General features: G+C 38.6%; 1 protein-coding gene across 7 annotated transcripts; it reads right to left on the bottom strand.

Moving 5' to 3' along the window:
* Nucleotides 1–8,798: 8,798 nt before the first annotated feature.
* LOC149205066 (formin-like protein 14) lies at nt 8,799–116,856 on the bottom strand. Of its 7 annotated transcripts, none has more exons than XR_016252415.1 (21): nt 116,401–116,856; nt 115,743–115,945; nt 114,623–114,778; nt 113,836–114,539; nt 113,495–113,716; nt 111,768–113,392; nt 111,468–111,600; nt 108,815–108,886; nt 86,068–86,166; nt 80,783–80,824; nt 80,582–80,662; nt 80,437–80,487; nt 80,230–80,311; nt 80,031–80,125; nt 39,614–39,685; nt 38,319–38,435; nt 37,508–37,576; nt 37,351–37,417; nt 10,222–10,443; nt 9,836–9,986; nt 8,799–9,576 (listed from the first exon to the last, which is right to left on the bottom strand). XR_016252415.1 is itself a non-coding variant. In XM_089394888.1 (19 exons), exons 3-19 carry the CDS (start codon nt 114,693–114,695, stop codon nt 10,229–10,231), a joined length of 3,819 nt encoding a protein of 1,272 aa, XP_089251014.1. In that variant the 5' UTR covers nt 114,696–114,778; nt 115,743–115,945; nt 116,401–116,854; the 3' UTR covers nt 9,833–10,228. The 7 variants fall into 7 exon arrangements, 1 of the variants encoding a protein (XP_089251014.1); XR_016252414.1 differs by having other exon boundaries at nt 9,836–9,983; nt 116,401–116,855; XR_016252413.1 differs by having other exon boundaries at nt 9,836–10,443; nt 114,623–114,791; nt 116,401–116,855.
* Between the last annotated feature and the right edge of the window lie 27,323 nt (nt 116,857–144,179).

Raw genomic sequence — 144,179 nt, forward strand, 5'->3', positions numbered from 1 at the left:
AGTGTTCACTGAGTATGACCTTCTAGGACTATTCTTATCTTGGGTTCACAACACTCAAAGGATATCAGTCCTCTTGATTACCCAATCCTTGATTCTTTCTTCCCAGGTGAAGACAAGAATGTTGTGTTTATCTCTCCTCTCAACTAGGGAAGATATGCCCATTCTTGTAAAGGAATGAACCCAAACTCCTTCAAAGAATGTTGTGTTTATCTCTCCCTCTCAACTAGGGAAGATATGCCCATTCTTGTAAATGAATGTACCCAAACTCCTCCTAACCAGGAACTTTCCCAAGCTCTCTCTTAGTTAGGGAGCTATCAAAGCTACCTCTTAGTTAGGGACTTGTCAGAGCTCCCTCTTAGTTAGGGACTCTCCTTTTTATCAACAACTTCTTCTTTGTGGGTCCTTCACATGCATGATCAATTTATTTTCTTGATGTCATGAAATTCAATTGAGCTTCTTCCTTGTAGGGCAATAGCCACTAATCACTTTCCTCCTTGGTTCGTCATGTCATTCCTTTCTTCATGGAAAGTGGCCTTCTTGGTACATATTTGGAACCTTCTTCATATAGCTACTTCTTTCACATCACGTTTCTTTCAAGAATTTTCATCCACCACATGAATGTTGGTTGTACTTGCACTTACAACTCTTGTTCCAATATCCCTACATGAACTCATCCAAATATTATTCAAGAAATCAAAACATAACATTAAATCAAATAGTACCTTACAAGATGACTCTTCATCATGACATCTTCTTGTAGGTATCAACATCCTGCATACATGTTGACACATCACCCAAAGATATCCTTTGTCAAGGGTCTCCATCTTTTTTAGACCCCCATCAGTGTCTTCATATCTTTCCGGGAGATTTTCTAGTCAAATCTTCTTGGTATTTTGGATGTTGATCACCTTCATCATGGTTGCATATCTCACGATCTCTTCCTCTCTCACACATTCCATTCCCAAGAGCTTCCAATCAAGTTTCCTTAATTGTAATCAACCACCTCATACTTCATATGAGGACATATTATGTTGATTTCATCTAGTGTGACTTATGCCTTCCTGCATCCTTTCAAAGGAGGAGATCAATTTCCCTTGATCATGCTTCTCAAAATAGTAGTGATACATGTTACCTGCAACCATACGACATGACTTTATAATATTAAATACAAGCATACATACCTCATTTTACCTTTAGGTCATCTAGGCTTCTTCCAACAACTTCCTTGATTGAAGTGTCTTCAACCCCTTGATCTGCTTCATCCCTTATGTCATCATAACATCATCCATGAATTCCACAAGTTGGAGTTTTTGATGAAACACTTGCTTCCTTTCTAAATTAGTGAACCCTCCGATGAGGATTCCATCAGAGAATCTTGAGGATCCTGCATATCCCCATCTGGTAGATGTTTCCTTTTGGCTTGATGTATGATGAGCCTTGTCCTGGATGACTTCTTCTTTTCCTTCAATGTCCAATGAGGTTCCCAAGAACTATATCCTTCATGTTTGACTGCCATGGATTTTGTTCCATCTGTCATTCATGATTCCTCATGGTGATGTCACAAGCTCTTGTTTCTAATGCTTCCATGATGCCACGATGCATCTTATTATTTATCATGGTCATATCTATAACAAAAGATTTAGGAGCTTATGATAAGACCCTTTTGTGAGGCAGGTCGTCTTAATCATAGTAGAGATTTGTTACTCCCTCTTTCCTTGTTCTTTTTCCTCAGCTTCCTCCATCTTTCCGGTGATATGAGTTTTCTTTCCATATAGCATTGAATCTTAGTTATACTTTTATTTCTTTTCTGAAGACCAAATTTTAAACGTCCCTTTCCTTTTTGAAAATGTTTGAGTGTTTTCACCTTCAATACTTTTGTCCCCCACTTGTCTTTTTCCATCTAGCATAGAAACGACAAGTTGTCGAATGAGGCAACTCTCTTGTCCCATGGACATTTGTTACCTTCCTTATTAGTTAATGATGATTATCTTCTTATCATCTATCCAAATCTCACAGTTGAGATTTTATGAAGATATCCCTTCAGCCTTCGATACCTTCAATATGACCTACTTCATTGCATCATATGTTTCTTTGATGTCTCCAATATTATTTTTGTGAGAGAACCTTAAGAGTCCCTTCCTATGAAATCAGAGGAGACCCTTTTACTGATATGCTCAATGACTTCTCCTCTTTGAGAACTATGACTATCCTCCTTATTTCATGCAAGGACCTTTGATTACCCAAACGGCATATCAATTTCCTTGCAAAACGAAGTCATTTAAACCAAGGATTGATTATGAAATATAGTTGGCACGTGAAGAGGAGATCTTCACCTTGACGCTTCCTTGAATGAGATCCTTGTTTGGGCTACCTAGCATGACACAACTGAAATCATTTTACAAGACTTCCTTGAGACCTTCTTGCACTGTCCACCACCAAGCACCATAGCATAGTTATGACATTGCCAAAACTGCTTCAGGCTATATGTTATTGAGATCACTTGAGCCTTGAGATATTTTGACTCCTCATACATCTGAATCTTATGATCATTGATATGACATATGACACCAATCAGCTTATGATAATGTCATATAGGTCGAACCAATCACTGTTTGAGATCAATTGTAATAAAGTAGCAATGACAAGGTGAATGATGAGATTACTCTTGACACCGAGCAACATCGTGTGGCATATTATTGTGAAATATTGTTGTTGTTCCAAACTTCTTATTACAGAGGTTATAACACTGTCAAATGGCACCTATACAGTGAAGAACTGTCACTGTAGTACCACTGAAAGTTTACCCATCTTCTTGATCGTGGTTCTGAGATCTTTCTTGAAAGGATCTAAGATTGATGTCATTGTTATACTGAGCATTTATCCAAACTGTGGTTAGCATCCAAACTGAAGCCAGCATGTAGACCATTCAAACTACAACACTTATACTTGTAAAGGTATGCCGAGAACTATGTATCACTGAACCGAGACTGAGGGAGGTATCCGAGTATAGAGAGGACCCGAACCTGTGATTAATGTATACTTTGACTGTAATTCAATCTAGCCCGAGACTGTGGATTATATAGAGATATGCTAGATTTGCTTAGATGTCATTCTTGGAGTGTCATTGTAACTGAATGCCCTTGACTGAACCATAGCTCTGATACCATGTTGAGAATTGGGTAGGGAAAACATTAATTTAAATTCTCTTACATGATAACTGCTTGTGTAACATCTTTACTTATTATCTTTGTTCATCATTATTACAGTGTTCAGTACATCAAACAACTATCAAAACAATAACATCAGTGACACAATAGTTAGGCTCCAAGCCAGGGCTAAAACCCCTCCTCTTGAGGGGAAAACCCACAAAAACTCTTCTTATAGATACTTCAATTGACGAATACCAAGACCCTTGACAAAGATACTTGACACAAGTTCACCTTCAAGACATTTGTCACTATCTCTTGCATTCCTTGGCATTCATACTTCAGTCCTTCTTCATCACACTGTATGGCACTGTCACCTAGAGAGTCTTGGTCTCTATCTCATAGTCCTTGACACAGTCTTTCTCCTTCGCACTGTATGGCAAAGTCTCGGTCTTTATCTCGCAGTTCTTGACATGGTCTTTGACACAGTATTTCTCCTTCACACTGTATGGCAGAGTCTCGGTCTTCACTGATCTCTTTCTTCGGTCCAAAAGAGTCTCTGAGTCTCGGTTTCTTCCAGAACTATTCCACACTTGTTATAGCCCTCAACTAAATGACTATTGTCCTAGAACAGTCTTCAGTCCTTTGCAGAGATGAGACAGTGTTCAGTCCTTCATTGGTCCTTCGTTAATATTGCAGAGATGAGACACTTATGCACTATTGAAGCTTTTCTTCCTCATTGTATTACCCTTGTCACTTTGCACTAAGATCCGCATTGTTGTCAATCAGATGTCTGAATTGCTTGGTGCTACAATGAGGTCAAGTCACTCTTTATATAGTGACTTATTCTTGTTATCTAGGCTGACATATGATCTTGGAGGTAAGTTGACTTCTTCACCAGGAGAATATAGTTTTTCTTTTAGCCGACCACAAGAGAGATAGTGACAATGTCTTGAAGTGCAACTTTTACATAAATGACATGTCTTTCACATGTGTAACATGACTTTATATACATGACTTCTTAATTATATTTATGACAAGACGACAAACTCCTAAAGACATCAAGAAGAAGTCTTTGACCTATAATAAAACTCCTTGCTCATGAAACCCATGATGCAAGTATTACAAAATACATTATCGTTTTCTTCTTCATAAAATCATAATTACAAGTCATTATGAAGACCAAACCTAGTTACATTCTACAATAGATATCTCATTTTCCCTAGAGATGGAGAGAATTATAACATATTAAGCTATTATAATGTTATTTGATATCCAATTTTCCCTAGAGATGAAGAGAATTACAACATATTAAGCTAGCATTGATGCATAGTTTGGACTTAAATATAATGTTTTCATAAGGTTTCACAAAATAATAACCCCATTACTCATGCATTGCTCATCTCCGTCGCACTTATTTAAAATAGTTTATTTTTTTCAGAGAGAAAAAACCAAATTTAAAATAGTTTATTTATGAGAGTGAATAATGTAAAGATCCTAAAATACAATTTTATGAAGTTTTTTTGAGAACTTGTTCAGTTTCAGAATCCAGCTCATCATAATTTTACAAAAAAATTGTACAATGATGAAAAATTCCATGCAATCTTCATTATACCTTACTACATTTAAAAAAAAAAAAAAAAAAATTAAAAAAATCTTAAATATTTAGAACCAAGCAGTTTGTGTTCATAAAATTGGCTAATACTCAATCTTGCAATGTCCTTCATAAGAGAGTGTAGGATAGTCATGCTAATTTGTTTAATCAATATTTGAGAAATATGTACACATTGCATAAGAAATGTAGAGTCAAAATGCATATAATGATGTGGTTGAAGGTTCTTGACTTAATATAAAAGCAATTATTTAGAGGTGGTAAATACAATGCTTTCTCATGGGAGAAACAAGAGAAAAAGAAATTTAATTTTCTTGATAATGGATATATATTGTCTATGCCAATCCTATTCCTTACAAAGAACCTAAGTTGCAGCTAAATTATAGATGACGTAGTTGGTAAAGAAGACGGGGCTTGGTATCAAGAATTTATCAACTAATGGAGAAATACTACATTGCTTAGACAAGGGCATATAAGTGTGTCACTTCATATACAAAGATAGATACATAGTTGATCATAAGTGTCGCTATCATAAGTACAAGGAAATGATTTTATTAACATCATTCCCATCCAGATGAAGCCACCCCTTGGAGTGCCAAGAAGAGCAATGAAATAATGGGGCAAGAAGTCATAAAAGAGAAAAGATGAGGAATCATGGAGTGATATAATTGCACATTGACAAATAAGCCAAGTTATATAATCCTAGCAACCATTAAGATTCATGTACAAGTCAACTTATATATCAAGCATGAGCATAACCAATCCCATAACATACACAAGCACAAAGATAACCCTTAAGCTTGGAATCTTTGAGATGTCCATCAATCCTAGTCACAAGGATTTGTGAACATGTCCATTCATATATCAAACATATGGATAGCCTAATCTGATTGCATACACAAGCTTACTACATGCCTAAATATCGTTCAATCAATCCTAACTATTGCGAGAATTCATGGGCATCTCAAGGATTACTAATACACAAGCTTATGAATGTCAAGAATGGCTCATACATAATAACAAATTGTTAATTAAACTCATTATGATGGCAAGGATACATTGACAAATCAATTTGTATATCAAACATTAGGATACATCCAACACATTGCATACACTAGATTACAACAAGCACAAGCGATCTAAAACTTAAGTATTTATCATTAAATGGTAGTAGTGATTATGATCCATGAACATCTCAATTCCTCTATCAAACGTAAGGATAGTTTCAACTCATTTCCTAAATAGCTTAAAGATTTTTCATTGAATCATAATAGCTACAAAGATGTTTGGATAGCTCAAAATATGGCATATACACAAATGCAAAGATGACTCATTAAATCTAAGTAGCACTTAGATTATTAAACATGCTAATTTATATATCAAGCATAATTATCGTTCTATTTCGTTTTATACCCAAACTACTACAAGCACAAGAATAGCTCAGGCTCATTTCATACACTAGCTTACTATAAACACATGGATAGGTGAAGCTTTATAGATCTATCATTGAATCCTGTCATATTCCACGATATCTCAAGCTCATACACTATCTTATAGATGGCTCACTACATCCTAGCTATTGTTGTTTTGATTTATTTACATACCACTTCTTATATGGAACAAAGAATGGCACAAGCTCATTTCACATTCAGCTTATTGGAAGGACAAGGGATCTTAAAGAATCACAAGGAATAGCTATGACTCAAGGACATCTAAAAACATCGCTCATTCACAAGCTCAACAATAATCCAAGTTAAAGGATTGTTCATATATCAAACAATACACAAAAAAACGAACATCAATGATACATCATTGAATTTTAATCACTATTAGGATTCATGGACATCAAATATCAATACTGCAAAGACATAAGTTACAAATGTCAAATTTAATTCTAGCAACCTCTGTAATCCATGAGAATTTCAACGATTACAAATACACAATATCAATAATGGATCATTGAATCACAACAATCACCAAGATTCATAGACATCTCAATATATATTGAAAACAAAAGGATAGCTCCATCTTGGATGTTAAATTGAATTCTCGTGGCCTCTAAGATCCATTGAAATCTCGGATTAACAAAACACAACATCAACGATGGATGAATGAACCCAACAACCGTTAGGATTCATGGATATCTCAATTCATATAAAGAACAAAGGGATTGCTCCAATTCATTTCACGCGTGCTTACTACAATCACAAGGAATCTCAAGATTAATTGCTCATGAAATGAAGCCCTATCTAATGTTGTTGTTGGAACAAGTCCAAATCATGAAGATAAGGCAAACTAAAATTATATTATGCATTATTTATTGTATTTTATAAAAAGACCCTTAGGAATGGTAAAAATGAAACAATATGGTAATTCCTCAAAACGACCAAAAAAAAAGCACACCATTTCAGTTTGCTAGACAATCAAGATGTTGGGATGAATTATGTGAACAAACCATGTTTTCTATTAATAATGAAGCAGCTGATTATTCAGCATTGGCCCTCATTCCACTTGAGTCAATTGGTCAAACAAATGGATGATGATGGAAATTGCACTTCATCGACTTTGTCATATACAATACACTATCAATTACTGTTTGAAAAATATTATCTTGATGTAAATTGCACTTCATCAACTTTGTCATATACAATACACTATCAATTACTATTTGAAAAATATTATCTTGTACACTGCAAACATTTTGCTTGTCCAAAGCTTCTATTTTTTGTACTTTGAACAAACATTGTAAAATAACTATTATGAAAGGCGGTTGTTAAAAGGAATGGTCATATTTAAAACTTCAGCGGATAATAAAGTCTCGCTAATAAAATGATGTAACAATGGTACACTTAATGTGGTAATCTATATAATACTTAATTTATATCTGAATAATTTATATTGGAATGTTCAATAATGTACTCTACCATGTAATGAAACAAGATGCCATTTAATAATATGAATTAGTATACTCATTCTAATGAGTATTCCTAGTCAATGCTTGTATGTGTAAATCAAACAATATACTAATATCATTTTAGAGATTACAGAAAGAAACTGAAGTCAAAAGGTCACATCACAGAGTCATAACATTCCGATGACGGAAATCAACTGGAAGTTTAAATAATGTTGACTTTTAAATATTATTTAAATTTAAATTTACTCCACATTATCATACAATATATGAGATACCATGGAAATTATTTAACTTGTATGCATACTATTATGTATTGCACAATGTGCAACTATCAGATACCATGGCAATTACTTAACTTGTAAGCATACTATTATTTTTGCCCAATGTGCACTATCAGATACCATCGCAATTATTTAACTTGTACAATGTGCACATTCGGAATTCTTACAAGAGACAGTGAAGTTGATGTTTTCAAGTGATTCCAATAACAATTTCACACCATTGATATTTAACCGATATCAAAACTTTTGTGTAACTTATTGGTCGTGATCTCACTTTATTGCGATATCCTTGGGAACAATCAAATTAGATAGAATTTTATATTTTTAGTGATTTCCTTAACACTTTATCATCATAGATGTTCCCTAACATCAAAACTTGTATCTAGCTTGTTAGAAATAATCGCACTTCACTGCTCTATCGTTGGAATCGTTAAAATTAGAAAGACTTGTTTCTATAAGTCTGGTGTAAATGGCCTCCCAATACGCTGGTGGCAAGTTGAGAAGTGAGCATTATTATGGTTGGTTCTCAACTTCTCCCACACTGATATTCTAATCAATCACTAACAAAGTATGATATCCCATTATAATCTTAGTCTATACATACATTATGTTACTCACAGGCTTGTGACGTTTTATGATCTATTTCACGGATATTTCGCACGATTGGCAATTTATAGACATCTCAGAAAGATTAAAAAAAAATACGACTGTGGCAGTGAATATATGTGGTAAGGTAACTATAGAAATGTCCTAGAACTGAATAAGATATCCATACCAGATTTTGTCTCGAATCGAAGTCATCTCTTACATATCTATGGTGGATTTTGCTTTTTCGTAACGCGTCCTGAATCAAAGAAGTCGATGATCACTTCTTTCATTTGTTTCTTCTGCAATTACTCAGGGTTGTTCAAAATCTTTTTATAAGCTATCAAAATTTGGCATATCCCAAGTTTTGACTCCTCACTCTCTCCACAAAAACAATAGCTTTTTACTAGCTGGCATTCAAATAATAAATATGCCAAGTGACCGTCTGATTTTGTAAACAAGCCACTAAAACATCGTTATAGATGAAATAATTGCTCGAGTTCTAGACGAAAAATTGATGGCGGTAACCCTCAAGTGAGTGAACTGCTCAAAGTTCTTACTAAAAATGTATAGTGGTAACTCTGAAGTCTCAGACTCTCCACTAATATACATCTCTTACTGATACAAATCCCTTCAGAGCAATAGCATGTCTTGTCAACAAAAGAACCAAAGAACTAGCTTTGATGGTTGTCATCTTACTAATAATCTCCTCCTTTGGTCCCTATTATTTAATACCAACAATTCCAAATGGAACCAGGATGCCCCTTTGAATCAAGAATAAGAACTTTTCTTCTGAAGAACAACATTGTACAAAAGACCTGAAATTTCAAAGCATGTGGTATAATAGTCAACAGACATTGCAACAGAAATGGCATTAAATACAGCATTTTCATTTGTATGAGGAATCCGGCATGCTTCATCCGGAACAACTATACAACATGACGCAGTTTCACTTTAAAATTACAAGAAAAATAGCCTTGCATAATATTTGCATATTTTTCCAAGAATGCAGATTTATGGGTTCCATAGCTTGTCAACCTGCATAGATAATAAAAAAGGTGGAATGAGCACTTTACAGTCGGAAATAGCTGTATTTGATGTGGCAGTTATTTTGAACTTAGACAACAAGGACAGTTTTCTCAAAAAATATCATTGTTCAAAGGCTATTAAGCCCAGTGACACCCACAGACCAACGAAATCACAATGCATGTAGAACTAAGTGATCTAGAATATTTTACTTCCAACCATGCAAGGAAAAAAAAGGCTTCAAAAAAGCAACAGGCTTTTAGCAACGAACCTGAACGAAACAAGATATGCATTTGTACAAACAGGACTTTGTAGAGCCTTCCCAGGGGCAAGACAGCCTTTGTATACTTTACACTTTGATATTCAGTCAGGTCTTTAAGCCACCAAATGATGAATGCAACCATTTGGCTGATATTCTCCTGCTACAAAACAAACCTCCAAAATTATAATTAGACAAAATTATGTGAAATTATAGAACCGCCAATTCTTGTGGGGAACTAGTTGGCTTCAAAAAGACAACTATTAGCTCCACTGCTTATGAAATTTCTCAACTGAGAACCAATTGAAACAACAATGCTCATATGAATTCCCACAGGGCACATTGGTACTAGCTTCAAAGCAAAGCTCCAAAATAGTAACCAAACAGCTAACAAGTACTTGTGCATCATCCAGCTTTACTGCGCCGGGGCGAAAACACGCGATCCGATTCCTTTCTCAAAGGACTCAATCTGGAGTTCTCAACATCCATTGAATCCTTTTTTGCAGGAGAGGACTTTATTTTATCTTTCTCAATTTTCTTTCTCTCAGCTTCAGCATGCTTGATGTTATCCTCACGAGCTTTCTTGAACAAATTCACAAAGTTCAGCAGAGTAGAGATTACTGCAGCAAATTAAACATGAATTAATGCATGCAAAATTTCAAGAAAAGGATATATTAGTGGACCAATGAATTCTCCTACATCAAAAAGAGAGGATATACTAGTGGACCAATGAATTCTCCTACACACTCATGACAGGAACGGAAAACCAATACTACAAGCTTCACATGCCCTGAAATTGGCCGTTCCTGCTCTTACAGCTAGAAGCTCACTGCCACAATGCATCAGATCAATATCTTTGTACCTATCTCCATTGTACACTGAGAAATGTCACAAACTTCTACCCGAGTGGCACCAGTCAACAACAACAGTACAATGAGAAACTATTTTAAAAACTACTATTCACAGAAATACAGAAGTGATCTACTATTATTATTCATGATAATGTATTCAGTCAAAAGACTCTGCTACTGAAAAAGTTGAGAGGAAGAAGGAACAGGAAACAGCAATAGAACAAGAAAACAGGACCAGGAGGGTTCAAACTTCAGACTAAAAAACAGTTCCTCTGCACTATGCATATTATACACAATAAATAATTTAGTAAATCTGAATCCATTTAACACACAAAATTAATCCACCATTCGTAATTACTAATTAGTCAAGTATCAAATGTAGTAAATCAAATTGCATTCACATAATAATGTTCAGGTTTTTCTCTATTTGTTTGCTTTGTTTTTCTTTAATTTATAGCTGTTTTGCTTTAAATTTCACCATGTTCAGAGAAACACCCAAGGAAAAGTTTCAAATTTCACTTTCTCGGTGTTTTCTTGGAGAAACAGAATTGTAATGTACTGTTTATGGTAAAATAGATCAAACCAGATCTGGCAATGCTGAAACTTAAAAATGATCAAAGAATTCCCACAGTTCAAAGACTTAAAAATAATCAAAGAAACCTACTTAAAAAGCATTAAATATTGCACTGAACAGTAAAGTTTCACTAGTTTTGACAATTCTGAAGCAAGAATTGAGGTTTCTGCAGGACATCAACGAAGAAAATGCCTAATTGAAAGAGTAATGCTTTAATTTTGAATAATTTCTAAATTCATTGAGAATATGACAGGTTAGATGTATCAGAAGTTATTTGGACAGTACTGTGTCAACATGTGAAACGTGAGACAAGTTCAACAATATCAATCGATGTGTGCTTATTATTAGCGCTCTCCAAAGTTATCAAACTAAGAGAAAGAATAAGCTCAACAAAAGAAGAGCAATATATGGTTGATTGTGCTTCTTTTCATATGAAGTGGTTTTGTGAATAAAAAATATATGATGGACATGATGTTTTCCTAGGAGATGAATTAACATCCAGAATCATAGGATAAGGAAAAAATCAAGTTGATGCTCAAGGATGGAAGGGTTAGAACACTCCTCGAGGTTCATAAGCAATATGAGTGATGCAGGTTTATATATTGAGTTTGAAGCGAAACCTACAGAAGGGTTTGAGAAGCAATGGTCCTACTGAGTGGGCATTTGAGCTGGAACTCTATAAAAGTTGTCGGGAAGCAACATCACTGATGGGTGTAACAATTATATTGTTCGTGAAGGAAGAAATGAATATGAAAAATCCCCTATTGTCTGTAGAGAAAAGATAGTGCTATGACATCAAAGATTCGGGCATATTGGAGAGGAGGGCCTTCAAAACATTACACAGTAAAGCCATGGTTGAAGGTATGTCTAGTTAAACTCTAAATCTTGTTTTTCGTGAACATTACATATAATGATATATGCTAAACAAAATTAGTTAAGATTCTCAACATGTGCTACACAAGCAAAAAGAATTTTAGAGTTAGCACACACTGCACAGTGATGTGTTTGGACCTATGCCTGTTGCATCATTAGTACCATGTTTCATAATAGATGATTTCACAAGAAATGCATGGATTTATTTCCTCTCAAAGAAATCTGATGTCTTTGGTAAATTTAAAGAGTTTAAGGCTCTTACGGAGAATCAAACAAAGGAAAAAAGTTAAGGTGTTGAGGATTGAGAATGGTGGAGAGTTCTGCAGCAATGAATTTGAAAAATTATGCCAGGAGTGTGATATAGCAAGGTAGAAGACTACTCCAGACTCCATACACATTGCGACAAAATGGGGTTGCTGAAAGGATGAATAAGGCATTGGTGGAAAAAGCAAAGAGCATGTTAAATAGCACTAGGTAAGGACAGGAATTTTGGGCAGAGGCAGTAGATGGTGCATCTTTCCTAGAAAAGTAACTATTATGTCTTTGACATATTTGGAGGAGCTGTCAAATGGATGAGCAGGAGCCCCCCCCCCCCTCCTCCCCCCAAAATTGGAGGGTGCCATAGGGGTGCGTAGGGCCCCTTTGCCTAAGTCTTCAAGGGCAAAGCTCTCCAAAAAACAGAAAGAATTAAAAAAAATGGATTTTTGTGTCCATTATTGGCACGTGATTCTTTAGCACACCATTTTCTAATTTCTATTAAGGAATTAAGGTTGTAATCTGATACGAGTCAACAAATTAGGGTTTTGGATGTCGCGGGATCCTATATATTGTATTATAAATGATGAAGTGATGATAAAAGTAGGTATGGTTCTCAACATTTTGTTAGTTCCCCTGGTGAAGGGTTTTCAAGGTAAATCTATGATTATCATGTGATTGTCATTGTTTACTTTTCTGTTTATAAAGAATCTGTGTGTGCATTGCTTATTGTAAAGGTTTAATACTTACAATGAGCACTCCATAATAGAGCCTCAAATATCCTCCAAGTGTGAATAGCTACCAAGTGAAGCAGGGTGCTCAAGCCATTAACCTCCAAGCTAATAAAATAGATTAATGCTCAAATAAAACTATATTCCAATTTCACAACAGTCACCAATTAATTAAATCAACATGAACACGTGTGCCAATAAGGGGGAGTGCACTCCAACAAGTGTTGTACCATGAAAACAAAATGTATCTCCTAGCAAAGACCACCATGATAACACAGAGAAAATAGAAGCTTCACCTAGGTTTAAACCTAGGGTGTAACCCCAAAGGAATATGACACAATAAACCACCCCCCCCCCTCGCCCAAACCTTAGGAAAAGCTTGATCATCAAAGATGTATGTAGTAACCCCCACCCCTCTCCAGTCTAACTCAAACATAGGACAATGTACATCCCCAAGTGTACTAACATCATCAAACACATTCAATTTCCACCTATGTGATGTTTGGCAAATGTTACAAATGTTAAATCATATGAACTAAGGAAATCCGACCAAGGCAATGTGCACTGTCACAACACATATCCATCATCTAACCACATAAACATCATAGGAAAAGGGGACACTAGAAATGCTAGCCAACCCAATAATCAAGCATGTCCCACCATACATCAGCATAAAAGGACAATGTATAAACATCATAGGAAAAGGGGACACTAGAAATGCTAGCCAACCCAATCATCAAGCATGTCCCACCATACATCAGCATAAAAGGACAATGTAGAAGTCACTAGAAAATCCCAACAATCATGAAACATTTATCATCTAACCCCTTGGGGGGCCAGAACCATCATCCATATCCAAAATAAGCATATCAACCATACCATAATGTGATAGCATGCTCCACAACCATCAAATATGCAACGAAGGGGTCATAAACAAGGTGAACACATGTAAGAAGACCACCAAACGAACAAGCATAACCACCCAACCAAGTAGAAGTGAGACTCCCCCAAACCAAAAGCCTCCAATGCCAAGAAAAAAAGTTTAGTGAAGGTGTATCTCACCCAAGTCAATCCAAAAGCTCCAATGAACCGGTTGAACCTCGAAATTGTCCTTCTTTTGACAATCCATCTTTCCTTTTTTACACCCATTTTGTTACACATTTTCACTTCATTCCATCTTGTTCATGAATTAAATGTCATTCAGGTCATGCAAGTTACATTGAAAACTAAAAGGTAATCATCCATCAATAGCTCAAAATTTATATTTTCTTTATGGAATTGGTTTAAACTATATTATAGCTACCGAAATGTGCACTTTCTGCAACTAACTTGAATTTCCGTAACCAAATCCAAAGTTCTACAGGTTCGCACGTGTTAGAAAACAACCAAAGCACATGAGCAGTTGCCAAATGTCATCAATATGGAAGTCCACCTATTGGTCACAGATGGAAGCTCACAGGGTAAACGTATCTCATTGGTCAAACGTGTGGTCAACTTGGCTATGGAATACCTGTTTCGCACAAAGTATCAAGAGATTGATTCTACAATCAAGCAAGCGTGAAGAAATAGTAAGCAAGCAATCTCTGATGACCATGATTTAAGATGATGATGCATCAATAAATGTCTTCTCATGATTCACTCCTTCAATAGCGAATCATTAGAAGCGAAATTCCTATTTCGATTTAGAAACCTAGATGTCAATTTCAATTCTTGTTTCTAGACAATAATTCCTTAAATTGTTAATCTTGAAACCATTATAAAAACACTTCGTTTTGAAAGCGAAAGACAGTGAATGAAGTCCAAAATTGTTACTATTATCATTTTCCTATTGTGGAGACTCTTTTTTTACATTTCAAGTAATACAAGCTTTGTTCATGGCATATCCATGATTGTGTTCAGCGATTCAAGTTTCGTGATCTGAGTTTTAACACCTCACACTCATCAAGAGGAGACCCCCTAAGGACGTGCGAGAGATAGTATAAATGTCTTTTGCAACTTTGATTTAATTTCTTTGTGCTCTAGATTAAAGTTTGTTTCATTTAATTGATCAGTTCATTTAGATGCTTCGTTTCATTTCAATGCTCTATTTTTAAATTAGAATTCTACTAATTCGCCTTTTGTTCTTTACAGGTCAAGCGCTTGATAAAAATACTAAAAACACCAAAAATATTTCCTTCGATTATCTTTTTTAAGCTAAGTCTCAGATTTATTCTTGATAGGTTATGATTGGCTTCGTTTCAATGCACACACTAGTAATCTCTTAAGGCTTCCTGCACTTAAATTACTCTTTCATTCTTGTTTTCTAGAATAATTTCAATTCCAAGTCTCTATTTTAGATTAACTCTACTTTCACAGTTTGATAGTTTAAAATTCATTTCAAGTCTCATAGATTAAATTTACTTCAAGCTTCATAGATTAAAAACTAGAATAGATTTCTTTCAAAGTTTCATAGAGTAGAAAATTTTTTCAAGACAAATAGAATAATTTTATCTTTTGAAGTTCAATAAAGTAAGATTTCATTTCCTTGTTCAATAGAATAGGATTTTAAAGCTTTCACATTAGTATAGTTTGCTTTGATTTCATTTAATTTCCAAGTCTTGAATTTCTCAATTTACTTGGGTCTCTGAGAAAGAACATGTGCATGTGCTTACTAAAAATCTTGTCATAAGTAGGTTTGATTTTCATCTTGTAATTAGAATAGTTTTCTTGTAATTAGAAGTTGATAGCCTAGCATATACAATGCAAGTATACTTCGCAAGCTCACAAACCCTGGATTGATAATTTAATGTGAAGTAATTTAACCAACAATCAAATTACGCAACAGAACTGTTGACCACTGGAGTGGAACCTGAGGATTATTTGAAGACTCCATGCCCAACGACGTACTATAGTTTTTAAACTCTCCTTCTTCTTATCATTTTCTGTTGTACTCAAATTCCACAATCCCTGTGGGGACAATGTAAAAGTGATACTAGTATGAGGAGTCGAGTCATGTAACAACCCTGGGTAGCCTAGGACCTTATCATCAAGTGAGTATTACTCTGAGAGGTTTTTATTCACTTGGTTAATTATTATCTCATGCAAGGACTTAATAATTAATGGAGTTTTTCCTCCAAATACAGCGCAAAGCCGGAGTACAGCTTGATAATGAGGCCTTGGGTGAATCCTAATGTCTAGGGTCAATGTATATTACCATACTAGATCACATAAAAAAAAATTGTGGAATTTGGCTAGGATTAGGGGGCCATCTTTTAATTTTCAAAATTTCCTGCAGGGCGTAAATTGGAATAAAAATTGCATATGAAATGTAATAAGTAAAGTCTAGAGAAGGTGTATGGTGTATGAGTAATAAAAATTGCACGTCTCACCGTCAACTTTCTACTAAGACACACTTGTGTTGTTCTAGACTCTCAAACCCACTTTTCCTAAATTTAGTAGAAAATGTGGCAATAAATTAAGCCAACAATTAAATAAATAGAGAAAAATAAATATCCACACATGCTAAATGATGTGGAAATGAGGTGTAAAATCATGGAAGAGTTAAAGTGAAGTCCCAAGATGATGTGGTCTCCTAAAATATTTGTTCATGTGAAGTTGTGTAGAAAATATTTATTTCATCAAGCTTCAAGCGTGAGGGAAAGTTCTCGGGCGAACCAACCCACTCTTGAAAGTGCTCAAGGAGAACCTACATTTGACAATTGTCAAAGTCTTATCATTCGAATTTGTCTTGCAAGGTTTTCTTTTGAGATTTAGTTTCATATATCTTGCTTCATAATTCAATATTTATTTCTCAAATATTGTGGTTCATTTGCTAATATCTTGCTATTTCATAGCTAAATCATGGCTAGGCAAAGAGGAGGGTTTACTTAGCCTTTGTAGATTATATTGTACACATACATTTGTAATTTTATTGATTATTTTCATAGCTAACACTTGGTTTGTCTTGCATCCTTCTCTAACTTGTTCCTTGTGACAACTTGCGGGATTTATCAATTGAAACAATTAACAAGTTGTGTGCAGGACGTTGGGCTCTCAATTCTAGACTAGTTTTCTCTCTTGGTCCTGGGCTTAAAGAGGCTTAGCCTCTCTTGCTTTAGTGTGAATTCCTATCTTTCTTACATCTAATTTTTGTATCTAAAGTGGCCCCTTTGAAATTTCAGATTCCAAGGTCCTCCTTGGTCACATTTGCAGCAGTGACTCATTAAGGAAAAGTCTATAGTCTAAGGCTCCAGGCTTCAATTGTAAAAGATTTTCCTTGAGTTTGGAGGAGGCTTTCATGAGCCCTTTCCTCTTGTAATTTAATTAATAAAATTTCTAATTTTTGGGAGCGTGGGTTTTACCCATTGGCATCCCTATCTCTCCACTTTGGGAGAGAACATGTGGTTGGTTTGATTTTTTTTATTCTAGTTTCTCTTCTCACTTGCATGCTTTAATTCGCTAATTAACACAGCCATGCATCTCACTTAATTTGCTAAAAGTTCACTACAATTTGCTTGCCATTTACATTAGTTGCTACAAATCACAAAGTTACACTTAATTCCATAGCAATTCATTTTTATGGAAGCGTCTCTTTAACTTGATACATTTTAGCTTGGGTATTGTCTAAAGTTCACTTATGTTTCACTATTGTGCAACAATTTTACATTTTAAGTTTTGATGCATTGTGTATTTGGGCAATTACACTTTCCAAATCAACCAGTTGTTTTATGTCAAGCTAATCTCTCAAGACAAAATTTCTTTCTTTTGCAAAGTTATTTTGAGTACAATCTTGAGTTTATTTTTCACAAGCATTGCCATTTATTTTACATGCAAATCAATTGCTCATAAGTTTTCAAGGTTGCTTTTGGTGGATCATTAATTTATCATAAGTCAAAGCAAATACTTTCACTTCACAATTTTACATGTTATAAAGCTTATGCAATCTTGTGTTTAAAGCATCTCTATCTTTTTAATAGCACTTGCAAATTTACTTGCATATCATAGTAGGCATCTTAAGTTAGTTGCACATTTAAAATCAACCTCCAAGCATAAGTTTGGTTGATAAAAATCATAGGGAAAAAAGACTTTCTTGGAAAATTCTTCCTTTTGGTACGACGTAAGGTAAAAGCATTGTGACCCTGCAGTTATGAAAGTGGTTTGTCCCCTTGTAGGAACGAAAGCACACACTGGCTCATAAGACTCAAGGGACTGGTATCGTTAATGACACCTTTGTGCCCTCACCCCCTCTTTCTTATAGTCACCCTAACTTTTACCCTTTAGTAGGAGCTCAAGAGGACAACTTCTCACCTATATTAGGAATTTTAAATTAAAACTTAACCAAGATAATTGCACTCAAATCTAGTATAGGTGCATTTCATTCTAATACATCTCATGGTTTTACTTGCAATTGGTCATTTTATTTGTCATTGTTAAATTGAATACTTTGTTTTGGCAAGCATTATTTCATCTATATTTTGCAAGTAGAATACTAATTGTTTTCCTTTTGCAAGATATCCTTGTATGCTTTGATTTAACAGTTGATCATATATATTTGAAAGCATCCTTATATTTTGTATCATTGTGCTAACATTTTCTTGTTTCACTTTCAGGGTTACTTGTGATTTTATTTCAAAGCATTTCATTTATATTAAACAAATATCTTTCATTTTTTGAGCAATACTTTAAAAGGCACTGGTCTTTCATATGCTTATGCTTATGCTTATCTCATGTGTTGATGATTATTGATGGTTATTTCATTTCATATTGCTCACATCACATTTGCTTATAATCTTAAGAAAATAATCCACTTCACTTTAACATTCTCCTAGAAACCTCACATCTTTAACTTAGTTTTCCTTTAAGGACCACCCCCCATAGCTAGCCTAGGAGATCGCTTAAACAGAGAGAGTTGGGAATAGGTGCTGAAAATACAACAAGAAAATCCTAATTTAATTTTGTCCTTGAATTAAATTAAGAATAAAATTGTAATTCCACATCACAAGACAATTTGTAAGAGTTAACTAAGTTAATTTGACTTAGTTGTGTTAAACACACATGGACAACAAAAGAAATATGAAAGATAAAACATGAGAGTACAATTTATATTAACAACTGATATACATTTATAGTACATTGTTGTGAACGTTGGGTTTCACATCCCAAGGTCTCTTGGACGACTTTGTCTATTCAGCTTCCACACTAACCCATTGAGGATTAGGTGTCCAACATTCCCCCCCTTAATCCGAAGGGTTATGTATGAGTCCAAGAAGAGAGCTGTAATACAAAATGTGCAAAAAATGCATGGCAGCACTAGGCTGAATGTGCTCTATGAAATGTTGGTATAAAGGGCGGTGGTTTAAGGATGACCACCAACACTGGAACGCTTAGTGCAGTTCCCGGAACTCTTCCAAAACTGGCAAGAAACTGAAGTTTTCTGCTAGAGGAAGTGCTCCTATTGTTTTGAAGAGGGAAACCTTCAACCATGAAAGGGAGGTCTCACCCCGCATAAAAGGGAGAACTTCAACCTGAAAAGGGAAGTCTCAACCTGTGATGGTTTAAGGATGACCAACAACTCTGGAATGCTTAATGCAATTCCTGGAACTCTTCCAAAACTGGCAAGAAGCTAGAGTCTTCTGCTAGAGGAAGTGTTCTCAATTTTGTCCCTGGAATTCTTCCAAAATTGGCAAGACGCTGAAGTCTTCTGCCAGAGGAAGTGTCCCAGATTGCCAACTGAAGGCATGTTTACGCGCATCTTTGTTTCTGGCTACAACTTTGAAACTGGTGTGGCAGGTTGTGGCTCAGGCTCGCTTGATGTGGCTTTGAAGCTTGTAGATGACCATCATTTACCCCCCTGACAGATACAAGGTGAGATGATGGAGAAAACTCAACTGCGCGATTGTTCAATACTCTGGAACAAAATCTGACATGTTTTTGGAATATCTTCTTGGCTGTTGATGCCCACTGCCAAGAATCGATCCATCCAAGATGAATCTTTGTTCTTGCAGGACGTTTGTTTCTGAAGCATCTGTGTGAAGAATGATTGGTTTTATGACAGTGCTTACATGGATGAAGATCAAAACAGTGATCTTTCAAATGGCCAACTCGGTCACAGTGTTGGCATTTCACAATCTGTTGTTGTTGTTGTTGTTGTTGTGGAAGAAGGATAGAATCTGGAACAGCTGAAGCTGAACTGTCATGAGGAGCAGGTGAACTGTCATGAATGAATCCAGCACTCTGAAACTGAATGGGCTTTGAGTAGTCTGGAATATGAAAGGACAAGTCCTTGTCATATCCAAGACCAGTTCTGTGCTTGTTGTGGACAAGCTGTTCCCAAGGTCTGATGATGGGCTTGGGAAGTGCAGACTGAGTTTCTGCATCTGCATGTACAAATACTACTTTATTGGGCACTGGATTTGAATGAACTTCAACAATATTGTCTCGTTGTTTATGGGAGTCTGTTTCAATCTTCTGAACAGAAACAGATTCAGAATGATGACTCCACTGTTGTAATTCTTCTTGTTGTAGCTGAGATTCAAGCTGCAAAAAATCAATCTTTTCCTGTGCATTATATAGGCATGTCTGAATTTCTGAGAGAGATCCTTTGCTGATTTGTAATGTGTCATCAATAGTAAATTGTATAAGAGTTTTCATGAACTCTAATACTTCACTGATTCTGGCCATTTTTCTTCAATGTCAGATTTACACCTTAAAAATTGATCACAATTATTACTTAATGCAGAAAAGTAATATCCACTTACAGTACACAGCAATATCTTGTATAAATGTGCAGCAAATGAATCAGGGAATCAATGCATATATATGTAGACAGAAACTATAATGGGTTTTAAATACAATGCCACAATTGGGGCAGCAGCAACTGCAAACTTGCTTGGATCCTTCAAGTACTCCTTCAGAAATGATGGCTATCAAAACTTCAATAATTATAACACCATGTCATGGGCATTGGAATGAATCTCTAGCATGCTGAAACAGCAGTGATAGACCTCCTTACATGTCCAAATACTTAGCAAACTGTATAGTGCTGGTCATATATACCATAGCATTTTACCATGACCTTTCAAGAGCCTTCCAACTATGCACAGTTTCAGGAAAACCTCCAGGAGATTAGAGAATACTCGCCCCATTCAGGCATATGCGCACAATTCATACTTTTCACAGGATCAACCAATAACAGCATTATTACCACCGCATCGACCAAATGAAGTTCATCTGCTTGTAATGTGACTTGATCAACTATGAACTGCACCTTTAATTATACCAAAACAGCATATGTAAAATAATATGGGCAAATAAATGGTTTCATATCAGAATCGAACCATAATCCAGTAAGGCTCGACTTCTTCATTCAACTTTTCCTCACCAGACTTCTCCATTCTCGTTTCCACATAGAACCAACGACTTATTGTATTAAACATAAATCGATATCACTATTTAATTTATTTATAAACAACACTCTGTGTCTCTTCATACATACCAGTCATGAATTCAACCGCGCTTTCTCTTATACCCAATTTCCACATCGTTTTCTCATTCCGCCTTTACACTGCATGTAGACTTGGCAAACTGTTCCAATCTCCTTACGCAGAACAGTTACACAAAGAACCTTCAATCGATTTCCTTGTCCAACGCTGTCCAATCGAATTCCATTCGATTATATACCATCAGGTCTTCAAACGCTCTTCCGGTATTTCTTTAACGCTGTAATTCGACTTTGCCAGAGTGTATTTCTTCAGAGCCTTCAATTCAATGACTTTGCCAGCTTGTTAACTTATGTTCCTCCTCTGCAATTCCAAATGTCAATTCACTGTATACAGAAATCGAATTATTAAACTGATCACCTCCGTATAGATTATTGTGAATGTCAGACAAAAATGGATTCAATCGATTTGACTTCAAGAACAGGTCTGAGGCGCGCTTATATATTGTTGTTCTTAATCACACAGCTATGACCCCACATTCTATTCGATATCGACTCTTTTTTTTCTTTTAAACAAGAGCTCAACGCACATATAAAGTCAACAAAGGACCAACACAACACTCAATTTAACGCTCAAATCAACAACGTCATACGCTGGAACTGTTACCCACCATGCAACGCATGGAATATGATACACCAATGCAGAGAGCAGTTAAATTTACCAATACAAAACACAGCCCTTCAAAAATTCAACACTTTGCTGGACTCCACATAACTTGTGACTATGCGCTGGACCATTCTACAAACTCAGTTCAATACCATATACCAAGTCAGTTCAACGCATATACAAAGTGAATGCAAGCGTTGTATACCAAAGCTCTTCTCAGCCAAATCAAAAGAATACCAAAGTCAGTTCAACGCATATACAAACTCTGATATCCGCATATACCAGCTCAGTTCAACATACAGATTTTGGACGGGCATATGTATAAACCCACGACGTTAATATATATAAAGCAATACAGGTATATCGGAGTGGCGCAGCAGATTCATTCAACAGCGTTAATACCATTCAATAAAATGTTGATACCATTCAATAAAACAGCGTTAATACGCATTCATGACCCCTTTTTCGCATCTGTCTCCCACGCAGAGATACCATTCAATAAACTGTTGATACTACACAATAATTCAAACGCTGTGTTAAAATGTGACAGCGTTACCATTCGCATTCATATGGTACCATTCGCATTCAAATGTCGATACTACTTCCATACCACATTCAACAGTTACCATGGTAGGAAACGCAGCGTTAATACCATTCTATACATACCGCATTCAACTTCGAACATAACGCATTCAAATAGAAACCATATAAATGTCGATACCATTCAACAGCGTTAATATTCAAAACCGCATACCAGGAGCTGGAAAACTTCGGACCTTCATCGATGGTGGCGTATCTACCACTCAGCATTCAACGCAGATTCAATGATCTCTGCTTTACTTGATTCCATGTCAGCCTCAGCGCTAAAACAGGAAATGACAGTGCTATAAAAAATTGACAGTATGGACAGATGTGCAGCGCTGGCAGAGGTAGGTTATTTCAGGTCTGAGGGGAATAAGGCAGATTATTACGACTGAGAAGATTCAGAATGGCAGAGAGAGGCCAAAAATGGCGCTGGAGAAATGACAGGTTAGCTGAGAAAATATTCATGAAATGATCTGCACATACACATAAGGGCCATAAAACAAATGGCTCAAAAATAATTATGCAGGGCAGGAATACGCCTGCTCTGATACCATGTTAAACACACATGGACAGCAAAAGAAATATGAAAGATAAAACATGAGAGTACAATTTTTATTAACAACTGATATACATTTATAGTACATTGTTGTGACCTTTGGGTTTCACATCCCAAGGTCTCTTGGACTACTTTGTCTATTCAGCTTCCACACTAAGCCATTGAGGATTAAGTGTCCAACAAGTTGGCTCAATTAATTCGAGTTGAAAGTCTAACTTGAGTCATGTAGAGTGTTTCCTACATTATAGGAGCCCTGGTTGAGTTTATTTTGAGTTGTAATTTATTAATTCAGTTTAATTGAGTTAAAATCAGTTAAACTAGTTCCAACTATTGGAGGAACTAGTGGGGGGTATAGTAGTGTGGTGCTGCCTACAGTGATCAATCAGTTAACTGATGATTCACTCATAAATAACTCATGCATGTCAGATCTGAGAGTTACCCAGTTGAGATTGGAGTTCAAGGACAGTGTACTATTAGTTGTATAATCATCTAAATTGTACATGTGGTGCATGCAGTCAGAGGAAGGCCTATGAGGATTGCACAATTCCAATTGAGGAATTTCCCTAATTAATAGGGGCTAATTCCCAAGGAAACAACGCAAGGAAATAGGGACTTGGGCAAGCGAGAAATTGGTTAAGTATTGGAATGGGATTGTCCAGGAAGTTGTGAGACAGATGGAGACAGTGCAGTGGTCACTCGGGCTTGAGCAAAGCATTGTAATCTTCTCATATTTTCTGACTAATGCAATATACAGATAGCAGGGGTTTTTAGTTGTGGCTTTCCCCAAGAAATCATTGTATAATGTGTTGATTGAATTATTTCTCTTGTATGCTTTGTGATTTCGCGATCGTTTAATTGTTTCCACTATTGAGTAGAGTAGATTCAAGTCTATTGTTTTAGTAAATTACAATGAACAGTTTGAATCTACAAGGAATTTCTACATGGTATCGAAGCAGAAATCACTCTAGAAGAGGAGAATACGAGTTTGTCCTTTACAGGTGAAATCAAATTTGCAATATCATACTTCAGAGCCAGCAAGATGTCGTTCTATAGATTGAGAGTCGAATATGCCCTTAAGGGTAGTTCAAATTATATTGCCTGCAAGGATAGGATGGAGGTAGTGCTGGAAGACAAGGAGCTTAAGGAATTCATAAACAAAGATATTCCTAAGCCTCCAGCAATTGATGCTCAAGATTTGGCAGGCCTTGATAGACCTGTTTCCAAACAACAAAGACCACAGGAAGCTGGCACTGAAGGACAAGCTCAGGAAAATCAAGATGGAAAAGGACGACACAATACTAAAGTACTTGACCAAGTTCACCCAATGTCGGGATGAGCTTGGAAATGCTGGTGTTACAATTGTTGAAGATGATTTGGTCAGCCTAGCACTTCTAGGCCTTCCCAAGCACTGGCATAGCTACCAAGATTCAGTAAATGGGAGGGAGAAGCTACCAAAGTGGGAGCATTTGTGGTCTAACTTGGTGTAAGAAGAGATTTGGCGAAACACCAGAGATGGATCCTCATCCAAGCATGATGATGAGAAGAAATGTGCCTTAGTTGGAAAGGAAAATAAAGGGAAAGGGAAGTCATCCCATTCCAAATCAGATTCCAGTCAGGGCGGCAAGAAGAACTTGTCGAAGATTAAATGTTTTCACTATCACGAGCTGGGACACTATGCCATGAAATGTCTGCACAAGAAGGCCGCTAAGAAGCCCTCAGGAGGAGCAGCAGGTGAAGCTCTTGCTTCACAGTTTGAGTTGGATTTCACCCTCATCGCTTGCATGGTGACATTAGTGATGGGTAGTGTGTGGTATATGGATCATAGTTATAAAATTCCAACTCTGACTCTGATTCTGAACCAGCCGAGGGTCGACTCCGACTCTGACTCAGTATCGACTCGGCCTAGTTGATTTCAATGACTCGGTCTTTGTAAAAAATACATTAAATATTTTTTTTTATGAAAAACATAATTTTAAAGATTTTCATTTATGTTTCCAAACTCAAAGCATTAGAATATAGAGAGAAGACAACATATGATCAAAGTATGCTCACGAATATATCTATTATATCAAAATAGCACCCATTGCACTGTCCAATACATGTAATATATAGAGATTAGAAGAAAAACACATAACCAAGGAGGCTCTAAATGGCCTCTACAACAAAACATCACTAGCCACTAATCACTACTGCAAGAGAAGCCAACATCATCTGGCTCAGACTTTGAATTAGAGTGAGACGAGGAAACCCATGGCTCCTCCTCATCAAGATTTTTCTAGCAACTCTTTCCTAATATCCCCAATTTGTTTTTTTGGTGCTACACATGGACCAATTTGGCCTCTAATATGAGCCAAGTGTTGTTTCAGCCTATGAATGCCCTCTCCACCTCAATTCTTTTATGACAAAATTTGCAATGCATTTGATTACTAATTATCTCAGCATATGCCCAAGCAACATATTTCATTCTAGGAGCAATTTTCTGATATTTGGATTTGGAAATGAATAATCAAAAATCTGAAAATGAAAAGAAAAGAAAAAACAACTCTTCAATGTTCATTTCTTTTACAAAAATTACTCTTTCCAATTTCCAGATTTGCAAAATAAAAATAAAAATAAAAATAAAAACAAGTAAATGCAGATTTGAGAAGTGGAAAAAAAATACCTCTAAGCTCTAGCCTCCTCAATGTTGCTCTGTTAAGTTATGGTATGTTCTATGCTTATAACAGTTTACTTATCTTTCTTATTATTATCCACAGATTAGCAATCACATGTACAAAAAGTAAAGTGCAGATAGAACATTAAACGATCGACAAAAAACAAGCCAAAACAAGAGACACAAGATGCGGTGGCTAGCCAGGGGCAAACCGCACTGTGGGGAACCCTTTGATCAAATCTTCCTTTATATTCAAAATTCAGCAGAGAGAAATAGTACATAAATCTGATTTACATCAGTGGCAGCAAACCCTAGATCAGTCAAACTAGGGCAGACAATATCTTGCAAACCGACCATCGAATCAGCTTGATTCCTTCACCAAAAAATGCGGCCTTCAAAGGAGATCCAAATTCACCTACAACGCAGTTCTGAGAGAGAGACTGATGGTCAACGTTGGTCAAACTTTTGATCTGCAGTTGCTGTTGAAATTTGGTACCGGAGGACAGGTGGTTCCCTTAGGCTTTGATCTTTGGCCTAGGGAAAAGTGTCCAAAAGAATTTAATTTTTCTCCTAAAGTGACTTTATAATTTTATAAAGTTAAATCTAATTTAAAAGTGACTTTAAGTGATAAAGTTATTAAGTCTAATTTTAAAGTGACTTTTATAAAGTCAATGAAAAATTAGAAAGGAAAAGTGACTTTGGAAATAAATGACTAAGTGGGTCTTTATTAAAGTGGGGTGAATTAAAAAATAGAAAGTGAGATTTAAATGAGCATTTAATCTCAGCCATTGATCTAAATCTATTTCAACCATTGGATTTAGAGATCACCCAAAAGTCACTTGGATCACCCAAAAGTCACTTGGAGTTATATTAAAGGAGGAAAAGGAGGAAAAGGTCATTCATTCTTTCATGAGCAGATTGGGAGAAGGAGAGCAAGAGAGATTTCTGAGCAGGGAGGAGAAGGAGACAGCAGCTTGGCACACATTCCAAGGCAGCAGTTGAGCAGATTTGTACAGCTGATTCAGAACATAGTGAAAGGCAGATTTTTGCACAAAAATCGAGGAGCAGTTTGCTGATTTTTCTGCACACAAAACGGAGGTCGTACAGCATTTATTGCTGTCCTGTTTGCTGTAATTTCCAGATTGCTGTGAGGCACGGGAAAGGAGATAAGTTGTAAATTTGTTTGCTGATTTTTTGCTGAATAATTCTCACTGTAAAAAGGCAATTTTCAGAAATAAAGAAGAGCTCTCAAACTGGTTTTCCCCAAGAGTTGTAGGGGGTTTTTCCAGGGTCAAGTTGACCAAAAATATCAGTGTTTTAATGTGTTTTAATGGCTGTTTTTGATTGCTGATTTTTAATTCTGCAATTTCCAGCATTCTGAAAAATTTCCAGAATTTGTGTTTTCAGCAATATTTATTTTTTTCAGACTGTTAAATATATGGTTATGGGAATGGGCATTTAACTACATGGGAGAAATAAGGAGAAACTGAAAACCGGGGTGGGAAAACATAAATTTTTACAGTTGCAGCCCTAAATTCTGTGTCTTCCTTCCACACGTGAGAGAAGAGTCTCTTTCTGCGCAGTAGGAGAAGAGCCTTTTTTCTGCGCAAGAGAGATAGAGAGATGTGATGAGATGAGTGAGTGCAAATGAGGAAAATTCCTCCTGTATTTATACACAAATGTTTGATGATTGAATAGATGCGACTGCTGGGCTTCTGAGCCTACATGAATTGCTGGTCGGCTTGATAATTATTCCATAATCAAAATAAATTCATATCTCCATAAATACTTATCGGAATCGAATGATCTTTAGATCAATCCTACACCTCTCGACGAGAGGAATCTAATAAAAATATTATCAGTCATGAATAAGATGATCCACATGGAGTTTGGCCCTAGTTGCCAATTTTAACATGCTCCAACAAACCAACTCCTCAATGTTGCTCCAATGACTACCCAAGAAGCTCCTCACTGCTACAATGATTGGCCAAGAGACCCCTCACTGCTACTCCAAAAACCAACTCCAACTCTTCACAAACTCCTCACAAATGCAATGAGATAGTTGTGAGGAAATGTGAGGGGGTTGTGTAACTTTTATAGGCTTGAAAGAGGGTAGATGGAGTGCCAAAAACCTAAAACCAAAAAAAAAAAAACGATTTTGGAGTCTGTCTTTCCCTCTCTTTTCTGCCACGGACTGGCTCGGCCAGTTCAGTAATGGATCGGCCTTTGGTCCGGTTTTTGTAGCTACCCGGCCTGGGCAAAGGTCCGACTCGGTCAACTCGACCATTTCCGATTCAATTTGTCTGTTTTTTAAAACACTAATTATAACTCAAAATAAACTCAACTAGGGCTCCTATAATGTAGGAGACACTCCACATGACTCAAGTTAGACCCTCAACTCGAATTAACTGAGCCAACTAAGTCAAATTAACTTAGTTAACTTGTACAAGTTGTTTTGTGATGTGGAATTACAATTTTATTCCTAATTTAATTCAAGGACAAAATTTAATTAAGATTTTCTTGTTACATTTTCAACACTCCCTCACAACAAGAAAGGAATAATCAGATACCCCAATCCTACCTCTATGGAACTCGAAATTGCCTCTTAACAGTGCCTTAGTCAAGATGTTTGCATCTTGTTCCTCTGTAGGAATGTACCCCAGCAACATGATTCTCCTCTGCACACAATCTTTGAGATGATGATACCGGATGTCAATATGCTTGGACCGATCATGAAAAACTGGATATTCAGAGAGTTTGATACAACTCTAGTTGTCACAGTAAATCATTGTAGGATCCATATGCTGACCAAATAAACCAACAAGGATCTTCCTCATCTAAATAACCTCACAATTTGCTTGACTAGTAGCCATGTCCTTTGCTTCTGTTGAACTGAGTGCAACTGATCTCTACTTCTTGTTGTACCAAGAAACTGTTGCTGACCCAATACTAAAGATTCCCCCTAATGTGGTCTTCCTGTCGAATGGACTCCCTGCCCAATTTGCATCTGTGAATCCTTGAAGCTTCACTCCCTCTGTCCGTTTGTACCAAAGACCAAATTGAGTGGTGCCTCTGAGGTATCTCAACACATGTTTAGCTTCCTTCCAATAAAGTATGGTTGTCTTAACCATTGCTTGGCTAAGTTGGTTAACTGCGAAACATATGTTCAGTCGTCACCAAATACATAAGTGAACCCACAAGCAACCTGTAAATAGTAGCCTCCACTACTTCAGCGGAAGTAGCATCTTCCTTCCTCCAATTTCCTGCTAGAGGAGTCTCCATGGGTTTGCAACTCTCCATGTGGAACTTCTTCAGTATCTCGTCGGCATACTTGCCCTGAAAGACAAACAGTTCCTCATCTCCTTGCCATACTTCCATACTAAGAAAATAATGCATGAGCCCCAGCTCCATCTCAAATTCTCTTGCAAGATCCTCTTTGCAAGATTTTACTAGATTCTCATCACCTGTTAGAATTAAATCATTGACATATAATACTATAATTAACAATTTACCTTCAACCACAATATGGTAAAGGTTTGCATTTGCTTCACTTTTGGTGAAGCCCACCTTGGTGAAATAACTGTCAATCCTAGTGTACCAAGCACAGTGTGCTTGTTTCAATCCATACAACGCTCGCTAGAGTCTGCACACATGGCGACTCTCTATTGAAGGTCTCAAATCCTTCCAGCTGCTCAATGTACACCTCTTCCTCAATCACACCGTAAAGGAATGTTGTCTTCACATTTATCTGGTATATCTTCCATCCCATCTGCGTTGAAAGTGCTAGAATAGATCTGATTGAAGAGTACCTTGCTACTGGAGCAAAGGTCTGGTTGTAATCAATTCCCTCCACCTAAGAGAACCCTCTGGCCACAAATCTGGCCTTGTGTTTCTCCACATTCCCATCTGCTACTTGCTTTACCTTGTAAAGCCATCTAGAACTCACCACTGACTTGTCTGTTGGTCTTCAGACTACTTCCCAAATAATGTTTCTAATAATGGAGTCATACTCCTCAACCATGGCATCAAACCATATTGGTTGTCGCACTACTTCCTCGAATGAGGATGACTCAATCTCTACACTCTTGTTCATCAAAGCCATGTAGTCAGTGTACCGATTCGATGACCTCCTCTGCCAGTGCTGTGATGTGGGTGCTCCCACATTCTCTTTAGCATCATGCATCAATCTATCAGCCTCTCTGGTGTGCTTCCTTCCATCTCTGGAAGTCTCTGCATGAGTGGGTGCTTCCACTCTCTGCTCCTCTGCATGTGGTTGCTCCACATCATCCTGAGGTTCTTCCTTTGGAGCTAAAAGCTCCTCTTCTCCATGCAACTGAAGCTCCCTCTCAAGGGAACATCTCATGGCCTTCTCTTCATCGAACTTCACATCTCTACGAACCATTGTCATCTTGTGAGATGGCAGGTACACCTGATAGTTGTGAGGTGTATCAGTGTACCCCACAAATATGCCCAACTCAACTGTTGGTTCTAGATTTTTCCTTACATCCTTGGTAACATGACAATAAACTGATGAACCAAAGATCTTGAAGTGTGCCACATCTGGTTTCTTACCTTAAAAAGTTTCTTCTGGTGAACTCATCCCAGAAATCCAATGAGGAGTCATGTTCTACACATACAACTGTGTTGCATGCTTCAACTCACAAGTGCAACAGTAGGCCCTCATCATGTAACAGTGCCTGTGCAACTCCCACAATACTTATGGTCTTCCTTTAAGCCACCCCATTCTATTGTGTGTTATGGGGTGTTATTAACTCTCGTTGAATGCCTTTGATGCATAAAAGTTCTTGAATTCATTCGACACAAATTCTCCATCATTATTGCTCCTGAGAGCCTTCACTTTCCTGCCAATGCCTTTCTCAGCAAGTGCTTTAATTTCACAAAATTTAGCAAATGTCTGATCTTTCTTCTGCATGAAGAAAATCCAACACTTACAAGAGAAATCATCTACAAATATTACATAATACATGTGCTTGGATGTGGAGGCTGTCGAGAATGGTCCACACACATCTGAGTGAACTCTTTCAAGGATCGCTTGTACTCGACTGTCCTTATCATGAAATGTGGCTTTGGTGTACTTCCCCAATGTACACCCTTTGCATGTATCTCTCTGCTCTAGTGCACCCTTGGGAAGTCCTGTATAAATCTGCTGCATGATCTTCAAATTTCCATGGTGCAAGTGACCCAATCTTCTATGCCACAACTCACCGATGTCTCGGCTCTGCACCTTCTCTGCTTTTGTGCTCAAAGAAGCACAGTCTTCTACATCCAATTTCTAGAGGTTCTTCACTCGAACCCCGATCTGCTTCACTTGTCCTAAAGGCTATATGACGAAGGAAATCCTTTCCTTTGCTAATTATCACATCGTAGCCACAGTCCTCCAACATAGCAATTGAAAACAAATTCTTCTTCAGACTCGGAACATACATGATATCTTTTAATGTGAGAGGATAACTAGACTCACTCTGAAAAGTAACAGTACAGATGTTAGTCTACTATATCTTCCATCATCTCCCATTTCGATGTGCATCTGGAGGTCCTTCTCCTCCAAGTCACTGAAGAATTCTTCGTTGTCGGTCATATGGAATGAGGTTCCACTATCCAGATCAGTGTTTTAAAAATCTGTCGCCCTGACTCGGATTCGGCCGAGCTGACCAAGCCATACCCCTGGCCAGTCCGACTCAGTAGAAAAACCAGTTCAGTGGCCAGTTTGTCACCGACTCGGCCTAGTCCATATTAAATCGGTCGAACCAGTCAAAGACGCCCGACGATGCTTTTTGGAGGGAAATTTAAATCCCGAACACAATTAGATTTTGGTTTTAAGTTTTCTTGAAGTTGAACTACCTCTCCCAAGCCTATAAAAGCTACCCAACCCGCTCACATTTCCTCACAGCGATCTCATTGCATTTGTGTGAGAATTTGTGAGGAGATTGTGAAAAGTTGTGGAGTTGGTTTTTGGAGCAACTATGAGGAGTCTTGGGCAATCATTGGCGCAGCATTAAGGAGGATAAAGCCTAGAGGTATTTTTTTTCACTTCTAAAATTTGTCTTCGCTTATTTTTCTTTTTCTTTTGCAAATTTGCAAATTGAAAAGAGTAATTTTTGTAAAAGAAATGAACATTGAAGCGTTGTTTTTTTTTGTTTTCATTTTCAGATTTTTTTCCTTTCATTTCCAAGTCCAAATATCAAAAAATGGCTCCTAGAATGAAAGACGATGCTTGGGCATATGTTGAGATGATTGATAATCAAATGCATTGCAAATTTTGTCATAGAAAAAATAAGGGAGGTGGAGGGGGCATTCATAGGCTAAAACAACACTTGGTTGGTGTTAGAAGCCAAATTACTACATGTGAAGCAGCATCAAAACAAATTGGGGAGATTAGGAAGGAGTTTCTAGATAAATTTGAGAAGTTCGAGGAAGAAAAAGCTAGGCATAAAGAAATAGAGGCTAAATTGGGAGGAAGAGGATTATAAAACACATGATGGCTGCCAACCCCAATTTTGATTATGAGGTCTCTTCATCTATCCCTTGCACTGATGCATCCAACCCCTTCCGCTATGTTCCTCCCTCTTTGGAGTCTATTCAAAAAAAGGGTAAGGGTAAAACGAAAAAGAAGGGTGATATCAAAAGTTATTTCACACCCTCCTCTCCCTCTAATAGTGCACATGGTCCTCAAGCTAATAGAGGTCAAATGCAGTCCACTTTAGATAACCATTGGAAAAAATAACTGAGAGAGACGGCCTGTGATAACATAGCTAGATGGTGGTATTGATGCTGATATCCCCTTCAATGCTTCTTGTTCACCATATTATGAACCCATGTTTAATGCCATATTTGCTATTGGAAAGGGCTTCAAAGAACCTACTATGCATGAGTTAAGGGGATCTCTTTTGCAAAAAGAAGTTTTGTCCATTGATGAATAGTTGAAAGATTTCAAAAGCTCATGGGCCAAAACAAGATGAACCATCATGTCAAGATGGATGGACTGATCAAAGGAACCGTACCATCATAAATTTTCTTATATTTTGTCCATAGGGAACCATGTTTCTAAAATCAGTTCATGCATCTGATAAGGTGGAATATGCAAACTTGTTTCAGATTTTGGATGAGTTTGTTGAAGAGTTGGGGTGGCTAATGTTGTTCAAATCATCACAGATAATACCTTTAACTATGTTCTTGCTGGTAAAATGTAGGAAAAACACAAAACCATCTTTTGGACCCCATGTGTTACACATTGCATAGACCTCATGCTTGAGGATATTGGCAAAATAGATTGGGTTAAGAAAATCGTAGAGCATGCCAAAAGCATAACAAAATATATCTACAATCACTCGTGGATTTTGAGCCTAATGAGGAAACACACAGGGGGCAGGGATATTATTAGGCCTTCCATCACTAGATTTGCAACTCATTTTTTGACATTGCAATCTATGCTTTTCCAACATAGAATCTTGCAAAGGGTGTTTCCCAGTGATGAATGGAATGAATGTCAATGGTCTCACAAACAAGATGGCAAAGATCTAAGAAAGAAAGTTAATGAAGAAATATTTTGGAAAAAGGCAGTAGGGATTGTGAAGGTTGTTGAGCCACTGGTTAAGGTGTTGTAGTTGGTGGATGGGGAAAGATTGGCTATGGGCTTCATTTATAAGGCTATGGATCAAGCAAAGGGGCAAATAAAGACAATATAGAAGGATAGAGTGGCTAAGTATGGGCCCATTTGGGAAATCAATGATCAAATATGGAACAATCAACTCCATCGCCATATACATGAAGCTGGATTTTTCTGAACCCAAGGTATCATGGTCCCTAAGGAGAGTGATCAGTTGGAGATACATTGACAGATCACTTGTTTCAGAAGAGCCACAAGTACCCTTGGAAAGAACCTAGCAAGGATTGCAAGGTAAGCAAATGAGCCATGTAAACAAACAATTTCAATTTTCAAATTCTTATTTTGTTAAATTGTTTATAATTTGAAAGTTGGATATAATTTGTTGAGCTAACCCATTACACAACTATGTTTTTGCCGCACAATGGTGGGAGGCATTTGGTAGTCATTGTCCTCAATTGCAGAAGTTTGCAATCTGTATTTTAAGTCAAAATTGCAATGCTACTAGGTGTGAACACAATTGGTATTTCTTTGAGAGGATTCACACAAAGAAGAGAAACCGTTTGGAACAAAAACAATTAAATGATCTAGTCTATGTCCAATACAACCTCCGGCTAAAACGCAACCAATTGTTGAACAAAAGACCTCATACAGATCCCATTGTGTTGGAAGATATTGATCCAACATCAGATTGGGTAGTAGAGAGTCATCCAACAGAGTTTAATTCTGATGAGGATATTGGTGTTGATTTGGATTTACAGATGGGGACATTAGTTGAAAATGATGTTCACTTGAATGCAGATCCACTTGTACCAGGCCTAGCCCCGAGTCCTCCAGATGCAGGGACTTCCTCTACTCAGCCGCGACGGGAGCGCATATCTCGTCTATCTTAGCATGCAGTTATTGCGCCTGCTAGTGCTACTACTTCTACAGTTGCAGTTGGAGATGGTGATGAGGAGGAAGAGCCATGGGTTTCCCTGTCTGACTCTGATTCAAAGTCTGAGCCAGATGATGTTGGCTTCTCTAGCAGTAGCCAGTAAAACTAGTGACTAGTGATGTTTTATAGTTTACTTTTGTTGTAGAGATCATTTAGAGCCTCCTTGGTTGTGTGTTTTTGTTTTGATCTCTTTATCATGTATGTATTGGACAACGCACTGGGTTCAATTTTGATATAATGGATAGATTCATGAGCCTACTTTGATCATATGTTGTCTTCTCTCTATATTCTATTGCTTTGTGTTTGGAAACATGAATGAAAATCTTTAAAATTATGTTTTTTCATTAAAAAAATAAATATTTAATGTATTTTTTACAACGGCCGAGTCGATACAGAGTCGAAGTCGACCCTTGGCCAGTTCCGATCCCGAGTCGGAGTTTTAAAACATTGGTTAGTAGTATAAGAGCACCAAGGTCTGCTGGTGTAACAGCTCTAGTTGAATCTAAAACTATATTGTGTAGCTGGAAAGATAGTAAATCTTGTGGAATGTTAGGTACTGTTGAACCGACTTTACTTGTATTAGTTGAAGAAGTCAACTATTTTGTTCACACTATTTGTGCACTCAATATCATCACTGTTTGAAAATTAGATAAGTATTGTGATACTGGTATAGATTACAATTTTGTCATTTAGAGCCTCCTTGGTTGTGTGTTTTTGTTTTGATCTCTTTATCATGTATGTATTGGACAGTGCACTGGTTTCCATTTTGATATAATGGATAGATTCATGAGCCTACTTTGATCATATGTTGTCTTCTCTCTATATTCTATTGTTTTGTATTTGGAAACATTAATGAAAATCTTTAAAATTATGTTTTTTCATAAAAAAAAAAATATTTAATGTATTTTTTACAACGGTCGAGTCGACACAGAGTCGGAGTCGACCCTCGGCCGGTTCCAATCCCGAGTCGGAGTTTTAAAACGTTGGTTAGTAGTATAAGATCATGAAGGTCTGCTGGTGTAACAGCTCTAGTTGAATCTAAAACTATATTGTGTAGCTGGAAAGATAGTAAATTTTGTGGAATGTTAGGTACTGTTGAACCGACTTTACTTGTATTAGTTGAAGAAGTCAACTATTTTGCTCACACTGTTTGTGCACTCAATATCATCACTGTTTGAAAATTAGATAAGTATTGTGATACTGGTATAGATTACAATTTTGTCATGTGCTCTTTTCAACCCTAAGGGTAATTTTCCCAAGAGAGAAACTGCATTGAATTCGTCTTCCAAGATTTTGTTTGCTTACTCTTGGAATCTTCAATCATATGCTCATACTTGTTTATGTTTTAACGTTTCCCACTTCAGTTACTATCAGTATAAATGCTAAAGCTTGAAGCTCTTACCATATGCTATTCTACTGCATTCCTTGGAGCATTCCCATTTTTTGTTCCCAAGCTCTTAAGGGATAAATCACAACCGTGACCATTCCTTTTTAATCAGAGAATTGCAAGGGACATCCCCTCTCTTGTGCTCTTAGCAATGCTGCAAATATCGTTTCAGGGAATGTATCATTGAGGGTCCAGGGAAAGAAAAAAAAATTGTCAGCATATTGGAAAAAATATCAGAACATATCTACAACCACAAATCAGACCTGAAAAACCTGGAAACATTGGCAACATGAAAAACCCTGGAAAGAATTTTGAAATGTCAGGAGAAATCAGAGATATTTGCAAAACTGGATCTGAAGGCATGGTATTTTGAAACTTGGCATTGGTGTAGTGATTCTCTTAGATCAACCCAGAAATCCATTCTTCCTTTTGTCTTTTCTTATTTATGACTGACTCTAAAACCTGTCTTTTTGTATAGCACATAAAACACCACAAAGAGGCTTTTGGGCCAATCTTGTGCCTTCTAATCGTCCACAATTGCTCTATTTTTCCTTTAGCAATGTTATGCAATTACCTTGGCTCTTAGTGCCTGGTATCTATTTTGCACGAAACTTCTAGGAACCTGGCGTTTCGGGACATACCCACACCCGAAACATCGAAACTAAAACTCGACCATCATGTAATCATATATGAGAGCTAATATAGACTTGGTTTTCCTTCTAAATTGTCCACCATGGGTCTTATTCCTTTTTTTCTTGCAAGATAACGTGTTATTCACTTATTTATATGTTCATTTATATATATATATATATATATATGACATTTCAGTCGGCATTTCGGCCAACGTTTCCATTTTTGGGAGGTGACATTTCTAAAGGTACCCATTTCAGAAACTCTGAAACATTTCGGCGCTTCGTGCAACTTAGCCTGGTATATTGTCATCTGTTAACTATGTTATTATGCATAAACGCAAAAACTGTGAAGAGCACCATTATCACAAGGTATTGGAGCACAAGTATCACTAGCATCACGATGGATTTGGTACCCATATATTTTTCTTCGCATACCTTACACAAAACCAATGAGCTGCACCAGATTTGTATCTTTAGAATTGATCTAGACTATCATTCAAAATGGCCCTTTGTTTGTTCGCTATTTGTTTCACTGTAAATGTAGGAATTAAACTATCCCACATGAAAGACAAATTATAGTATTCTTCACCACTATAACACTATAAATTTCTAAACAGGCCCAAAAGAAGAAAGAAGAATAGAAAACAAAGAACAACTGTACATAAAACTTGAGTAAATAGAACACAAAAGTTTAGATTCAAAAATAGTATACATAATTTCCCAATAGAGTATCACTTCTCCCTACACATTTGTAATTCACCAGGACCAAATAAGAGGCAGTTTTACCTTGTTCAAATGGGCAACGAGCAGGATCCTCACCAAAATACTGGGCAAGTGAGTCTGCATTCCGTCCCTGACATGACAAAATTTGTTAATTCAGACTTTAAAAAGATTGAACAGAGAGAGAGAGAGAGAGAGAGAGAGAGAGAGAGAGAGAGCTAACCACTTCTGAATATAATGATGTAAGTGATCTCACATCTGCTTCAGCTGTATAAAGAAAATCTTTCAAAACCTGCACACAGAATAAGGATGTTACATATCCATATTCTCCTAGGACACTTCTACAAAGAAAAAGATTACTAGAAAACAAATCTAGATTTTAACTAGATAATCAAGAGAATGAATTACAGGACACCTAGAATGTAATATTTCAGATGATTTGAGAACCTATATACTTTAAAGATTAAAGCATTTGTAAACTTATCAGTGATCACTATCATTGGAAAACCATACACTTTGTCAAATTGAACTACTACCTACAGCACCAATACAATGTACACTTGCATTTTTCTTCTCTACATCGTAAAATTCACCTTATCAATTCAATTAAAATTAGTCATTAGGAAGTAACCCCTCTAGTTGAAATACTGTCCATACTGGAATCTACAACACACATTTATCATGTGCACACACATGTTGTTTGCACCTTAAAAGCTAATATAGTTCATATTTACCAGAAGTCAATTTACAATAAAAAATGCTTCCAAAGATCGCATCTGATATATGAATATATAATTATAGACTTTGCCCATAATAGATTTAACATGGCACTACTAAATGCTACTAAAGTCAGCACTGAAGGTTAATGAAGTTGTTAACTCTTGAAAAGGCAAGTAACAGTAACAAGAGAAAACTAAAATGATACGTTCATGTCTGATGGTGTTCTAGTAGTAGTAACAAAATAGTAAGGCACGCTAACAAATAACTAGAAACAAAACCCAGGAGAAAAGTTGAATTTGATCTTGGTTATATACCTTCCGAAAGCCCACTGACACAGCACCATCTGTCTCCGATGTAATGAGTTCTTGCTCAACTTTTTCAAGACCCTTAGTCACTGCTTGCATCTCTTCAGCTAGGGACTTCAGTTGGATCTGCTACACAGACACCGTGTTAAAAAGAATTACATATTACAAACAACACATTCATGCATAATTAAATAATAAACATATTCCTCTCTTCATCAGCCAATTGTTGTTTGAAGTTCTTTGTGAGCCATGAGGAATATTTCACCCTTCCTTATGAGGTGGGGGAGTTGGTTACACCAAATGTTCTTTGTTCAATTGAGTCTAGCACGGGTAGTTAATAGGAGAAGCTGTTCTCCTCTCCACCCAGGTTCAAATCACACTTGAGACATGTTTTCCCTTTGCGGAACAGCTAGGGCTGATAAGGTACAAGCAATCTCATTCTCGCTCAAGTGCTTGAGGTGAGACAAGATGTCTTAAACTTTCCTTTTTTGTCAATTGGGCCTATCTTGAGTGGTTGTGAGGAAGAATTGTCATCCTCACCACCCAGGTTCAAATATCACTTGTGATAGGTTTCACTCTTCATGAGCCAATAGTTTGATTGAGGTACTTTGTGAGCCATGAAGAACATCTTCACTTGCTTATGGGGTGGAGGGTGGGGTAGTTAATAGGAGAAGCTGTTCTCCTCCCCACCCAGGTTCAAAGACTACTTGTGACATGTCTGCTCTTCATCAGCCAATTGTTGATTGGGGCTCTTCACACCTACACACTGGAGAATGGGATGAGTGGTTACATGTACAAAATAGAAATATTTACACACTCCCAACACCAAAAGACTTGGTTCACTTGCACATAAAAAGGGCTTTCTAGGCACTGTCCCCTGGCTAGATTAGAGAGGAGTTAAAAAGAATCCAATGTTTACCAGTAGAGACCAGATGCTTTCTTGGAACTATATAAAATACTGCTACAAGTTAGCACTTTCAAGATGAAGAAATATTTCAGGGCCCATGTGGCAGCATGACAAACCATTTATTTGCTATATTACAAAGAAGACTTGTGAAAAGGCAAGACTAACTTGTCAGAACGCAAAGCAACTCATCAGAAGGTGGGCACTCCCAGAGTTTGAATGCAGATGGTTTAAAAGAATTTAGTCCATCCAGGAAACTAGGATTGACTCTAAATTATGTGCTTCATTTGTAGGCCTGTAAACCATCTCACATAGCTCTTGGTGTAATCTTCATGGAAATTCAATGTAATAAAAAAGCAGCTATGGTTTTTCCAAAAAAGGAGTATTCAAATGGTATTACCTTGGCAGCTGCTTCAAGATGAACAAGGTCCTTGTCAAAGTCTAGCAGCTCTTCCATCTTTTCAGCAAGCACCTGAAACAATATGGACTTCATATTAGAGAAACAGTGACAGGAAACTTATGAATCAGATAAAATTTTGAAAGAATTTGATAAATAACATATTCTAGAAGGACGGTACTATATGGGTCAACAAATCCAACTCCGAAACGAGGGTGACATTTCCCATGTATGAGATAGGACCCAGCTTACATGCAAATTACATTTTTTTCATCCATATTACATTTGTTTAATCCATTTCTTATCCCAAGTTACTATGATGAAAGTATCTACTCACTATATGTTAACTCGCATTACCACCAAAATACAGCTTATAAATGATCCTTAAGCCATTTACAAAACCATGCTACAGTGTTCATGGCACATGCCCAGTTAGTCAACTTTACAAAAGTAGTGTAGCAATAAAAATACCAGTTCATTATAATTTTGAAACCAAATGATGTCGAAGGAGCTTTGCAACGAGAGTAAAAAAGCACATGCAACAAAATTTCCCAGTGCATTGGTACATCATATTTAGTTTTATCATTACTTTTGGCCATCCTGTCTTATGCTGGAGTGAACTAACCTTAAGGACAGTATATAATTGGCTCAGCCCAAAGCTTCAACCTGCAGCCTGCAGGTCTGTACTGCAGTAAATCTCTAACAATACCTAAAAGTGTCTATCAACTTCCAATGCAGAGAAAGCACTTTCACAGAAAGAATACTATAGGTTAACTTTCAAGAAAGACGATACTATATGGGTCAACAAATCCAACTCTGAAACGAGGATGACATTTCCCATGTATGACATAGGACCCAGCTTACATGCAAATTACATTTTTTTCATCCATATTACATTTTTTTAATCCATTTCTTATAGCAAGTTACTGTGATGGAAGTAACTACTCGCATTGTCACCAAAATACAGCTTATAAATGATCCTTAAGCCATTTACAAAGCCATGTTGTAAATTACTCTAAACCATGCTACAGTGTTCATGGCACATGCCCAGTTAGTCAACTGAAAATCTCATTTACAAAAGCAGTGTAGCAATAAAAATACCAGTTCATTATAATTTTGAAACCAAAATGATGTCGAAGGAGCTTTGCAACGAGAGTAAATCAGCACATGCAACAAAATTTCCCAGTGCATTGGTACATCATATTTAGTTTTATCATTAATTTTGGCCATCCTGTCTTATGCTGGAGTGAACCAACCTCAAGGACAGTATATATTTGGCTCAGCCCAAAGCTTCAACCTGCAGCCTGCAGGTCTGTACTGCAGTAAATCTCTAACAATACCTAAAAGTGTCTATCAACTTCCAATGCAGAGAAAGCACTTTCACAGAAATAATACTATAGGTTAACTTGCCTAATGCAGGTTTCTACTGTCAAATTGTGGAGCATAAGATCATGAATTATCGATTTGGTAGCAAACCTGCTGCAGGTCAAACAGAGCAGGAAAACATGCAGATAGGAAAACACAGGAAATAGAGAATTGGGCCGTCACTAATCAAACAGCCTCTTTACCGACCCATCAAACTAAATTTTCTCTCCTATTCCAGAAATTTAACACAATATCAGAGGAGTAGCCCAATCAAGCTTAATTAAGCCAAGTTCACCAGCCTATATGCCTGCAAAGCAGCATATGCAAATGCAGAACTCCCCCTTTCCCTCCCCCTTGATTAAGCAAGCATCACAGAGAAAACCCCTTCGAGAAGGGAAAATAAACCTCAAGAAAAGGATCACATCCAGGATCTTTGGAAGAAGAGCCAAAACCAAGTCACCAAATAAATTTACTGTGCTTTCAGGAATGAAAGAAAATTCTGGCATGGCAATAGATAATCCTATAACCAGTTTAATCATGTTCGCATTCCCTCCAGGGCTGCGTCCTCCATAAAGAAATGCACCCACATCCCCAGTTCATGTCATAGGAAGTCTAAAAACATTGGATATGGACAGAGCATCAACTGGATGGACTGGAATGTACCCATCATTTCAATGATGCACACCCAAGGGGCATCCCCATGAACTTGCAGGTTTTTCTAGATTGCCTCCCCCACAATATGTTTTTTGGAGGATACAAATTAGAATCAAGAGAAATTATCAACCTAAAATTTCACAGAAATATTTATTTTCAATTCAAAATCTGTTCCACAATTGTTAAAATTTGGGTACTAGAGGAGAAGTGGTTCCCTAAGGCTTTGATCTTTGGCCTAGGGAAAAGTGTTCAAATTTTTACTTTTTTCCTAAAGTTACTTTATAAGTGATAAAGTCACTTTAATTTAAAAGTGACTTTATAAGTGGTAAAGTTACATTCTAATTTAAAAGTGACTTTATAAGTGGTAAAATTACATTTTAATTTAAAGGTGACTTTATTAAAGTCAATGAAGAATTATAAAGTGAAAAAGTGATTATGGAAATAGAGGACTAAGTGGGTGAATTAAAAAATAGAAAGTGAGAATTAAATGCACATTTATTCTCAGCCATTAGATCTTAGGGTAACCCAAAAGGTCATTTGGAGATTAAAAGGAGAAGAGAACAGGAAAAGATCAATTCATTCTTTCATGAGCATTTGAAAGAAAGAGCAGGGAGAGCAAGGAGAAAATTTCTGAGCAGTTAGGAAGTGAAGGAGAGCAGCTAGAAGACATTTCAGCAAATCTGGGCAGCAGCGTTTATTGGCACACATCCCAAGGCAAAATCGTATAGCAAGAGAAAGGCAAGAAATCAAAGAAGAGGGACAGCACAGAAATTGAGGAAGAGGGACAGCAGCTAGGGCACGAATTTCGAGGCAGTCATGCTGCTGAAATCTGTATGGTCCGTATGGTCCGTACAGCAAGTTCTGGGCACATTTTTCGAGGCAAACAGTACAACATTTAATGTTGTTTTATTGCTATAAAAAAATTTGTTTTGGTTGTTTGCTGATTTGCACAATTTTCGAGGTGGAGATCAAGCACGGAAATCGAGATAATTAGTAATTTGTGGTTGATGGAATTTTTACTGTGTATTTAAGTTTTTCTGTAAAAGCATTTTCAGAAATAAAGAAGCGCTCTCAAACTGGTTTTCCCCAAGAGTTGTAGGGGGCTTTTCCAGGGTCACATTGACCAAATATCACTGTGATATTTTCTGTGTGTGGCTGTCATAATTTTGCTGTGTTTTATTTCTGCAATTTCAGCAATTGTGAAATCTCTAAATTTGTGTTTTCAAAAAAATATTGTCATTTCCAGATTTTAGAATTTTTATCATGCTTGGATTTAAAACTAAATGCATAGAGTGATAAGGAAAACTGGTAACCGAAGTGGGGGTTGAAATTCTTCATGGTATCATAGCTTGGTTGGCTGAAAAGTGCAGTTTGGGACAACAAAGTGAAAATTACAGCAAGCTGATTTTTACACAAAAAACAGAAACCTTTACCACAGATTTGGAAATTTCAGTTTGGTAGGACAGTGAAGACAGGTTGGATGGGCAGAACAACTACAATGCATGGAAGGAGAGAATCCAAAGCATCTTTGAGAAAGCAGAAGTATGGGGCATTATGGTAAATACCACACAAAACCCAGTAGTAGTACCCGCTGACCCTGTACAGTGGGCAAAGTTTAACAAAAAGAATGCTAAGGCAAAAAAATTGATTCTGGAAGGAATCAAAGACCATGTCATTCCTCATGTAAAAGGAAAGACTTATGCACATGAGATGTGGACAGCCTTGACCAGTCTTTACCAGAGCTCAAATGAAAACAGAAAAATGGTCCTAAAAGAGAAACTAAAGGCCAATAAAATGGCTAAGACTGACAATGCTACAGCATACCTCACAAAGATCACTTTAGTGAGAGATGAGTTAGCAGTTGTAGGTGAGATCATTGCACCCACTAAGTTGGTGAGGATTGCTTTGAATGGTCTTCCCAAGACTTGGGAGAATTTTGTGGATGGCATTGTTGCACAGGAAAACCTTCCCGATTGGGAGAGGTTGTGGGATGATTGCATTCAGAATGAGATCAGAAAGAACCATCTTGGGGCAACCAAACAGGTGGAGGAGGATGACAATGTGGCATTGTTAGCAAGAGGCAAGAAGGGCAGAGCAAAGAAACAAGCTTCCAACAGTGGAGGCAAAGGTAAAGGCAAGCAGCAAAACAAGGAGAAGGACTATTCCAAAGTCAAATGTTGGAATTGTCAAAAGTTGGGACACTATGCTGTTGTGTGTCCGGAGAAGAAGAACAAGAAAGGGAAAGACAAACCCATGGCAACTTTTGCAGAGATAGAGAGCTTTGATCGAGAGTTTGGGTTCATAGTTTGTGAGGCCACTAGTGCAAGATCACCTGCCATACAAGTTCAGAGGGAGTGTGCATTCCCCGCTACTAGCAGAGCATCTTCTAGCATTTGGTATGTTGACAGTGGCACTTCCTGCCACATGACAAGTGTAAGAGAGTACTTCTCAGAGCTTTCAGAGGGTGATACTGATATGGAGGTAGTACTTGGTGATGACAGCATTGTTAGAGTAGTCAGTGTGGGGACATTGACATTTGATAGGGGACTCAAACCTCCCTTGAAAGTGTCAGATGTTCTATATGTGCCTGGAATGAAGAAGAACTTGATATCTGTCTCAGCACTTGAGGACAGAGGGTATGATGTGTTGTTCAGGAGAGGACAGGTGCTTATATATCCTAAGGGAGCTCCAGCTGCTTTAGCGAGAAAGATTGGTGTGCGCCCTGCCAAGGTGTACAAGTTCTCATTCCATCCCCTGATGGCATTGAGTAGCAACACTCGAGACAGGACTGACAACAGATCTAGCAGTTCAGAATTGTGTGAGATTTGGCATCGTAGGATGGGGTACATGTATCATGGGGCCTTGAGTACATTGCGGGAGATCACCACTGGTGTGCCAGATTTCAATTTTGACCACCTTGATGTATGCAGAGGATGTGCTATGGGGAAGTATGCCAGATCCCCTTTTCCCAGCAGTGACAACAGTGCCAGATCCCCTTTTCCCAGCAATGACAGCAGAGCGACCGGGATCCTTGACTTGATTCATACCGATGTGAGTGATCGGATGTCTCATGTATCCTTGAGTGGCTATGAGTATTATGTTTTATTCATTCATGACCACTCCAAGAAGACCTAGATTTATTTCTTGAAGACCAAGAGTGAGGTCTTCAAGCGGTTTCAAGAGTTCAAAGCTCTTGTGGAGACCCAGATAGGTAGGAAGATCAAGGTCCTCAGGTCAGACAATGGAGGGGAGTATACCATTGGTGAGTTTGTTGATTTTTGTGTTAAGGCAGGCATTAGAAGGGAGTTCATAGTTCCTTACTACCCCCAATAGAATGGGGTTGCAGAGAGGAAGAACAGATCCATTGCAGGGGCTACCAAAGCCATGCTTCATGATCAGGGGTTACCTTTATTTTTGTGGGCAAAGGCCTACAACACTGTTGTGTACTTGCAGAACAGGAGTCCACATCGTGCCTTGGGGAATGTGACTCCGAAGGAGGCTTTTTCTGGGAAGAAGCCTGATGTTGGGCACTTTCGTATCTTTGGGTGCCTTACATATTCCTATGTCCCCAAGGAGAACAGGACCAAGCTAGAGCCCACTGCAGACAAGGGCATCTTTGTGGGTTATAGAGAGACCTCGAAAGCTTATCGGATTTATATTCCTGCACAGAGGAAAGTGGTTGTCAGGCGGGATGTGAAGTTCGAGGAGGAGAGAGCTTTCAGGAGGTCACGGGAGTTAGAGTATCCTGAGCCACCAAAACCTCAGGAGCAACTGAGTCAGTCACAGGGACCCAGTGGTCAGGGATCAGGAGGTACATCGATTACAGTGTTAGGTCCATCAGTGAGCAGTGGCTCTCAAAGTCAGGTGGGTGGTTCTTCGAGCAGCATGCAGGGCAGTCCACAGAGCAATTCACAGGGTAGTCCACTAATGGACAATTCACACGGTACTTCAGCATCCACAGGCGCTGATTCAAGCATGAGGTCAGTTGACAGGCCTTCAAGAGTTCAGGCTTCTGATGATGATGAGGATTCTTTCACTCCGGTGGGAGAAGCATGCTCAGGGAAGAGGAAGCCCAAGTGGCTTCAAGATACCTTGCGCGAGGCCACATCAGTTGCTGGGCCAAAGAGACAAGTTAGAGAGAGTAAACAACCTGAGCGGTTCTGTAGTTACATGGCATTGGTAACAAGAATTGTTGACTCTGAGCCTTCTAGTTATGGGGAGGCAGCCAACGAGCAACTTTGGAGAGAGGTCGTGATGGAGGAGTATTCTTCTATTATGAAGAACGATGTTTGGGAGGTAGTGTCGAGGCCTGAAGGTAAATCAGTTGTTACTTCCAGATGGCTCTACAAAATAAAGCATGTTGCAGGTTGTAGCATCAAGAAGTTCAAGGCTCGATTTGTAGCGAGAGGGTTCTCACAAGTAGAGGGAGTTGACTATGAGGAGACCTTCGCTCTCGTAGCTCGGTATACATCTATTCGCTCCATTATATCGATTGCAACAGAGATGGGTTGGAAGATACACCAGATGGATGTGAAGACCGCATTTTTCAATGGCTTCATTCAAGAGGAGGTTTATATTGAGCAGTCGCAAGGCTTTGAGGTGCATAGGAAGGAGTCCCATGTATGCAGATTGAAAAAGGCACTCTATGGCCTAAAGCAAGCTCCTAGAGCTTAGTACTCGAGGATTGATACAAACTTGCAGCAGTTTGGTTTCACAAAGAGTGAGGCTGATCCGAACCTATACTTCATTGTGGTGGGTGAGGAGCCTCTCATTCTGGTGTTGTATATTGATGACTTGATCATCACTGGTGCAGAGAGACTCATTGAGGGTTGCAAGAGAGATCTTGCTTCAAAGTTTGAGATGAAGGATATCGGCTTGATGCATTATTTTCTGGGATTGGAGGCGTGGCAAGAGGAGGGGTATTTCTTCCTGGGACAAGGGAAGTACATTGTGGATATTCTTAGCAGATTTCACATGGAGGACTGCAAACCCATGGCTACACTGATGATCACTAACTGGAAGAAGATTCACGCTTCTGATTCTGAGTTGGCAGATCCTGTTAGTCCTTACAATCTCCTAGGCTAAAAAGGAAATCGAGAAAGGTAACCTCAAACCAATTCAGCTCAGTAGCTAGCCCTACTGAGCATGAGAGGGATCTCTCTAAGTCTCTTATCAGTGATATGACTTTAAAGCAAATGAATTTTAGGCTAGATATGTGTATTTGTTTGTTTGTTTGTGAAAATTTGGTTTTTAGGGTTTGGAGCCACAAGTAGGTCTAGGCTGTGGGAGTGCAAGAGCAAATATGAGAAGGAGCCAGATATTAGAAGCCATGGTGTATTTTGAGTATTGTCAGTGTAGTAGAGAGGATATAGTGTGGAAGAAACTAATGAGCATAAATAAACATGATTTCATTAGCTTAGGAAGACATACACATAACTGTGAAAACGAGCTTGAAAAACAAGAATTATGTGTATTTTATTCTAAGGCATTCATAGAAAGAAGAGATATAATGTAGATAAAGATTTTTAGACCGTTAGAAAACAAAAAGAATGAAATACAAGCACCATGAACTCACAGGGCTAGAGTTCCTTGAAAATAGCTGCAACCTGTCTCTGTATTAGCTAAAAATATGATTACATGCAAGCTTCCTTCACAAAAAGTTCAACCCTCTTCTCCTGAGGAGAAATGATACATATAGACTCTCCTAGACCACTTGCCCACCTTCAGGAGTCGAATTCCTTGGTGGGGGAACTGACTCCAAGATTCTCTCAACCAACAAGTGAGAGTGAGAAGGTGAAACTCAAGCACTTCATGGAGAGTTTGTTTAGGAGTTTGCTTCTTTTATGAGGCCTAATAAACATCAAAAATAACTACATTTATTCATTCCTACATCACCTAAGCCTCGAAACTAGTGCCATTAAATAGAGAATCTTGACTTTGACTAAGTCAAACTAGAAACTAGAAATTTACACAGTGTAATTTACAATTTGGAACACAGAAAAGTGCAGAAGCACAACACTAACTTTGAGCTGATTTCTAGGTGCCTTCTAGAGGTCAAAATGCAAAACTGAGAGAACGGTCAACTAGCCCTTCAAGTCTAGTTTCCAGAACAGTTTGAATTTCTGAATTTGGAGCATGGGAAGGCCTTCAAAAATCCATTCTCCCAAGGTCAATCCAGAAGTGCGGCGCCTGTCAAAAAAAGGTCCAAAATGCTAGTTTTTTGCCACTTTTTGGCATTTTTCTCCAAAACTAAGCCACCTCTGCAAAATCTGAGCAAATGGGTTTTTAGAGGATGGCAAGAGCTTTCCAAAAATGTTGACCTTTCCTCAAATGGAGGCTTGAGGAAAAAGAGCAGTGCCTTCTAGAGCAACTGAATTTCTGAACTTGGACCAAAATTTCTCAAAAAACTCAAAATGATCAGAATTTGCTCAAAATTGGATGGAAGGTGTAAAAACATGTTTGTTGTAGCTTCATTGATGCTTCAGCAAGCATCTCTAAGTTCCCCGCATCCTTTGGGTTTTTAAGCCTCCTTGAGCTTATTTTCAAGTTGTTTTACTTTGACATTGGCGATCTTGTTTTGAGCTTAATAGTGATGCGCCATGTGTCTGAGCAACTGATTATCCTTGTTTGCCTTCCCAAAGAGCTTCTCCAAGTGTTCATTCACCCTATTGAGCCAATATTCCTTATCTTGATGAACCTCTAGGGCAATCCTATCTTCTAGGTCAAGGTCCTCATTTAGCAGAATTTGTTCTTGCTCCTCTTGCAAAGCTTTCTTGAGGCCTCTTGTTCTTGATCTTTTCCTTTTTCCTCTCCCCTTTGATGCTTTAGGCTCGCTTGATTCCATGATCTCCTTACCTTTGCCAACTTGTTGCAATAACTTGGCTTTTTCCTTTTCTAAGATCAACTCCTTTGCTTTGAGTTGACTGTTTTCCTGTTCAAGGAATGATATAACATATTTTGCCCTTTCCAAATTGATTGCTAGCTCCTTGATTTGGTAGTCCTTATCCCGGATTGTCTGTCGCATGTTTGAGGTCTGATCCTCAATCTCTGGATCAATCAATTCAACTCATGTTCAACTGTGTCTTTCTCTTTTGATGTCGGTTCTTGCTTTGTTGATGAAGAAGGCTTGGCCCCTTTCCCTCTGTGAGAAGAAAACACAAGCCTCTGCCCTTTCTGATACACTTTAGTCACCTCAAGTTTGGGTAGTTTAGTCTTCTCCACTGTTTTGCTAGATGACCCCACCTCTGTTTGTTGTTTTGGTGCACTAGGAAACTGAGATGCTGCATTTTTCTAATGCCATTTCAAAGCTGCTTCCAAAAAGGCTTCCCAAACCATACCTTTCTCTACCAGCTGGTGAAGGACAATGGTTTTGATGAGACTGTGATGGAACAAGCTTGGGGAGTGCTCTTTGTCCTTTAATTGTATTTTTTCAGACATTTTGGAAATGCTCCTGAATAGATAATTACACATGTTGAGTGGCTTTTGAGAGGTGAAAGGCAACAGGAGGCAAATATGATAGGCATATAACCTGGAGAATCTACCTTCACAAGTGAAGAACCTCATGACAGTTTTCATCAAAGGGGTGTATTTATTCAATAAATATATGAAAGGCATGAGGTGAGTATGTGTTTCTCTGTATGGCGTCTTCAAGAAAGGCTTGTAGTATTCAAGATCTAGGCTCATTCCTTTGAACCAATATTTGCCATTGTCTGGTAACCCAGTTGCAATTGAGATGGAGGCCACTGAAAAACTGAACTCAACACCAGCAATGACAGCAATTTCTCCTTTCAGTTGAGTTGCCACCCAATCTGTTAGTTGCTCATGAAATCCCACCTCGCTCACCCTTTTGCAAAATTCCAGGCAGTGGACATCCTCAAAGCATTGTTTGATGAAAGGATAGGAGTTGATTGTATTGCAGTCTGATGGTTCATATCTGAGGATCTTCCCTCCTTTATGTTGTCTTTTTCTTTCTGGCGAAGATTCTACCTCCATGATGACACAAAGCCCTAGCAGCAAGCAGCGAAAATAAAATGTGAGGTGTGAATGGAAATGAAGTGATATGAAGGTGATTTTTTAACAAATTGATGGGAGGGGTCTTTGGAAAGGTGAAAGAACCTTGAAAGCTAATGAAAATGAGTGGAGAAACAGTGGAAAGATGATTTGTTTGCAGGTGGAAACAACAGGGTTTATGATGAAACTTGCCCAAAAACCTCTAGGAATGAGCTAGGGTTTTGCTTTTTGAGTGTTTAAACTTTGTTTTGAGGTGGGTAAAATGGTTAAAATGGCTCATTAAACATGTATGTAGGTGTAGGATATCATTTTACATGTTTTAGAAATCAAAAAATATGATGTCCATTTTCACCCTATCATTTCCCATGCAAATTTCGCTACAAACCCTAACTTGAAGAATCATTGACATGAGATGAAATTGGAAAAGCAAAAGAGGGATGATGATGGTGTACTTACTTGTTCCTTAGCTTAGAAGTCAGTAAAATCAAGCTTGCAAGTGAAAAAATGAAGTTTGGGAGAGTTTTGAAGGATTTCGAGGCACTCTGTCCTGCGCGCGCCTGAAATTTTTTGCCAATTTCACCTAGGAAAAAGACTTTTTTGCTTTCTTGGACGGGATATCTTAATAAAGAGTGAATAGGATGTGAATGAAGGAGTTTGGGGGCTTTTGAGTTTATATAGGGAAAGTTTCTTCACTTTTTAAAAAAGAAATGGGACCCACCCTCCTTTAGAAACTGATTTACACTTTATGAAAACAGAGTTACCTTTACCATTGCAAACTTGAGATGTCATTTACTTTCCTTAGTGTTGGAGCTTCTTTTTCTGGGACTTTTGGAACATGAGAGTATGAGGAGTGTGTAAAAAGTCAAAATCAACTCCCAAAAGTTCTTTGTCATGTTTTACTCACTGCTGGTCCTATACATGAAAATGATGGACCTTGGAAACCCTAGCGACCTAATGGATGGCCTGAGACCAAATGGAATGATGATGGTGATAACTAACCCATTTTTATTGTGACACCTCCATAAAGTGTGATAGGCGACCAGCATGAGTGAATTTCCAAATAATGACTTCATCTTTAGACAGACCAAACAATGACCAAATTTTGTTGTGTAAACCTTAACAAAAAAAATGATTTTGAAAGTCCGGAAAAAACATAGTAAAAGCATATTTGATCCAAGTGACAGGCTAACAAGACTGACACTAATAGATCCTACTCTATGCAAATAGTTGATTGGTTGTTTGATGTATTGGTCAACACTCGACCAGATATATGTTTTGCAGTTAACGCCATGAGTCAGTTCATGTGTGAGCCCAGGAGAGTGCAGCTGCAAAACACATTCTTCGTTACTTATAGGGGACTGTGGATTTTGGTTTGGATTATAGACCGGGTGATGAAGTGAGACTGGCAGGGTACACAGATTTAGATTGGGCAGGTTGTGCTTCAGATAGGAAGAGTACTTTTGGGTGCTGTTTTGGGTTGGGTTTGACAGTTTTGTTGTGGATCATCCAAAAACAACAGTCAGTTGCATTGAGTTCAGCTAAGGCAGAGTATATGGTTGCTAGTTTGGCTAGTTGTGAGGCCATATGGCTTCGCAGGGTGTTGTTTGGTCTATTTGGTCAGGCATTGAGACCTTCAGTAATTTACTATGATAATCAGAGTTGCATAAAACTCACGAAGAATCCAGTTTTTCATGACAGGTCAAAGCATATTGAGATCAAGTATCACTTCATTAGAGACTATGTCTAGTACATTTCCACAAACGAGCAAGTAGCAAACATTTTCACCAAAGCCTTACCACGGGGCAAGCATGTCTACTTCAGAGACAAGATGTGAGTGGTAAGGAACACTTTCCTCGATAAGAGGGAGTGTAAAACTTTGGGTACCAGAGGACAAGTGGTTCCCTAGGGCTTTGATCTTTGGCCTAGGGAAAACTGTCCAAATTTATTTTTTACTTTTCTCCTAAAGTGACTTTATAAGTGATAAAGTCAATTTAATTTAAAAGTAACTTTATAAGTGGTAAAGTTACATTCTAATTTAAAAGTGACTTTATAAGTGATAAAGTTACATTCTAATTTAAAGGTGACTTTATTAAAGTCAATGAAGAATTAGAAAGTGAAAAAGTGACTATGGAAATAAAAGGCTAAGTGGGTCTTTATTTAAGTAGGTGAGTTAGAAAATAGAAGTGAGAATTAAATGCACATTTATTCTCATCCCTAGATCTAAATGAATCTCAGCGATTAGATCTTAGGGTAACCCAAAATGTCATTTGGAGATTAAAAGGAGAAGAGAAGAGGAAAAGATCAATTCATTCTTTCATGAACATTTGAGAAAAAGAGAAGGGAGAGCAAGGGGGAAAAATTTTGAGCAGTGAGGAAGTGAAGGAGAGCAGCAAGAAGACATTTCAGCAAACCTGACAGCAGCGTTTATCGGCACGCATCCCAAGGCAAAATCGTATAGCAAGAGAGGCACAAAAATCAAGGAAGAGGGATAGCACAGAAATTGAAGAAGAAGGACAGCAGCAAGGGCACGAATTTCGGAGCAGATTTGGACACAAATTTCAAGGCAGTCATACTGTTGAAATTAGAACGGTCCGTACAGTCCATAAAGAAAATTCTAGGCACATTTTTCGAGGCATGCCGTACAGCATTTAATGCTGTTTTATTGCTGTAAAATTTTTTGTTTTGGTTATTTGCTGATTGGCACGATTTTCGAGGTGGAGTTCAAGCACAGAAATAGAGATTATTAGTAATTTGTGGTTGCTGGAATTTTTACTGTGTATTTCAGTTTCTCTGTAAAAGCATTCTCAGAAATAAAAAAGAGCTCTCAAACTGGTTTTCCCCAAAAGTTGTAGGGGGTTTTTCCAAGGTCACATTGACCAAAAATCACTATGTTATTTTCTGTGTGGGGCTGTCATAATTTTGTTGTGTTTTATTTCTGCAATTTCAGCAGTTGTGAAATCTCTAAATTTGTGTTTTTGTCATTTCCAGATTTTAGAATTTTTATCATGCTTGGATTTAAAACTAAATGCATGGAGTGATAAGGAAAACTGATAACCGAAGTGGGGGTTGAAATTTCTTAAACAATTTGGTTAGGCCCTCACATGAAACATTGGTTTTTTTGTGAGCTGCAGCATAGTAGAAGGGCTTGGCTTCAGCCTTTTCAAGGTTAATATCACCTTAACCCTCCTTAGACATTCTAGTGCACTAAACATTGCTTTCTCTTTCCCATTTATATCCTCAAAGATAGCCATCAATTTTATGTCTAGCTATTGTCAATTTGATTGTTATAGTTTTCTTGGCTCTCTACTTTGTTGAATATCTTCAGGTAATCCTAGTGGATTTGGATCTTTCAATGTCTCCAAATACCACTTCTGTATTTTCTTGGTAATTGGAGGTCTTTCACCGCTAACTTTGTCATCTCTGCCTTCATCAATTTTAGAAGAACATCTTTCACCGATAGCTTCGTCGTCACTACCTTCTTCATCAGTGCTTGGAACCAGACTGATTTTTACTTGGTTGTTGCTCTTTCTCAGCCTTCTTCAGATCATCTGTTGTTTCCTCGAGCCATGATAAGAAAACCTGGTATTCATCCAAATGCTTGTAAGCTTCGTAGAATACCAAATCTTTTCCTACAGTGACATTTTCCTTTTCTAGATCAAAAAGCTTATAAGTTCTAGCCTTTATGTAAAAACATTGGGTACACATTCATAGAGCCAGATGGTAGGGGGTAAATAATGAATAAACTATATTAATAATGTTAAATAAGGAGAGATATAAGAAGGCTCCTCAACAAGGTCATCAATCATCATGAAAGGGCACGATGCACCATCCAATAGTGTCACTTGGAGAATATCTAAGGTCGAGGAGGCAAAGCTATTTAATCCTGGGAGCAGCCCAGGATTTACGAGGTCCATCACTCCTAGCATCCAAGGCCCACAAAAGAATCTCATAATCAAAGACTAGTTGCTTGAGCAAACAGAGTAGTACTTTATGCAAAATGAGTCCCTCTCTAGGACCTTCTAGAGTTGATAATGTACATGGTGTCTGTCATGGGATCTGGGACAGGAACTCAAAAGTCCACACAATGGGATCTGATGATCTGTGGTATGTGCTAGTTATGTGCTTATCCCAATGTTCCACCAAGACTCCGAAAGGGGGAGACGCGGGTGCAAGGAGACGCACAAGGGGGACGTGTGGGAGTACCCTCAAATTTTAGGGAAATTTAGGGGGGACGGGGGGACGTCGGGGTATATAATTTTTTTCCTTTTTAATATATATATTCAATAATGAGAGCATAAACACAATAATACATACATATTTGAATTAAATAATGAAATGCATTGATCCATACTCATCACCCTTACTAATACATACATGATTCATCTATAGACCACGAGATTCAATAATGATATACTCTGATCCATATTCATTATTCACCATTCTAGAATCTACATTGATTTAAAAATTAAACTCATCATTCTAGATTCTAAATTGATTTAAAATGAAAATTCATCATTCATCATTCTAGATTCTAATTAGTGCTAAGAAAAATAGACTACAATAAAAACTGAAATCTGAAGTCTGGAATAGTAAATTGATATAGCTAAAACTCAAAAACAGTGGAGTGATGAGTCTTAAAGTCACTCTAAAGTACATAGAGGGCTTGGTGCTCTTGATTAAATACTAATTCCATACCCTTGTAAATGACAAAATGCAATGGAAACATTGCAATCCATCGAATTCTGAATTCCTGAAAAACTGTTAAGTCTGCTGAATTTTGAGTGAGATCTAAAATTCTACTTTCTCCATATGAAATCCAATGAGGTTGGAACCACTCTCAAACATCCTGAGTCATTTCATGGTAATGTTAAAAATTTAAGTAAAAGGATGAAAATGAAAGATATTTCATTTTCATCCTTTTACTTTAAGAATTTAACATTACCATGAATTGCATAGCATTAGTAGGGAAATATGGTCAAATACTAGGTTTTCCCTATCATAAATTATTGTTTACAAGCAAATTTAAGCGGGGGCGCATAGCCCATTTTGAGAGGGGACGCCACTTTTGGGGAGTCGTGTCCCCCACACTGGGGAAACGTCCCCCCCTGCGTCTCCTCGGGGAAACGATTCCCCAGACGTCCCCCCGTCCGAGGTGCGTGGGGTGTGAGGGGTGCGCACACCCGACCCTGGGGGACGCGTCCCCGTGGAACACTGCTTTATCCTATATTGTGTTGAATATGTTTAATTGTTATTTCATTTATCGGTGATAAGAACATTCTATTGGTACGAGATATCTTAGGCGATCTTATTCACTATATGATCTAACAGTTTATCTTGAGATTAAATGGAGATTTACAGGGACGCTAGCCCTTGGGCTCCAGGTTCACAAACTGTGGGGAAGAGTCGACCTTGTTTGGGCTCTAAGCTTTCATTGTGACAAATTATTTTGCAGGCAGGTTTTGCCTAGTCTATCGTTCGAATCATTCATCCATGAAATTTATTTAAAAAAAAAAAAAATCAAAACTTTTATTTGATCCTGAACTACAAAGAATTAATTTGCTAATGAAAGCTAATAATTTTAATTTGTAAATATTGTAAATATTTGTAAATTATGCTAACCATTGTTTTATTTTAATTGCATATAAGTGAAGTTTGAAAGACTGTTGAATAAATTTGAGAATCAGATCTGATATGTTTGCTACAGCCATCTAAAATCACCTACAGCAGTGATAAAATCACATAACAGTGGCATAATAAGTAGCTTGCAGTCGTATTTTCTCATTGGCATATCATTTGCATTCATTGGGCTTGCACTTGTTGGCATCTCTTATCATTTTTGGAGGACTGTCATAATAATAAGAGGTCCGATATATGCATAGTAAAGTCTAATAGCTAGCATAACAGTGGCACAAAAGTTTTTGACAGTCATCTCTTTTCATTTGGCATTAGCTCGTCCTTGTGCATCTTGAATACGTGTTTTCCATTGGAATTTGGTGTTTTTCTTACAGCTGTCATCTATTGCATCTCATTGCACTTTGCATGCATTGGATTCTTGCATTGGCATACCATTGTTTGCATTTGCATCCTTGTCTCAAACACAAGTGCTCTAAAGGATAAGCTTGCATTATTGGACGAATTGGCAAGTGTTGGATAAGCTTGGCTTGTTGCTCTAGAGAAATAATATTATTGATAAATTCTCTCTCTCTCATTGATAGCTAGCATTATTGTGACATTGAAATATCTTTACTTGTCATTGTTATTACATTGCTAAAGAATTGGATAATTGGTTACATTGCTTCTTGTGGATTTACTAACTTGTTTCAAGTGAGCTTCACATCTAAAATTTATAATCTTGCAAATCAAGTCACTCCTAAAAGCACTTAATTGGTAATCATAATCGTTATAAGAATAATCTCGACATAATCGCAGGAATTGCTAGTTGTGCTCATAAGGAATTCAATTGACACATTGGTATTCTAATGTTAATCTCAAGAAGTTGCTAATTGTGTTTTAAGATCATCATTTAATTGGCCTTATTGAAAGAAGCATTGGATTTTATGAGCAATTATTTATTGTGATCTTGATAACATTTTCTGACACCATTTATTTTGTTCATTGAGCACTTTCTTTTGGTGAAGATTGGCATTGTACACTGTTCAGTATTTCATTGTTCTAAACTGAATACCATTGTAAATTTGTCTCTAAGTACTTGAGCGTCGAGACCCTTCACAATCTCACCTAAACACAATCACTCATCTTGCATTTACATTCTAAGTTTAGCCTTGCACTAATTAATTTACCTCCAAGCGGAAGCTTGTTTGAATAACTCTAGGAACCACCTTTCTCGTCTAGCTTGAGAAGTCTAGACCCTCTTTAGTGGTTAACATGGTGAGGGTGACCTTGCAGTCATTAGAGCCATAGTCTCTACAACTCCAAAGGCATCAGGTGGTTAGATTTCCAAGGGAGGTATCATTAATATAGCCTTTGTTGTCTTTCCTTGGGCCTCTGTCCACAACTAACTCTAGAGACTAGTTTCAAAATAGCTAAGAGAAAAGATTCATCTAGTTAAGCATCTAATTTAAAATTAATCAAGATCCTGCATTTCACTTAAATTTTAGGTGTCGCACTTCATATAGGAAGGTGAAGCATCATAAAGCAACTATTGTTCATCCGGTGGCTTGGTCGATAATTCATGTAAAGCAAGTATTTTGACTCCATTTAAGGTACTAGTCTTTCAAGGTATCTAATCAAATCACTAAACTTGCTAAATTAACCAAGTTGCTAGGCCATTCAGTTGTGTCTACAGTCTCCCGGACTTGTCAATTGCTGACGGGTCTTTCATCTTCACATCTCATAAGTACTATCCCCCATAGCCTGTTGCTGGGAGAGAGCTAGAACAGAAGGGATCTGAGTGACAACCCTCGTCCTGAGCATTGTCACATCTTGCCTGTACACTTTGGGCGACAACAGAGGTGCTCCTTCAACTCAAACTCTTGCAAGTAGCACAATTGGCAACTCCTATCAAAACGTGGGGATGTGGTGATTTCTCTTGACCCAAAGATGATGGGAACCAACCCTGCACCAACCAAACAAGCAACTTAAGGTCATGCATCAAATGTCATCATTTATGCATAGATCTTTAGTAAGGCCACCTTTTAGCTACATGAAATACTCCAGGTAAAAGGTCATCTTCAAGCTAAGGCCCTCAAGGGGGCAATCCAAGTGACCTGGTTGAATTGCTTGTAGATGTCCTCCCTGATCACCTCACTAAAATCAATTTCGACAATAGAAGGTGACCTGGGACATCTAAAGAGTCCCTAAAAGAGGGAATTTGATCAAAAGAAATAACCGCCGACTAAAGTAATTGGCAAGTCATTGAAAACCAACAATGTGCCCTTCTAGGGGAGGCTATAAAGGCAATAGCCTCAGAATAACAAAGAGAAATGTAAGGATATTGATCGCTATCAAGAGTAGAACCTACAAAAGCCCGGACTCTATGAAGAAAAAAACTTGTCTACAAATGACTTCAAGCCACAAAGGAAATTCCCTAAAATCCACCTAAACAATGGCTTGAGGAATACTCTGCTTGCAACAAATGATGCACTGTAGCAGAAGGATTTGGACTCTCCTTGTCTTAGCTCAATTGGCTTCATGCAAACTAGGCTCCCAAAACTTGAAACAATAAGGAATAGTGGGTCTAAGGATCATGTCCTATCGGTGCATCTTCGAATAGGCATCTTGGAAGTGCTGCAAAGACGTGGGGAGGCAACTAAGAACCTTCATGTAAAGTCTCGTGATGGCAACAAAAAGGTTCTCTAAAAAAACCAATGTCATGTGACCTCTAAACAAGGCCTCTCTTGCAGCTTGTTCACAAAACAATAAAGACCTTTGAAGACAAGTGACAAGCCTCCTAAAAATGGCTAGAGATATGAAGATTTGATCAATGGTTAGATACTCTAATATAAGCCTCCTTGTCCTCTGGCGCTAAGGTGCCTGCTTTCAAGCTCATCCAATAGACATAATGCTCAGAAAAGGTGCATCCAATCATGATGGTTGTGTAATTGTTAGGATCTGGGCTAAACCTCATTTTGAAAATGGGTTTGATGACATGGTGGACCATGCTAGAGGGAAACTTAAACATAACATTGTAATTAAACAAATAAGCAATACTGAAGCTGAAGTGTTACTATGCTTTAGGAACTCACCCTGAAAGGCTTCCTTATCAGCAGCTCTACTAGTATTCAGCATCCCAATTGTTCCTAATCTCATCATAAGAAAAGATACGATAAATGAAAGGGGGACAGACAATATGGACTAGAGGCTACACATCATAAAGTTGGTATTATGGAAGAACATGTATTGCTAACTAATATCAAGGGGAAGAGAGGCTTGATAAATGAAAAGAGTGCGCCAAAAGGCTCTATGTGAATGGTAGAGAGGCTTCAAGAAGGTTGTGTCTGCTTGTGGAAATGAATTCACACTTTTTATGATGAATGAGACACTAGTAATCTTTCTAAAGGCAAGGAACAAATAAGGAGTTGTGCAAAAGAGTGAAATGGAGATGATTGAGAGGAATTTGCAACTTTACACTCATTGTGATACTAGTAATCCATGGGGAAAAGGTCAGGTTTAGGGAGGCAAAACAGGTAACAAGCATGACCAATTAGCAAAGGCGAATAGTATAGTAAATGATACATCCCTATTAGATACTAGTATGTGCGGTGGAAAAGTGGGATGACGAGGGGGCAGGATGGAGAGTGAACATTGAGCGAGAAGGTAGAGTCCATGATCAAACACTATATGACCACATTAAATTTCATGGCTAAAACTGATTATTTTAGTATAACAGGAACTATTAATTGTTGTATAAATTTTCCAATTTATGTCTAGATCATGGTAGCATATGGGTAAATGGATAAGGGGATAGGCCAAACATGATTACGATGTACCTAATGCAAATTGTAAAAATCTAGGTGCACCAGTACGTTAGGTAAGTAAGGCGTTATCCGTAACTATAAGAACAGCCTACGAATCACCTACCAACAGTGGCAGTTCAAAGGACTTGATGACCAACGAACAAAGGCAGTGAAAAGGAAGTTCAAAGGAAAGGTGAGGTTCTATCTTTCTTGACTGAAGGAATGTTTTCTAGCTTAAGCATTACTATGGGCCTTCTATCAGGGCCACCTCAAGTTGAAGCATAAGTAAGACAAGGAAGGAACTACTTGTCCGCATCGGGCAAGGAGCTCACAGCGTTACTAAAAGCCTTATCTATTCTGGTTGAAGCATGGTAAGGTAATTCTTATGTCATTTTTGATCGGGAGTTTCAAGCAAATTTGTTAGATTGCCTTCGCCAAAGCAAATAAACCTATGATACAACAACCTATAGGTAAGCTTGTTCCTATAGGTAAGCTTGTTCCTATAGGCAAGCTTGTTCGTGTTCGTGTAAACAAGCCCCTACAAAAAGTCAAAGGCAAGATATCTGGACACACCCCCATACGAACCTATACGATCGTATTGACCTATATTACTGATGGTGAGTAAGCCTTTAGATCTCCCTACCTGAGATGAAGAGTGACTGGAAGGAAGGTGGATATTCACTCCTAACCTAATCGATCTATTCATCTCAGTTTATTTCTTTCCCACCCTGAGACTGAGGTGAGGGAGTGGGGCGGGACTCTGATAGAATCATTCTTCGCCAACACAGATAGAAGAGCCTGACATGGCCGACTTATTGGTAAGTCTATTTATCGCTTTTCCTGAGAAACCAACTTCTAGCTCAATGGACAGGGACAATAGGCTAAAAGCTAGGAGAATATCAAGAAGGAGCTCGTGAAAAGAAAAATGCGTTATATTTCTAGTTTGGGGGTCGAGATGATAGATGATCCATTCGAGGTTTCTCTCCCCCTTGGTCGAGCGACTTCTTTCCAAGTGGGCTTAAATGAAATAATTTAGTAAGAACTTGGGCTTTCTTGGACCTTACAAGAATAATGGTATTTCTTAGGATCTTCCTTTCTTCCCCTCAAAGAGCAGAGCTAGCTCAGGTAAGGCCAGGTAAGGCCAAGTAACTTTACGTGGAAGTCTTTCTCTCTCTAATGTGAAAAGTGCTAGCTAACTGTCTTTATTTTCCCACTTACTTCATTCTTCACTGAAATCTTCCTTTATTACTTCATTTTCCTCGTAATTAATGACCTTATCTTTCGTGAATTACTCTCTAATGAACTTTTAAGCCTTCGAAGATCAAGATACAGAACATAGAAGTCGACTCCAAAGAACGTGAATGAACAGAATTCAAGAACTCATCTACTAATTCTGAAAGCTAATAAGAACGTCAAGACCAAAAAATGCATTTGACTCTGTCTTTGAATGGTGAATAGTGGTATCGTCTCTACCCAGAATTGATTCCCCACCTGAGCAGAACTAGCTCAAGACCTTATTCCCTTTGTTGGACACCTAATCCTCTATGGGTTAGTGTGGAAGCCGAAAAGACTTAGGAAGTCCAAGAGACCTTGGGATGTGGAACCCAACGGTCACACCATGTACTATAAATGTATATGTTTTGTTAATAATAAATGTACTCTCTTGTTTATCTTTCCTATGTTGTTTCTGCCATGTCTGTGTTTAACATGGTATCAAAGCAGGCATATTCTTGCCCTCCATAATTACTTTGAGCCATTTGTTTTATGGCCTTTATGTGCCAGTCATTTCTGCCATCACTTCTGCATTTCATGAATATTTTCTCAGCTAAATTCTAGCCGCAACCTCTGTCATTTCTCCAGCGCCATTTTTGGCTTCTAGCTCCATTTTTGTAACTCCCTTCTGCCATTTCTTCAGAAGTCACATTGTCCCTCTATTCTCTGCCATATTCTCTGTGAAATTCAATTTGAGCTACGTTGAACATCCTATTTGAGCACCGTTTCATTGGTTCTACTATGCGTTGAAAGCATATGGAGAGACTCGATTGTAAAAGGAGTCGTGTTGCACATGAAAGAACTTTCGACTTGTAAAAGGAGCATTGTTGTCACTATGCATAAAATACTTAAAAAAGGCCTAGTTTGAAAATCGTGCATTGCAAATGCTCATGCATATGGTGTGTTCTCCTGCAATGAGTTCAATATCTGTTTTAATTCATTTGTGAAAGCACAGTGTGTTGAGGTTTGTGGTGGTCGATAACATGTGTTGACTGCATATTCTATCAAAACCATATATACAATTCAATATAAATCTTCTGTGCTCCTAGCTCTGCGTTAACCCATGTTTTGAAGATCATGACAATTTTTCATGGTTGCGTGTTGGTATTGAATTATGTATTATGTGCGCCGCCCTCATCGAAAAGGACAATAGTGTTGACTGCGTATGGATGGTTTTAAATGTGGGTGTTGTTTGAAGGTTAATATATATCGCTCCTCTTCCCAAGACATCAGTGTAAGTCGCAGGCAAGAGTTCACGCATAAGTGCCAGATAGTCTTGGCAACATTGGCGATATACAAATGGTCTGCTGAGCAAGGTGGAAGTTATAGTCTCTGCCAGTTTCTTTAATACTTTATTTCTGCTGAGTGAGGTACGGCGCAGACAGCTTCGAAGGGCTACACGAAGTTCCACGACCCTCTGTGGCTCTTTCTGTTGAATGATACGTTGGATTTCTTCATACAATTGAGGAGACTAGCCCTGAGAAACCATGTTTCCGGTTTTGTTAATATATATTGCTCGCGCAGAGATCCCTTGAGAGCAAGCCGACTCCAAACCTCGCCTTCCAAAACCGGTTTGGATTATTCAATATTAATTCCAGTCTGTGGTATGGCAGTGTGATTGACCTTAGATTCGACTATTGCTAGGCAGGCTCGGAAGAAATCACAGTCAGTAAACACAAGCATAAGTGAATTCAAAGATCTGCTCTTCCCTGATCGTAGATGCCAAACGACTCTTGGCATTCCCTGGCCAAACGCTTTTTCTCTGCGATAAAGCATTACGAGGTTGTGCGTTAAGACCACACCTCCATGATTTTTGCGAGATAGAGGTATGGAGTATCATGTGAAGCCATCAGTGAGTGCATATTGATATGGTGGTTGTTGTTTTCTCTAACAGATTAATATTCTTTGGGGAAGCTTCCATTCGAAATAGTGCAAAATATGCGCTACGACAAACTCTAAAACTCGCATTCCCAAGTCCTGTCTGGGACATCCTCTTCTGCCTACTCCGAACAGAATCGACTTAAAATTTTCAACCTCTGAATCGATGGAGCTGCCATCTTCCATGAATCTCTCTATGCATCCATGACTATCATTCAGATATGGCGTTGAAGTGCCCTATGATGACCCTAGAAATTATTTTTGCGTATAAATGTGGTGGGGACAAATTTCTGAGTAGCTAAAGCGTGAGCATATCATTGTTTGAAGGGCGTATTCCTCATCTAAAAGCCACTGCTTATTACAAATTGTTTGTGGGCATTACCTCTAAACTGGGACGTAGAATCTCTCTTTACCTGTGCTTCCATTTCGTGGGCAGCATAAATCATAAACAAATGCAGGTGCCATTCTGGGGATTGATAATTGCTTATGTAGTGATTTAATTATCAAGTTCTATTTTCCAATCTGCTCATTGTACAGTTAAGTTTTTGAATGAGAAATGTCCATTCTGTAGGAGTGGTCACTTAATGGCTATTGCATTTAATTTCTGAAGTTGCTATTGAAAAATACAAGTTTATTTGGAGACTGTGAGTGCATGTGGAAGCCTTAAAAGCATTGTACAGTGAATAAACTTATGAAAATCACCCATAGTGGAGAACATTGTGGCAGAAATCATTTGCATATCAGGGTTTATCTACTGAGACAATGGCCAAACTTGAAGATGCATTAAAGTTATTGAATATCCTAATACATTCCACCGTAGATGAGATGGTAAACATCAGCAAGGGCAATCTTTCCAACACTAAAATATGTCTGCAAAATGTAAAGGAAAAGATTGATTTTTTGCAACTAGAGTCTCAAATCCAACGAGATGAGTTATAGCAAAAAAGGCATCATTCTGAATTGTTTTATGTTTAGAACAATCCTCTATTAAACATTGAGACAGCCACCCATCAGCAGCAAGTCAATATTGTTGAAGTTCATTCAGATTTAGTACCCAATGAAGCAGCAGTTGTACATGCAGATGCAGAAATTCAGTTTGCACTTCCCAAGTCGGTCACCAGACCTTGGGAAGATCTTGTCCACAACAAGCATAGAACTGGTCTTGGATATGACAAGGATGTGTCCTTTCATATTCCAAACTACTCCAAACCAATCCAATTTCAAAGTGCTGGATTTCTTCAAGACGGTCCATCTTCACCTGCTCGTCATGACAGTTCACCTCCAGTTGTTCTAGATTCTGCCCCTCTTCCACAGCAACAGCAACAACCACAGATTGTGAAATGCCAACACTATGACCGAGTTCGCCATCTGAAAAATCACAGTTTTGATCTTCATCTATGCAAGCATTGTCATAAAACTAGTCATTCTTCAAACAGATGCTTCAGAAACAAACCTCCTGCAAGAACAAATATTCATCTTGGATGGATCTCTTCTTGGCAATGGGCATCAACAAGCAAGGAGATATTCCAATCACATGTCAGAACTTGTTCTAGAGTATTGAACAGTCTTACAGTTGAGTTTTCTCCATCATCTCACCTTGTAGCTGACGGGGGGGAAATGATGGTCATCTACAAGCTTCAAAGCCACATCAAGCGAGCCTAAGCCACAACCTGCCACACCAGATTCAGAGTTGTAGCCAGAGACAAAGATGCCTCTGAGCATGCCTTCAGTCGGTAATGCCTCTTCAAAGAATTTGGGACATTTCCTCTAGCAGAAGACTTCATCTTCTTGCCAGTTTTGGAAGAGTTCCAGGAATAGAATTGGGGACACTTCCTCTCGCAGAAGACTTCATCTTCTTGCCAGATTTGGAAGAGTTTCAGGAATTGCATTAAGCATTCCAGAGTTGGTGGTAATCCTTAAACCATCACAGGTTGAGACTTCCCTTTTCAGGTTGAAGTTTTCCCTTTTATGCGGGGTGAGACCTCCCTTTCATGGTTGAAGGTTTCCCTCTTCAAAACATCATGAACACTTACTCTAGCAGAAGACTTGATATTCATGCCAAAATTGAAAGAGTTCTGGGAACTGCACTAAGCGTCCCAGTGTTGGTGGTCATCCTTAAACCACCGCCCTTTATACCAACATTCCAGGGAGCACATTCAACCTAGTGTTGCCATGCATTTTTGCACATTTTGTATTACAGCTCTCTTATTGGACTCTTACATAACCCTTCAGATTAAGGGGGGGAATGTTGGACACCTAATCCTCTATGGGTTAGTGTGGAAGCCAAATAGACTAAGGAAGTCCAAGAGACCTTGGGATGTAGAACCCAACAGTCACACCATGTACTATAAATGTATATGTTTTGTTAATAATAAATGTACTCTCATGTTTATCTTTCCTATGTTGTCGCTGCCATGCCTGTGTTTAACACCCTTCCTTCTTCAAGTGGGTGGTCACTCTCAATTTAGGCAGGACTCTCTCTCATGTTTAGACGGCTACATAATCAGACATTGGATAGCCTCTCGTCTCTCTCCCCCACTCTCCCAGTAAGCCAACCAAAGTGACGAATAGGGTCCTCAACAAAGAAGCGGTAACATCTTGTAGAAAGATCTTGTTTGTGAATTGACTTCCCCATGTCCGTAACTCACTTACTTACCTGGTAAGTGTAGGCATACCTACCTAGCTTGAGCCAAGGTCATATCACCTACCCGAACTAACCTTGGTTGGGGGAAAGATTAGATCAATTCTTAGTTCACCTTCAAATGAATTATGGGGTGAAAATGCATGCTCAAGGTGTGTACCTTCGGGGTGAGTTAAGGCAAGACCTTGACGAGATAAAGAAACTTCCCCTTCCTAAGAATCAGAGGTCTATTTGTCTCGTATGGTTGACTTGGATTCCACTACTAGCACCCGAGAGTGACCGGCACTGAAGCCTGTGTATTGGTGTCTTCACTCAATCTTCACCAACCCCAGTTCTCAAGTAGGTATTCTCTCTTAGAGTTACTGCGGTTACCCGACGTCCTGGGGCGCTCTATTCGCACAGCAGAAACAACCCCTCCTTCAATACAACGAAACTACTAAGAGTGAGTTGAGGACTCCCTCCAGGAAGATATATCTTCCACTTCCCTTCCCAAAGTCTTATATTATGGGACAGTCCTGAAAGGGAAATCCTTCGAAGGGTTATATTCTAATATTCTCTTATATATTGCTTTTCATGGGTGAAAATAGCATATCTAAGATCATTTGTAATGCAAGTTGAAGTAATTCCATTAATAGCTTTTCTGGTTCAACCAGCTCTTCTTATCTTCGACCTGCCATCTCTCTGGGACCAGCCTTTCTAAGAATAGCCTTTTTCTCTTGGACCGGCTCTAATTCTCGCTCGAATACCAGTTATCTTAGACCAGCTCTTATATTGTATCACTGGAAGACCTGCTTTCATCTATCTTGAAGATCTACTCTGGCAATCGAAATACTATAAGGTGTTGCCTTCCTTCCTGCATACCTGCCTGCCTGCATACATAATTCAATAACTTGTAAAGTGTTATATACGTAATATAAGGTAAGGTCGAGGGGGGTACTGCTATTGAGCGCTAGCGAGCTCCACTCGGAACCCAGCCTAGATTGAACGGATAAACTTCAATAACTTCTTATTATCACCCCGCTAAGGCTAATACCCCGATCATTCCATGATGAGTAATGCCATTCCATGATGAGGGGTATATATATTGAGGGGAATAGTTATAAATAGTTAGTAATCCAATCTAACCCTTCCTTTACTTTCCCGTATAACCCTTGATGAGGCTCCACTAGGCCATGAGGCTACACGAAGTCTGTCCCCGCCACCCTGTGCTCTGATCCCGAACGTTGGAACTATCTCTCCTATCCTGGACCGAACCGTTTTCATCTCTTATCCAAACCTATCTGAACCAGACTCTCTCACTATCCTATCTGAACCTAACTCTTCACTCTCCGAACCGTTGCGTAACTAAGCGTAACTAACCAATCAAAATCAAGCGGAAATGAAACCTATTCTGTCCTTTAATCCCGAACATTGGGGGACTATCCTATCGGGAACTAACCCTTATTCTCCCCCTTATGCACTTCCTTCCTTCTTTGCTTTGGATAATTTATTTGGAGATCATAGAATTTGTTTTCGGAGGTGGATACTAATAGAATGTGCTTTGTGTATGAGAAGAAGTTCAAAACAAAGGCATGCGTATGGGTTTTTCCCTCTCCTGGTGGGGTAATGATTTCGAAGTGCAATAAGTTTCATTGGAGAATGGATGTTATTAAATGAAATTTGTGCTTAGTACACTCCTCCAGTCGCTAAGGTATAATTGAAGTGGCTCCAGATCCAAACCTGGTAACGAGGTCAATAAGCCTAGCGCCCAGCCAACCATTCTCAAAAGTAAGCTCAGCCAATCGTGTTTTTACCAACCACCTGATCATCACTTAGGAGCGTAGGGACGATCGAAAGACACTCGACCAAATCTCGACCAAAGAAAGAAGTACCAAGCTGGTCATTCTTTTATATATGTAATTACAAATTGAAAAATGATTTCATTACCCTAACTTTACATGAATGAAAGACTTTGTTTCAAGTCATAAGGCAAGCATTATTATAAAATAGTACGATCAATTATGAAAGCCTAAGCACCTTATCTTATATTTGGCCCTCCCCTCAAAGAGAAGAAGGTTATCCCTTTCCCGTAGCAATAAGTGTATCCCTTTTGTACCTTTGTTTATTCCCCTCAATTATGATAGTTCAGGAAGATATGCACCCTTGATAAGAGCATAATCCTCCATGAGGCATAAGTTTAGAAGTTCTAAATCTTTTATAAGTAAGTTTTGAATAAAAGGATCACCGAATATAGGAAATAATAAATGGAATAAACTAGTACGGCAAGGCTTAAGACCACTGCCAGTAAGGAAATACCATTACCCGATGCTAACGCTAGGCCAACTCATGGAAGGGATAATATTTCATATGCATTGAGGGGCCCTGTGAGGCATAAATCTATAAGTTCCAAATATAGGCCTTTCTTTCAGGACAAAACCTAGTATTACCTAAGCTAGCTAGGTTGAGGGGGCAAGGAAAGAAGAAAGCATCACTGAAAGGCCCTTGTGATTGATTTCTTCCCCTCAAAGAGCTAGAAGGGCTATCTAATAGAATAGAAGCCCTGGGAAAGTGTTTTAATGGCCCATAGATAAGGGTATGATAGACATTCCATTTTCGTGTGATAATGATAAGAAGGTGGTGGGGTAAGGTTCAAAGCGGTCCTCAGGTCATTCTCTTTCTGGGTATTCAGGTGGTAGGGTAAGTTCAGGTTTTCGAGGAAGGTGTTGTCCGGTCTATTACCCTCATCACCAATCGTTGTTGTCACCATCTAACCCTGCCCCTGCCTTGCCCTTTCAACTTCCCAAGAAAGGAAAAAGGGTTGTAACAAAATAGATCATAGGTTTAAGGGTAATGAGCTCGAGGCCTCTTATATCGAGCTCTAACAAATGTCCTCACATCTCCTAAAATGGCGTTTTAAGAGCGTTCCAATGCATGTAGGAACCTCTCCAATGATCTTTTGGGTCTTGAAACCGCAATTTGATGGCTATAATCCTTGCCCCAACACAATGCCAATTGGCTTTATAGAGCGTGAAAAGGCCTTTTTAAAGCAAAGAAGGTATATAGAGTGGATTGCACTCTTTATCTTGTTGTCGAGCCGAGCTAAAGCGAGGTAGTTTATGGAAATGTGTGGGATCATCCTGCCTTAGGAAGGAAGCAAATATTATGAAAACGAACATGTGGAGACAAAGTTGATCCAGACCCCCCTCCCTTTGGACATTTCATCATAGTTTCAACAAGCAAGGTCTTTTGAAATCCAAGACTCCAACAATTTTGAAAGGAAGGTGGGGGTGTGCCTTCGGGCTATGGGACCATTTGTGGAATATTCTTTTGATCTTTGTTATAAATGTAATTTATTTATACAACTTTGAGATAGACTTAGGTTGGGTGGGATAGCGAAGCCGAACCTTTAGGATTGGATGGTAGGCACTATAATGAAGAACCACCTTCTTATTGTTAGGATTTGAAATTCCAAAACCGATAGGTGCCTTGATCCTACAGACCTTTACAGTGAGTGCTACAAAGGCTCACTTACTTGAACTTAGAGAGAGATCTTACCGGCTTGAGTTGTCATTGACACTTAGACCTTTTTTCTTTACTTTTGAAAAGCCTACACAATGGATGAAAAGAAGGAAAGTGGGTGGCACAAGAACCATCTGGCGTGGTGGGATCCTCAGAGAATTGCCCTCTCCTCTTTATGAAATACTGCTTTACTTATAATATACTACACACTTGATCAGAAAGGTTGGTAGGTCGTCGTACTTCAGTAATCCAGTAGATAAAAGTGAATAGCAAAGTTCAAAGTGCCTACCCCCTCAACTCTTCTAGGAGTATTTCCTAAGGCAGTTCTTCCTCAAAGGATCCCACCCACAACTAAGCTGTCAAACTTACATTCATGCAGCAGGGCCGGGGGTCTTCCCTAAAAGCAAGAAGGGCATTGGTGTGGTGAAGTGGTTTTATTCTAAAAGCACTTCTCAAAGGTGGGGTTGTGCAATGATGGTAAGTCGTGGTGGGGTTGTAAAGAAAGCGAATAATCATTTTCATAAAGTCAGATACGGCGGCATAATCAAAATATGGGATCGATAAATAACGTATATAAAGGCCCAATCTAAACAGTTGAGAGGTTCTCAGGAAGATTCCCATTTGAAATAGGAGGTGGGGGGCTGGCACCAAGTTAGTAAGGGTGGGCTCTAAATCATAGCAATAAGAAGAAGATTCTGAAGAATAGTGCCTAAAAGTGAGGTGCACAACAATAAGATTCCCATATTCAGGCACCAGGTTGGTTGGTTCCGGTCAATCCTAAAAACGTCTCCAAACGCATATTTGATAAAGACAATATTGGTGTGGACGGGGTCGAAGCAGCATGCTCCATCTGGGTTCAAGAACTCAAATTGTGCTTTAGCCCAATATCTGATTGAATGCATGTAAGGTAGAACCTTAAGCAGGGTGCAGGCGAGGACTTAAGCGGCGGGTGAGGTGAAAACCTATTTTAAGGCCATTTTAGCGTGCTTCCGCGTAGTTATCTTACCCACCTAAGCTCGCGGACTGTTTCTTGGCCAAGCCCCCAGGCTTATATATACAACATACTCGATCCTCATGCATTATAAAGTAGGAAATTGCCCAACCTGGCCTGACCTAGTAAGGACCTTTCAATATGTATGCATTGACATCGTATATATACACCATATCTAGTTTGAATGATAAGGTAGCCAGCTACCCTAATGGGATGGTCTCGCACACAGCCTCTGATTGTTCACATTGATGGATCAATTGTGTCATACGAATATATAAACAAAATAGCTATGAATAGATTCTATTCTTGAAATATGCATCAAGATATCCATCCTATAATACGTTTAGCTGCTCGATCAAAGTGAAAGCCCTAAAGCTTGCCTTGCTTACAGGTTCCCTTAAAAGGAAGGGTAGTCTAATTCTAGTATTCTTTCGTTGTTCCAGCATTACTTACCAATGAAAAATATGGTAAATAACAATAAATAAAATAAATAAAAATTATGGATCAAATTGAACTAATAAATTAATTATAAACTAATAAATTAAACTTATTTATGAATTTAAAAAAAAATGAGGTTCCACAAAAAACTATCGGAATAATCAAGGCTAAATAATTAATTTAATTAAATAAAATTTTTATAAATAAAATAATAATAAATTAGAAATCATACATATAAGTGTCAGCTTGCTTAAAAATTAGGAATCTAGGTTTTATTTATTCCCAAGTCGATAGACTCTTCTCTCAATAAGATTTCATTCATATTCTATCTGAATTAGTCCTGATGATGGACCCTCTTTGGGGTTTGAAACGTAGACAGAATGAACACAAAACTATGGATACTCCGGATCATGCCACTGCAATAAACCTATATGTTCTGTGTTGTAAACTTTGTTCTTTGTGGGCAGCAACGTATATAATGCATAGTCTGGCTTGTTGGTTGTTGTATTGAAGTGAGCCTGTATGTCTAACCCTTGGTCTAGAACTAATAGTGTTGGATGCGACGTATGTATTGAAATCGAAGTAAGCAATGGTCTAGTCTGGGTCTGGATGTCATAAACCTTCCGGATGGGGATGCACCAACCCTTGTCCTCCTGTGTGTGGGTATGCCCTGAACATTCCTTGATTCTGGAAGCACTGAACCTTCCTTCCTTCTGTTAGGTCTATATAAGCCTTGTCTCGAAACATTCGTTCATGAATGTTGAAATTTGGTACCGAAGGACAGGGGGTTCCCTAAGGCTTTAATCTTTGGCCCAGGGAAAAGTGTCCAAAATAATTTAATTTTTCTCCTAAAGTGAATTTATAATTTTTATAAAGTCAAACCTAATTTAAAAGTGACTTTAAGTGATAAAGTTACTAAAGTATAATTTTAAAGTGACTTTATTAAAGTCAATGTAAAATTAGAAAGGAAAAGTGACTTTGGAAATAAATGACTAAGTGGGTCTTTATTAAAGTGGGGTGAATTAAAAAAATAGAAAGTGAGATTTAAATGAATATTTAATCTCAGCCCTAGATCTCAATCTATTTCAGCCATTGGATTTAGAGATCACCCAAAAGTCACTTAGGGTTAGATTAAAGGAGGAAAAGGTCATTAATTCTTTCATGAGCAGATTGAGAGAATGAGAGCAAGAGAGCCAGGGAGATTTCTGGACAGTGAGGATAAGGAGGCTGCAAGTCCGTACAGCAGAGTTTCAGCAGCGGAGTTTCAGCAGCGAAGTTTCAACAAGGCGGAGTTTCAGCAGCGGAGTTTCAACAAGGCGGAGTTTCAGCAAGGCTGAGTTTCAGCAAGTCTGTACAACGGAGTTTCAGCAGGGCGGAGTTTCAGCAAGGCTGAGCTTCAGCAAGTCTATACAGCGGAGTTTCAGCAGGGCGGAGTTTCAGCAAGGTTGAGTTTCAGCAAGTCTGTACAACGGAGTTTCAGCAAGGCTGAGTTTTAGCAAGTCTGTACAGCGGAGTTTCAGCAGGGCGGAATTTCAGCAAGGCTGAGTTTCAGCAAGTCTGTACAGCGGAGTTTCAGCAAGGCTGAGATAAGTTGTAAAAGTTTGCTTGCTGATTTTTGCTGAATATTTCTCTTACTGTAAAAAGCATTTTCCATAAATAAAAGAAGCTTTTGAAGGGGGTTTTTCCAGGGTCACCTTGACCAAAAATCACTGTTTAAATGTGTTGAATCTCTGTTTGTATGTGCTGATATTTATTTCTGCATTTTCCAGCATTCTGTAAAATTTTCAGAATTTGTGTTTTCAGCAAAATTTATTTTCCAGTTGTTGAATGTATGGATATGGGAAAGGGCATTTAACTATTTTGGAGAAATAAGGTGAAACTGAAAACCAGGTGGGAAATGAGAAATTTTTACATGGTATCAGAGTTTGAGTGTTGAAGTGCAGTTTGGGACAGCAAGGAGGAAAATTACAGCCTGCTGATTTTTCACTCAGAAAATTCCAACAAGCTGATTTTTCACAAACAACAGTTTTATCTTTACTACAGCAGTGCTATTTTTCAGTTTTAGGACAGCAGGATGTCATTGGGATTGAGGGTGGAGGATAGGCTGGATGGGCATACAAATTACAGCATTTTGAAGGAGAGAATGCAGAGTATCTTTGAGGAGGTAGAAGTCTGGGACATCATGGTGCATAGCACATAGAACCCTGTTGTTGTGCTCACTGATGCTACTCAGTTGGCTGAGTATAATAAAAAGAACAACAAGGGAAAGAGACCGATTCTAGACGAAGTCAAAGACCATTGCATTCCTCATGTGAGCGGAAAGAGAAATACCCATGAGATGTGGACAGCATTGTCCAATCTCTACCAGAGTACCAATGAGAACCGAAAAATGGTCACAAAGATTACTAATGTGAGAGATGAGTTGACAGCAGTTGGAGAGGACATTCCACCCACTGAGTTGGTGCAGATTGCAGTGAATGGCCTCCCCCGTTCATGGATGAACTTTGCTGATGGGGTTTGTGCACGTGAGACCCTTCCCACATGGGAGAGGTTTTGGGATGATTGCATTCAGACAGAGATCAGGAAAGGTCAGCTTGGGGCAGCGAAGCCAGTTGAGCAGGATGAGGATGTAGCACTGTCGGCAGGAGGCACGAAAGGCAAAGGGAAGAAGCAGGCTTCCACAAGCAATGGTGGGGGCAAAGGCAAAGGTAAAGGTAAACAGGATAACACACAGAAGGACTATTCCAAGTTGAAGTGTTGAAATTGTCAAAAGATGGGACACTATGCAGTTGTTTGTCCGGAGAAGAAGAAGAAGAAGGGAAAGAACCAGAGCATGGCAGCTTCAGCAGAGGTTGAGGACTTTGCAGATCATTTTGACCGGGAGTTTGCGTTCACTGCGTGTAAGTCCTCTAGTGCAGGATCACCTGCCACACAGGTTCAAAGGGAGCATGCTTTTCCCTCGATTGGCGAAGCATCTTCGGGTATCTGGTATGTGGACAGTGGGGCTTCACGTCACATGACAGAGTCCGTGAGTACTTCTCAGAGCTTTCAAAGAGTGGCACTGATATAGAGGTAGTACTCGATGATGACAGAGTTGTTAGAGCAGTCGGTGTGGGGACACTGACATTTCAGAGGGAGTCCAAACCTCCCTTGAAGGTGTCAGATGTTGTTTATGTGCCAGGGATGAGGAAGAACCTCATATCTGTCTCAGCTTTGGAGGACAGAGGATATGAGGTACTGTTCAGGGGAGGACAGGTGTTGATGTATCCCAGGGGCACTCCAGCTGATTCGGCTAGAGTGATAGGTGCACGCCATGCAAAGGTGTACAAGTTTGCATTCCAGCCCCTTTTGGCATTGAGCAGTAGTACCGACAGTAGAGCTAGCAATTCTGAGCTGTGTGAGATTTGGCACCGCAGGATGGGGCATATGTATCATGGAGCCTTGAGGACCTTGCGGGAGATCACTACAGGTGTGCCAGATTTCAGTACTGATCACTTTGATACTTGCAGAGGATGTGCGATGGGCAAGTTTGCCAAATCCCCTTTTCCCACCAGTGACAGCAGAGCAACTAGGATACTTGATTTGATTCATTCCGATGTGAGCGGTCGGATGTCTCATGTTTCCTTGAGTGGATATGAGTACTATATTTTATTCATTGATGATCACTTCAGGAAGACCTGGATTTATTTCTTGAAGACCAAGAGTGAGGTCTTCAAGCGGTTTCAGGAGTTTAGAGCTCTTGTGGAGACACAGACAGGTCGAAAGATCAAGTCCCTGAGGTCAGACAATGGGGGAGAGTACACCCTTGGAGAGTTTGTTGACTATTGTGCGGAGGCAGGCATTAGGAGGGAGTTCATTGTTCCTTACAACCCCCAGCAGAACGGGGTTGCAGAGAGGAAGAACAGATCCATCGTAGGGGCTGCCAAAGCCATGTTACATGATCAGGGGTTGCCATTGTTCTTGTGGGCAGAGGCCTGCAACACAGCTGTTTATTTGCAGAACAGGATTCCGCATCGTGCCTTGGGGCACATGACTCCGGAGGAGGATTTTTCTGGGAAGAAGCCTGATATTGGTCATCTTCGTATCTTTGGGTGCATTACATACTCCTACATACCCTAGGAGAAGAGGACCAAACTAGAGCCCACCGCAGAGAAGGGTATCTTTGTGTGCTACAGTGAGACCTCAAAGGCCTTTCGGATTTACATTCCTACACAGAGGAAAGTTGTTGTCAGGCAGGATGTGAAGTTTGAGGAGGACAAGGCCTTTAGGAGGTCACGAGAGTTAGAGTATCTGGATCAGCCAGACCCTCAGCAGCAGTTGAGTCAGTCGCAAGGATCGAGTGGGCACGGATCAGGAGGATCCGAAGGTACATCTATGAGGATGTCATGTCCGTCAGTGAGTAGTGGCTCACCGAGCAAGAAGGGCGGTGCTCCGGGCAACATGCAGAGCAGTTCACTAGGGAGTCCACTGATGGACAGTTCACACGGTACCTCAGCTTCTACAAGTTCAGGTGCAGGCAGGAGGACAGCAGACAGACAGTCAGGAGTTCAGGCTCCTGATGATGATGAGGAGGAGGAGTTTCATTCTCCTATGGGAGAAGTGCGCTCAGGGAAGAGGAAGCCCAAGTGGCTTCTAGGCACCTTGAGAGATGCCACATCTGTTGCTGAGCCTAAGAGGCCGGTCAAAGAGAGTAGACCACCTGAGAGGTTTTGTAGCTATATGGCAATGTTTACCAGCATCCTTGACTCTGAGCCTTCTAGCTATGAGAAGGCAGCTAGCCAGCAGGTCTGGAGAGAAGCCATGCAGGAGGAGTATTCTTCTATCATGAAGAATGATGTTTGGGAGGTGGTGGCGAAGCCTGAGGGCAAATCCGTGGTTACTTCCAGATGGCTTTACAAGGTAAAGCATGCTGCAGATGGCAGCATTGAGAAATTCAAAGCAAGGTTTGTGGCTAGAGGGTTCTCCCAGGTAGAGGGAGTTGATTATGAGGAGACCTTCGCTCCTGTGGCTCGATATACTTCAATCCGCTCCATTATATCAATAGCAGCAGAGATGGGTTGGAAGATCCACCAGATGGATGTGAAGACTGCATTTCTCAATGGCTTCATACAGGAAGAGGTGTACATTGAGCAGCCACAGGGCTTTGAGATGCATGGGAAGGAGTCCCATGTGTGCAGACTGAAGAAGGCCCTTTATGGCCTGAAGCAAGCTCCCAGAGCTTGGTACTCCAGGATAGATACATACTTGCAGGGGATGGGTTTCACAAAGAGTGAGGCAGATCCGAACCTTTACTTTATTGTGATAGGTGAGGAGCCTCTCATTGTGGTGCTGTATGTGGATGACTTGGTCATTACAGGTGCAGAGAGACTCATAGAGCACTGCAAGAGAGATCTTGCAGCGGAGTTTGAGATGAAGGAAATCAGCTTGATGCATTACTTTTTGGGTTTGGAGGTGTGGCAGGAGGAGGGGCATTTCTTCCTAGGGCAGGGGAAGTATATTGTGGACATCCTTGGCAGATTCCACATGTAGGATTGTAAACCCATGTCGACACCGATGATCACCAACTGGAAGAAGCTTCATGCTTTGGATTCCGAGTTGGTGGATCCCACATTGTACAGACAGCTGATTGATTCCTTGATGTATTTGGCCAACACTAGACAAGATATTTGTTTTGCAGTCAACACGGTGAGTCAGTTTATGTGTGAGCCTAGGAAGGTTCACTGGGTGGCTGCAAAACACATTTTGCGGTACTTGCAGGGGACAGTGGATTATGGTCTGGACTACAGGCAGGGGGATGGAGTGAGATTGGCAGGTTATAGTGATTCTGATTGGGCAGGTTGTGCTTCTGATAGGAAGAGCACTTCAGGATGTTGTTTTGGGTTGGGTTTAGCAGTAGTGTCATGGTTCAGCCGAAAGCAGCAGTCAGTAGCATTGAGTTCAGTGGAAGCAGAGTATATGGCAGCCAATCTAGGTAGTTGTGAGGCCATCTGGCTTCACAAGATGTTGTTTGGATTATTTGGTCAGTCGTTGGGACCTTCAGTGATTTACTGTGATAATTAGAGTTGCATTAAACTCACAGAGAATCCAGTATTTCATGACAGGTCAAAGCATATCGGGATCAAATATCATTTCATCAGAGACTGTGTTCAGAAGGGCGTTGTGAAGCTTGAGTATATTCCCACTGATGAGCAAGTTGCAGATATTCTTACCAAAGCCTTACCACGAGGCAAGCATGACTACTTCAGAGACAAGATAGGTGTGGTGAGGAACACCTTCCTCAGTAAGAGGGAGTGTTGAAATCTGGTACCGGAGGACAGGTGGTTCCCTAAGGGCTTTGATCTTTGGCCTAGGGAAAAGTGTCCAAAAGAATTTAATTTTTCTCCTAAAGTGACTTTATAAAAATAATCTAATTTAAAGTGACTTTAAGTGATAAAGTTACTAAAGTCTAATTTTAAAGTGACTTTATTAAAGTCAATGTAAAATTAGAAAGGAAAAGTGACTTTGGAAATAAATGACTAAGTGGGTCTTTATTAAAGTGGGGTGAATCAAAAAAATAGAAAGTGAAATTTAAATGAGCATTTAATCTCAATCCTAGATCTCAATCTATTTCAGCCATTGGATTTAGGGATCACCCAAAAGTCACTTAGGGTTAGATTAAAGGAGGAAAAGGTCATTAATTCTTCCATGAGCAGATTGAGAGAAGAAGAGAAAGAGAGCCAGGGAGATTTCTGGACAGTGAGGATAAGGAGGCTGCAAGTCCGTACAGCAGAGTTTCAGCAGCGGAGTTTCAGCAGGGCGGAGTTTCAGCAAGTCTGTACAGCGGAGTTTCAGCAAGGCTGAGTTTTAGCAAGTCTGTACAGCGGAGTTTCAACAGGGCGGAGTTTCAGTAAGGCTGAGTTTCAGCAAGTCTGTACAGCAGAGTTTCAGCAAGGCTGAGCTAAGTTGTAAAAGTTTGCTTACTGATTTTTGCTAAATATTTCTCTTACTATAAAAAGCATTTTCCAGAAATAAAAGAAGCTTTTGAATTGGTTTTCCCCAAGAATTGTAGGGGGTTTTTTCCAGGGCCACCTTGACCAAAAATCACTGTGTTTAAATGTGTTGAATGGCTGTTTGTATGTGCTGATATTTATTTCTGCATTTTCCAGCATTCTGTAAAATTTCCAGAATTTGTGTTTTCAGCAAAATTTATTTTCCAGTTGTTGAATGTATGGATATGGGAAAGGGGATTTAACTATTTTGAAGAAATAAGGTGAAACTGAAAACCGGGTGGGAAATGAGAAATTTTTACATGAAAAATCCGTGCCAACTGCCTTGCCTTGTCATCGCCCCACCCCAATCTCAGGGTATGTTCCCCACAAAAACCAATGGTTAATTCGAAGCGATTGAGCCAGTTCCAAATGTCTTTATCCCAGTCAAACTCCCTTCCTTACTTACTTCCCCTCCTACCTAAGTTTCCAACACTTCGCACCAAATTGAGCTAGACAACAACCTTCTTGGTCGGGCGGCATTGTCGACATTTGTTGCCCTGGTGTATATTTCAAAGTACATTTTTGTTGGATCTGTCACCCATACATTATTCATGGCCCCGGCTATTGACGAATGATCAGATAGGTCGTCTTCACGTAGTGCCTCATGCCTCAGATGGATGGATAATGTATGGCCGATTATCCCTATGGTTACCACCTGTGACTAACCCCCCCAACAACCTGGAGTGTTCTCATACAACCTACCCACCTACAGACTTCGACCAGCTCTATACCACTTATCTAAATGAATCGCTTAGGAGGGAGGTACATACTGCTATAGAACTTATCTTATATTATCTTATCAGCGCCGGATCACCTTACCCTCACTATACTACTACTAAACATAATGACTTCTCTTGTAGGGATGGGATAAACCTCACCGCTGCACACCTCCTTCTGCTGCCACCTGCCTTATAGGAGAGGAAGGAACAAAGTGAAATGCCGGAAATCCGCAACTGGCGTAAGCGCTCAAAGGTCAAGGGTCGTAAGTAACAATTTAGTAGAATTGGTCTAATTTCCAGGGAGGGTATCCATTTGGTAAAAGGTGAAAGAGGCAAGCTATAGGGATCAGGCGTTGTGATTTCTTTGCAACCAAAACAAATAGTGATAAGGGTTCAATGTTAGGATATTCTGACACATAGGTGATAGTTAAGTACAACTTGGTCTAGTATAAAGTTAGTTATAGAGTTAGGTAAAGTGTGTTTCTTTACCTGGTACATTTTGTAACTTACAATCCGACGGTCACGATATGTAGTGATCCGACGGTTCATTCTCTCGGTATTACCGACACTTGATCCGTGGCTTAACACCCGATTGGTCCATGATTTCTATTTAAAGCGCATGGAGGGTCATTTGTAGGGTAATCCATCTATGAGAGAAGCATATGTAAATTTTCATTCTTTTATTAATAAATTGCCTGAAGTGGCCGTGTTGGCTCAGGCCGTGGACTGTTTCCCTCTTTGAGGGTTTTAACCACGTCAAAATACTGGTGTATTGATCTGTGATCTGTTTGTGAGCGGTGTCCTTTGGTGTTCTGTCTGAGGAACTTACCCTGTAAATTCCTACACTCTTGTAGGGACGGGATAAACCTCACCGCTGCACACCTCCTTCTACTGCCACCTGCCTTATAGGAGAGGAAGGAACAAAGTGAAATGTCGGAAATCCGCAACTGGCGTAAGCGCTGAAAGGTCAAGGGTCGTAAGTAACAATTTAGTAGAATTGGTCTAATTTCCAGGGAGGGTATCCATTTGGTGAAAGAGGCAAGCTATAGGGATCAGGCGTTGTGATTTCTTTGCAACCAAAAGAAATAGTGATAAGGGTTCAATGTTATTTCTATCCTTCCTTTTAAGCTAAAGGTTGAAGCTAAAGGTCCAGAAGGATTGGTTGAATTTCCAAACGATTCAGTAGTGGGCTCGTAAGGAAGTAGGGAAAAGGGTTGGGCTTATAGTGTTGTAAATGTGTGTAAGTTAGGTGTAGAAGCAAATGAATCAATGCCAGCCGTGCTAATAGAATTGCTTATAATAATGTCAAATTAGAGCGTTTTGTGTAATGGGTATCAAGTTGATTTGCTGTTTTATCCTGAAAGCTTTTGCAAAAGTGTATGAATTCCCGATCCAGTAATAGGTGTGGTAACTTACCTTCTCTATGAGCATATGCATTTTCTTGTTTCCCACCTCCCTTCCCTAGCCCCGTTCACTCACTGCACGAAATTCACTTACTGCACATTCCTTCGTTAACTACACGCACCCCATTCATTGCTGGTTTATAGGGTAAATCTTTTCTAATTCTTGGTCCTGGATCTAATAGCGGGTATTATTATTTCTAAATGTGTACTTCGCCATTATTATTATTTCAAAATATGTACTTTGCCAAAGCCATACGCTAAATTTTGAAATTGTAACACCTAGTGTTTGATTTGCACCCGATGCCTAGTAACTTAGGTTTGAATTAGTATATACTATTATGGGTGTGCCATCATACCACCCTATCTTCATTGTAACATGTATAAAATTTCTCCCAACCACTGAAACCAATGTATTACAAATTAAAAGCAGAATAGAATTCTTACACAGAAAACAAGACAACAAACAAAATTTATTGCTTTGTGATATTTCTGGATATAAACTCTGAAAAATCTTGAAACATCAACCATCCAATGTTTTAGGTGGACACTACACCCATTGTTTAACTATCAATTTTTCTAGTTATTATGAATTTCTCTTGGAATTCTAACCAAATTCCTAAAAACAGCTATGGTAATTCTTTATAAATTCAACTCCACCAGCACTCTCCTGAGATATCTCTCTAAAGCTTCTATTGTCCCTGACAATGGGTGGAGTGTCTACCTCAAACATATCATGTTTCAAGCTTTGGCACAAGTTTATATCCAGAAATATCACAAGCAATATGAATAACTGTGGAAACTTACATTCCCAAAAACAAAAGTTAAACACAACTAAAAGTTTCCCTTCAAACAAAAGAAATTTCAGCCAAAATATTACAGCCCTCTCGCATGCATTTGAAACTTGGCAACCCAAAAACCAAGAATGATGAAATAGTCCCCCACAATACAAGAAAGAATAGGTGGCACAGCCATCACCAAGTCAGCATACATAAGCTATCTAATTTTCCCTTGTGTAACCCTACTTTTTTTCAAAATGACTGTTCGTTGGACCAGCAATACCACCATTGCAGAAGAATAAATAACACAACATGTCAATTGCAACATTACCTTGCACAAATAGTGCATTAAAGTCATTTTATTGTTCCTTGCACGTGTGTCTGTCAGTTTAAGAAGGCTATCAAGTTTGAATCCAATTGCCGAACCTACAAACATTCGAAACAAGAACATTGTCACAATGGTTTATACATTTCATTGATTCAAATTTTATCCTTAAACACTTCTAATGCATAAAACTGTTGGCAATTACCGCGTGCTGTTCCCTGATTCAATGCATTTCCCAGTGAAAGAATCGTTTGCATGATTCTGCGTAGCTTGACTGATGCTCTAATCTGGTTGAGTTCAAAAAAGAATAGAATCAGCCCGTTGTAATGATTTCAGTTTCATACTACAATCATCAAAACAAATCTTAATCATAGCTGAAAACAAGTAAAGCTTTCTTTCAAGCCAAATATACCTCTTTAGAAGAGTTATTAATAATTACTAAGCTAGAACGCAATTCTGCAACCTGCAAAAATGAAAATAGCTTAAGGCAAGTTATTGAAAAAAATGCAGAATTCACAAAATATCAGGACAAAAAATAGCATAAAACACAAGAGTACCTGGGTAGAGAATGTAATCTTGAACGAAAAGACTCTCAACTTTGATTCCACCCTTGGTACCTTCATCAATTCCAGGAAAAACTGCAAATATATGTTCGCCAGCATAACTTATCACATCAAGACGCAAATGCCAAAACTAAGAACTGAAATAAACAGACAATGACTCTTCACTTCTCTTCAAAGGATAATTAAATGCAATACCTGCTCACATCTTCCCAACAGTTCCTTGTCACCTGAATAATTCTGAATCACAGAAATAACAGCCCTGGTTAGTTTGAATCTAGACCATATCCCTCCTTGTGCATAGTCTAACAAGACAGTCATTAATGCTTCAGCTGTGCTTATTAGTCTATGAACCACTGTGATTATTAGTCTATGAACCAGCGCTATATTTGTATCTAGACATCCTAACAGAGAACTAGGGCAAAAAATGTGCTGCTCCACTACAGAAGATAATACGATACCATAATTTTAAAAATGTCCAATAAATGGCCACAAAAGTAGGTCAATGGGACTATAATATACATCCAATGTGGGATGTGAAAGCAACTCTTACATCAATACTGAAAGCAATAAAAAGAAAGTGAAAAGACTGCAGCATACATAATTGTCTAAGTAAATGAATCAATAAATCTAACCAAAAGATAAAACAATGGCATAAGTGCAGTTATAAAATAAACAGGCCCAAGACTGGAGATCTTGGTGCCACGCGAGCGCACGCGAGAGAGAGAGAGACTAATCACGATGACTGTGGGTGAGGGGGGAGACTAAGGTACTAAGGGGCAGATGCAATGGAGGATCATGTCTCCCAGGGAGTGGCCAGGCTGAGGGAATACAATGATACAGTGCTGGGAGGGCATAGGAATGAGGAAGCCCTGCTCTCCTACCATCAAAAGCTGAAGAAAAGAAACTCAAGATAGAACCCTGACTGCTAGGCAGAATCAAGGGGTCAGTCTAACAGGCAAGAGATGCCTTACTCTGTACCCATCTTGAGCTGATCCGTCAGACACTCTGATGATGCATGATCTGTGGCCTAGTAGTACAGCAATTCGATACTGGCCTTGAAGCTGTGCAGAAACTGTAGAAGACTACATAGTACAATGTATACTTTTGCATCTTATATTTTCTGATCTTGTAAGAGGTAGAAACGATCAGTTAAAAGCTCCCCCAGCTGTTCTTTGCTTTCCAGAATGACATCGCGACACAGAATTTCACCCATTATCCTTATTCTGTACCCATCTGGAGATGATCCATCAGTCACTCTGATAATACATGATCTGTGGCCTAGTATGGCAATTCCATACTGGCCTCAAAGCTGTGCAGAAGCTGTACAAGATATGAATACTTTTGCACCTTATATTTTCAGATCTTCTTGCAAGAGGTAGAAACAATTAGTTAAAAGCTCCCCCAGCTGCTCTTTGCTTTCCAGGGCAACCTCATGACGCAGGGGATTTCTCCTATTATCTTGTGACACCCCGGTTTTAATCTTTATTTCGCTAAATTTTTGCAATTAGAGACTTATAATGTTGGGGTGCCAGCATTGATGCTATGAGTTAAAACCAATGTTGCAGTAATCGTTATTGGGATAATAACAGCGATGGAAAAAATAGGAAAAAATCGTAAAAATCGGGAAATAATCAAGGAAAAATCATAAAATACAAAAATATTCATTTTTTTCAATTTTTTTAATATCTAAAGCATCTACAACATAAAATAAATACATTGACACATAAATATGATAAAAGAACTAATGTATAAGACGTGTAATATCATTGCTACATCACACATAACAGTGAATCATGTCCTGAATAGTCAGTCCTGACTCCTGAGTCCCATCTCAGCCTCAAAATATCAACAAAAAATATAATAATGTATCTCATATCATGAGTCATAATGTCGTATACATTGAAATGAACCAAATAACTAATACCACTGATTTCCTCTGCCCCTCTTGCAAGAAAATGCAATAGCTTTCCCTCTAGATGTATATGTCGGTGGAGTTGGCAGTGGACTCTGCTGTGCTCTAGAAGTTGAAGAACTAGTTGCTACAGGAGGTAGACCACATCCTCTACTGGTGACAGGGGTAGCCTGGGTAGATTGTGTCACCTTCTCCTCCTATTGCTCCTCCTCCTCATCAAAAAATCGTGATTTTTTTCGTAGAAATCACGATTATTTCAAATTTTCGTATTTTTTTGTGATTTTTTGCGAAAATTAAAAAACAAAAAATAAATAAATAAAAATAATAAATAAATTAAGTAAAAATCGGGCGATAATATTGCCAAACTCAAAAAAATCGCGATTTTCTGATATTACCGCGATTTTCGCTACACTGCTTAAAACTTTATTATGAGATGTAATGTTTTATTTTACCAATAAAATATGCTAGAACTGAAGGAAGGGGGGACAACCAACAGATTATGATGCCTTGAGAGGAAAATGCATATCTTAAATTAATAATTCCTTTAATGTGATGGTTGGGAAGATGAAGGGTCAAGGTGTGTTTATAAAAATCAATGAGAAAAGCCATTGAAGAGTTTTTTATATTTGTCATTTTGTTCTAAGCATTACTCCATTATTCTGATCATATACTCATTTTTTCCCTCTCTCATTCAAAAATTCAAATTGGCATGAGAATTGGTGACAGCATGTGTAACAGAAATTGAATAAGTTGTAGTATTTTTCCCTGGGATTGGATGGCTCTGAAGACTAGGAGTTGTCTTGTTTGTGTGGCATAGAGGGCACTGAACAAGGGAGGGTCTAGGGACTGCAGAGATCAGAGAGGGACTCCCTTGTGCTGTACGGACCTGCATTGTCATTTGTGAATGTTTATGAGCCTGGTCAAGGAATGGAAAAACTGAACACTGAGATCTTTTTCTGTGTGGAGAGTGGCTTTCACTTTTTGTGTGGAGAGTGGCCTTCACTATAAGAAAGTCTACAGCATAGCTGAACCTATGGTTGGGTGGAGAGTGGATCACCCTTCTTCAGTTCTAGATTGCAAAATATTTGACTCAAGATAAGTATCTCTTATGCATGGTTATTTAATTGCTTTTCTCAGCAAGTTTATATGTAAATGCATTTACTGTTCAGCAAATTTATCATGGTTGTAGTTGTTATATTATTTGGCTATAGCTTTTCATATGTATTAAATTTTGTAACAACACTGCTTGAGGAAGATAGGCTTCCTAAATTGTTCTTTAAACAAGTCATGTCGACATTTCTGCTATAAATTTTCTTCTAGGAGGTTCCAAAAGCTGAAATTTGGACAATAGTGAGGGGAAATCCCATTGATCCCCTCATCCAATTTTCAGATCTTGGGTCGTGAAATTTTAGGAAATATGATTAGAGGAAGTAGGTCTTCTTAAATGCATTTTTAAACAGGTCATGTTGGCATTTCTGCTATAACTTTTCTTCAAGAATGTTTCAAAAGTTAAAACATGGACTATAGTGAGGGGCAATCTCATTGATCCTCTAGTCCAATTTTCAGATCTTGAGTCACGAAATATAGAAAATATGATCAAAGGAAGATAGCTTCCTAACTGAATATTTAAACAGGTGATGTTGGCATTTCTGCTATAACTTTTCTTCTAGGAGGTTCCATAAGCTTAAACTTGGACCATAGTGAGAGAAAATCCAACTGATTACCTAGTCCAACTTTTAGATCTTGGATCACAATATTTTAAGACATATGATCACAAGAAGTTGAGCTTCTTGGATGCTCCTAAAATCATGCATCAAACAGGTCATGTTGGAATTTCTGCTATAACTTTTCATCTAGGAGGTTCCAGACGTTGAAACTTGGACCATAGTGAGGGGAATCGAAACTGATCATATGGTTCAATTTTCAGAACTTAGACTATTATAATTTAGGAAATATGCCCTGAGGCAGTTGCTATATTAGTTTGCTTGCAAATGTTTACAGAAATGTCTAAATGGTTTAATAATTTATTGCATATGAACTGTTAGATGAAATACCCCAGCAAAAATGGTGTTTTGTGGATGGGGATAGTATTGTTGTATGATAGCACTGTTGTAGTTGATCTATGCCTATTTGCATGCACATTATTTGAAGAAATGTGTTAAAGGTGTTTTATTGCAATTTGCATTCAAACTTATTTAATAAAATACCTAAAAGACAAAGATCAAAAGTTGCTTAATTGAGTGGTATATTTCAGTTAGTATGTTACAAGTGGAATCAGAGCAATGTTTCTTATTTGATTTCATACAAAATGTTCAAAAAAATGTCTCCAAGAAAAAGACTACTTAATTGGTTGTATACAAAGTACTTGAAGAAAGGTTTACATGTAAAATGTTTGACAAAATGTATAAGAGATGAAAATCAAGTTTTTGCAAGTGTGGTTAGGTTAAATTTAGTAGGGGTATGTGACATATCCTGAGAAGGAACCTTTGAAAGTATACATGCTGTTTTTCTTATGACAAACAACTTGACAATGAGCATTCCCCTTCTTAGTATCAATGAGAAACAGCTTACCAGGACAGCAAGGCAAGCAGGAATAGAGCCCTATGGTGCATGTGTTGGTCGAATTTGATGGCTCTCTGCATTAAAGTGGGCGGCATTAACACAGATGAGGAGGTTCATAGCTTCCCATGATTGAAAAAAAGCATTTCCCCTAAGCAAGAAAACAAATACAGACCACTCCAAAATTTCTTCATATTTGTTTACAGGTTTGTGAAGTGCAAGACACTTTTACAGATTATGCAGGTATCCAGTCAACCTGATGGAGCTGCCTTTTTCTGGTTTTAAGACTAAATCTCCTAACTTCATTCTATATTCAAGGGATGTTTTGGTATATGATATCCCATGTAATAATCTATTTAGACAGCATTTATATAGAACTCTCAAAAACAGTGGAAACTAACGAGTAGATGCTAGCAATTATTGTAACTAAAGCTCTGCAGTATAAGAGATTTCGTTGATCAGAGCTAGCTGGCTTCCAATGCCAACAATTTTCTGCTCCTGTACTTAATCACGTTCCATATTGGACAAAATGTCATCTTCCAATTTCTTGCATCTATGAGGAGAATCAGCTCCCCGTTCTTCTATCCTTAGTCTGGCTTTGGCTTGGAATAGTTAAAAAGGTTCCTGGATCAAACTGAAATTTTGCTGCAAATAGTAGCCTGTTGCGGGGTAGAGTGGTAAAACAGAACCTTGTATCAATTAAAATGCAGGTGTATCAATGCAGAAAGAAAAAATATTTATGTTTGAAAAATACAAAAAAATGGAATAAAAAATTCATATAGCTGACAAGCACTGGTGAATGGATTAAAGTTTTTGAATATAACACAATATTGCTAGCATGTTTATTCCCTTGTCGAACCAAAATAAGCTGGCATCTTCTTCACGTTAACAAAAACAGCATTAAAAGGTATCAACTAAAAATGATATATGAAAGCTATATTTGAAGCGTAAATATAACTGAAAAGAAAAGGCAAGCTCACATAGAAAATGTTTATTAACCACGTTTTACCTTCAACATCTCCATTTCTTCTTTAGTGGGGCTGAACTTTATAAGGTTCTCAACTTGGTCAACATCTAAAGTAGAACTATCCAAAGCCAAGATTGCAGTCTGTTATCCATAGAAACAAAGAAAAAATTAATGCATCATAGCATTTTTATTTTCATGTTCGTCATTCAGCACAGTACTAAGAGTTTCACAACTAAACAGTAAACATCAGAAAAATTTATAAATCACAGCATTGTATTTTCATGTTTGTCATTCAGCAGAACATTCAGGGATTCACAACTCAACAATAAACATTGGGAAAAAAATATAAAATATGCACACACTCGAAACAAAAAAATTGCAGAGAGAAGATTGATGTTTGATGTTATTATCCCATGTGTGTTAGAATAAAAAAGAAATGTCTGGTGAGTGAGATGGACATCCGTGGCAGCCAACATTATGTAACTAAAAAACAAGTGACTTGATTAATTTCTTAAGTCACTTTATTTGACCACTAGCTCAAGAGTACTATAATATATGAAGTACATTGACCATCATACTACATATACTCTACTCCCCAGATGGTCATATGTGAATCTTTACAAACTTATATGCACCAAGACTCTTGGTAAAAATATTTGCAGTTTGCTCCTGTATTGCACAATATTGCAGCTCTACAAGATAATACATGACTGATCCAAGGGTGGTCTTCGTTTGTGGGAACTCAGCCAAAGTCAATAGATCTTTGCATCCCATCATAGCTTATAGGAGACACCTACTCAAAGATGCTCATGGCCTCTTGCTTCTTAATGGTCTCTTCTACTTGCTGGGCTCCAACAAGTACACTTGCTTCCCTCATAGTAGGGGCACTAATGTAGTGACTATGTCTTAGTCAACCAAGCTCCTCTTCCACACATCTGAGATTTCATATTTCCCCCTCTCTATTACCAGCCATGCATACATTGCATTTACCCTCTTCAATTTCTCCACCATCACCACAATCCTAAATGACTTCTCACATACTACGATCCACTTCAAAACTAAGTATGTTGATGCCTATACCCTCCGACTCTCCTATTTAATTTCATACATTGCCCAGTTTTCTTCCCTTGTTGTCAAAGCCAAATAAGACCTACCATCCAAGTTGCTTTAGGAGGTCACACTGTATTCCTGTCCCTAGACCATCAATTGCCACACTCATACCTCTTCACCTAGCGTTTTAAATTTTCCCCATGAACTATTGGTAGAATAAAGAGTGTAAACATATGCATAAGCATCTCAGTTGTCCTGACTCCTCACCCACAACCCACCCTCTCTTCTCTGTTAGGAACTTAGGAGAGACCATAGGTGTTTCCTTCAATGCAAGAAACTTGGCTTTCTTTCCACAAGGAGATGTGAGCTCCTTTTCTCCCTTAACCACTCCCCTAAATCTTTTTGGCCTACACTCCTCCCCAGACCATCCACGCTCTCTAAATTGATCATAGCTCCTTGATCCTATATATCACCTCTCTTAATGATGTGACAACTCAATTTGCCATCCAGATACCACCCCATCACTCCTCTTATCATTAATTTATTCTTGCAAGCATCAAGAGAGCAGTTCAATTATGAAAACCAAGGAACCAGTAGACAAGGAAGGTTGTCAAGCTAGATTCTAAAGCACGATGTTTGTTCCCTAGACTTACATTGTTCATTTTTTACTCATGTTGTTTGCACGTGATCCCCTCTTCATGGTCCCAACATATCATTCGCCCCATCCTCAAATCGAGTGATACTTCCTTTTTTGCTTATCTATTTTTCCTTACTAGGCCTATGTAATTGAGCAGTAACTTCCAATCAAGATTTTATTGGTACCAAAATTGTGAAGAGAACACCTTTCAAAGCTTGGCATTACCCCAACAACCCACCTACAGACAGGACCTTTCACATCCTAGCACAAAGTAAAGTTTAAACCTTGAGGGCCTAAGCCTTGTTGTTTCAAAGCCTCGAATGAAGGACCCCTTAAGGGTCTTGCAACCTTTCAAGGCCTTAATTCTTGAAGTATTCACCCCTCACAACCTTTCAACATCTTTATTGGGACAAAATATTCATACTTGACAACTTGATACCTATTCAGTAGCTAAGCGAAGGAAAAATTATAAGGTGTTGCATTTCTTCCAAGAAGGAAGTATTCTACCCAAAAGCAGCCTGCATGAGCCCAATAAGTAGCCATTCAGGTGAATATTTCTACCTAGTGTTCTCACACATTTTCCACTCACTTATGTACCCTTCCTTCTTCATGATCCTAGCATATCATTCAGCCCATCTCAAAATCAAGTAATACTTCAAATCCTAAAAATTATAGAACTATCAAGAATGGACACGTCTTTGCCAAGCTCTACACCACACAGTACTTAACATGTGGGTTTTTGATCACTTGGAGAGGAGGAACCTCAAAACTATGGAACAAGAGATTTTAACAGAGAATACCAAACTACTGATCATATATTCACTCTTTCATCAATGAAAAGTGATTGAGGTGACCACTACAAAGTACAAACACATATGTTGGTGTACAATCCACAGCCTGAGGTTTGCACTAATGTGGGCCTTCTCAACCCATCTCAACAAATTATACATAAATCCCTCTCTGTACTCAAGTGTTAGTGATTTCAAATGAATTTTCGACAAATCTCTTCTAAAATGTATCTCCTCGACAACCACATAATTGGAAACCCCTTTTCCAAACTCTGCACAATGGTGCTTAGCATGTGGTTTTTTTATCACTTGGAGAGGAAGAACCTCAGAACAAAAGGGAAAGTAATTTTTAAATGATAATACAAAATCACTGATCATACTTTCACTTTTGTGGTATCATTAGAAAGGCCAAACAATGCTCTTTTAAGGCCCTTTTTTTGTTTTGCTGACTTAAAGAAGGCCTTTGACTATGTTCAAAGGGAGTTTCTTTTCTAAACAATACATGATATCGGTATCATTGAGACTCTTAAAGCTACTATTATGAGACTATGAGCTAATCATCAATTAACTTTGCACTCATAAATTTTCTAATTTTATTCAAAGCACCATAAAGATTAAAGTAGAGTTGTCCCCTTTATCTAATCTAAAATAGGACTTGAGTCTTTCCACAAAGAACAATACCATGAGGAAGATGGTTATCTTCCACTTGTCAATGATTCCAATCCTTCTGATCCTTCACGCCTCCTCACTTGAGAAGCTTTAGAGGGATTCCGCATCTAGACTCTATGACCATAACCATATGGTGGTGAATAGTAGCAAAACTAAGGTTATGGTCTTTAATGTGCCCAAGAATTCCCTAGTGAATTACTATTTTATCTTCAAAGGTAGTGAGATTGAGATAACCACTACAAAAACATATTTGGGTGAACAATCCACAGGCCCAAGGTTTGGAATAAGGCAAGACTTCTCACCTCGTCATAGTAAGGAGTGCAAATCCCTCTCATTGCTCGAGCACCAATGCAATTAGATACATTTTCGTAATGTATCTCCTCAACTCAAGTATCATGCCCGCTATTTATGGCTCGATATCATGGGCATAGTTTTTTCCACATAAATGTGCTAAGGCTGGGAGAGTCTTGTTACCCCACAAAAATGGGTAACCCTATAGGAGAAAACTTTTCTCCTATCTTGGACAACTACCCTACCAGCAACTGTACACATTGTCCATTGATGATGATATGCCACATTCCTCTGCCATTTGCACGGATCATTCACCTCTCACCATCTAGCATTCCTCTTGAAAGAAGTTGGGCTACCACTCAGCAGGTACGTTAATCATTTTTGCAATCAAGTGCATTTACTTAATGTTATGGAAATTCTAACATGGATAAAGGGGTGATGTGGATGATTCATCGATATTGATTGTAAACTTGTTCTCTCACCTTACCAGACGAGTTTAGTCTTTATCCCTAGTCCAATGGGACCTCCTCTAAGGCTTTAGGGTTATAGGAGGGGCACTAATCAGATGCCAGACCATTCAACTCATCTTTCTTGGCATTGAGGATTCTTGATGATGTACCCAACAAACCTTGCATGCCCCCAAGCTAGCCTTGACACTAATTGATGGGCATACCTTAATCTAGAGCCCAAACGATGATGATCATCACTAGTGACTAGGATGATTAGGGATGGCTTGTAGTACCTGCTCCAACGCAAGAGAGAGAGTACACTATGTTGTCTAGATGGCACTCATGGTGATGATACAAGGCACGCATAATTGGCTTTTGGACACATGGAAATGTTTTGAGGCTTGATTTGAGGACACTCCCTAAAATTGTGGTTGATAAAGATGGTTGCACTTTTGGAGCCTTATTAGCCCTAAAAGGGCATGACATCATGCTTAGAGAGCCATTTTGGCTCACATATGTGGGTAAATAGTGGCATCTTTTATTTTGTTGAGCTATTGGGTTGGCTTGTAACCTATTTACTTTATGTCTACTCAAAATCAAACTTGTTTAAGGGCTTTTAATTAGATTAATTGATGTGATAGACCTATTAAAGAAGGATCACTCCATTGTTATTGTTCATCGTCACATGTGGATTTCGACCTCTTAGAGAGAACTCGATTCCTTTGCCATTCGCTACTTGTGGAGATGTGATCTTCTGTGTAGCTATTGTTGTTGGAGACTAGTTTATGTATTGGCAAAGTTTTTTGGGGCTGAAAGAAGGCAATTCCTTGGAAAATTTGTGAGCACAATTGCATATCTTTAATGGTTTTTCATGAGATAGATGTTTGCTAAGGTTTTTCTAAATGCATGTTTTTACAAGATTGGAAAATCTTGGTTTATTATTGCAAGTTGAATCTATTTTTCTTGAATTCCCTAGAAGACCTCCTAGAGAGCTTTCTTCTAGATAATTTCTCCACTCATAAAAAGATAGGGTTTTGTAAGTGAAAACTAGGGTTTTCCCCTTTATTCCATATACAGATTTGATATCTTGTAAATTTAGCCCCTAAGACTCCATCAACCAAGTAGGTAAACGCATTAGGATCCTTATGGTGGTCAAAACTCATAAAAGAATTTATTGTATTCTTCCTTTTCTATTTTCCTAGGCTCCTAAAGACAAACCGCTAGGGCTAGGGTGTAAATTAATTGTGCAAAGGACGAAGTACCCTATCAATCCCCATAGGTTATAGTCGTGGATAAAAAGGAAAAACACCAAAATGCCCAATGTCTAGGCAAGTTTTGGGGCAACTGGGCAAAGAAACCCAAATTGGGCGTTTGCAGTGTATTTTACTCAATTAATAAGAAGAGAAACCCCTTTAGGAAATCTATAAATTCAAGAGGATTGAATTCATTTGGATCATGAATTGCATTGGATCATTTATCTATGTTTTTCTTGAGCCTGAGGCTCTGAGGGTTTTAAGACCCCTTTTCCCTATCAATTTCAATGGTGAAAGATTCCACCCTAGTTGATAGAATTATTTCTCTTCTATTTTCTCTACTATGTTTTGGCACAGATTATTCTCTTTGTAGCAGCTCAGATTTGTCCTAGATTACAGGGCAAAAGGATTTGAAGCAATGGTGGTTTGATTAGTCATAAGGTCATGGTCTCTTTGTGGTAATTCGTTGATCAAAGAGCAGTGAAAGTCAACTCTTTCCTGATGGCTACCAAAGACTCTTTTCCACAAGCAATGCGTTACTTCTGTGGGATTTGGAAATTGAATGATCGTGGGAATAAACTCAGGCACCCCATCTATCTATCCATGGAAAACTAGGAAGTAGTTATTCTGGGAATTAGCCTGCGACATATTTACATAGAAGTATGAATAAACAGTGGGTTATTATGAGTTGTGATAGCAATTCCTAGTGCAAGGGTTTGAAGAACGAAACATCCACTGTGACAGGTTCCTTGCGAGTGGAACAGGGGAGGCAAGTGTGATGGTTTATCTTACAAATCAGTGGAGACGATTGTGGTAGTTACATTGCGAGCGGATCAATGAAGTGATCGTGGTAATAGCAATTCAAAAACGGTGTGAGTTTTGGGTGGTAGTGAGCGTAGATTTTTTTTTTACAACGGCTCTCTCTTGCAGTGCATACGCCAAAATACTGTGAACAACGGCGATTGCGGGAAGTTCCAAGCAGGCTACAGCATACCCAACAAAGGTTAGCGAATTATTGTTGACGGTGGAAATTGCATAAGATAACATTAGATGCATCGTAATTCCAAGGCCCATTTAGCGACCACGTCAAGCGCTCGAGCACACAATGGAAGGCGACTCAAGTAAACTTTGTTAGAGCATCGTTGAATGGATGGAATTAATAGGACCCACAATTAAATTGTTTCGTAGGTCTAAGTAATTTTGTATGTTAGTCATTTGAATTAGAAATATTAATTAAGATATTGATTGTGTTGTAATCATTTACAAATTTGTTGTTGCAGATGATGGTGGGACTACCATGGATATAAGTTGGGACTATTGTTATAATAACCAGGAGTAGTTGTGAAATTTGAATCATTGTGGATTGTTTAAGTATCATAAATATCTCTCATGTTTTCTTTAACTGATTAAAAATCGAAGACTAATAGAATTTATCAACTTCTCTATGATTCTAAAACCCTAAAGCAAAAATTGACCAAACCCACTACATAGGGCAAGGGCTAAATTCAACTAGGGCTTGTTGAAGGAAGACAATGGAGCTTCTTTGGCTTGATCTCACCTTGATTGACCTCATAGACTCGAAATCTAGCCTTTTTCATGGTGAAATTTCCCCTTGTAGGGTTGGCGTCATCATCCCAAGGAAATTTTTGCCCTAATAAAACCCTAATCTTAAACAAGGCTTCAACTTGGGATTTATTTGAAGGTTTTCCATCTCCCAATGTTGATTTCATCATTAAGAAAACTTCTTTATGCTTGCATGCTTAGGTAATCTTTTATTGAGCTTCACCTTAAAACGATAGGTCTCAAGTATTCTTTTAAAAGGCTTTGTTTATGGTACATTGTTCCCTTTAAATAGAGAATTTTTCCCTAATCCATAGAAGAACCTCGCTTATCCATTCAATAATATCACCTTGAGCCAATTGACTTAGAATATCGTTAGTTGAGAAACTAGGAAGCCTCTCGTGTGGTGAAATTCCACTAAAGAGCAAGAGGTGGAGTGCTTAGGTGACAATGGCAATCCACTTCATTGTTGCATCTTGGTCTAGCTCTTGCCTTGTTAGGCCTCTCATAAGGCTTGTTGGATTTTGAAGAAACAAATCCAATTGATTACGTTGTATAGCATGATTCGCTACATACAAATGATCCCCCAAAACATCATTCAAGTAGAGTTTGGTCCCCATCCCTTGCACCTCAATTCTATTTTCACATTGGTCTCCTTTCTCCACAAGATATGAAGTTTAAGAGAATCGGCTTCAAGAAGGGGTACGAATCCAGTCCTAGCTCTTTGCTCAAAGGAGACTGCTTCCACAAGCGCTACCAATGGGCAAAGACAACAATAGTTTTCTAAGACCTCTATATTTCTTCAACCTATTAGCATCTTTGATGACCACCTCCCCATTTTCATGTTATTTTTAGATGCCCTTGGTCACCTCCTACCCTTCAAGCAACAATTGAACAAGACAAATGGAAACAATATTTATCGACAATACATCTAATTCACTTGGATCATTGCTCTAAAGACCTTGATTCTAAGATGCCAATATATTTCGAGGATATCATGCAGCTCAAAGACAACTATATAATTAGGGTTGATTATACTTGTTGGGTATATTTGAGGCATAGCCTTAAGACTTCTCTCCGCTAGTTTAAGAGTTTGCTCTCACCAACTTCAAATTTAGACAAATCACAACAATCTGCAGCCAATGTTGATTTGTCAATTGTGTCAGTTACAAGCGATTGAGTCAAAGGATCATCTTTCAATGTCCCATTTATTATCAAATCGGAGGGAGGTATATTTCCTTTACTAAGACTTGAGAGGTTCCCTCACTACCTTTTTTAGTACCGAAACCATAAATGCCAAGGTTTTTTTACAAGTAAATGTTGGGATTCAACCTACAAGAGATAATGTTATGGATACATTGCAAGACAAACTTTATCAAGTTGATCACTTCATTTTTCCCCTCTATCCAAATGTTTAGTGGCAACATGTAGTAAGCAAATACAAGACACAGTTGATAAGATAAAATAATTTTATTAATGTCCAACAAACTGTCCACAAAAGTACATCAATGGGACTAAAGAGTACAACTAGTATGAATACAATGTGGGAGCGCAAGTGCATCTCATAGAAAATGCCAAAAATATATGAAGAATGAAACCTACATAAGTATATCATGAGAACATATGTATAATACCATGACAAAGATATGGTGCTATAAAACATTAAGTGAGTTTGTACATGACTGGAAAGGTGGGTAACCCAACCCAAAAACCTGCCAAGAAAGAGAAAGTGAGAGATTGAGAGATCAAAAGATGAGGCTGATGTTGTCAAGGTCTCCTAAGTATGTTGGTTGAGAGTGTGGAGGGAAAACTAGGCATTGGTTCGTAGTCGAAGTCTGCTGGAACCATCGGGGATCTCGACTATATGATCTTGAGGGGAATGTATGAGCAAGGGATACTCCTAGCATCCAAGGTTGAAAGAAGCAAACTCCAAATGGATCTTTGGTTGCTCCTCTAAACCCATCAGAGTGGTCTGATAGGCTGATAGGCGGGAGGTGCTCTACTCTAGATCCATCTGGAGCTGATCTCTCTAATGCTCTGAGAACGTGTGGCCAAATGAACAGATCAGTACCTTTGAATTGTTCTTAATGCAATAAGGTGGACTCCTAAAGAGGAAAGTTGAGGAGAAACATAGGGTCTCACCATCCTTCTACCTTGTGCACTTCGAAACTCTGTCTATCGTTTGTTGCTCTGATCTGATGGATAAACAAGTATGAGGTAATCAATTTTATCATCCCCGGACTAGGCATAGCATGCACAAGCTGACATGTGGCTGAAGTGTTGAAAAAGGTTGTTATTGATGTTAAAGGCAATCCAGATGAAAGGGAATGTTACATAATCAAATGGCATATTTCAAGACCTTTCAAGTTTCCAGTGGTAAGTGACACGCCTTCTAAATCCTCACGATTCAGGATAAATGAATTTTTGAATGCATTCATATATATTTCTAGTCATTGCAAAAATTGGCCCTAAAGTCCACCCATCTTAGCATCCAAAATGCACATAAATAGTGGGAGGTTTGTGCCATTAGCTAAGCCATCAATTCAGTCCTGCCTTGGAGATCATAGTGAAGTAAGAGGGCAACAGATCCAAGAAAAGTTAAAGAGAAGTCTAAGTGGAGGAGAGGAAGTGCTGCCCCTACACGAGCTGTAGGTGGCTCCTAGGCACAGTTTGGGGACAGTTTTTCAGACCAATTTTTTAGTGTTGGCCACATTCCTTGGAGCAAGCCTGAAATTCTTGACGAAGCTGAGTCCTGGTTGAGATGGACAGTGCAACCATATGTTTAAAAGAGGGCCGAGTTGAGGAGTCTACTTCGAAAGAGCTGTTGAAGCTTCTTGCTGTAAGGCCCACAGTTGTGGATGTTCTATTAGAGAGTGCAAAGGTTATTTCAGCATTGGATGCTGTTGGAGTATTTGCAGTTGGTCGCACAAATAGAAACAAGGTTCTCTATTGCAATTCAAAGACCAAGAGATCATCCTTTCTGCAGAAGCTAGAACCAAACTAGCATATCGACACTAGTGCTGAGATAGCTTCTCAATTAACTAGATTTGTTCACTATCAACTGCATATTCAAACTATTGGGACAGTATATATTGCTTATAATGAGAATATACTGCAAGGACTGCAGCCAATCCTAAGGAGGACAGAATACTACTTAATCAAACAACAGGTCTGTCTTCCACGGAGTAACTTGGACACCTGGGCAGCATAAATCTGTTGACAAGGCTGTATATGTTAATTAAATTATTGCAGAACTATGAAAACCTCAGCTGGTATAAGCATTTCATTTTCTATGGCTGATTCAATAGATGCTATATCAGAGCTGAATATCTTTGTTGTGTGGAAGGTTGAACCAGCCTCAAAAAGTGTGCCAAAAGGTGACCAGACCTGAGCCCTATCCAAGGACAGGAAGAGATTGCATTGAAGGAAGGATAGACCAGAGAGCCATCCTACACTCATATCAATTTGGGTTATGAGTTTTGACAGTCAAGGCTAGTGACGACTATTTACGGGTACCACGGGGTTAGCAGAACTGATCTCTATCCATGGATGACCCAATCACGAACCATACAAGAACAGGATATCTATATTCCAAGAGATAGGAGAACTGGAGGTTCTCGAGGGTTTGCATTTGTTCATTACAGATATAGATATGAAAGTGATGCTGTGAAATCTGTTGAAACGCTTTATGGTATGACATTAGAACCAAAATACACCAGGGTCCAGTTCCCAAGGGATGATGAAAAATCAACACAGTTATGTGCATGACAGAATTGTAGGTTGGTGCCTACGAATTTGCTGAGTTGGTGCTCAGCTAGGGGATTGGAGTCTCCTATAGGTTGATGCCAACGAATTTTTTGAGTTGGTGCTCAGCTAGGGGATTGAAGTCCATTGTAGGTTGGTGCCTACAAAAGTTTAAGTTGGTGCTTATTTTGTAAGAGGAAGCTTACAAAACATTTACAAAGAAAAATTGTATATGTGTTTCTTATATAAAGATCTGCGTCTCTTGATTATCTGCATCTAATGGTTTAAAAAGCTAAAAGTTGTTAAAAGTAACGAAATATTGATTCACTCCCCCCCTCAGTATTTCCAAGATGAAAATCCCCTAATGAAGAGAGCTCAGCATCTCTGGTCCTGCTACCAAAAGAAAGTAGAGATGGAGGCCCCCAGATCTCTATAGAGGCAGTGATAGTGCCCTTTGATCTCATAGTACAAGGGACACCGAAAAATAAGGTGCATCTCTCTGTTCGACTCTTGATGTGGCACACTTGGCAGTTCCTATCAATTCATGGTATATGGTGATTTGCCTTTATCTGGAGTCGATGGGAACCAACTCGAAGCTATCCCAAAGTATCCTGAGCAAGTGCATCCAATGTCTATGATTCTATGCATATCTACTATTAGGAGGGTAGACGATAAGGCCATCACACAACTTCAAAAAGTGCTCTAGGTAGAAGGATATATTTGAGCTTAGGCTCGTCAGGGGCGAGATCTAGGTGACTTGAATAAACAATCTGTAAATATCCTCTCTGATAGCCTAATTTAGTACATGTCTAGTCGACAAGAGATGGTGTCATGCACAAGGTTGTAGGGGAGTTCTTTAGCCCCCTCTGCTTGTTTTCTTGATTTTTACAGTGAGCTTTGGATTCCCTTGTTGATTTGGGGATGGAGCTATAGCCTCTGGATTCCCTTGTGACTTGAGGGTGAAGGTGTAGCCTCTCGGTTCCCTTGTTGATTTGAGGGTGGAGGTATAGCATCTTGGTTCCCTTGCTGATTTGAGGGTGGAGGTATAGCATCTTGGTTCCCTTGCTGATTTGAGGGTGGAGGTGTAGCCTTTGGATTTCCTTGTTGATTTGAGGGCGGAGGTATATACTATAGCCTCTGGATTCCCTTGTTGATTTGACGGTGGAGGTATAGCCTCTAGATTCCCTTGTTGATTTGAGGGTGAGGTGCAGCCTCTGGATTCCCTGGTTGATTTCAGGGTGGAGGTATAGCCTTTGGATTCCCTTTCTGATTAGAGGGTGGAGATGGTGGACCTCTGGATTCCTTGTTTCAGTCTGTAATGGAAAAGCCACGATTCTTATTGGAGTAGTTGAAGGATGGAGGTGGTGTACCTTTCGATTAACTGTGAGATATTGACTGCATGAAGTAGATGGTGGTTGGAGATGGATGGTCCTCTAGAGTCCCTATTTCAGCTGGCAAAATTGGTTTAATCCCTTAAGCACTCATCCTCAAGCTCTAGAATCTGGCTCGAGGGTGACTATTGCAAGAAAGGCTTGGTTGCAGTGTGTCTATGGTTGGGTAGAGAGTTGAACTCCCAATATAAGTTGTTGAGCACATTTTACCATATAAGTGTATACTCAAGCCTTTGTACATTAATTGCTAAGCATATGTTTGATGTGTTGGCTTAAGGCTTGTAATGGTATTGATTTAACGTGTTGGTCATGCCCATGATCTAATATGGAATGTGATTCCCTGTATGCTCAAGGAATGCTAATTTTCCTATAAGATTCCTGAGTACAATGAATGGATCCCTATATGCATTTCATGAGCTTGTTTTTGTTTATTATTATCCTAAGAGGCCTATAGATTTATGAACTATTATGAGCTTGAAATATGTCTAATGGGCCTCGGTATAAATGAAAAGACAGATCTATCGTATTTGTTATGAAATTCATAGAGTTGGCTTTTAGGTCTTGATATCAGTTACCAACTCATGAAGGATAGCATTTGTGTATATGTAAAATTATACACATGCATTTATATAAATATATGTATATAAACAGGTCAGTTAAAGCCTCTATAAGCTCAGAAGGGATGGCATTAATGCCAAATATGCACATGCATTCTAAGCTCAGGAGGGATAGCTCTGTGAGCCTTACAACTATGTGTGTGTGTGTGTTGAATGGGTTAGTCGAGCCCTATTAAAATCTCAGGAGCTAAGTCACCAGACACGTCCCCCCACCCCCCATGTGTCCTGAATCCTGCATGTCTGACACGAGTTTGATTTGTGTCCTATTCTTCGAACACGAGTTTGACTCAATTCAGACACGAGCCCTACTGGTGTCCTGAAATTTGGACACCTGTCTTGTGAAAAAATATCATTTTCATCATTTTACTTAAATTTTTATCATTAACACGAAATGACTCGAGAAGTTTGAGAATGGTTACAACCTCATTGGATTTCGTATGGAGAAAGTAGAATGTTATATCCCACTCAAAATCCAGCAGACTTAACAGTTTTCAGGATTTCAGGATTAGGGGGATTACAACGTTTCCAATGTATTTTGTCACGTATTATGGCATTGATTGTTGAACTCCTCTATCATGATCATAGTAAAAATTCACCCATCACTCAAACAAAATCTTGATTTGACATGTTAAGCTTTTTCTATCATATTTTAATACTTAAAGGGTGATGTTGATGATGAGGATCCCAATATAGGCAATGATTTTGATGATATATTGTACTAGTTATTTGTTGTAGCATGATAGTTTTTGGACTATACACACCATTTAGGGCCTCTTTGTTGATGTATTTTTGGTTCAGAAATGGATTGAATTTGCCCTCAATGCTATATTGGTTTTATGCATTAATTTTGTATTGAATTTGTATCATCATCATCTAAATGTTTTATATATTTCATGTTTTATGTATATTCACTAATTTTTTTTATATTTTTTAATATATAATATATAGTGTGTCCTCTATGTCTTGTTCTAGGGGGGTTGTCATGTCACGTGTCGGATACTTGTGTTTTTGTGTCCTACGTGTCTCGTTTCCTCATGCCAAGTGACTTAGCTCGAGAGAGATATCACAGCATGTTTATATATGTGTGTGTGTGTATATATAGCTATGCGGGCTAAGCCATAAGGCGTTAAGGGTTCGACCCTTGAGTCTGGATGAACCTAAATATATTTATATGCATATGTTGCAAAGTTGAACTCTATTAGCCAAAGGAGGAGAAAAAGAGAGAGAGAGAGAGAGTGGACTCCCTGTCTAATCATATGGCCTAGAGCTGTGACCAAGGGTGCTCATGTAATACCCTCCTCCCACATCTACCCAAGTAATGGCCAACTGGGGTAAACATGTGACAAGAGGCTACTATAATGGGATTCAACTTCCTATGTGACCTTAAGGAAGTGGAATTGATGGAAACACAACATACAGACCTCCCACATTAGCTACAGGACTCCCAGGAACCATACCAACCACTAAGGTAACTAGCCCCTAGGTCCCACTGAGTTTTTAGACTAATTAACCCCCGGACGCTCCCATGATATGGGCATCCATGCATCCAGAAGGCTCTGGACGCTCCCACAGCATGGTGTGCCAACGTCCAAGGGCTATTTTGCTCAATGTTGTGCCAGCATCCCTGAGATTTGAGCCACTTTTTCAAGCCCAGAGCCTAAGTCACTGCCCAAAACTAAATGACACCTTCAAAACAAAAAGATAACAAGGGAATGATGATACAAATGAAATTACTTGAACAAGGGCTTGACTGGACCTCCACTAGCCATGACAGGCATTTCATGAAACACATCACAAATATGTAATCTACATATCTAAGCATAGGGGTCTCATACTTATCTGAGAATCGCTAAGGAGCATTGTTCCCTTATATCATTAGCTGCATTATCATCTATTAGGTCATAGATACATCATTCATTCATTTACAAATAAAAACATGAGGAGAGTGATACATCATCATTGTCATAAAAATGCTTATAACCAACATAATAACAAAATTATTAAGGATACATTAGCCATAAGATCCACATATACACTAGCTCATTTACACATAAGATATCAAGGAAAGAACCTCTTATTAATGAATGCAAAAGCCAACCCGAGATGGGACTACCATGTTCCACCCGACCATAGAATGGTGGAGCCAATTCTCTCTTCAACCATTCACCCCTGTGCCATATTCCGAGCATGAATGTGGGACTCAAACCAAAAAAACCAACCAAGGTATCTCAATGCTAAACCACCTCACCCTCATCAATAGAAACCAAGCTTTACCGTAATCCCTCCTGGATCACTAGGCCAACACAATAAATATGTAATAACAAGCTTTGCCATGATCTCCACCAGATCACTAGGCCAAAACAAGCATGGATGCCACCGGATTTCTCCACCTACACCGTGGGGAATTTTCTTGTCTCCTAGTCTCTCAATATCTACCGCAATCCACTGTCCAATCCAGGGATCACTAAGCCCTAAACCGAGACACCACCCTCTAGGCTTTACCATATATCCCGCCATTTACCAATAAGGATTCCTAGGCCCACCGAGGCAACACAAAATTCAATTTTACCACAAGCCACAGTCCATGTCAGGTCCCTATAATACTAGTGTATTCCCCCATTATTATTGTCATTGTAGCCCTTATTATTATTGTTGTGCCCATGTTGTCCCCATATTATTATTATTGTGCCCCATAGAAGCCCACTATTGTTATTGTTATGCCCTTATATTATTATTGTTATGTCAGCTCTGATTATATTGTGACCCCTTAGACTCCAATATATAAAAAGGAGGTTTTGTCATTTGAATCATCCAAGAATTGTTCATTTGTGTAATGTAAAGGAGGTTGACCCCTCAAAGAAGCTGATTTTGAGGTCGTTGACCTATCTTTTCTATCTTTTTGTGAGCTGTTGGATAACATTTGGTATCAGAGCTTTGGATTCTAGGGTTTCCCTGCTTCAAACAAATCCTCGTGGCATTTTCGCTATATTTTTTTCTACGAAGCTTCAAAAGCTGAAAAAACCTTTTGAGATGAAATCTTGATGAACATCATGTCTGAATTTCAGATCTTGTCTCGCTATATTTTCAAAGATATGATCCAAGGAAGTTAGGGTTTTTGCAGGCTCCCGAATTCCATCTCAAACAAGTGACCTTGGGAAAATTGTCATAACTTTCTCTTTGAGCATTAGATTTGAATTTCGTAAAAAGTGACAGAAAGAGGACAAACTGTAGTTGGTTGGGTATTGTTTTCAGGTCCGAAAGTCGAAACAGTTACACGTGGCACTTCGTACAAGTTCGCTCTACTGAACCAATCTATAATCAGGTCATTGTGGGAGATTGGGCATAACACTTTCTTGGAGAATCCAATCTCGATCAGACTTGTGGGGTTGGAAAGAGGACTCAGAGGTCTACCACAGGACAAAATTTCAGACCTTGGAGATCCGCCATTACAGAGATACAACATATTCAATATCGAGCTCCTACAAAGAAGAAGAAAAAAAATTGTGTATTTTTTTAAAATTTGCATAAGTTTTGTTTGAAAAAATAATTTGAAGTGATTCAAAGGGCATAGTGAAGCATAATACTCATTAATTGATCCCTCAAAGAAAGAAAATGGAAACACCTAGTAAGCAACCTGAAAGTTCTACTATGATGCATGAAGAAGAAGAAGAAATGCAACATGATATATCAAAATTACGAGACCAAGTGCAACAATTTTCGCTCTCACAAAGAGTAACCAAAAATGAAATGGAAGCTAAGATGGATGGTTTGAAGAATAGCTTAAAATCAGACATGGAAGGATTGAAGAATGGCATGAAAGCTAATATGGATGACATGAAAGCTAATATGGTTGACATGAAAGATAATATGGAAGATTTTAAGAATGGTTTAAAAGCAGACATGGAAGGTTTCAAGGAAGGTTTGACAAGGTTGCTACAAGAAATGCTTCCTAATGGAAAAAAGGTATTAGATGAAACTCATGATGAGAACAAAAGAAATGTTAATCATGATTTCATAGACTCTAACATTGGATTGAAGACCCACCATGTTCCAAAGATCGATATGAGGAAGTTTGATGGCAAGGATCTCGTAACATGGATACTACAGATGGAGCAATATTTCGATCTCCATAATGTGCAAAACACACAAAAGGTACGCATTGCAACTTTATATTTGGAACCCAATTAGTTTGTATTTTATTGATGGCTTTACTCTCGTAAAAAAATTGTCACTTAGTCAATTTTTACGGAGGAAATGATGGCACATTATGAGGATATGAAAAGCAACACCTTCTTTAGTCAATTGGTAAATCTCAAACAAAAGGGTTCAATGGTGGAGCACATTAAGGACTTACAAAAATTGAATATAAGGGTAAATAATATTTCAAAACAGCAACAAAAATGGGTCACAAAGATGTTGGGTTATGACTTTGAAATCATCTACAAAAAAGGGAAGCTAGATGTTGTTGCAGAAGCAGTCTCAAGAAAGGATGAGGATGAGGAAGCATCGTTTTGTATCATTTTTATTATCCAGCCAGATTGGATAAATGAAGCAAGGGATGAATAGAAGAATGATGAAGAAGTGTGGGCACTCATTCAAAAGTTGCAGCAAGATCCCAGTACATCTGACACATTTAGCTAGAAAAATGATTCGTTATGGTACAAAGATCGCTTATACGTCTTTAAGAATTTTCAACTAAAACAAAAGATTCTTCTCCAATTGCACACCTCTTTGTGAGGAGGGCACTTGGGATTTTTAAAAACTTACCACAGGGTTAATAAGGATTTTTTTGGGGATGGCCTTAAATCTGATATTCAAAAGTTTGTGGCAAAATGTTTGGTTTGCCAACAAAATGAAGTTGAAACAATTAAGACCCCAGGTCGGTTACAACCTTTATCTATTCCAAGTCAACGTTGGGGGGGTGGGAGGCGGAGGGGTTTCAATGGATTTTATCACAATTCTACTCAACTCTTAAGGAAAGAGTGTCATCATGGTGGTAGTTGATAGACTTACCAAGTATGCACACTTTTGTGCATTATCTCATCCATTTAAAGTCAATACAGCTGCTACTGCATTTATGGAAACAATATAAAAGCTACATGGAAACCCAAATATTATTGTAAGCGACAGAGATCCCATTTTCACTTGAAATTTTTGGACGGAATTATTTTCTTGTTTGGGTACTCAGTTAACTCATAGCTCATCTTATTATCCTCAATCTGATGAGCAAACTGAGATAGTGAACAAATGTTTGGAAGGATATCTTTGTTGCTTTGTAACTGATAAACAAACACAATGGGTCATGTGGTTGCCTCTGGCTGAATGGTGGTATAACACTTCCTTCCATACTACAGCGAAAATGACCTCATTTATGGCACTTTATGGATATCATCCACCGGCCATCACATCATCTTTAAGAGAAAATTCTAAGGTTCAAGCAGTGGAAGATCGCATCGAACATCAACAAAAAGTTCTTCAACTCTTAAAGGATAACCTCACTTTGGCGCAGAATAGAATGAAACAACAGGCAAATCAACATCGCAATGAAAGAAGTTTTGATGTAGGTCACTGGGTACTTCTACGACTACAACCATACAAACAAATGTCCCTCAAGCAAGCTAAGAAGGATAATAAATTATCACCAAAGTGTTATGGTTCGTACAAGGTGTTGCAAAAGATTGGTACTATGGCATACAAATTGGAGCTTCCTACATCATCCCGAGTGCACTCAGTTTCCATGTTTCATCCTTAAAGAAAGTTATAGGTGACAAGCTCCCAGTTCAAACAATATTGCCAGAACTTGACGAGGAAGGAAAAATCATATTGGAACTTGAAGCAATCATAGAAACAAGAACTCGACGGCTACGAAATCGATCAATTTCAGAGTATCTCATCAAGTGGAAGAACTTACCCACTGAAGATTCCACATTGGAAGATGAGAATTTATTACAGAAGCATCCAAAACTACTCAAGCGTTGAGGACAACACTTTTTTTTAAGGAGAGAGGCATGTTAGGTCCCTATAATACCAGTGTATTCCCCCATTATTATTGTCATTGTAGCCCTTATTGTTATTGTTGTGCCCATGTTGTCCCCATATTGTTATTATTGTGCCCCATAGAAGCCCACTATTGTTATTGTTGTGTCCTTACATTATTATTGTTATGTCGGCTCTGATTATATTGTGACCCCTTAGACTCTTATATATAGAAAGGAGGTTTTGTCATTTGAATCATCCAAGAATTGTTCATTTGTGTAATGTAAATGAGGTTGCCCCCTCGAAGAAGTTGATTTTGAAGTCGTTGATCTATCTTTTTGTGAGCTGGTTGCATAATAGTCTGGTTCAAGGGTTACTAGGCCATGTGTTCTATCATTCGAAGATCCACCTCACTTAGCTTTGAATCCATCCTGCAATCCAGCTCAACCAAAACATGTGAACCCCATCACACCATGGCTATCCGAAAATGGCAAGGCTAGGCTGAATACCATGCATGCCAAATCTAGCAAGGAAAACACACATGCAAGTCGACACCTAAAAAGAATATTGTTATCGCTGCTTGATCCTTCTCTTCCTTGCTTGCTCCTTCCTTCCTCTTGCCTTCTTTGCCTTTCTTGATCCAATGCCAAAGTGCTCCAAAAAAACTCTAAGTCTCTAAGAGTGAGAAAGAGAGAGAGAGAGAGAGAATAATGAGAGAGCTCCAAAATTGAACTTACAAAAGGTTACAAATTCCTCATAAGCCTTTTTATCAATTAGGCCTCTATTTTTCTTCATTTTCCATTATTTTCCTTCATTTTCTTCCTCACATGCAACCTATGACCTTTCACCTTCCTTTTCTCCTAATTTCCATTATTTTCATAAATAAATGTGCCAAAAATGCCATTTTGCCTTTCCAAAGCCTTAGCCATTGTCTTTGCCAATTTCCTTAGCCATAATAAACCAAATGAACGCCCACACTAGGATGCCTTGCCTAGCATTCATCTTGGAATAAGTGTCCCATCAACCGTGGTTATTATTTTGCCTTTATTAACTTTTATTACATGGAATTTTTACCAGGGTTGTTACTGCTCAAGGCAGAGTTTATTCATAAGTTTTGCTTGGGGGGCCTGGGTAAGGGCCTAAACCATAAGTTTTGTTATGGTTAATCTATAAAGTGTAGATGAGGCTGGAAAAGCCTTAAGACGTCAGTGCGGTAGTTTTGAGCTAAATTAAATAACGTGAACAAGCGCGCAGGCAGAGGGGAATATCTAGGCCATAAAAGGTTGTAGTGCATTTTCCACCACTAGATAACCCAAAAGGGTTTACCCCAGAGGTTTCAAATGGAGGTATATTTGAGTCTCCTAGGATTTAATCCTTGAGACGATGTGGCCCCGTGGGGGCCGCTAAACAGGCACATTACATTAACAAAAAGGAAAAACCCAAATCCCTTTTTAACATGAAACTTGTCAATTGCACGAGGCTAAACCTTGTGGGACCCAAGATGATGTGGTATATGACATGGATGGTACAACATCATCCCACGTCACCCCAGCATTTTATTTTGACGACATCATCCCCGCGTCCCAAACCCCGGAAGTTATGAGCAAAGGCGTTGTAGATTTCTCCCAAGATTTCATTCCCAAGGTGAGGTGGCGCGGTGGGGCCAGTTTTAAGGTCATCGGCATATCGTGGCAGAGGTGAACAAGGCCAAGTCACCCCGATGACTTTGAAAGCATCGCAAGGGAAACAGCGGGGACAATGTGGCAAAATGGAGCCCGAGCACACACCCACAGCAATGGTGATGGGACACGTTAGAGGAGGGACCTACAAAAGTCCATGTACCCCCCACAAATTCTGTAGGTGTAGGAAGCACTCCTGTCAGGATTTTATTCTGGGGTGATGTGGCACTAGAGGAACCGCATACCTCTGATATGCATACAAAGGGGGAGAGTAACCCCCACGCAAACATGTTTGGTTATGTCATCGAAATGGGGGGGAAGGCCTATGTGATATGACATCGATTATGAATGGGTCGGCAACCGCCATGTGGAGTGATGTGGCACATGACTTGGGTAACCACATGGGTACCACATGGCAAATCAGATGACATGGTGAGACCAGATAGGCCAAACTTTGATTGGCCATATCTTTTGATCCAGGCGTCAGATTGAGGTAAATTTTATATCATCGAAAAGGTATCGACAAGCCAAATGCAGCGACATCCTCTGTTTACGTTTGGAGGAAGTCAAAAAAGATCAAAAAAATATTTAGACCCCATTTCCATACCTTTAGGGTTTCTTCTGCTAATTTTAATTTGAGGGGCTAACAAGTTTCCCTCCATTTTGCCTTAAATTTGGCTTCCTTCACAAGTTTTCCTCCAATCACCCCAATTTACGCAATGTTACCCCAATAACATTGAATAATGTGTTTCCCCTTTATAAATGATTATAGCCTACAAGGTTGGATAGGCTACTTTGCCCTTCCTTGGGCAATTTAATTAGAAGAGGACATTACACCGGTTTGGATCAAAATTGGCTTATTTGAACAGATTGGTACTAGTTAGGTACCTAACCGATGGTCGATACCAACCAATCCCCAAACTAGATTTTTCTACCAGGTAATTAACTGAAGGTTGATAACCAACCAGTTTGATTGATTACTGATTCAATTTGGCCAGTTTTTAAAACTATGGTCTCCACATTATCCTCTCAAGTATTCTTTCCTTCAATGGACATCTCTCTTTGCATTCAAAGTTGCACTCCCAATTAACTACTCCCTCGACAATTTCCAAGCAACATAAAGGAACTTCCAACTTAAGGAAGGACTACGTTTAACACACAATTCGTCATGTACGCATCTTGCTTCCAACAAGGCCCTACTCGCATGCATCTTAACTATGAAGAAGAAAGAGTTCAACACTTCAAAACACAACACTACTTGTGTAGTTCCTCATATCCATGGTATTCTAGATCAATGCTTCTCCTTCTCGAATTTCAACATGCTTCTTTTAGTTTTGCTCTTAAGCAAGGAGGCAATCGAACAGTTGTCAATCAATAGTTCCAAAACTCCATTTTTAACAAGAACATGTGTTTGTACCAAGGCCTTAATAATACAAAGCCCAAGGACAATTTTGTGTTCCATTGGAAGAGTAGCCCAAATTAAAGCAAAAATTGAGGGCACTTTTTAAGAAAGAAGAAATTTATGAAAGTTGGTCCTTAAGTTCCCGGGACTTGGTTAGACCATTGTTGTTAGGAGCACCCTCCCAAGGGCTTGCTGCCCCCCCCCCAAGTTCAGGGCACGCTCCCAAAATTAGAGAGCACACTTCGGGGTTTCATGGGACACTCCTTGCCACCATGTGGAGCATGGTGCTCCCTAGGACACTCCTTGCCACTATGGGGGGTGTGGCACTCCCTATGACCCTCTCGGAGCAAGGAGCACACTCCCTAGGTGCTCCTTAGACATTCCCTGGGTGCTCTCCAGGTTCTCCCTAGATGCTCTCCAAGCGCTCTTTGGACACTGCCTAGGTGATCCCTAGACACATTGAAGCTTGAACCGCGACTATCATTTTTAATAGGTTTGACCAAAAATGTTGGCAATTAATGGTAAAGTTAAAGTTGACATTTCCTATATCTTTCCATTTTATCCTTTTAAAATTTTAACATTATCATTAATTGTTTCAAGATGTTTGAGGGTGGTTTCAAGAAAGTGTATGCGCCATGAACTTATCCCATTAAATGCTCATCACTCATGAAGTTAGGATCAAACTTTTTGGGTTTCATTGAATTATGAAATGATATTTTCAATTTTGTCACTTTTAAGTCTAATCTTGTTCTTTATATGTTTAATAGTTTATATTACTTAGTGTAATAGTATAATAATTTAAATTTATCAATGTACAAATCAATATTTCTAATTTAGGTCTTTATTCTCAATATATATTATTGCCACTCCCAACCAGTCGTTTCCTACAAATTTGTGAGAAGCTTCAAGCAATGTCAAATACTCCTACCGGTGTTCCCAACATACCCACATTTCAGAATCTTATGCACTAAAGCAAATAGCCATTTCCTTGAAATTATAACTGAAATTTGTTAGGCCACATTGAGCATCCTAAATAGGTGCAAAGTTTTCCACAACAAAAGAATGTCTGTTATTTTTACATTTTGACAAGGTCAGTGGGTCTGTAGATGGCACACCTCTACATAAGCTATGCTATTTATGGTTATTAAAAAGTAGCACATGCAAGAATGAGACCAAACAAATGTCACAATCATATTTACTTACTACTGATGCCTCCACTTATAATTTATAACTGACAAGTTCAAACATAATGTCATTGGCAAACAAGGGCAAAAGGAACATACAATCATATCTGGTAGAGGCATCTTGATTTTTGTCAACATAATTTCACAATTGTTAGCCCTTCGCATGTCAACCTGCAATGGAGAATACAAACTTATGTTCATTAAAATGTTCAAATAATGATTGTACTGCCAAATATTTTATCTACTTCCAGCAAATGGCAAACATAAAATAAAAAATAAAAAAAAGAGACATCAAATATATTGTATGCATGATTTATTTAGATCATCAGGTGTATCAGAAATAAAAATGCATTTTCTAAAGCTATCAAGGGTATCCAGCTGAGTGAAAAGAATAAAACCATTCCATAGCTCGGTGATACATAATCCATCAAGTCGTACCTAAGTTAAGGCATCCTAAGTAGTCAGAAATTTATAGAGACAATTTGGTGTGAAACTTAGGCATGGATGTAGAAACAAAAGTGAAAAAATAAAACACAAAAACCGTTCATCTTTTCACTGTTCAGAGACCTCAGAATCCAGACTCTGAAATAGACTGCATCAAAGCATGACAAAAATTAATTAAGATGTTTAGTCATCAAGCTGTGAAAGGGAAAATGATTGGGACTACACATATCTGGATTCCTATCCATCCTATTTGTACAAAACCCTAACATCTGAGAGTATATTTATTATAAACAAATAATTGCACATTGTTGCAAAGAAACAAGAGTTTTGCTGCATATAACCTTAAAGTGGTTAAATTAAACCAAAAAATGGAGATAATAAATGGCTAATTTGCCATGGAATTGTAAGATCTGATATAATGAATCTATAGCAGCTAGATCAAACAACAATAGATCCTATGCAACTCGAGCATAAAGTAGGATAGGTTTGCCCTGTTCCAAACAGGAGCCACCTACAAGTTTTTTATAGAAATAAACTACAGTCTACAAACAATACACACATAGGCATGTATATAATTTAAAATGAACCCAAGCCCTGCTCAAATTGTGTAGGAAGCCTAGAAGTTTAAAAAACAAATGGCATAAATGAAACCATCACTATTTGATGAAGCTGATCATGAAGAATTCATGTGCACTAGTACAGTTTCATCTCTATTGCAGATATTCCTACATTTAGAGATGACAAGACAGTGAGAAAGTATATTCCCATGATACATGTGAGAGAATTTCTATGTACATGTCCAATACATCTTAACATTAAGGACCTAATTATGCCTCATGCAAGTAAAACAAGATTAGGGCATCACATGCTAGAATGGAATCAATTGACTTCTTGGCCATAAAAAGAAATGGAAGACCACTAGAGAGAAAACAAAATAGAATGTCAAATATATAATGCCATGTTGCCTTGTAGGTAATTAGTATTTGCAAAGCAGCCATCAACTGCTCATATGTGGAGTAGTCCAAATCTTCTATGATTGCAGACCGTAAATGCAAAGTGACCCAACACGAGAATTAGAAGTCATCAAGGCATTTTACCATTGACTAAGGTTTAAAGTTTAAACATTACCATAGTCTGAATAGTAAATACCAAAGGCTGCCCAGTTTTGCCTTTGTTCACTTGATGGTTGATTTGATAAGCATGGTGACCTTCCTTTGAATGTAAAAGGTTAGCTATTTAGTCATAGTATTGCTAGTATACGCTGTTAATTTCAGATGTAAGAATGGTGTAGTTAATAAAATTTCAGATGTAAGAATGCTGTAGTTTATAAAATAATTTAAGCCCACTGTTTAAGAATTGCTTTGTGCCCACTTCATTCACTTTGAAGAAAAAAGTGAACATTTTTCTCCTGTAGCAGCATTTCTCATTTGTCCTATAGCAGTGTGAGCCTAGAGCCATGAATCCAAACAAACTGATCACCTACTACTGCCTGCTATTTCAAATCAGTAATGGAAAATTCTAAGCCTTGAAGAACCAAATACCCATGTTAGCTCCAGGTCCTCATTAGGCTACAATCAACATGATTTGTGCTCATCAGTATTCTTACAATACAATTGAGATTTTTGTTAACAGCAGCTTCGACAGATCAGTTAAGAAAGAATCCCTTTAAATTTTAGACCATTCCAGCCAAATTTTTAAAACAGACCAAAAATAACTGACACACAATCCTCGTAAAAATGAATTCTCCAAAGAAAAGATCAGTAATGTCATTTAAAAATTAAAAAGAAGAGATATATCAATACTAATATTCCATGTTTCAGCATAACGATGAAGACTAAGAACAGCCCACAATGTCTACGGTAAAGTAATAAGATCCAGCACAAGTTTGGCAACGTTGGCCTTGTTCAAGATTGCCCACACCCAATGTACAAAACAGATAAGAGCCTAAACAAAGGAAAGCAATTAGCCTACATCAGAACATAATGATTTCAAGTTCCCTTCAGTGTTGAATGTCAATGTCGGTTTATATTATTTGTCTTCATTAGGCCATCTAACTGTCCCAGGAAACGAAACTAACCTTGGATTGAGTTAATAGATTTATTCCCCGTTAAATCAGCATGCTTTAAAGTAGTCAGTGCAAAGTTCAAACACTAAGATATAGAAGTCATGAGTACCCAAGGTTATTCCAAATACAGAAGAGTGATTTCACTATATTTCTAAATAGATATGGTTTCTAAAAATACATATGCACCAATATGCCTACAACTTAAGGATAGAAAACAGAAGGATGATAAATGTGGCTACGTACCAAATGTACAATCTCCGGTTTAGGTGCACTAGTGCCCCGGCGATTCCCTCCAATTCCTGTGCTTCCTGAATTGGATGATGTCACAGTAGCTGAAAAAAGACTTTCCAGTTCAGACATATCAATTTCTGGAGCCCTGAAAGACAACTCCAAAATCAGTGGGATGAGAACTTTCAAATGCTCGGATGACGAGGAATGGGCACCATGCATGCAGGAATTAAATGTTAATAACTAACAACAAATTGAAAACAAAACAGTGAATGGGACATGCAAGATATGTCTTTTATGTTTGTTGACCCCCACCTTGCCTGATCTTCCTGTCTTTGAGTATCTGCCCACAGGCTGCCCTGCATTGCTCTTGTAACTTTAACCCAATGTAGTGGCTTCAAAGATGCCCGCTTTGGGGCTAGTGGTGCCGATGATGTTGCAGTTGGACGACCCCTTCCACCTGGTTGTGAAGGCGCATTGGGTACACCTCTCCCTCTTCCAAGTGGAGGAGGTGGTGGAGGAGCACCAGGTCCTCGTGCCCCTGGAAGCGGAGGTGGGGGTGGTTGACCTGCACGACCTCCCCCAGGAGGAGGAGGTGGAGGGGGAGCACCAGGGCCTTTTGATCCTGGAGGCGGTGGTGGGACCGGAGGCCCCCCACGTCCTCCCCCTGGGGGTGGTGGCGGGGGTGGTGGACCCCCACGTCCCCCACCTGGAGGTGGTGGTGGTGGGGGTGGTGGGCCACCACGACCACCACCTGGAGGTGGTGGTGGCGGCGGGGGTGGTGGACCCCCACGACCCCCACTTGGAGGTGGTGGTGGCGGTGGGGGAGGTGCGCCCCCACGACCCCCACCTAGAGGTAGGGGCGGAGGTGGAGGTGGTGGTGGGGGGCCCATGCGACCCCCACCTGGAGGTGGAGGTGGAGGTGGAGGTGGGGGACCTCCTCGACCTCCACCTGATGGAGGAGGTGGAGGTGGAGGGGGAGGGGGAGGAGGTGGAGGTGGAGGGGGAGGGGGAGGTGGTGGACCTCCTCGAACTCCACTTGATGGAGGAGATGGAGGTGGGCCTCCACGACCTCCACTAGGAGGAGGAGGAGGTGGAGGTGGAGGGCCTCCACGACCTCCACTAGGAGGAGGAGGTGGTGGTGGTGGTGGTGGTGGTGGGCCTCCATGACCTCCCCTTGGAGGAGGAGGAGGAGGAGGGGGTGCGGCTGGTGTGCCTCCATTACTTGTACTCATAAGAGGAGGTGGGGGTGGCGGTGGTGGGCCTCCACGACCTGTAACTGCATGAAAAGGTGGAGGTGGCGGTGGCGGTGGCGGTGGCGGGGGCCGTGCCACACCACCTGATTGATGAGGTGGTGGTGGTGGAGGGAGTGGAGGCAGAGGTGAAGATGCATTGGGCTTAGACAAACATGGCAAAGGTGGAGGGGGTGGAGGGGGTGCAGGTGGAGGTGGGCCTGATCTTTGTGGAAGAGATGTTGGAGGAAGGGAGGATGACATTGCCCTTGACAGTGGTGGAGGAGTTGTTCCCGGAGGTGCTGTTGATCCATGAGCAGTATATGGTGCAACTTGAGCTGACAAATTGGGATCAGATTTTGATTTAGAATGCAATGAAGTTGGCAGAGAATCTTCCTCTTTAACCTCTTTCTCCTCTTCTTCAAATACAATAGGTGTTGAATGTATATTCTGCTTGCTACGCAAAGCTGGGCGATCGTTCATACCATTGGAAAAGAGTTTCTCAAATCTTTCTTGAAAGTCATCGGAAGAAATCTGTTTAAAGAACAATAGTGCAGCATCACCTCCACTATCAATCCACTCAACACCACTGAAATATTCCTGGACCCTTGCAAAAGCTTCCACAGGCAACCCACCCTTTTCTTCTCCATTCAGGGTTGCGATAGGTGGTCTTGAAGGAGAAAGGGCTTCTACTTCTCCAAAGAGGACCTGGTGACAAATATTTAAAAGTAAATGACATCAATTTCATCAAACGAGATGAAGCAAAGATTAGAACTATTGACTGAAAGCAATACAGTCTGAAAGACTTACTTCAGCTCGGAAATTTTTTGAAAACCGTTCCTTAGAATCCCAGAGTATGTCAAGATCATCTACGTTTAGCATCAGAATGTTGGACCGAATAAAAGCAGTATTGAACATAACTCTGAACATCATAACCTCTCTCTCTGGATCTGTCTCTAAATGAATGCATTCCAAAACAACATCCCCTTGTACCATGCATTGGATGTCAATTTTCACAACATCACAATCAACCTGCTCAACGAATATACAGTGCCGTCACATAAGTTCTAAATATAAATAAAGCAATAATATTCAAGCTATCAATATAAACATAAACAGTGTACATTAGAACATATACACAAATTGCACACCTGTCTGTAGTGTCGCAAGGTTTTCTTCTTCTTAGTCATGGAGAAAAGCATCTGTGTGGAAAGCCCGCCCTTATTATGAATATCCCGCCCAAACACACGAATAATTGGACGACAACCATTCTGAGAATCAAAGTTAGGTACAGCACGAAGAATGAGACAGTCCAAAGAAAGTGCCCTCTCCAATGGTGGCCACTCTGGGGACATATTTCTTCTAGCTGCATATTGAAGATAACGCAACTGTGAAGGAAATGGATTTAGAGGTGACAAGAGCTGCAGATAACCTTTTGGCGCCTCTCTGTAAACACTATCGAGAATCCTTTGCTCACCAGTTTGAAGCTTTCTGTAAATGAGAAAGCACGAAAGAAGAAAAGCTAGTAAGGGCCAGCCTCCTCTTTCACAATGCATAAGTATAATGTTCTGATGGTTTCTCATTGACAGCCACTTATCACTTGCACGAAGAAAATGATGGATCAGAGACAACGGAAGAAGAGGGCAATTCTCATACTGTCTGGGGTAATCCATAACTGTAACATCATATTCACACACAATTTCTGCAAATTCACTTCTCTTCTCTCCCTCTCTGAAATTAAATGCGAGAAAGGCAGAATCGGGATACTGTTCATGCAACTCAGTAACAATTTCTCGCAAATAAATGTGATATATCTCATCTGGTAGAACCTCAGTTGAGAAACATGAGTCGAATACTGCATGTCATAAAATGAAATGGAAATGTTAATACATTTACACAAAAATTTAAAAAGCAAAGATTTGCAACACAGCTGCTTACCATAAACTCTATCAACAAATTTAAGAAGGCCATCGGGACACCTCCTGTGGAAGAATCTGCTAAGTAGAGACATTCTGAGACTGGTTGAAGATATCTCCCCTTTGGCCCACTAGCACTATTGCCAATGCAGTAATCTTAAGGGCTGAATCCTTGTTTCTGCACAAATGCACTGCAAACTATTAGCATTTATTGGTATTCTGCTGACAATGCAATATATGACAGATTTCTCACAACAACCATCCTCTAGAGTAATTCAAGCCGAGAATGAGAGGAACATAATTACAAAGATGGCCACATCCATCTACTAGGACACGAATGCAGACCACCGAATATATAATTATTTTTCAAAAAAAATATACATGTCACTAATAACAGAAGGCAACTTTCTTAAGAATAGGATGAATTATGACGTAGCGCATAGATGGAAAGCACAATAATCAGGCGAAAAGCAACTTTTAAAAAGACAACAGCTTCTGCCCTAAGCCGTCCTCCAACATACAACATTTTGAATAGATCCCTTCCGTTGAAATAACAAAATCATGCTCAAACAAAGATAAACATTGATGCAGCAGCAGTTTGGCCACTGGCGTCACTGAACATTGAAAATCTATGAACTACCAAAAATCAAAGGGAAGGTGATAAGCCAAGCTCCCAGGTAGATTGATACCACATTCCCCCAGGCAAGTACTGTTTAGCTACGACCTTGGAATCTATATCGTCCGTGGAAAATATGACTCTCCAATGACTGAATTCCAGCCCACTGTTTGACACTGCCACTCATTGACCATTGGACCAACCCACAATAGCTGCAAACTTTTAAAAAAGGCAAAAGAGAAAAAGAAAACCCTAATACAAGAGCGCATCACCCGTTATCTAACTAAGAATCAAGCAGAGCAACGCATCCAATCCCCATGCTCTGCCTGTATTTCCTCAAATTCTCATCAACAATAACACCTTACAGATTCCAGATATTTATTAAATGTAAATCGAAATGGCAAACCAAACCAAATGTTTTTGAAATCAAACAAAAAAAAACCTTGCTATCTTTGAATAGATGCAGAAAACAATCCACTAAACCTTCAACAAAATAAGCATAATTGGCCAAACAATTCAATTGTACCTGTGCCAAATAAAATAAACCCGAAATGATGGCGCGTCCCCTCGAGTTTTCTGTCTACAAAATGTATGGCCTGAACTCCCAACCATCGCTCGGCAATTTCCTCCAGCTAACCTGCAATTGGACGCACATTGTCTTCTCGAGCGCTAAAAATTGGGACTCCCCATTTGAGCAAATGTTGGTCCGGATAATCAAAATGAGGGTTTCTTCACATTCAAACAAACGGAAGAAAATGATTAAACCCCAGTAGGAATCAACGGCAACAAAACCACCACACACAAGATTGCAGTCCACTGTATACCAAAATACGCTTCAGAGAACTTAAATTTTGCAACAACACAACAAAAAAAGAAAAATCACATTATTACATAAGCAAAGGCCAGAAGTATCAAACTGCCCTAGGCATCCTCCGACCAAAATTAAACCAGCGATTAAAGCAACTCCGCGCACAATTTGATGACAATTCAATGAAAATTTCGCTAAAACTAATAGCAAGCAATCAAGATGAAGGTGGAAACCTCGGAAAACAATTTGTCGGTGGAACAAAATGAATCTGTCGTTTCTTGAATTAAATAATCCCTGTTCCTCGACCAAAACCGAAGAGAAAAATATACAATAAAATGGCGAAAAATTCCTGTACCGAGATTTCACATTTACTTACCGTATGCCTCGATCGATGACTCCTTCCTTTGGTTGTCCGTTGCCTTCCAATCCAAATTTCCACCAAAGATTTATTTGCAACCCCTGTTTCGGCTTGGTAACTGTAAAATTACAACAGTACGGGGGAGATTGAGATTTCACTTTTGTCAGAAGAGAAGCCAAGAGAAGCGGCGAAAGCCCTCGGTGGTAAAGTCAAACGGCTCGGTCAGCATTCAAAATAGAATAAATCTGCACTCTGTTTCGCCGCAGTTTAAAAGGCGGTTGGATTTATTATGAACAGGATGAGATTTCGTAAAAGGTTTAAAAAGGGTGGAGTTGCCGCATTTTGCATGCCAGATGATTTGAAATAAAAATAAATTGATCTCCGGTTGGTTGGTTTGTGAGCACGGCGAGATTCGGTAAAAGGGTAAATAGTCGCAGGACATTCAACTTGCCGCATTTTGATTGCTGGATAATTTTGAAATCAATTCAGCCTCCATAATAATGTTTCCCAAGGCGCTATCATAGAAGATTCGATGGTTCGTGTTTCGGGGATTGTAATTATTTAGTTTAATAGGTGAAAGTCATGATGAAGGGTTGAGGGTGGGAGGAGTGGGTATCTAGAGGTGGTTTTGAATTTGAGTGTTGGGTGGGTATGGATCAGGTTGCTTCACGTGGTCAACGAAAGAGATAAAATATGCTTTCTAGGAAATGGATGATGAGTTTGAAAGCGAGGGAGGGAGGGAGGTTTTTTTTTTTCTAATTTGTAAAATACTTTCCTCCACGTTTGGAGATGGTTTTTTTATTAATAAATGTTTTTTAAAAAAGATATTTGACAAAAAGGTAAATTAAGATAGGGAAAGGTTAGGTTTTTTCCAAAAGTTTGTTCAATTAAAAAAGTAGAAGAGCAAGTTAATTTTATAATAATGTTAGTTTTTTTATAAATTTGGTAGAAATTTTAGGCAGGGTAGAAATTTATAATGATTTAAGATTTTTTGTGGTGAAATAATGTTTTTTTTTTCTTGTAAGACTAGGTTATTTATATTACAAAAAATTCAAAAATTACACCAGGGCCGTGGCCCTGCATCTCCAGAGAGATTTTTCCCCATAATAGACCTTTCAGGGCAACATCATTACAAAATTGGGACATCTGAATCGACATAGACAGCATTTGAATCGACACAATAAACATGTGAACCGCCACGATGGACATATGAACCGACACGATGGACACATAAACCGACACGATGGACATATAAACTGACACGGTGGACATATAATCCGGCATGGTTGACACATAGACAAACCGACAGAGAGAGCAGTAAATCGACAAAGAGCATGAAAGACAAACAGAGAGTTGCTTTCCTGGCAGCGAAAGACAGAGTGACGGAAGTGCTAATCCTCATCGGTTGTATGAGGCTCATCCTTCGCTGGTCCTTTGAGTTTCTGTGATTCCTCCATGTCCGAGCGCAGCGACCTCTGAACCGGCTCACTGGGGCCAGCATCCGCAGCTTGAGTGGCTTGGGGAGAGTCTACTCTGGTTGGCCACCACATATCAACCGTGGGAACTTGCATGTCAACCACTGGCACATTCAGGTTGTCCAAAGGCCCCCTGAGATTGCTGCAGTGTTCCACCATGACTGAGATAATGAGAGTGTTGTTCTCCAGAGTGCAGGGGATCCGGTAGCGAACAGCCGGATGTTCCACATGACCACAGTCCGGAATTTCTCCCCACCCACGCACATTGCCGCGGCCTACAAGTTTGTTCGAGCCTCTGTTATGCTCAGAAGTGATTTCCACCGAGGAGGAAGGCGAATTGACTGGTCGCTGAGTAGCAGAGCGACCCCTGGAACCGCCACGGCGACTGCTCATTCTGGGCCTCTCTCTTTGCATCTTCGAATTACCCTTCAGACAAGAATTCCTCTGAGTAATTTTGCACTGAGCCAGAGAATGTTCCGTCTCTGCCAGCTTCTGCTCGGATCGCTTGCAGGAATGAAGACAGGCGACATGGGGTGCGAAAATATTGAGCGCCATTTGCCTCGATCGTTGTTGCACATTGAATGCCATTTGCCTCGATCGTTGCTGCACATTGAATGCCGTCTGAACCAGCAGTAAAACCCAAATAACTATACCTCCCATCGTATTTAATTCACCTGCGTTCTGGTATGTCGTGGCTCGTCCGGGCTTACACCTGCCCATGTGACGAGCCACACCTGACACCTGCCCTTCACGCTGCATAGTCACCCGCATCCGGGAGTGGTGAAATAATGTTACTTTTTGTTTAATTTTGGATTTATATGAATTATTAAAATTATAGATAACTTTTGTACGGTGATATTATGGTAATTTAATTAATATTTTGGTTAAAAAATAAATTTATATGTATTATTAAAATTTGATTAAAATTATCGATAATTTTTTGTATTGTCAAATTATGGTAATTTAATTAAAAATTTGCTTCAAAAATAAATGATTCTTTATAGCCACGATAATTTAAATACAAGAGCATTCAAAGCACAACACTAAAAGTACAAATAATGTTAATAAGAGAATATACTATTACATCAACTTCAAAACTTGCACCTCAAAATTAACTTCGAGGTTGCCTAATCTTGTAGCAAACTATCCTTGTGTTTCTAGAATCTGACAATACAAACAGTTAGAGTTTTCATTAATCCACAACTCTAATTGAATTTTTAAAGTGGTGCCAGCTAATCTTGTAACAAACATGCCCTCTTTCCAGTGATAAGCCTATTACTAATCTAACAAAAATTTCAAGCATGGGTAGAGTTCTCCCACTATTTGTGATTTATGCATCCAAGAAAAATGCCCTTAAGAGTTTTGACCTAATTTTGAATTGATCTAGACCATCAAAACTTCTCTCAAAATTATAGATCGATGGAAACTCTAACTTTCTGCATCATCAAATTCGAACACCAAAGGGAAGTTCACTACATTATTAGATGGCTACTAATAACATATATCTATGTTGGCTTTCATTTTACATCAATGTTCATTTTCTTCTCTTAACAAAGTGTGTAAAGGAAGAGGAAAAATAGAGACTATCACAAAAACAACCTCAATCACAACAATTACATCTCTATAAATGTAGACACAATTAAAACTAAAATAATACAAGATAAATGTTAAAAATAAAAGAGTAACAAATGGATTCTCCAAAAAAATTTAAAGGAAACACAAGCAAAATCTGCAGACACCCACATGTTCAAACATCAAAGAATCTTCTATAGAGCAAGTAAAAAGAAAGAGAATATTGTAAGCAAAGTGAATTGATATTGTAAGTGAAGTTGTTATAGTTTGCTTTGCTTTCCCCTTCTGATTGTGGGACATGTTCCCTAGGTGTGGTTGTGCATGTGGGTGTAAGGTTTTTATGTGTAAGAAAAGGAAGATGTTTGACCTCTCAAAGTTGATTTCCCTCTAAAACCAAAGGATTTTAACATCTGTTTAACAGACTAAGGTGTACGTTAATGGGATAGTTTATAATTTAGCTTAATAAATAGTGAATAATACGCATGATAATAAGCTTCAAACCAATCAACCATCATTTCAGTAGGAGGACAATTAGCTCTATGGACACACCTATTAGGATACGGGTCATGGTATATCATGGCTTATATGTTATCACTCATCATTCCTCATAATAAATATGGGATAACATGTTGTTTTTTCTTAATATAAGATTAGTGGCAATACTCCATATTGCTCCTTTCCCAAACTATCCCCATATATCTATTAAAAATTGGATATGCTTAATAAGTGACATCTTGGTATTATTTTTACAACTATAAAATCTCTTGTTTAAAAAAAAATATTGTTCCACATTATCCATGAGGATTGGTTCATAGTAATATATAAACCCCAATATACCATTATCTGCATCATTTAAGAATATTAGATCATAATAACATATAAGTTTCAGTATAAACTCTTAATAGCAAGTTTTCTTTAGTATAAAAAGTTTTCATATTTGTACAAATATGTTAAGATGTTGTTTGTTTAGCATAGTCAACTTTATTTTTTGTAAGCTTGGTAGGACTACATCTTCATCATGTCCAATTTCTCACCCCGATTGGGGGGATAGCACAAGATTTGAATCCAAGACTTCCAGTTCAGTGAGACTTCATTTCCACAGACATTGCCAATTGAGCTACACCAAGTCGACGTTTAACATAACCAACTTGAAATTAGTTCACAATAAAATATAAGTTTCAATATGAAAATTCCTAATAGCAAGTTTTCTTTAATGTATAAAATTTTCATATGTGTACAAATATGCTAAAATGACATCTTATTCAACTTTTTAATATAGATATGTTGGGATATATTAGGAAAGGAGTAATATAAAGTATTGAACAATTTTATTTTTAGAAAAGCAAAGCAAACAAACCTACCCTAAAATCCATCAACTATTATGTGCATAGGAAAGTTGCTACTATTATGTGCATAGGAAAGTTGCTACTTTGGTTGACACCCCATTAATATGAAGATTAAAATATATTAAAGTTTATACTTCTCGCTTCAAACTAATTCTTATAACCCATTCAAAATCATGACTTCCTATTCTTATACTTTCATGAACACTAAGTTGAGGTTGTGAACTTTGCCTTACTAAGTACTCTACTCCACAATAGAACCCCAATGTGAAGTTTGATGGATATAGAGATCTTAAAAGCAAAATTGGACCCAACAAAAAGAAAAGAAGTGTGTTTGAAAGATTCTTCTTTTCAAAATGTGGATTTGAGAAGTTGTAAAGGTAAATGATTGAAGGAAAGTATACCAAACTCCAAAAAGGATGTATATATAAATAACATCTCGACATATTTCATTTTTTTGAATTCATTACTAACCTATTAAAACAAAGTTGTGACTTTTGAACTCATTACTAACCGATAAGAATCCAATTCTTTTTGGACTTGTTGCTTTAATGGATTGTTATATAAAAATGATGGCTCGGTGTCCAAGGATATGGCTGTTTGAAATGCCATCGAGTACGTGGGGTTGCTGAAAATGAATGGTGTTGTGTAGTCCCTTTTAAGGGTGCAGATTGAAAGAGTTGAGATTGCATGGAGTTGGAGGTGTCAAAAAGAAGCCACACACATCGAGGTATCACAATCTAATTATTTGTGGAGGGCCATGATAACGACAAAGGAATGTGGCTCTCGTGGATTTGTGTATAGTGGAGGAAAAAGACGTTAGTGAAAAGAACACCTTTAAAAGTGGATGTTCAAAAATGAACATTAGAGGAGGGATTTATGCTTTCATAAACATTGGAGATTCGTTTAGGTTGGGCACATCTTAAATGTGGAATTATTCCCTTTTAGGAAAAACAAAGTATATTTCTTTGCTTTGCATTACAAGGAAATTTCAACGGTTATACTTTTAGTCAAAGTTGCAGGGTTTTTATAAGTTTTAATGGTCTAATAAATAATGGTGTTATTAACCATATAAGTAAATATTATTTTATGATTATTTTGGTATAAAAGAGGCGTAGAGATTATTTTATGATTATTTTTGTATAAAAGAAGTGTAAATTTAATTTTTTTAATAGCATTGGTTAATATAGAGATGGAGTTTATACCCTTTCATATTAAAAAAGTTAAAAACGAAGTTATATGTATTAAAGTTAAATAAATTTAAATGCTAAATATTAAGAAATTAATATTATTAATAAAATTCAATTATTATTATTTTTAAGTATTAACAAAAATAAGTTTATATTGAACATAGTCTAAAACAATTCGAGCTCTTTAATATAAAATACATGTTGTTTTAAATAGTTTATGTGTATTTATAAGTATTAACAAAACAAAGTTTATATTGACCATAGTGTAAAACAATTCGAGCTCTTTAATATAAGATACATGTTGTTTTAAATAGTTTATGGGCATTTGTTTTTGGATGATGTGCTAAATGGTAACATGAGATGTTATAGATGTAATATGCTTCACATGAGTGTTGGGATAGAGCGAGCACCATCGGCTATTATGGGAAGTATGTTGGAATGCACCTCTGGTGTAGTAGGGAGATATGGAGTTAACCATTCACATCATTAAAGGAGGTTGGAGTCAAACATGCACTCTAATTGCAGTTGGCAATGAATATGGCATTCATTACACAAAGACAATGCATCATGTACAAAGATGATTGTATTGAATTAAAATATGTGGCAAATGCATGCAACCAAGATACAATAGCAAAAAATTTATGAAGAGTATTTGTTGGGCTATTAAAATAAAGAAGCTTGGTCTATATATAACCAATACAAAAAAGCAAAGAAACAAAAGTTCAAGAAAATATACGTTATAGTATACAATCTCATAGTAAATGTTGAGAATTATATAAGTCTTCAAAAACATCGGAAATAACTAAGATTGAGTTTGATGTTGGTTGCTTCAACTTCTTCATGCTAAGTCTCAAGTGTTATCATATTTCAATATGGAATATGGTTGATTGAGTGGTCACTTTGTCCAATACCAGAAATTGATGAGAGGGTTCAAAGCCTAGGTTGGTGCCTAGGTGAGAAGTCTTTGAATATGACCCATAACATCATGCATTTTCCTTTTCTCACCTTTATGGTTTGTCGTTGTTGTATAAGAATCCTAATGACAACTTACAATTATGTTGATAATTTGTCATTCTTGACCTAATTTTATTAGGACATAGATTATGCTATTGGAATTTGCACAAAAATCCAAAACATCAACAATCACAAACTCAAACCAATTAATTGAATATGCCTCTTGCCTAAAGCAAGTTCCAAATATTAGTGGTTTTCCATAATTGCAATTGCAACGGAGACACCCACGATCCTAGTCCGCCCAAAAAATGATTAACCCTTTGCACAGATAAATCAATTACATGGGGATTAATCCCACTGAGATGTTGCAAGACAAAAATGAATAATTCATGATGAGAAATGAGGTATGACATATGTAAGTCACATGAGAATAATCGTGTCATTTCGATGGTCCCTTCACCATGTGCTTCCGCCAAGCGCCCCAATAGTAAGTGTTCCATGGATATACCAAAAGACATTAACATATCCGATGGAAATGCACTTTGGTGTTGATGATGATAACACCCACTTTTTCTATGTTACCATGCTTGCAAATGAATCCACCTTGACATTGTTCCACCTTAGCACATCACACAATTTAATGGCAAGAAAGAAATGCAAGATTTGTCTAATTTTGTCGAGGATTAAGGCATGTGTCGAGTTGAGAGGGTATGTACCCAATATCATATGTCTAATGATATTCTTAAAGTCCCCCACTATAATTAACTTCAAAAATGTTAATTATAGTTGATAGGTTTAATCCTTATAAGAGGATGCACGCTTTGGCTTGTTTATTAGAAGCGATTCTAAAACTCCATGAACAAGTATAAACCAATATTCCTCTGGGCTAGTGAGAATCCCTCTTACACTTGCCACCCTAAGTTCACATCTTTTTCATGGTCACTAACATCAAGAATTCAGGTAAGGAGGAGAAGGAAAGCTAGGAGAAGGTTAGCTTTCCAATGGAGCTCATGGGAGATAGATATTGGATCCCCCAATTAAAGCAAAAGGAAGGAGAACCACATGAGGGTTTGGAAGAGGAGCATTTGGACAAGTCCCAAGCAAGGAGAGTTTAGGGATAAATCAGTGAAAGGCAACTTGCTTCCCAACACTCTCAAGGTGCCATTTCCACTAGATGTTTAGACATAATTAAAGGTAAGTAGGCTACCTCTACACCTCTTTACAGCATTTTCACTTTTAGCATTAAGAATGACAAGGATTTTGTCTCAAGATTCTCTAACCACAAAATGAAAGTAGTTGAATAGATGGAGACTAAGGTCAAGAATAAAGTCCAAACTGGAATTGAGCAAGATCATGAAATTCTTTCCAAAACCCTTATAATGTGTCCTTGCCATACTGGAAGCAGACACACCAGCGTTTATAAAACTACAACCCTCTTATGGGTTATGAAGGAATGTGTTATCTTTTACATGTTAAGAGATAACAAAGATGTAGCAATCCCTAACACCCAACGATTTCCACTTTGAGAAGCCACCAACATATAATTTAAGGGGAATATGGTTGACATTACAAAAGTAATCCACATGCGACATTTGAGTTTAGATGGGTTGTTGGGTAAAGGATGAGATGGGTCTTGTAGGGCCATTGCTTTTAATGCTTTTGAGCGACCTCCAGAACTCTCTTCCCCTTAGTATTGATGCTTTTTATGTCATTTAATATTATCCAATGGGACTTACAATCATGTCGGTTTCGATAATCTATTATGATCTCAAGATGACACCTTTTACTCATATTTTCAATGTTTGATGTACATATGCTATACATTGTTTTTGTTTTTTGGGACAAACCCATAACTTATTTGTTTGTTTAATATTGTTGGGTGGACTATAAATATCGTAGATTAATGTGGAATATGTTTGTTATGCTCAATTCCACCTCTACAAGGTTTACCACTAACATTTAGATAGACCTTGATAGACGTTTTGTAATACTATGTTGCATACAATATAAGATGATGCTTTTATTTACCAAAAAAAACAATCTACAGGTAGATACAAGCAAACGAGGAAAATTGAGGGCGGGGCTTGCTTTTCAATAAATATGTCCTATTATAGATATAATATTATAGAAATCTTTTGGGAGAAAAAGATAGTATATTGGGGAAGGTTTAGAATCCAATCTTATGACCAACAATTTCAACCCTTTTATGGCTCTCATCTTGAAAAATAAACTTAAGCAAGGAGATCCCTTATAAAATGAACCTTATTGAACTTTATTACCACATGATGTGTGGTAAAAAGGAAGAATCCATTATTGCCTCCTCTTCAGTTGCAGTGGTCAAAGGAAAACTTTAAATATAAAGTAAGAGAGAGATTCTCGGTAATAATTCCAAGAATGGTCACATGAAACTTGTGGAAAAAACAAAATGATAGAAAGCCTTGAGGTAAACATAGAACCCTATAATAGTCACATGTAAAATTTCTCATAATGTCAATGAAATTATTTTGTTAAATGAGTGTGCATAAGTACTTGATTGGTTCATTAAAAAGAACAAGAGAAAAATCAAAAGTTAAGACATTAGCATCCATCATTTGAGTTATGTAGTATTCTTGGGGGGTAATATGGGGTACCTATGAATGTATCCAAGGGGAGTAATCACAATTAGGTAGTTATTTATTGCTATGTATAGAGGTCATTTATAATAAATCAGGCCCATCTAGTAGTGTCAAAGCAATGAATGCAAGAAGGTTTGCTAAAAGGTTCTACTACGGAAAGTTCCTTCTCTAAAATGTTCATGGGGGTTAGATAGAATCATAAAAAGAGTAGAAGCAATGTAATGGATGTATTGAAGTGTGTTGAAATTGTAGCAAGCATTATGTGTGGAGTGCTTTATTTTGCATAAGGAATAATTCATGGTGTTACCCTACCTTAAGGGTTTTCTCTAGATTACTATATCCATTCTTGTGTATGAATGATTTAGTTTATTATTAAAGTCTTGGGTTTCTCTTATGCTCTATTTTCATATCTATTTAGAACACGAGGGGATTTTTCTTTTGCGATGACAAAAGAGGATTGTGGTCTTCAATTCGAATTTTGAAAGTTTGTATGTAGTACTTGAAGGAAGGAACCAACTATTTATGTAAGCCCCTCTTCAAAATATACCAATTTATTAAAATATATATATATTCCCAAGTATCATAAATTTTTTCTCAAGTTATGGTCATATATTTTTTTTCTTTTTGCTTCACGGATCTCAAATATCAGTGACCGCTATGTCCACAAAATATTTGTACTAGGTAGATCCACCCGAAGGAATCACTTCTTGTCGGCTCAACCACGGAGCTTGACCCCAAGAGGCTCGAGAGAATTGAAACAATGACCTTTCAATAACAAAGGTTTTTCTAATAACGGGGACTCGACCAATTGAGCTAACCCTCGGGGCTTAAGTTATGATCATTATTTCATTGAAAAGTATGTTATTTTTATAGACCACAATTTTTGGTTGAAAGTTTTCTTCCTAGAAAGATATGTCATTCTATAGGAAAAGAAGATGGTCACACATTGAAGAATGCATTAATGAAACGAAGTCAAAATGGGGAAATGAGCGTAAATTAAATGTAACTTTTAGGTTCATGCTTTCTTATGGTGGAGGTTCTTTAACTATGACAACATAATGGAACTTTTAGATTAAGGCTTTGAATGGATAATCTTAGATTGATGGTCTCATTCTAATAAGAATGATAAAGGGAGTGTCAAGGGTTTATTTCTATGTGACGACTCAATATTGAAGGTTCATGGATGTATTCATAGAGTGAATGTCATTGTTTCTACTAACCCTAGTTGCAAGCTTAATTTCATCAATGTTCACTTGGCTAATAGATTGCAAGTTATTCCAAAACATATGCAAGCAAAGAAGTTAAAAGTGAGACTCTTGAAACTTTTAATTATTTGAAGTTGACCATGGACAAATATTTGTTGCATTCATATTTTTATGCTATAGAGACGAAGGATGCAAATGTTATTCTTGGATATCTTGGAATGAAGTCAATTGGTATAGTTAATATTAATGTGCAAAAGAAGTTTATGAAGATTTGGTACAAGAAAAAGAAAAGCATGTTGGAAATACTGGGGGGGGGGTGTTGAATTAGTATTTCATTACAATTAGGAATTTTTAGTATTTAAAAACATTTAATGCTCATAAATCATGAAACAAAGATATTTTATAAGTAACATTTGAATGCTTATCAAACAATCTTCAATTCATTACAATAATTGTGAGGACACCAATCCTCTGTAAGTACCAACTTATAAAAACTGCGGAATCCATCATATCAAGAGGATGAGGGCATCAATCCTCAGTAAACACCAACTTATAATGCTTGTAGGCACCAACCTATAGGAAATTTTAGTCCCTTAGTTGAGCACCAACTCAACAAATTTGTAGGCACCAACCTATAAGAGACTCCAATCTCCTCAACTGAGATCCAACTCAACAATTTTTTCCTTGGACTTGTCAACAACATTTTTTGTTTTCCTTTGTTCCATGACATTCCTTGGTTAACCTACACAACAACAAGCTTCACTCTGCTCCTTTATTGCTTCACAGAATAGTTCTTCCACTATGTTGGTCTTCCACTATTCCACACTCTTCAATCCTCAATTACAAATGATTTCCCAATATACTCACAAACTACCATGCCTGTTGAAAATAGCAACAAGAAATGTTAAGTATAGAAGTGTTAAATTTAGTACTACTATAAATAGCATTCCGGGATACCTTCCTATTTTAGTTAGTCCTTGAACTAAAATAGAGAAGTAAAAATTCAAATTTGATCTTAGCAACTATTTGTAAAATAACTAATTAATTCACCATGAGTTAATTAGTTGTAGAAAATCAAACATGAATTCTATGTGGGGACATGCAACAATTTCTCCATTAATTGTGGAATTTATCCATCAGTTAAAGAGATAAGGATGAGTTGTAATATTGAGTTGTAATTAATTGGCTCAATTAATTGAGTCAAGTCCAGTTAGATTAATTCAAACAGTTTGTTGAATTAATTGTGAGTTCAATTAGTTAATGCATGCATGCATGTAACTGTTGCACCTCAGACAACTGAATATTCTCTCATAAATAACTCATGCATGTCAGTTCAGACAGAGACCCAGTTGAGATCAGATGGAGGGACAGTGTACTATCAGTTGCGGGAATATTCCATTGTGAATATCTCTTGCATGCAAAAGGAATTCTTTCCTTGAGGATTGCGTAGTTACTCTTAAGTGTTTGTGAGTGTGATGAGGCCAATTCACACATGTGGCATCATTGGACCCCAAGAAAAATTGCGCAAAGAAATAGGAGGCTTAGAGGGCTAAGGAAAGATATATCTATTGTCTACTCAGTCTGTGAGTTGTATTGTTTGATTGTAGAGAGAGCAGGATAGCTGGAGAGCTGATTCTTTTTGTAACTTGAACATATTTCCACTTGTATGATAATACAGAGATTGGGATTTTAGGCTGAGGCTTTCCCCGAGTTATTTCTTTTGTGTTATGTGTGATTGATTTCTCATTCTCAGTTATATGTGTTCTCATTGATCTTGCTCAATTCGATTAAGCTTCCGCAAAGTTTGTTGTAGAAGTCGATCTTGTATTTTTGCTTTAGTATATTGCATAATCTGTTGATCTACAGTGGGAATTTCTACATGGTATCATAGCAAAGGTGACCAAGCGAAGAACAATATACAAGAAGGTAGAAGTTCGAAGGTTGAAGTTCCTGAATATAGAAATCGAGTTCTTATCACATCTCAATTTCACCTATGGCATTCAACGGTTTAAGACTCGAGTATGCCCTTGATGGCAGCTCGAATTGTATTGCTTGGAAGGATTGCATGGAAGCAGTATTGGAGGATAATGGTCTAAAGGACTTCATTGATCAAGAAGTCCCCAAGCCGACTGATGCTACAGAATTGGCGGAATGGAAGAAATGTGTGGCTAGAGCAAGGAGAATCCTCCTAGAGGGAGTTCGAGACCACATTGTCTCGAGCCTCCATGGGAAGGAGACACCATTTTCAATGTGGAAAAAATTGAAAGATCTATATCAGAACAACAACAATCAGAGGAAGTTAGCGCTGAAAAACAAGCTTCGGAAAATCAAGTGTGAAAAGAGCAACACGATCTCTACAAATTTGAACAAGCTCACCACCTACAAGTATGAGCTTGGAAGTGTAGGGATCACGACCGCTGATGATGACATGGTGATTCATGCACTCCTCGGTCTTCCTAAGAGCTGGCATAACTACCAAGACTCGGTTAATGGAAGAGAAAAACTGCCAGATTGGGAACGACAATAAGAAGAACCACCACAAAGCAAGATGATGAGGAAAATCTAGCCTTAGCAAGTAAGGCGAGGAAAGGGAAAGGGAAGGCGTCCCATCCCAAATCCGGTTCTTCCCATGGTGGGAAGAAGTTTGACAAATCGAAAGTGTGATGCTTTCATTGTCATGAAGTTGGCCATTATGCTACGAATTGTCACTGAAGAAATCCAAGAAGGGATCCTCGAAGGGATCTGATGGTGAGGCAATGGCCTCATAGTTTGAGTTGGATTTCTCGCTTATCGCATGCATGGTTTGCCAGCTCACAAAAAGATAGAAAGGATAGATGAACACCTTAGAAATAAGCCTCTTCAAGGGGGAAACCTCCTTTACATTACACAAATGAACAATTATTGGATGATACAAATGACAAGACCTCCTTTCTATATATAGGAGCCTAAGGGGTCATAATATAATCAGAGCCGACATAACAATAATAATGTAAGGGCACAATAATAACAATAGTGAGCTTCTATGGGGCACAATAATAACAATATGGGGACTACATGGGCACAACAATATAATAAGGGGTTGTACTAATGATAATAAGGGGTTACACTGTAAATGGGGAAGAGAGCCGATCGCTTATCCCTTTGCTCCTTCTGGGTTTTCTACGAGTCCGATCCACCACAATACGGTTGTTTTCAAATGACCTGGGTGAAGATCAACTGTGGGACGGAAAACGGGAGCTGGTATTCCAATGGGTTGAGGCTCCTCTGTTCTCGGTGGCGCTGTTTTGGGAGACGGCCATTTTGACAGCGGGAAAATTAAGCCACAAGACCCCCATCTTCAAGACGCCCTCTCGGCGTAAGATACAAAGCCCCCAGCATCTCTTCAGATGCCCTGATCCGGGAAACGGCTCACCAGAACGGGCCAATCGCTATAGTTCCGGGGTGGAACGATCGGATCTGGCCAGATCTAGGCAAAAGACAGATGGAAGCCAGCCAGATCCAGAACTCAAACCAGTAAAATGGGACCTGAACAAGGCAGACACAGCAGATCTGAAGCAAATCTTTATCAGATCAACAGAAGGAAGACACGTTTGTGTGCAGATCTGGGAATGGATGACTGTATTGGAATTAAAAAAAGAGATCCAGGTCAAACTGGGTACTCCAGTTGCATTACAAAATCTTTTATTTTCAGGGCTCTGCATGCAGGATCAACACACACTCCAGCATTACAGGGTTGCAAAGGACTCAACTGTTATCCTCAATCACCGACTGCGAGGTGGATCTAAGGGATCTACATCAAAACCTACAGGATCCTACAAAGACGCAGCAAAAGGGAAAGAATCTCCAAAGGGGAAAGAACATGCAACTGTTAATATACCTCCAGGGCAGTATATCGTGGATGAAGTACCAGAGAGCCCCTCCATTCCGTTGGATATCCCAGAGGTAAAGTGCATATTCTCAGATCTACAAAAAAATGCCGTTATTTGTAGATTTAACGGCTTCTGGCCTAGATCGGATGCTTTGTATCAATGGATTCACACGGCATGGACAAAAAACTGCCGGATCCACCTATGCTCGAAAGGTTTTTTCATAGTAGTCTTTTGCGTTGAAGAAGAGAGGGAAAAAGCTCTCACCGAAGGACCATGGTTCTGGGGCAGTGCGGGACTATTTGTTACCCCTTGGTTCCCGGAGTTTGATCCAAATACCATGGTGGTGTCAAGGATGCCAGTATGGATAAGGTTACATAATCTTCCGATGCATTTTTGGCACTTTACATCCTTATCAGCTATAGGGAATACCCTTGGAAGAATGTTAAAGATTGATACAGAGAGACATTTAAAAGGAATCTTTACCTTTGCTAGAATTTGTGTCGAGGTAGATCTCAGTCAAGGGTTACCGGAAAGCATCATCCTGAATTTCAACAATACTCAATGGAAACAACCTTTGGACTATGAGAATACAGCATTCAGATGCAGGGGATGTCAACAAACAGGTCATCTGTTCAATGCATGCAAAAGCCTTAACAAGAGCAAGCCACAACAAAGGAAGCACAAAGGATGGCAGAACATAGATAATGTCATAAAGAAGAGAACCGCGGAAAAGAAAGCCCCCACAGTATCAGAAGACGAAGAAACAGAAGCAGAGGAGGATGATACCACCATAGAGGAGGTTGAAATAGAGAACCAGAAGGAAAATACAGCAGTCAACAAGGAGCTACAGCCACACTCAATTCAGGCAGAGACCCAGCAAAATCAGACAGAGATGACAAGCGTGGATCAAAGCATGGGAGGCATCAAACGACAGCATCACTCAGATACTTCAGACTCAGACAAAGAAACAGGGCAATAGAATGCAACAACCCAGTTAGTCATTGCTTCGACTGAGCCCACTGTGGGAGAGTGGCGCAAGGTTGAAAAGAAAAAGGGGCGAAAAACCTGAAGCGTGAGTTTTACTCACTGCCGGAAGTCAGACTTTTTTCCCCTTTTTCTTTCTCTTTTCTCTTTTCCTTCTTATTCTTTGTGCACGTTAGTTTACTAACGTTGTGGGCCCATGTGGCAACATACTGAATGCTTCATTGCATCTGCTAGTGTAACTTTTCATTAATTTTTTAATAAAAGGTTACCGTTTTTTTCCTTGGAAAAAAAATAAGGGGTTACACTAGTAGTATAGGGACCTAACATGCCCCTCTCCTTCAAAAAGTGTTGTCCTCAACGCTCGAGTAGTTCTTGGTGCTTCTGTATAAATTCTTGTCCTCCCATGTGGAATCTTCAGCGGATAAGTTCTTCCACATGATGAGATACTCTGAAATTGATCTATTTCGTAGCTTTCGATTTCTCGGTTCTGTGACTGCTTCAGGTTCCAATATGTTTTTTCATTCATTGTCAAGTTCTCGCAACACTGTTTGAACTAGGATCTTCTGTAACTTTTGAATGAGTTCCCACTCCTTTGGGCATATGGATATATGTAAGGGCTGATGTTTGGAGGAACACTTCGTGGAATCAAATGAATAGCATGATCATGATCACGAATAGGTGGTAGGCCTTTGGGAGTCTCAAATACCTTGGAATTATTGTCTAAAGCGTTTTGGATATCTGGAGAAATACATGATTTCGATGTGGGATCCGCTAGTGAACATAATTGTGCAATTACACCCTGTTGTTCTTTATTTAGAAGCTCTGTCATGTTGTTAGAGTTTATTATCTTTCCAGGTTTTCCTTCGATACCCCTCAATTCAACTTCCTTTCCTTCCCAAAAAAATTTCTTGAAAATTTCTTGAAAATTAAAAGCTATCGTACCCAAAGATTGTAGCCATTGGACTCCTAGTAAAACATCAGCACCACCCATTGGAATGGAAAGCATATTAGGTCCCTATACTACTAGTGTAACCCCTTATTGTTATTAGTACAACCCCCTTATTATATTGTTGTGCCCATGTAGTCCCCATATTGTTATTATTGTGCCCCATAGAAGCTCGCTATTGTTATTATTGTGCCCTTACATTATTATTGTTATGTCGGCTCTGATTCTAGGGTTTCGCTGCTCCAAATAGGTCATCGTGGAATTTTCACTATAACTTTTTTTTCTACGACGTTTCAGAAGCGAAAAAAAAACCCATTTGAGACGAAATCACGCTGAACCTCGGGTCCGAATTTCAGAGCTTTTCGCGCAATATTTGTGGAGATATGATCTAAGGAAGTTGGTCTTTTGCAGACTCCTGAATTACATTCCAAACAGGTGACCTTGGGAAAATAGTCATAACTTGTGTTTTGAGCATCAGATTGGAATTTCGTAAGAAATTACAAAAAGAGGACAGATTGTAGCTTTTTGTGTGTATGTTTTAGATCTTAAGGTCAAAACAGTGACATGTGGCACGTCATACAAGTTCGCTATTTTGAAAAGGTGTATAATCAAGCCATCTTGGGAGATTGTGCATAACTCTTTCTTAGAGAATCCAATTTTGATCAGACTGGTGGCATTTGAAAGAGGACACGACTACTTCAGGTCGCGATTTCAGAACTGGAAGATTCGAAATTATAGAGTTACAATCGTTTCAAGATCTAGCTCCTAAAATCAAGAAAAAGCGAGATGAGGAAGTTTGATGGCAAGGATCCGGTAAATTGGATACTACAGATGGAGAAATATTTTGACATACATGGCGTACCACTGTTACAAAAGGTATGTATTGCATCTAATTATTTAGAATCGGATCAATTTTTATGGTATAAAGGGCTTTGTTCTCGTAAACCACTTGTTACGTGGTCAATTTTCACAAAGGAAATGATAGCACATTATGAGGATACAAAGAGCAACACCACAACAATATAATAAGGGGGTTGTACTAATAACAATAAGGGGTTACACTAGTAGTATAGGGACCTAACATGGTTTCATCCATGGTGGGATGTGTGTGGTACCTAGACAGTGGAGCTTCATTCCACATATTAGGTGGCAAGAATCTTTTCAGTACCTTGGAGGAGAAGGATCTCTAGATGCGGATCGAGATGGGCAATGATGGAAAGTACCGTGTTTCAGGTGAAGGTATGGTTATGTTTCAAAGGGAGCATGGAGCTCCCCTCACCCTAACTGATGTAAAGTATGTACCAGGTCTGAAGAAGAATCTTTGTGTCTGTCAGTATGCTAGAAGATAAAGGCTATGATGTAGTCTTTAGTAAAGGAAAGGTATTCCTGAGGCATATCGGTACTGGACAGACAAAGCAAATTGGGATTCGAGTAAAGAATCTTTACAAGATGGAGGTAGACGACTGTGCTACATTGAGTTCCAAAGCTGAGATGGTGTAGAGCCAAGATGTTGACGAGCTATGGCATAGAAGACTAGGCCACTTGCACCATGGAGCCCTGAAGATCATGTAACAGATTTCTACTAGACTACCCAAGGGAAAACTATAGCAGACGAATACATGCAAAGGTTGTACCTTGGGTAAGTATGTGAAATCTTCCTTTCCGGATTGAGACAGTAGAGCTGGGCAATACTGGAGCGAGTTCACTAAGATGTTTGTGGACCATTCTCTACAATCTCCACCGCTAAACAAAGGTACTATGTTATTTTTATTGATGATTTTTCTCGTAGATGCTGGATCTACTTTATGCAAAAGAAGGATAAGACCTTCTTGAGGTTTTTTGAGTTTAAAGCCTTAGCAGAGAGAGAATCTGGAAAGAAAATAAAAGCTTTGCGTAAGGACAATGGTGGAGAGTATGTCTCCCAACGTTTAAAGACTTCTGCGCTGCAGAAGGAATTAAATGGGAATTGACGACACCCCATAACCCATAGTAGAATGGGATGGCCGAAAGGAAGAACAGATCGATTGTGGGAGCATCTTGAGCGATGTTGCATGACCAAAGCTTACCACTGCATTTGTGGGCTGAGGCATGCAATACAATAGTATACTTGTAGAACAGAAGCCCGCACCGTATGCTGGGAATGAAGACACCTATGGAGGCCTTTTCCGGGAAGCGACCAGATGTGAGTCACTTCCGAATCTTTGGATCATCAGTTTACTGTCATGTGACCAAATATGCCTGGAAGAAGCTAGATCCAACAGCTGAGTTGGGAATACTTGTGGGGTACATGGATACACCCCACAACTATCGGGTGTACCTGCCTACCACTCAGAGGACAGTGGTACACAAGGATCTGAAGTTCAACGAGCAGAAAGCCATGTGATTATCACTTGAGAGGGAGCTCAAGTTGCATGCAGAGGAGGAACTTTCAGTTCCTAAGGAGGAGGAGCCTCAGATTGATGCAGAGCAGCCGCATGCAGAGGATTCGGGAGTGGAGACATCCACTCATGCTAAGACTTCCAGAGATGGGCGGAAACACTCAAGGGAAGTTGACAGGTTGATGTTGGATGCGCAGGAGAATGTGGGACAACCATCTTCTCAGCGCAGATAGAGGAGGTCGCCCGAGCGGTACACTGGGTACATGGCCCTAGTTAGGGAGTGTGTAGATGCTGAACCTTCTTCATTCGAGGAAGCAATGCAACAACTAGTCTGGGTTGATGCAATGGTAGAGGAGTACGACTCTATCATTTGGAATAATGTGTGGGATGTTGTCCCAAGACCTCAGGGCAAGTCAGTGGTGAGTTCCAGGTGGCTTTACAAGGTAAAGTAGGCGGCTGATGGCAGTGTTGAGAAACATAAGGCAAGGTTTGTTGCCTGAGGTTTCTCACAAGTCAAGGGGATCTACTACGATGATACCTTTGCTCCTGTAGCAAGGTACTCATCTATCAGATCGATGTTGGCACTATCAGCTTAGATGGGTTGGAAGATCCATCAGATGGACGTGAAGACAACATTCCTCAATGGGAAGATTGAGGAGGAGGTGTACATTGAGCAACCAGAGGGTTTCAAGACCTTCGATCGTGAGTCGCATGTGTTTTGACTTAAGAGGGCTTTTTATGGGCTGAAGCAAGCACCCCGTGCTTGGTACACCAGAATCGACAGCTATTTCATCGAGTTGGGCTTCACCAAGAGTGAAGCAGATGTGAACCTTTACCACATCATGGTAGAAGGTAAACCATTGATCATTGTTCTTTATGTCGATGATATGATTTTTACAGGTGATGATCAGCCGATACAGTCTTGCAAGGAGGACCTTGCAAGAGAGTTCGAAATGAAAGACATGGGTCTTATGCACTATTTTCTAGGCATGGAGGTGTGGCAGAAAGATGGTGAAGTATTTGTGTCTCAAGGCAAGTATGCCAATGAGATACTTAGGCGCTTTCAAATGGAGAAGTGCAAACCCATGCAGACTCCTCTAGCTGGGAACTGGAGGAAGGAGGATGCTACTTCAGGTGAGGTAGTAGCTGCTATTGTTTATCGGCAGCTGGTGGGTTCACTTCTGTATTTGGTGAACACACTACCCGACTTATGCTTTGCGGTGAACCAGCTGAGTCAAGCTATGGTTCAGCCTACCAAGCTATTTTGGAAGGCAACAAAGCATGTGCTAAGATACCTCAGAGGCACATATTAGTTCGAATTGTGGTACAAACGGACAGAGGGAGTGAAGCTTCAGGGCTTCACAGATGCGGATTGGGCAGGGAGTCCATCAGACTGGAAGAGCACTTCTGGAGGAATCTTCAACCTTGGTTCAGCTGTAGTTTCCTGGTACAGCAGGAAACAGAGGTTAGTTGCACTTAGCTCAGCAGAGGCTGAATACATGGCTGCTAGTTAGGCTGCATGTGAGGCCATTTGGATGCGGAAGATTCTAGTGGGATTGTTTGGTCAGAGGATGGATCCAACCGTGATCTACTGTGATAATCAGAGTTGTATCAAACTCTCTGAGAATCCAGTTTTTCATGACAGGTCCAAGCACATTGATATTCAGTATCACCATCTTCGAGACTGTGTGGTCAAGAGGATCATGTTGTTGTTGTATGTTTCGACCGAGGAATAGGATGCAGATATTTTGATTAAGGCATTGTCAAAATGCAAGTTCGAGTTCCACAGACAAAGGATTAGGGTTACTGATAATCCCTTTCTTGTTGAGAGGGAGTGTTGAAAATAGCAACAAGATATGCTAAATATAGAAGTGCTAAATTTAGTACTGCTATAAATAGCATGTCGGGATACCTTCCTATTTTAGTTAGTCCTTGAACTAAAATAGAGAAGTAAAAATTCGAATTTGATCTTAGCAGCTGTTTATAAAATAATTAATTAATTCACCATGAGTTAATTAGTTGTAGAAAATCAAGCATGAAGTCTATGTGGGGACATGCAACAGTTTCTCCATTAATTGAGGAATTTATCCATCAGTTAAAGAGATAAGGATGAGTTGTAATTTGTTGGCTCAGTTAATCGAGTCAAGTCTGGTTAGATTAATTCAAACTGTTTGTTGAATTAATTGTGAGTTCAGTTAGTTAATGCATGCATGCATGTAACTGCTGCACTTCAAATAACTGAATATTCTCTCATAAATAACTCATGCCTGTTAGTTCAGACAGAGACCCAGTTGAGATCGGATGGAGGGACAGTGTACTATCAGTCGCAGGAATATTCCATTGTGAATATCTCTTGCATGCAGAAGGTATTCTTTCCTTAAGGATTGCCCAGTTACTTCTTCAGTTTTTGTGAGTGTGATGAGGCCAATTCACACGTGGCATCAATGGACCCCAAGAAAAACTGCGCAAGGAAATAGGAGGCTTGGAGTGCTGAGGAAAGATATATCTATTGTCTACTCAGTCTGTGAGCTGTATTGTTTGATTGCAGAGAGAGCAGGATAGCTGGAGAGCTGATTCTTTTTGTAACTTGAACATATTTTCACTTGTATGATAATACAGAGATTGGTGTTTTAGGCTGAGGCTTTCCCCGGGTTATTTCTTTTGTTTTATGTGTGATTGATTTCTCATTCTCAGTTATATGTGTTCTCATTGATCTTGCTCAATTCGATTAAGCTTCCGTAAAGTTTGTTGTAGAAGTAGATCTTGTATTTTGCTTTAGTATATTGCATAATCTGTTGATCTACGGTGGGAATTTCTACAATGCATTGTGATTGTTGTCCATTCTCGTACCACATGGATAACTTCACCAAAATGCAACATTGTTTTCTTTAGTAAAAGGGGAACTTAAAGATCAAGAATCTTTACCAGCATTAAAAACATTCCTGAGTATCAACACATCCTTTTATCAACCTTGTAGTCTTCAGATCCAGAAGCAATGTTTTCTTAACACACTAGTCACTCAAATGAATAGCCTACTTGTCTTTTCCATTTACTATCCTAACCACTTCTTTACTTTCATTAACTAATACATTAAAAAAAAATCCAATTGAGCATGGGTTGTAGCAAATTCAATTTATCCCCCAAATTTTGTTGCTTTCACATTGATGTAGCTTGTGTCATTATTTTAACATTATTTATATCCACATAATCCTTCCTTAACGATTATTCTTCTTAGCTTGGCCTCTAACCAACATTGGAACTTAATATTCAACAAGTTTCGGCCTCCTCAAAACTAGCTATTATAATTCAGCCTTCTTCACTCCTAAACTTGGCCTCGTCCACAGAGTTCATCCTTTAATAGGATTTAGCCTCCACATGACTGAAACTCAACCTTATTTAAATAAATACTTCAAGCTTCTACAAAATAAAACATGTCCTATGGCAGAACATGTAACAACCTCGAAATAAAAACATGTAATTTATTAGATTAATCATGCGATTTATAATCAACACGCAATTTATCAACTAATTAACATCAAATTTCAAAAATATGAGTAGAGACACTTACTTGTGGCGATGATGTTTCTCACTTGTCATTTAGGGTTGAACGCTATTTGAATTCTGCTAACTGCAACAAAGTTTTGGGGACGACTCTCCACCCAACCGTAGGCTCAGTTGCACAAAATCTTGCTACAACTGGCCACCCCCCAGCCCTCAATCAACATACTACTGCGAGGGAATCCTTTGTCTCACAACACTATTCTCCCAAGAAAATGGATGGTGGAATCATGGAATTTTGGAATGCCTCTCACCTTCCTCACCATCTATTAAGTAGAGCAAACATTGGAAGGGGAACCACATGCACACACTCCATGTGTCAACATGCAACTTTATTGCTTTCTTGTTTTATTTCTTTTGTTTTTACTTTTTGATAGCATTACTGATTTTTATTGCTTTCTTGTTTTATTTCTATTTATATTTATTTAGAGCTTTAGTATTGTTATTTATTAGTTTATTATTATTTATTTACTATTACTATTTTTTTTTATTGTTTAATATTATATTATATTATTTATTATTATTATTATTATTATTTATTATTTATTATTAAGGGACATTACATACTCTCCCACTTTAAGGAACTTCATCCCGAAGTTAAGTTGAATTATTTAACATTTTATTTTGTTATTTATTACTTCATGTTGCCGACACCCTCTGCTGAACTAGTATAACCAGCAGGCATCGAAAGTTTCACAACACTCGGGAAATCCCAAGGAATCTCTGTCCTTTTTCCCACTTTCGAAACCAGGCATAAGCCTCCCTAGTCTGTATCCTAGTCCAAGGCTGGCCCCAAGGCTCGCGCCCGACTCAGACCTCATCTGCCCCAAGGCAGGCATCCGATACGGTACTCAATGACTCCGGGCATCTCGCAAGGTTGGTCCACTCCCTCCACGACTCACTAAGGCGCACAACCCTAGGCATCGAAGTCCTTACACCCCCACCAGACTTCGGCATCCCAATCCAATAACATGCACCTAGCCTAGAACATCAAGCACTTGGCCTCCTCACGATGGGCCCATAGCCCTTCAAGAGCTATCCATCAAGAGCTACACAAGACAAAGGAACCACTGGTATATGTAGTGTTGATTGAGTTTTTCCCCAACCCATATGGTGTTACTTATTCTCCCTCGTGCGTATGAGCTCGCACGAGATCATCAAATAAACTGGCCCTCTTGGCCCATTTGAGGAGTCCTGTCAATCATCACACCTCAACATGCAACCAACGCATTAGCTATACCATCATAGTATCATGCCTAGTCTTGCATGTCATCATGAGAACATTCATCATTGTTAATCGCAACATTATGAATAATAATGAACTGCATGCTCATGCATGTCATAAATTTGTACGCAACTATCACATGCTTCACCTCATGAAATACCATCATAAGTTAGAACATCAACATATTTGAATCAAAGACATATCATGACTTCACATAATAAATGAACCACATGTCAATAAACCTCATATTATAGCATCATAATTCCTATGCCATGTTATGCATATCATATCCATCATGAGTATTCAACATTAAATACCTATCATCACGTAGTAAATGAATATGTCAATATACCTCGACATAACATCATAATGCCTATGCATATCATCATCATCATAAGGATACATCATCACTATAAGAACCACATGTGCATCATTATCCTCCTACCATTATATCACGAAACCTCATGTAACATTATACTCAACATCATAACAGTTAATTAAACTAAACTGAAATCATAGTGTACGATTTAGGTGTATCATAGTATAACTTTATAACTTTTTATCAACAACCATTCTTTAAAAATATTTTGAAAATGGTATGCATCATTAAAGAATAGAAAGTTGACTGTTGGAATTGATTAGTTTGCATTTTGTAATGTGTCGCAGCTAACAAGCCAACCCTTAGATGGATGCTTATTAAAATCATTTAGGAGGAAACCCAACACAATGTTGTTTTGGATAGCTTTATTAAATCAGATAGGAGGCAGCTCAACTCTGAGAAATGATATAAGGAGAATCAAAATGATTTGTTCTGATACAAAAAATGCTTGGAATTCCAATGCATCCGGTGAAAATACATAGAAAGGACTAAAAGTAATTCTGCATAACCAGCACTTGCAAATTTTTGTAGATCACTGTGTAGTTCCCTACTATAAAATACAATGCATGATATGTAATTTTCTTGAGGCATGAGTAAGTAGAGATAAGCAAAAGAAATTTTGTGTACATACAACTGTGGCAATCACTTCTGTGTAATTTTGTTCTCTTAGATTCAGATGCAAGATTATATGGCTTGCCAATTTGAAAAAAAAATGAATTGAGAGAAATTGGTAAAGAGTGAGTGATAAAGGGTTTTCATTTGGACCATGGATTTTATTTGGTTAATAGTGGTGATCAATTGGAAATTTCTTGGCTTTGAACCAGTGATGAAACCCTTCCAATGTTGTAACGCTAACCTGTGATTCTGAATATAGCCCACAATCCCAATTATCAATTGATGTATGAATGCAAGATCAAAATTAAGTGAAAGAGGAGATGTCCGCCAGAGAAACCTACAATTTGCCAATTCAATAGTCCCATATTAAGATGGATTTCTGTAATGAGTGAGTTTGAATACACAGTGAAGCTATCTCCTTGATTTCAAATTTCCCAACACAATGAAGAATCACTAGAATTAGAATGAGAGGGACCCTTTAGAAAGAAAAAGAGCACTTCACACTCAAGAAACTTGTTGAATATGGACTGATCAACAATTTTTTTCTCAAGCTACAAGAGATCAATGAGGTAATAGATACAAATTTGCTGGACAACTTGACTGTAAAACTCCCCAAACAACTTTACTTTAAACCTTTAGATGCCTCAAATATTTGACAAATATACTCTCAGAAATGCCCACGAATTTGATAACAGTATCTCAAAAATTTGCTCACGGATTGGAGGAGAAAGGAGGCCTAGAAACCCTACGACCTTGATGAAAAGAAGTCAGAATAAACTCATAGCCAGCCCAGACATTGCCTTAGAAAATAATTAACAAAAATATGGCAGTTCCTAGAAAGATTAGGCTCTCCAAAAAAATGTAATTAGCCCCTGCAGAATTAATGTTCTCACATTAGGTAGAATAGATGTGCTATATGCTCAACGCAGAACCTGTCAAAACAGTAAGGGTTATATCAACAAAATATATGCCAAATTGAACAGCAAAAACCTTTTGATAATTGATCTCTTTCAAAAATTGATGGAGTTCACCTTCAGCAATTCAGTATTTAATTGCAAAATGGGAGAATTTCAAAAAAAAAAAAAAACAAGATATATATATATATATATATATATATATATATATATAGAGAGAGAGAGAGAGAGAGAGAGATACATACATATATATCTATATATATATATATATATATATATATATATATATATATATATATATATATATATATAAAGTTATAATTTCGCAATCTTTGCGATTGAGAAATAAATGGTTGACAGGCCTGTGACCCTCAAAAAAATTTAGAAATTGATCTCTTCAAGCCATAAACAATGGATTCTTGTGAAATTTTGAGTTAAATGGCTCCAAATAATTAATAAACCCTGAACGACTTTCCAAGAAAACGATCCCTTGCTCAGAAATGAAAACGACCTTTCAAAAAGTTTGAAATGGACTTCAAAAAATTTACCAATGGCCTCAGAAATTTCGATATTTCTCAAAGAATTTCGATTTATTGACAAATCTAAAAATAAGCTTGCCGTCTTTCAACAAAAAATTGGGTCAAGCCTTCGAATTACGATTCCTTGGCCGCTCCAACAATAGAAAGCCCTATGCTTCTTCGGATCTGCAAACCTGGTTTCAAACCCTCTTGAATCTTAGAGCCCTAGTTGTGAGAACTAGATTGGGAAATCATGATACTTGGCTCTCCTTTAATCTTCTGGAAAAAAACCTTGCAGAATCCCTACGCTTCAAGTCATAGCCACACTCGAAAGTTTTCTTTGTTGCAACCCAGCGATAAAACAATTGAAACTGAAGCAAGAACGAAACAAGATATGGTTATAGGGTTTCGGGAAATACGGAACATGAACATCTTGCTCCCTCTTATCCATCGAATATTATTAAGATAAAATTGATTAGAAGCACACTGATGTAGTGTCAATATAGGAATTGGCCCCGAGAGGTCCTGAGTTCGATTCTCGTAATGCCCCAGAACGACAAGAAAATAATCATAAATTTGAAAAATAACAAGACCCAAATATACACAAATATGCCAAAATCAACACCAAAAGGGGCAGATATCAATACTAGTCAAGTATAGGACTTTCGATACATTCAATGATTTTATGAAGCCTTGAAGCTCTTAGCATTTTAGAGATTGAGACGCATTAAAACAGAGTATTAATGCCTTCAAACTTTCCAGGCATTCATACAAGACATAAAGCCTTCAAACTCATTAACCAGGCTAATATGGTCAATTCCAGAAAAGATCTACGTGGAGCAGTTTGTTCAAGACCAAAACTCGACAAAACAGTGGATCTAACATCTCAGAGAACAGATCTTTCCAAGGACTGCACTGATTAAACATGGAAAACAACACGGGAAGAAAGCTTCAAGCAATTTTACCATTCAAAACACTTTAGAAGCGTGAATAAAAGCTTCTACAAACAAACCACCAATCTAGGCATTAAGAAGACGAATCCTCATACAGCTTTGGACAAAAAGAGCAGAGACAAACAGAGATCTGATAAGATTAAGGATTCAAGAAAGAAATCTTGGCTTACAAATTTTATGACCAAGGTTTATAAATATAAATAAAGAAAATTTATCTACTATCTTAAAAGTAATTGTATTACAGACCCTGTCACTGCTGGATTGGCTCATGGCAACCGGAGGGGGTATGCCTGAAAGGCATGAAGCCTAAATTCTTGGGGAAAAAGTGCTAAAAACCCGTGATAAAGTTTGGTGTTTCCTTCAAATCTGGAATTAATTTCTTGAAATCAGAAAAGATAAATTGCAGATTGATGATTTAAATTGTCAAATCAGCTCGAGAAAACATAAATCCGTGAAATTCTCTGCCTTTTTTTTTCTAACTAATTGCAAAATGGCAAGTTTGGTGCCCCATAAATGGCGGATTTTCACTTTAATATCAACAAATTAAGGTGAATTTCTAATATTACAGTTGATCTTATCAATTCCGGTACTTTGCTTTGGGAAATGGAGTCAAGAAAAGAAGATGAATTTTTGCACACGTAAACATTAGTGCATAGTCAAACTATGTGATTTCCATTATTTTGAACGAAAAATACGAGTACAATGTCCAATCAATAACAAAAGCGAATCAAATTTTCTCTTAAAAAACCAAGAAGGGTTACTAACAAGCTCTAAGCAGTTAAATCCAATCATTCATCCATGCAATAGTATGGATCTCTGTGAAACCTGGTGAACATGCGCTACCTTCAAGTCAGAGAGTAAGTGCAGTAGAAAATGGAGTGGAAAATGAAGAGGAAAAGAATGAAGGAAATAGTAGAGTTCAGAAAGTAATGGAGCCCCCCTATAATATTTGAATCTGTATTAATAGACTAGTCCTCGCCAAGTGATGTACCTTGCTTGGTTTTTTTTTTTTTTTATATAAATAATATGTCCATGCATCTAAATTTATATATATATATATATATATATATTGTAAAAAGAAAGGTTAGATTTGTATTTATTTCT

The sequence above is a fragment of the Pinus tabuliformis genome, chromosome 1_2, assembly GCF_031772625.1.
Source record: "Pinus tabuliformis cultivar Carrire ecotype Pingquan chromosome 1_2, CPIR1, whole genome shotgun sequence".
Lineage (NCBI taxonomy): Eukaryota > Viridiplantae > Streptophyta > Pinopsida > Pinales > Pinaceae > Pinus > Pinus tabuliformis.

Excerpts from the sequence above, each read along its gene's own strand:
- LOC149205066 (XM_089394888.1), bottom strand. The coding sequence starts at position 114,695 with ATGTCTCTACTTAGCAGATTCTTCCACAGGAGGTGTCCCGATGGCCTT. Across the intron at positions 111,601-111,767 it reads AGACAGGAAGATCAGGCAAG|GGCTCCAGAAATTGATATGT; the intron begins GTGGGGGTCAAC and ends GTTGTCTTTCAG. Across the intron at positions 38,436-39,613 it reads ATCTTGAAGCAGCTGCCAAG|ATCCAACTGAAGTCCCTAGC; the intron begins GTAATACCATTT and ends TCTGTGTAGCAG.